The 106,069-nt window shown below is 35.9% G+C and overlaps 1 protein-coding gene across 4 annotated transcripts; it reads right to left on the bottom strand.

The window, feature by feature from the left end:
• Positions 1-21,219: 21,219 nt before the first annotated feature.
• LOC142339502 (uncharacterized) lies at positions 21,220-93,280 on the bottom strand. 4 transcript variants are annotated; one of them, XM_075389579.1, is made up of 12 exons: positions 93,095-93,280; positions 86,723-86,968; positions 77,161-77,440; positions 69,441-69,655; positions 50,446-51,195; positions 45,129-45,260; positions 43,582-43,713; positions 42,853-43,089; positions 33,264-33,565; positions 32,467-32,702; positions 22,652-22,828; positions 21,220-22,372 (listed from the first exon to the last, which is right to left on the bottom strand). In XM_075389579.1, exons 1-12 carry the CDS (start codon positions 93,278-93,280, stop codon positions 21,972-21,974), a joined length of 3,294 nt encoding a protein of 1,097 aa, XP_075245694.1. In that variant the 3' UTR covers positions 21,220-21,971. The 4 variants fall into 4 exon arrangements, with proteins under 4 accessions (XP_075245694.1, XP_075245695.1, XP_075245697.1 ...); XM_075389580.1 differs by having other exon boundaries at positions 33,288-33,565; XM_075389582.1 differs by lacking the exon at positions 45,129-45,260.
• Between the last annotated feature and the right edge of the window lie 12,789 nt (positions 93,281-106,069).

The raw sequence follows: 106,069 nt of genomic DNA, 5'->3' as shown, positions 1-106,069 counted from the left end.
AATTTAGTTTTTCAATTTACAAGAATGCCCAAATCTGGAAAAGATCAGTTCGAAGAGCAATTTGAAAATACAGAGAAGTGGAAAACAGTTTTCTCCTTTCAAATTTTGTATTACTTTTTCCAACCTGAAAATCCAGAGACTCTGTAACTGTCTCATACTTCGGTATTTCATAAACTAGAGGAGAATAGTTTGAACTATCTGCTCTGGCATAGTAAACAACACAAATAAAAAAGATATAGAAAAGTTTCTTTTTTTTCAATATTGAATTTGGTTGACTTGATGTTCATTTCATTAAAAAGGATTTTTTTACCTCTCTAATGTTTCGAAAATACTCGAATGGTTAGTCCTGGCGAAATGAGAAAAATTTGTTGCAAAAACCACTCTAGAAAAAAATACATTTTTTACTTTTAGATTTATATTTTAAAGGTTGATTTTTGCTATTTTGCGAGCTCTCAATTTCCTGACTTCTTCAGTTTTTCAACAAAAATACTTTTCATGCAGAAAAAAACAGTTCTTACAATAGCTTTTAGCCAGCAGAGAGACGGATAATTTTATAAACAAAATTTTGAGAAAAAAAAAAACAAAATAACCATTTTTCGAAAATTTTCAGTCATATAGTTCAAATTTTTTGATTAATTTAGGCTCGAAATTGTAAAGAATTACTGAAAATCTTTATTTAACCTAGTAATTAACTAACTTAACTGATTTAACTTTTTACAGCAAAATTGTCCATTTGTTTCATTTGAAAATCTTTAATTTCAGCTCGATCTGTCGGCCGCTCGGATCAATTTTTCTCCTTAAGTTTTCAATTTTCCTTCAAAATTTTAAAAAATTCCACCTTTTTCGAATTTCTGATCATTATTTTCTATATAAATCAAAACTATATCCTGAGGCCTACAAATATTTCCGTCTTTTTTCTCTACGATGCGTAAACAATATGTAAAATATTGACTGATGAAAAAAAAGCCAGCCTCGCATATATATTCTCCCTTTTGGAAAAAATGTTTGAACAACAACGAGGATATGTAATGTAAGTTCAAATATAATGTTTCAACCTGTCATATAACAAATCACCAAAACGTGGGAACATGAGATTTGCTTGTGCTAGATACTATCTGCTGGTACAGTCATTTATCAAAAAACAACTCTTAAAAGAAGAATGGGCTCAGCTCTATTATAAAATAACTTTTAACTCTGCTTGCTGTCCAAAAAATGAAAAAATTTTCAATTAAAAATGACAACATGGAATAAAATAATGAAAAATAGACTTAAGCCATTCCAAACAATCAATTTTGACAAATTTAAGGAATAATTACTTCAAAACACGTCTCTGAATTAACACCACGTTAGAGTTTTAGTACTGCGTTGATCAAAAATCTTCTCACTTATCTTCCCAAAGCTTATGATCTGCCTCGTCTATCATTATGATTTGCATTAAAAAAATTTAGATAGAAATTAAAATAGATTAACAACATTTTTAGATTAAACAGCAAAAAAATGAAGAAAAAATGTTCTAACTTTTCTCAATTTCTTTTATAAAAACTCTTCTTTTCATACTGTAAAACTTCTGGCCTACAATTTTTTATCCTAAGCTTTTATCTATTTTTTCTGACCCCAGTTTAAGGGTGAATTATATCCTCAAATTGGTTTCGTTGTTAAGTCATTTTTGGCCGGTCAGTATATTCATTGTAGAGAATTGTGAGCGGTGTCCTTAAAAGGCTCTTCAAGCGTAGTTTGGAAAAAAAAATTTTTTGAATTTCTTATTGGAGGAGTTAAGGAGGTTTAACAGTTTGCTAATATTTTTCATTTAGGTGTGAATTGGTCATTTTTAGCAAAAATGCTGCTCATTTTTAAATTTTTGGAAGCTCAATGTTACCACAAAATAGTTTTTTACAATAAAAAATTGACTAAACGTGTGTTTCTGAAAGTCGAGTGGTGCAGGTGCTGAGAAGCCCTTAATTCAAGGTTAAAAGGTAATTGTTAGGAGTTTTTGAGACCAAACTGGTTCAAATTTTCACATTTTTCTTTTGCTTTCTTTGAGTTTTTCGTTTGGTCAGTCATAAACTGTCCTTTGTTAACATTTATTAAGTTGTTTTGCAGAACAATTAAGTTTTATGATCATTTTGTGCACTATAAGTTTTGCTTCTCCACACACAAACTCGGAAAAAGATACTGTTTTTTTTCCATTTTTTCAGGTTGTCAATATTATATATATATATATATATATATATATATATATATATATAATTATTTAAATATATATATATATATATATATATATATATATATATATATATATATATATGTCTGTGTGTGTGTGTGTGTGTGAGAGTGTGCGTGTCTATGTGTCGTTTTTTAGTTTTTCCAGCCTTATGGGCCAAAAAACTACCTCTAGTGTTTATTAGTAGGTTACTGCACTGTTTTTAATGGCGATGAAATTGTTTTCAACAATTTAATATCACGAGTATTACAAAATTTTGCATCTTTTAATAAAATTTGCATTTTTTTTTCAAATTTTTTGGAAAATTCTTGTCTTTTTTCAGTTTTTCTAGCCTCAAATGCTTGATAAGCGCTTTCAACTTATGATAATAGATCACCGCATAGTCTCATGTGCAACTGGATGTGAAAGTTGTACACTTTTTGATTCACTAATTTTTGCCATATTTTGATAAAATTTGCTTCTTTCTTGAAATGTTCTGAAAAGTTTTGTTGTTCTAAATCAATTGATCTTTTTGTCTCAATGAAACGTTTTAGAATTGAAAATTGTTTTACTGAATAGTTTTCGGAGAAAATGAAATAGTTCTGAAGATAATAATAAAATTAATTTGAGCAACCTCTCGAAAACATTTGCTACATTTTCCATTATTCTTTATTATATGGTTAGTGTACCCCTTTACAAAATTGTGCGTGCGTTAATGGGTAAAATAATTTGATCAAGTTTAGCCATCAGGGTAAAGTTTCAAGATTTTCAGCAATTATTATACTTTTTTGTTCATTATTTTATCTTCTCCAAACATTTGAAAACATTTGTATGTGGCTAGTACTGATCAATCAATTCACATTTCGGTTAGAAAAGGTGGCTCTAAGTTTTTTGATTTTATTCGTTGCATTGTATTTCAGGACTTGCACTCCTATTCTCAGAATATGAAATAAATTAAATACAATTTTAGATTGAAAGAGCAAAACAATGAAGAAATGTTCAAATTTTTCTCAATTTTTCTTAAAAACTCTTCTTTTCATACTGTAAAACTTCTGGCCTACAATTTTTTATCCTAAGCTTTTATCTATTTTTTCTGACCCCAGTTTAAGGGTGAATTATATCCTCAAATTGGTTTCATTGTTCAGTAATTTTTGGCCGGTCGGTATATTCATAGTAGAGAATTGTGAACGGTATCCTTAAAAGGCTCTTTAAGCGTAGTTTGGAAAAAAAATTTTCTGAATTTCTTATTTGGAGGAGTTAAGGAGGTTTAACAGTTTGCTAATATTTTCCATTTAGGAGTGAATTGGTCATTTTTAGCAAAAATGCTGCTCATTTTTAAGTTTTTGGTAGCTCAATGTTACCACAAAATAGTTTTTTACAATAAAAAATTGACTAAACGTGTGTTCCTGAAAGTCGAGCAGCAAAAAAATTGCAATTTATGACTTCATCGGGAAGTTTACAATTTAAAGAATTCCCGATCCATCGCAGAATTGACTTTAGAATGCAAGAACTGGATTGTAATGAGTTTTCGTCTTTTTTCGTAAGATTTTTTGATGTTTCGGCTTTTTTGGTTTGTTCTTTTTTGGTTTCTTCTTTTTGCCCAGTGGAAATTAAATTGCATTTGAGACCAAAAGCTAGCTTTGGTATTCGTTCAAGTGCCGAGAGTGGTGCAGGTGCTGAGAAGCCCTTAATTCAAGGTTCAAAGGTAATTGTGAGGAGTTTTTGAGACCAAACTGGTTCAAATTTTCACATTTTTCTTTTGCTTTCTTTGAGTTTTTCGTTTGGTCAGTCATAAACTGTCCTTTGTTAACATTTATTAAGTTGTTTCGCAGAATAATTAAATTTTATGATCAATTTGTGCACCATAAGCTTTGCTTCTCCACACACAAACTCGGAAAAGATACTGTTTTTTTTCCATTTTTTCAGGTTGTCAAAATTATATATATATATATATATATATATATATATATATATATGTATATATAATTATTTAAATAAATATATGTGTGTGTGTGTGTGAGTGCGTGTCTATGTGTCGTTTTTGAGTTTTTTCAGCCTTATGGGCCAAAAATCTACCTCTTGTGTTTATTAGTAGGTTACAGCACTGTTTTTAATGGCGATGAAATTGTTTTCAACAATTTAATATCACGAGTATTACAAAATTTTGCATCTTTTAATAAAATTTGCATTTTTTTCAAAATTTTTGGAAAATTCTTGTCTTTTTTCAGTTTTTTTAGCCTCAAATGCCTGGTAAACGCTTTCAACTTATGATAATAGATTACCGCATAGTCTCATTTGCAACTGGAAGTGAAAGTTGTACACTTTTTGATTCACTAATGTTTGCTATATTTTGATAAAATTTGCTTCTTTCTTGAAATGTTCTGAAAAGTTTTGTTGTTCTGAATCCATTGATCTTTATGTCTCAATGAAGCGTTTTAGAATTGAAAACGTTTTACTGGATAGTTTTCGGAGAAAATGAAATAGTTCTTAAGATAATAATAAAATTAATTTGAGCAACCTTTCGAAAACATTTGCTACATTTTTCATTATTCTTTATTATATGGTTAGTGTACCCCTTTACAAAATTGTGCGTGCGTTAATGGGTAAAATAATTTGATCAAGTTTAGCCGTCAGGGTAAAATTTCAAGTGTTTCAACAATTATTATACTTTTTTGTTCATTATTTTATCTTCTCCAAACATTTGAAAACATTTGTATGTGGCTGGCACTGATCAATCAATTCACATTTCGGTAAGAAAAGGTGGCTCTAAGTTTTTTGATTTTATTCATTGCATTGTATTTCAGGACTTGCACTCCTATTCTCAAATTTTTTCACATTTTTTGGGTTTTCTCATGTGATTAGGAGGCAGGTTACTTTTCATCTCCAGGTTCCGTTAATTACACGCCTTATTTATGATCAAAGAACGCCTAGGAATACGTTTTGAAGCTAGGGAGTCACCACTTCTGGTTTTTCTGGCTTCGACATTTTAGTATTAAAAAGTTTAATTTTTATTCGTCTGCATTTGCTGCATGATGCAGTCCTATGGCTTAGTGTGGTTAACTAAAAAGTGCAATTGGCTTCCTAAAGGGGACTAAAGGAATATATCTAACGATTTGAATTTATGCTTAATGGCTGTTAAGACTTTGATTGTATTTTTTTGAAAATGATAGTTAACCACTTTTTAAACTCATTTCTTTGAACTTTTAGGCCAGACACACTTATGACAGCTCTCATATGCCTAATAGTGAATCAACAATTAGTCTGTTTAGTTTATTTTCTATTTATGTGTTTACTGACTAGAGATGCTACGGTTTTTCGTAAAATTTTTCTTGATTTTCAATTCTTTGTTTGAAGTTTTGGTTTCATTTTGCGATCTTGTCACGCTACCACAATATTGAAAAATCCAATTGGTTTTGAAGAAAGTCTTGGATAAAAAAACTTAGCAGCAAATAGCTTCTTATGATGTAGTGGCTTTGATGACTTTTTCTTTCATTTTTCTATTGAGTTCTCAGGTTTTGCATTTATTTGTTGTCGCTTTTGTATCCTACGTTCCGCTGATTAATACAAGATCTCATTGACTTCCTGTCGAGGTTTACATTAACGTGTTTAATGCGTTCCTTTAGAAGCAATGGGTTTCAATTCCTCTGATACTAGGAGTTGTCTTTTAAATTTATTGATTTTTGGTTATTAGTTCCATTTGTTGACTTTTATTAAGTTACATTATCACAATACTCAGGTATTGCATTGGCGTTGAAAAGAGATCCCAATCAACTAAACCAATACAAAAATTTTTTATTGATTAACTTTTTTTGATAACTACGGCACTTCTCTCTAGCATATTCTTAAAATTTCTGGTTCTTGCCTGTAATCGTTGTCCTTTATTTGGCGCAAAAATTTTTCCGATGAATAACATGTCTCAGAAGCTTCCGTTTAAGATTTCAATGAAGTTCTTCAACGAGGTGAGTCGCTAGGTTTTGGTGATTTGCATTTTCATTGTTTTCAAGTTTCCTGATTTTTGATCTCTGTTCTTCTTTTTGTCAACATTAAAATTAGTCTCGTGAATAAAACGCCCCTTGAATGGTTTTGTGTTGAAACCGATGTATTACATCACAGATACTATGCCTTTTGTTAGAAAACTTTGAGTGAATAATTTGAGTACACAAAGTCTAAATACCATAAAAAACTTACGATATACAAATTCGCTTGTACCTAAACAAAAAACAGATGCGACCTGTTCATAATGGGACTAGATAACCAATGCAATACAGAAAGAGGCCAAATTCGCAATTTTATCCAATTTCAAAATTTAGATTTTGAGTTTTTGTCTTCATATTTTATTTTTTTTTGTATTTTGTCGTTTGTATTGTCGCGTAGACTTAATAATGGGAAGCGTTTTAAGTTTTCCTATGCAGCATGGGATTTTATAATTCATTCAGTATGTTCGGGTTCAGAACAATTTAAATCAAGTTATTAATTTTTAACTCAAACGTTTAAATCAAATATCTATTTGTTTATATCTCTTCTAATCTCTTGATGTGGTAGATAATTAAGTCGAAAACGGGGATAATCGGAGTCGGAACATTATGTGCGAACGCACATTACCAAGCCTCCTTGTTTTATTTTCTGTGACTAATAGAAATGTCACAATGAAATTAAAAACGAATTCAGATTTTTTGCAAAAAAGCCTTAAAAAATTCGAGTTTGATTGACATTTTATTTTAAAACAGGAACAAAGTGACTTGAATTTGACTATACAATTTCTGCACAAAAACGGTCCAATAGCCACCGCAATTTTCGCATGATCTCTTCCTGTTAAATGTCAGAACACGGAGCACGACAGTCGATCGACAGAAAAACTTGTTTTCTAAATAAATACAATTTTTTGAAACCTGGCTGCGATCTGGTCTGAAACGTTACTTGATTCACTTTTAAATGGTTTTCAAAATTTAGAAGTTATACCAGCTTGCATTCAAAGTGATTGTACTCATGCAGAGCTTGTAATTGTTCTTAATGCTGGGTTAGGCAAAAAATGTATCTGTCTTAAACCTATTCCTTGCCTCAATAATCAATTAATCGCTATGAATCTTCTCTCATGACCAAATTTTGTCGTTAATGCTTGGGGTTTAAAATGGCGCTAGAAAGAGGTGATAATTTGTCAAGCGAATCTTGTTTTCTATGTAAGTTACAAGTTTTGGTGACATCTTGATCTAGAGGCGAGGATAATTTGTCAGGGCGGCTGAGGGTGCGGGTTCAAGACTGGCAATCTTGGAGCCAGAATTATTCTGGGATCAGGCAAGTCAGTGGGGGTGCGGGCGTACGAGTGAAGCCACTAAGCTCAAATTTGTCATGAATTCCCTTCGACAGCCCTCCTTATACACGATTTTACTCCTAAAGCAGTCCGAAAAGATACAAAAATTTTGAGTTGCGGTCGGGACGCATTAATTGAAAAAAGTATCGTGCGCCTCAAATTTTTTCCTTCTCAGCAGTTTTCATTATAGTTTTAGATGGCTGTATATATGAGACACCTGCAAACTCTAAGACAAATGCTCAGCAACCGACTTCATGCCCTTGAGTTTATCCCATTTCTAATGATAAAGAGTCAATTGGCCAGCATGAAAAAAAACTCAAGATGAAAATCGGGTCATGCAAAGATTGCATAGAAAAAAATACCAAATGCACTAAAACAAATGCAGCTAACTTTGCTTGAGGGCCATTAATAATACATAGCTGGCAGGTTGCCAGAAAACCGCAGTGATAGCTTCGTAGATCTGCAGTCGCAGAGCAGTAAACATAAGGAAGACCAAAAAATTACTCTTTTCATTAAAGGATGAGATGTTATTTTTCGATAAGGAATCTGTAAGATAATGCTACCTCTATTAGCTGCTCTCAAATAACCTTCGTTTAGAGTGGCACACATTCACTTGACATCGTCTCTTTGAATTAGAGTGAAGAAAACTCAATTTCAGAGTGAGGAAGTCATTTTTGAGAGTGAAATAAGTCACGTGTGGCCAGAAAAATAATCGGGAGAGTAAACCAACTCGCTCCAATAAGATTGAGAAAGAACGTCACGCACGCACTTCAGTTGAAATTGCTTGAGCGATTGAACATAAGCAGAGCTGAACTGCTTGTGACGTCATCTGGTCGTAGCAAAAGCTTTGACGAAATAAAAAAAACAAGAGAAGGCCAATAACATCCCCTGCTATCACTATGCGGCTGTCAATAAATCTGTGCCCGCCTGACTTCAGTTTTTTAAGAGCTCAAAAAAATTTTGGGGGCTGTTATTTTACACCTGTTATTCGTTTTCTATGCAATTCTTCGTCTGATCAACTGATTTTTCGTCTTGATTACATTTTTTGGGATAATTGGGATATATTTCTAACATTCAGCATTCATCTAACCATTTGGTGCGTTTTTCTGAGACATGCAATACCTGTGTTCATTATTTATCTTTCAAATTATTTAGTGCATTAAAACTCAATACGATGTTATATTCTAGTTCATTTTAGTTCATTTCTAGTTCATCCCAATTTTGTTTAATTCACATTTCTTGTCTCAAATTACCTTTCATTCATATCGTCTTGTGTCTCCCGCCTAGTGATCAGACATGTCTAATCACTTGATAGCGTTCGTTTATAAGTACTCGAGTTATACATTTCACTTCTTCATTTCAAATTCTCTTTCTTCTTGCTCTCGCGCCGCAAGTTCCGCAGTAGAAATAAGTTGCGTTTTCGCATCGCAAAATTCAATCTGAAAAGTAATACCCTCTTGCAAAACAAAAGGCTACATCAAATAAGTAGAGTACCACATGGTGCAGCCCGCCAACAAACGAAAACCACTCGGAATATACGCATTCAAGGACAAACCGACGCCGGACGCACCTCCAAGATGGGAGAAAAAGGAGAGTCCAATATAAATTAGCACTACTCGCAAAAAAACTCATACTGGACACCGAAGTTGTCCCGAAACCCAAGAGGGTTGCTTTTGCTTTGGAACCAGTCTATGAAAAGACAATTGTCGGACCATCTGCCCAATCTGAGACTTGGGCAGGCGTTTGAGCGTTTCTTGAAACGAAACGCTCAAACGCTTGTGAGGACAAACCCTGGCCACTTGAGGACCAAAAAACAGCTTCAATACTCTACTTAGGCATCGGTGTAGAAGGACGAAAGATTCTGAATTAAAAACCTGCATATAATGACCGATACCTTGATAGAGGCTGATTTCTAGAAAATAGTACAGGATGCATTTATTCGTCCACGAAATATTAATTTTGGTAGACACGTCTTCATAATCACAAAGCAAGTTCAATGCAAAACCGTTGAAAACTTCTACGGAAAACTCAAAAAATTGGCCAAAAATTGGTCAAACGGTCCTAATCAAACTTCTTAATCAAACAAGCGTTGCAACTGGCGAAAAAGATGGTTTTTGGAATGCACAACTAACAACAAATTCAACAGTGCAATAAGAATCATTCCGGCTAGCGTAACGCGAATCAATATCCACCCATCACTCGATCATCAAACTGGTCTTCTCATCCCGGCTAGCGTAACGTGAATCAATATCCACCCAACACTTGATCATCAAACTGGTCTTCTTTCAACAGTTTCCACAAACAAGGCAGTTGTCCTCCGCTGTACTGCTCAAATTGCGGTGGGAATTGGCTCCCAAATTACCAGAACAAAGGTATCGCCGAGGGCAAAACCTGCAATAGTTGTGTTTTGTTGAACCATTTCGCTAAAGCTTTCCGAAAATAAAAGAAAAAGCCGCAAAACCCAAATAAAACATCACCACAACCCAAAGATTCGGTCAATTTCTTACATTCACAAAAACTCTATGAATCTGACCATCATTGTAGTGGCGAGGAGAACATTGGCGACAAACCAAAATGACCCCGCGAAAAAAGAACCTCTAAACAAATCGATCAATATCGGCAACATTTCCACAACACTACTCGTCGACTCCGGAAGCACATGCAGTATTCTCAACCAATCACTCACATCGCGGGTAGTCAACAGCATTTCTTATGCGTTTTGGGTGCGCAAAATTGCTAAACCACAATTTCGAACTTTCTCCAATGAGCCAACTCAAATCGAGGGAAAAATTAAATCTCCCATATCGATTAACGGATGGTACACACGTTCTGCCATGTTCATGGTCATCGCAGACAGCCTGCAACCTCTAATCGGTCGTGATATATTTGACCAGTTAGGACTCGCAGTAACTCAGTCATTCTCGCAAAAAGGTAATCAAGTTAAAACAATTTCACCACTCTGAATTCAAAGGACATATAGCATTATATTTTTCCGAACTCCTAACCCGTATTGGACGTTCAAAAAATCATGTAGCAAAATCTAAAGTTCAAAAATTTTTTAACCTCGTCCTCGACATGAAAAAAGTAGACGCATACCGATTAAACGGAAAGATAAAATAAACAAAGATCTCAAAAAAATGCTTGACGAAAGACACATAAAAACTCACTAATTGCACTGATAAATATTTCATTTCCCTAAAAGTCGTCACTGTCAAAAAAGATTAATCAATTAAACTTCCACTTCATTCAAAAAAATCTAATAAAGCGAATCCCAAGAACAGTACCGGATGCCAAACCTTGATACGCTAATTCAATCCATTTCCCAACAAATTATTGATCCCGCGCCGCGAAACACAGCAAATTTTTCAACAATAGATATGAAATACGCGTATAGTCAACTAAATTTACATCCAATTACAGCTGATCATTGAAATTCTAATATAATAAGCGCTGACATGACAGGCACATACGGTTTCCAAATTGTATTTTACGGTCTAACAGATACGCCAGCGGAATTGCAAAAGCCATGGACTACACCTTAATTGGTTTAAAGAATACATGCCGTTTTATCAAAAAATTTTTAAAACATTTCAATTGTTGTAAAAGGATCAGAGGAATGTCAAACAATATGCATTAAACTAACTCACAAGATTGGATAAAGAAAATCTTACGATCAATCTTCCAAAGTGTCACTTTGCTAAATTAGAAATTGACTGGCTTGGTTACTATATATCACAATCAGGTATTGCACCGGTGGAAAGCAAAACCTTGGCTATTTTGTCACTTGAAGCACCAAACACAAAAGAAACTCCGATCTTTTCTTGGCTCTGTACACTATTTAAGTAAAATTATTCTGGATCTTGCACAAATTAGTCACTCAATACGCCCTTTGTTGAAATAATCATCACATATCTGGACCGAAGTACCTAACTGTTTTACTGTAATAAAGAACAGTATCGCTAATGCAACCGAAACTGGTCACTTTAACCCAAAGCTCGAAACACGTGTTATTTGTTACGCATCTCGTTCTGCTCTTGGAACAGGTCTTGAACAATTAACGGCAGATGGGTAGAAAACGATGGCTTTCACATCTAGATTCCTAAATTCTTGTGAAGTGAGATACATTGTTGACGAATTAGAACTCTTGGGTGTAGTCTGGCATATCGAATATTTAAAAATTGTTTTGTACGGAAAACAATTGAAAGTTATAACAGATCATAGAGCTCTCCGCTCATTACTGAAAGAAAATCCTTCTAATAAATGATACAATAACTCGCTTGGTAGATAGACTTTTATAACTCGCTTGGTAGATAGACTTTTATAACTCGAAATTGAAATTGAACAAATGCCAGGCGCGAAAATCGGCCTAGTTGATCACATCTCTCGACACCCTAATCAAAAAACTAAAAAGTTTCCTCTTATGAAGAGGAATTTATTGTGGCTAACCTTATTTCCGCACCTGTTAACTCCTTAAACTTTAAAATGTCAAACCGCACCTAGTAAATTTGCAGAATTTACTAAAATCACATGACTCCTTGCCGCGATTCACAACTAAGTGTGAACAAACCACAATTTCAATAAATTTAAACAGCACATTTGACACCCGCATACACACGAAAGAATTTCATTTATCCGCCGCATCGCAAAACTTATTAAAAAATAATCGTCACAATTGAAACAATTCCAAATATGCATAAAATCTGCGTCGCAAATACCAATTAACACTACACTGGTTTAGCGAAATACACCTCAATTTACGCATTCTTCACTAAGTCTGAACGAAAAGTATTCCGCGGGGCGAGATACTCATTTACTAAGACCTAATTAAGAGACATTCCGAACATATTTTCAAAATTCAACAAAAAAAATTCAGTGCCTTTTGGCCCAAACCAATTCTAGATTTCAGTCCCATCAAATTAATCCTAAATCTTATATCAAATTGACTAAAACATCTGACATTGAAATCAATTCAACAAACAAAATCACAATGCCTTCCAAGAACCCAATGACCCGAGTCCGACTTCATGACTGTTCCCGCTCAGCGAATCCACCCTCTATACCTTCTACCTCCTCTCGCGAATCCTCCCCCAACTCCAACTCCCTCAATCTCCCCAGCAGCATCCTCCGGCGTTAGCACTTCTCTAGCCCAAAGCCCCAAGTCCCAGTTTATGATAATATTTTTGGAAAAGTATTCAGTAAATCCTGCATAGCCTCCGTATCCAGTAAAGACGTGGTCCTCGAAGAGGGGCGTGACCGCATTTTAACTAATAACGAAGCGCGACTGAAGGAATTAAATCCCTATATACACTCTTACTGGCGGGATTTACACGTCCGCTCTGACTGCATCTGCATGAACGAGAAAACAGCGGTCCCGAACGTAATACGCGAGGCGCTCATTCATGACCACCACGTGAGCCATTCTGGTACCGGGGGATGATTTGCATTGCCACGCAGTCTTGGTGGCCATATATTAATCGCGAACTCATAGTCAAGTCCACATAATGTAAACCTTGTACAGAAATTGGTAAGAATCTGAAATCTGTAATTCCCGCTAAGCAATTTCAACCGCATATACCTTGTGCCGAATCGAATCAGGAATTACAAATTGGCTTTGGAGGAACAATTTTTGATGAAAAGGGGAATGAAAAATACGTCTTAGCTGAAAAAGATCGATTTTCTAAGCTATCTACTCTATGAATCTATAAAAAAGCTATTGGTCCTAATGTATTGAAGTTTTTGGACCCCTACATCAAAACTCACGAAATTTTACGCTCTGTTTGTTTGGATCCAGCAAAATGTGTTGTTGCACATCAAGTAAAGACTTTCTGCAATAAAAAACACTGAATTTATTGAAGCTCCTGTTAACTATCATTGTGCTATTGGTTTGGTAAAAAGACTAATTCAAACAATTAAGAATAGACTTTCATGTATCAAAAAAGAGAAATCGGCTAATAATTCGTTCAATATAAAGCATGCACTCATTATTCACCAATAGCAAATATGCTAACAAAAAACAACAAAGATCTCGCCCTTCGAAGCACTATTTGGTAAAAAGTCTAATACCCCGCTGACAGTAATATCTACTATGCCTAAATTGTGTAATATCTTACCAGAATATAATAAACTAAATTTTAGACGAAGGCACAGTCATCCCCGAAGCCATTCTACCAGATGACCGAAAGATTAACGGATATAGAAGCGATATAGAGGTAGAAAGGGCATGACTCGGGCAACGAAAGACGCAAACGATCAAGAAAGGAAAAATACGGAGGGATAAATGAGATTTCTCAAATCTGGATGGTGCAGGCCAATACCCATCTCCGACAGAGCAGTTCAAGTGAAATTGGCCCACAAGATCCACGGAAAACGCAGTTTCAAGAAAAGCCTCGGATTATACGAGGTATTAGCACAGAGATCAAATATCTTAAAAAAGTGTGAGCTCCACCACATCCAACATCAAGGAACCTAGAGAAGCCGTCGTGACAGTCAGAAACAGCAACATCAACAAGTTTGGAACACTACAAGAACGACATACACCATTGAAGGTATACGCTGACCGCCGAGGGCCAAGAAACAGTGAAACTTCTAGAGGAACGTATACAAAGGCACATCAAGGAGCACACGAGGAAACTCAAAGGAGACAAAAAGATGAAACATCGACGACAATAGCACAGCGGTGGAGTTTCATCATCTCGCTCCAATTTTGCACGCACAATGCGAGGGCGCATACCAAGATTGTCGAACTTCCCCCTCTACGCAATCAGCTCGACGCTTCCCAACCCGATTCGCAAAACGGACTCGTAATACCAGCTCCAACTGCATTTCCATACGCTTTGCAACAGGTGTCGCCCAAGGCCAGCACAGCACAGCACCACAGAATAAACATTCCTCCGAGAGGACTTGCCGCAACCCATCTCATTACGGATTGCGAAACTCCTCGACGGGCTCAGAGTTCAAGACGATCGCGCAGGGCAGGCGATGTAGAAAACTACCAACCCACCAAATGTCTCGATGATAGAGACGGTGCAAACCGCTACTCAACAAATCCTGGACGACGACAACATATCCCCAGTAATCCGAAATGTATCTCACCCCATTCCGCGAAATTGTCAATTAGCAGACACCGACACTCGCGGACGACATTATCTCCATGACTGTATTTGAGGCCGAGAATCAAGAGAAACATGACTGAATCTAACAACTCTGACTGAATCCTATTCGTACAATTTTTATTTTGTAGTTCATCCAATTTTATAATTTTATTTATTTCGCATTTCTTGTCTCAAGTTACCTTTCAATCATATCGTCTTTTGTTTCCCGCCTCGTGATTGGACATGTCTGATCACTCGATAACGTTTGATTATAAGTACTCGAGCTATAATTTTCATTCCTCCAAATCAAATTTAGTAGCTTCTCTTTCTTCTTGCTCTCACGCCGCAAGTTCAGTAGAATTAAGTTGCGTTTTCGCTCCAATCCGCAAACCAATCCGCAAAGTGATACGCTCTCGCATAGCAAAAGCCTATATCAAATACGTAGAATACGACAAGGCCAAAGCACTAATTATTTACACATATGAAGAAACTTACTAAGAAAATGCGATGACTTCTGGGATCGCCTTAAGCAAAATATAAACCCACTAAGGTGGGACGAATTGCTCTCGAACGACTGGCGGGGCAAACAATTTAGAAGAGGGCGTAAGCTAGAGACAATTTTAGGGTGCAAAAACTTCTGAGGGAAGTCTTCGCACCCGTGCCATCTCAGATGAGAGTCGTGGACAATTACCTCTGTGCTACATGGTCTATGGACGGTTATCGCTCACAATTGATTTTATTCTTAACAACTAAACAAAATATAATTCAACTAGCGTCGGATGAATTGCTCTCGAACGACTGGCGGGGCAAACAATTTGGAAGAGGGCGTAAACTAGAGACAATTTTAGATTGCCAAAACTTCTGAGGGAGGTCTTCGCACCCGTGCCATCTCAGATGAGAGTCACAGACAATTACCTCTGTGCTACATGGTCTATGGACGGTTATCGCTCAAAATTGATTTTATTTTCAACAACTAAACAAAATATAATTCAACTAACGTCGGATGAATTGCTCTCAAACGACTGGCAAGGCAAACATTTTAGAAGAGGGCGTAAGCTAGAGTTTTTAGGGTGAGGTTTTCGCACCCGTGCCCTCGCGGATGAGAGTCGTGGACAGTTACCTCTGTGCTACTTGGGCTATGGACGGTTATCGCTCCCAAATGGTTTTGTTTTAGCAACTAACTCAAGATCCGAAAACTAACTAAACATCCAAGCAATCCAAATTACTCAAAAAATCAAAAAGGCAAGTGTGAAAAAGTCATTCAATAAATTAAATCAAACTTTTTTTCTAACAAAACGGTCTAAAAGAAGTCAAACAAAACTGCATAAAAGACACAAGATTACAATAATTATTTCATACTTTGTACGAGAACGATTATCGAAGACGATTCTTTCAGTTTGTTTGGGAATGTAGCATTCATGGGCAGTGTTTGAGGCATTTCGAATACAAAATATGCTAAAATCTAACAAAGAGACACCTTCTCTCATTTCTGAGTAATATTAAACACTTCCGGCTGAAACATTTAGTAAATTTCAAATTTTGCTTCGGCTTAAACTCCTATAAGAATCGTACCAGTTCGTAGTCATTTATCTAACATTCGGTCATCTGGTATTGTATCTACCTCTTCTATCTCTCAAGAAAAACAACTTAGAAAAACGCAGCAAAAAGAAGTTGCTCCGATCAAAATAAGTATGACAGCTTATTTGATTAGAGACTAAAGCCTTAAAAAATTGTGAAACTACTTCTAGAATTTAAAAAACCCCTTTTCCCATCTAGAGCTAACAAAAAAATTAATTCCGTCTTTCACTAAATTGGAGGTACTTTGAGAAACAATTCTAAAACTGCACGACTATAACACAAACTTCAAATCAACCTGGTATTCAAAAACTGATTTGAACTCTAAAACCTTTATATAACGCCACAAATCTTTGTTTTTGGTAATTCAAAAAATAAAAACGATGTGGCGTCGCATGGAAATGTTCGATAAAAACATTTTAAATCCACTTAAGGTATGCTCTCCTTAATTTAATTTACTGATACTTTAAACGTTTCGAAAAATATTCACTATGAAAATTCTATTATGTACCAAAATAACAAATTGGAATTCAATTGTATTGATTTCAATTTCCAGAAATCAAAACGTAAACAAAGACAGTACATTTTTTCGAGTAAAGATATGTCATCTGGGAATTTCTTCATTGATCCGCAATATGGGTACTGCCGCGCAACGTTACGTTAAACAAGGTCTTACTCAACAGGATCACTTTTTGAGAGCTAGCTTTGGTATTCAGATAAAACTACGTTAAACTCATATTTCTGATATTGAGTATTTCACGAAGTCCTCGCAATCTACCCTAGTTCTACCAGAGATCCTTTTCAAACTTTCCATGGTTTCCCTCTTTGTATATTTGTTGAACTGTGTAACCCAAACGTTTCTTTCAACTTAAATTAAAATCAGTTAACATAGCTTCTGGCAGATTGCCAGAAAATAGCCGCAATAGCTTTGTAGATCTGCAGTCTCAAAAAAACAGTAAAAAGCAGACCAAAAAATTCGTCTTTTCATTGAAGAGTGATAAGTTATATTTTGATTAAAAACCTGTATAATTTTTTGCTGCCTCTATTAGCTGCTCTCCAATAATCTTCATTTAGAGTGACACACACCCATTTGACCTTATCTTTTTGAATTAAAGTAAATAAAAGTCAATTTAAAAGTGAGGAAGTCATTTTTGAGTGAGGTAGGTCAAGTGTGACCAAAAATTTAATCACGCGAATGAACAAAAAAAACATAGCAGGACAAGTCCTGACGTACAATTCAAAGAATTTTCATTGTCTAAACAAAAAACTAGACCTAGAACGGACTGTTAATGGATTGGAAAAACCGTTTAGAAAAAAATGCAATCCAAAAAATCGAAAAACAGTAAAAATCAAAGTGAAATTGTCGCATGTGAACAAAAAACCACTAGCAAGAAAGCAAATTTTTGTTCAAACACCGTTTTCTCACTCTACTTTACAATTAGAGAGAAAAAAATTCACGACGCAAAACCACTCGCTTTTTCACTCTATTTCCTGTTTCGGCGTGACCAAAATCATCACTCCAATTTGACTTCAAAAATAATGAAAATGTGTGAACAGATCTTAAAAAAGAAGACAGTGCCCCAATACAATTCAAATTCTTGTAAAAACTCTCCACTAAGCGCGAACAATGACGTCACACACCCACTTCCGTTGAAATTGCATTAACTTATGAACAAAAAGCAGATTTGAAGTAGTTGTGACGTCATATGGTCGTAACAAAAATCGCGAAAAAACCAAGAGACCAAGAGAGGGCCAATCATAGCCCCAGCTATCGCTGTGCGGCTAATAAAAAAGAACAATTCTTGGTTATAATTTTAGAATTAAAAGGATTTTCGTTTTTCATATTATTTAGGCTCAAGTTTTCTTGATTTAAAAGAACCTCCTTTTTATTAGATTTTTCATCTTCATCTTAAAAAGTTCTTAATAAAAATCAGATGGTCACATTCATAGTTAAATACAGAAATAGAGAATCCACAGAAAAATCAAAACCATTTTTTTTCTCAGTTTTTCATATTTCTGATATAGATTCTTTATACTTTTCCAGGAAAAATTCCATTTGTTCGTATTTTTTTAATCAATTTTCCAAAGGAAACGGACAAACGCAAAAATATTCCAAATTCTTTCACTGAATCAGTGTTTTTCACGAAAACCCCTCAATCTACCCGAGTACCGCCAGAGATCCTTTTCAAGCATTCCTTGTTTGATTTAAATCGAAATTAACTGTTTCTAAACAAAAAACATAGCTGGCAGATTGCCAGAAAAAAGCCGCAATAGATTCGTAGATCGGTGGTCTAAAAAAACAGTAAAAAAGACAGACCAAAAAAATTCGTCTTTTCATTGAAGGCTGATCTGTTATATTTTTATTAAAAATCTGTAAAGTTATTGCTGCCTCTATTAGCTGATCTCAAATAACCTTCATTTAGAGTGACACACACCCATTTCACCTTATCTCTTTGAATTGAAGCAGACAAAGGTCAATTTCAAAGTGAGAAAGTCATTTTTGTGAGTGAGGTAAGTCAAGTGTGACCAAAAATTTAATCACGCGCATGAACAAAAGAACTCGCTCCACTAAGCGCGAAAAATGATGTCACACATGCAATTCAGTTGAAATTGCATGAACGAATGAACAAAAAGTGGCTGTGACGTCATATGGTCGTAACAAAAATCATGACGAAATAAAAAAACATAGCAGGACAAGTCCTGACCTACAATTCAAAGAACTTTCATTGACTAAACAGAAAACTAGACCTAGAACGGTCTATGAATGGATTGGAAAAACCATTTAGAAAAAAATCCGATCCAAAAAATTGAAAAGAGTAAAAATCAAAGTCAAATTGCCGCATGTGAACAAAAAACCACTACCGATAAAGCGAATTTTTGTTCAAACACCGTATTCTCACTCTTCTTTAAAATTAGAGTAAAAAAAATTCACGCCGCAAAACCACTCGCTTTTTCGATCCATTTCCTGTTTCGGCATGACCAAAATCACTACTCCAATTTGACTTCAAAAATCATGAAATGTGTGAACAGATCTTAAAAAAAAAGACAGCGCCCCAATACAATTCCAATTCTTTGAATTGTACAGAACCGAGAGAAGGCCAATAATAGCCCCAGCTATCGCTGTGCGGCTATTAAAAATAATAGCAAAATCATTTAATTTTCAACAAGATGGTCATCGGCATCTAAATATTCAGCACCAAAAAATGTCAACGAAAGCATCAACTAAATTTAAGGATCGATCATATAAATGTCAAAAAGTTTTTAAAGGCAAATTTTTGCGTTCGGCTTTTTTAAAATCAAGTAAGGTTTCGGCGCTTTCTAACGTCGGCTCTTTATAGCGTCGGCTCTCTTGCACATATCCCACCAAAACAGTAAAAACAGAGTAACAACTAATCGAGTAACTTCTGATCAACTAATGGCGGTGCCGATTCGTTTGTACTTCAGTCACAATGGGGCTGGAGGTCAACAAAAAATAAACAACCGCGCTTCAATTAGCGTAATTATAAGTTATTAAAGATCACTCCCTATTCACATTTAAAGTAAACGAAACGAAACCTATTCCAGCGCACTTTTTATTTGACTTTCAGTATTACCCTGCTTTCAAAAGAGTTCAGATGCTTAAAATGTTGACTGAGAGAAACACTCGGACCATAAATAATCAAAAAGTCAGGGATGTCAAAGCCATTCACAAAGTTACACAAAAAAGTTCGAGAGCAATTGAACACTTACGAAACTTTTTTAGCATTTATATTCTAGCATAATAAAACACAAACGCCTAATGTCAGTTGAATTAACACCAAACGAGTGCCCAATGATTGACTTCAGAAGCACCTAGCTTTCGCTTGTGGAGTCTCAAGATTATTTGAGAGATGGGGATGAGAGGGAGTAGAAAAGGGTTGTTGACTACACCTTATCTCTTTGAATTAAAGTAGACAAAGGTCAATTTCAAAGTGAGAAAGTCATTTTTGTGAGTCAATTTTATGCAAATAGAGCGAAAAATGACGTCACGCACGCACTTCAGCTGAAATTGTATGAACGAATGAATCAAAAAGCAGATTTGAAGTGGTTGTGACGTCGTATGGTCGTAACAAAAATTGCGACGCCGAAATAAAAAAACATAAGAGGACAAGTCCTGACGTACAATTCAAAGAATTTTCATTGTCTAAACAAAAAACTAGACCTAGAACGGACTGTTAATGGATTGGAAAAACCGTTTAGAAAAAAATGCAATCCAAAAAATTGAAAAGAGTAAAAATCAAAGTCAAATTGCCGCATGTGAACAAAAAACCACTAGCGAGAAAGCAAATTTTTGTTCAAACACCGTTTTCTCACTCCACTTTAAATTTAGAGCGAAAAAAATCCACGCCACAAAACCACTCGCTTTTTCGCTCCATTTCCTGTTTCGGCTTGACCAAAATCACTACTCCAATTTGACTTCAAAAATCATGAAAATGTGTGAACAGATCTTTAAAAAAAGACAGCGCCCCAATACAATTCAAATTCTTTGAATTGTAAAAAACCAAGAGAAGGCCAATAATAGCCCCAGCTATCGCTGTGCGGCTATTAATCAAAACTACTTTCATGGGGTTACAAAATCATTTCCTTTTTTAGCAATACGACACCAAAGTTTGAATAAGAAAGAAGCCGGCTTAGCATCTCTGTTCCCCATTTCTGAAAAAAATTGGAATTATTTAATAATTAAGGCTGCTTAAATTTCATAGTTCTATTGGCTTATTTAGAGAGCTCGTTTTTGATATTAATGTTCGTTCAAAGATCTCAGAAAAGGTAAACTATCTCCTTCGATATAATGTTTCCATGTAATCATATGCTTCAAAATGCCAAAGAATGCAGAAAAAACTCATGAAGTTGTAAATTAAATATGATTATATCACAGGCTTGGTTTCTGATGAGTTCCTTTCACGAACGTTATAATTCGACAAAATTAAATCGTGGGTTTTTTTTTACTTAATAAAGCATAGAGGCAATTTGTGCGACTAAAGGCTGGCAGTGTTGAAAGAGTTGATCTAATTGTTGAGGTAAGAGAATTTGTAGGCCAGTAGGTTTGAATTGAGCCATTTAATCGTAAATACACAAATTTCATCGTAACGCTACCGCAATAGACAATGAGTCCAATATCTCATTTATAAAGGTCACTTTGATTATGATCAAACGTTTCCTCCAACTTTATTACCCCTTTACAAATTAGCGAAGTTAGCACACTACTGTCACTTTCTACAACAGTCGAGGAAAGGCTCTAGAGAGCTGAAACGTTTGAACAAACTGTAACTGCGCTGCTTATTAATAGAGAATATTACAGATGTTACAAGCGAAAGTAAGCCATTTGACCCATATCACTTCTTAAGTATATCTTATCTAACTGCACAGAAGAATAAGAATTTAATAGATTCGTAAGCGTCGTCTCTAAAGACGTCCGATAGAGTGGCATTTATGTCAAAGTTATTAAAGAAAAGCGATAAAAAGATGAAGAGAAGAAGAGCAGCCTCTCAACAAAGTAAAGAGACTGTAAAATAGTTTTGGTCACTTGGAACAAGTTTCGTTATAACAGCTTTTAGCCAATAGAAGATAGATTAGATTTCATTACGTTTCGTCTCTGCAGATGAATTCTGCGTCCAAAATCTCTGACGTCAGTAAAGATCTTTAAGACTCGATGTATGTAAGACCATTAGTCTACTACGCGCGTCCGCTTCATCGAAATTAAGGTTGTAAAGTTTAAAAGTGTATATGAGATTGCTCCATTTGAATTTCGTCGAAGGAAGGAGGGAGGGTTGTTGGTTGTTCACCCAATTAGGAGAGGGTCGGTGCGGTAAGAATTTGGCATTGACGATGTTGGGAGGTATTGGTCGTGGACGGATGTGGCGACTAACTGGTGCGTCAGATCCTGACCACTTTGAGACCCTGATTGACCAGCATTGCGGGCACCCGAGAGGTAGGCTGCCGCTGCCACGGATCCCCCCGCTGTCATTGCGTTGTGGTAAGAGGCGGCTTCTAGTGCCGCGGCGTTCGATTCGTATGATGTCAGGGCTCCTGCAGCTGCGGCGGCTGAGCCAGGGTGGTACATGTGGGGTGGGGTGAGGGAGTAAGGGTCAGGTCCCCCGGCAGCTGCGGGGTGAAGTGCCAATTGGGAGGAAGCAAGACTGAGAGGCGGACTGGAGCTTAAGGTCTGGCCTGGTTTACCCACTGAAACACACAATAATAATATCATCCCGTAAACAACCTACAAATGCATCATGGTAGTGAGATATAAAATGATTTTAGTTAGCCCTGAATTAATAGACTTGATTTCAACATCAATCTCGAGTGTACATACTGATGTGCACGAAAAGTAGGAAATTGTGCGGCTACATTAAAATCATAGCAAAATTCTCGTATTACATTAGTTATATCGCAATCAAGTTCTCATATCGAAAGCTTGGTTATCACTTAGTTACATGGCTTTGGTAAAATTGAAATACGTACCATGTGTGGGTGGGAGCTGCATGTTGTTAGCAGATGCAGCGGCTGCTGCTGCGTTGAGTGCGGCTGCGGCAGTTGGAGGGGGAGGGGCCAGTCCAGCAGCCCTCATGGACATATCACTGTCGTTCTTCTCCTCTTCCCTCCTCTTCAGACATGCCGCTTTTGGGTTTAAGTTTCGTTCTAAAAAATTAGCAATGAAACCTGTTCATGTAAATGACTTAAATCTAACAGAACGCCGGCTAAATATTACATCCTTTATTATTTAAAATTTCACCTTTTAACTTTTGAAATGTTAAGATTATTTTATTTTTCCAAGTAAGACGACTAGAATAGTTGATCAAATTTTCCTAGTTTTCGAGCTATAAAAATAATGAAAACTGCAAGAATATGGCTGAATGTTCAGTTTTATCAAATAAATTTAAATACAAATTTTTAAAATAAAAAAGTGGAGAAATTCGGAAAATATCAATGCGAATTTAGCTGCTTCATGGTCTAATTTAAAACTTCCGCATTTTAGCATTTCAGTAAATGCTTAACGCTTAGCTCGGATTAAAGTTATTAAATGGATTTCGAGTTCATAAATCCCAAATCCCCAAAAAGGACGCAGACTAGTTAATACAAAGACTCAGAAAAATAGGATAAATTAAGATTAAAAGACCGTTTCGACCTTAACTTCAATGTCCCAGGCTTCGTACACAGAGCCCAGAAGAAGCTAACCTCAATCCAGATTTACTCAGTTAAGTACACCAATCCCATTTCGGGGATCCTACTACAAGTAAAATTTAAATGACTAGTCTTTGATGCGCATAAAATTGAAAGAAACAGGCTTTAACGGGTTGCTAAAAATAGTTTTGAGAACCGACAGCTAACGCTTAGGTTATTTTCCGCGTGCGCTTCACTAACTTGTTCGAAATCGTGATTGCAGAACATGACTGCAAATTATTGGAGGAATACAGGAAGAGCTCAGAAAAATGATTGTTACGGCACACCTGCCACGAGGTTTTAGTTCAGTTTCAACCAGAAACTTCTGAAAAAATTGAGTTATAGATGACCTCAAGGGACCTCTTGGGAATAGATGACCTCAAGGGAGACAAAGATATATTTTTCAAAATTTTGTTTTGCTCCCTTTTCCGATTCGTTCAAATGCTATATTTAAACAAGATGGACGGTGCGAGTCTGTGCGTAGCAACGTATGTTACAAAATACCTTTTCAGTCAGAAAAAACGTTGGGACTATCATAAAACAACTTATTTGCTCTCGAAAAACTACTTGCACTGTTTCAACCAAAAAAAAATATGCCGTCTTTTTTCGGCAGACAAAAACAAAAACTCCTTAGCATATGCTATAAATATATGTGTAGTACAATTTTAGACAACTTTTTCTTTTTGGCAATTGATCTTCAATCAAGGTTCGTCACGTTTAATTAGGTCTTCTTCATTTGTTCGACATAACTAGGTGTGAGCTGGCTGATGCAATTGTATTGGAAATTGTAATTTTGGCATTAAACTTAAAAGACTTCCATCTTCGCTTTTCAAAAATTAATTTGGTTTATTTGATGTTCATTCCATAAAGCCGTTGTTTTTACAACTCCGCGGTTTTGGGAGAGTACTTAAATGGTTAGTTCAACAAATGTTTGAAGAAAAACAGTTGTTTGCAAAAACATCTCTTAGAAAAAATGCATTTTTCTGCATTTAGTTTTACAATTTCAAAGTTTAATTTTTGCTATTCTGAGAGATCTAAATTACCTGAAGTCGTCTATTTTAGAAAAAAATCTCTTCGACAGAGAGAAACGTTGGTTCTTACAATAGTTTTTAATTGACGGAAACAGGGAGACGGAAAAACTTTGAAACAAAAATTTTCGAAAATCGTTAACTTTTAGGCTTGCAGCAGTGAAGAAGTACTAGTGAAAACAAAAACTCCCTTTAACCTTAATAATTTTAGTACGAATTTCTCCGTCTGTTAAATTAAAAAGTAAAAATATGACGGAAGAAAAAAGCCAGCCTCGCATATATATTCCCCCATTTTGAAAAATGTTGGAACAATAAACATTTGTAGAAACAAAACGGTAAATATTCAATATTGTTACACCCTCATAATGGTACATTCAAATGGTAATTGATAAGTACCATAGCTATGATAATTTTAACATCCAAGATCAAATGCATGAAGTTTGTCAGTGAATGCCGAGTTTGTGACACTAACACAAAACGAAATTTTAATCCTTGTATAGTATCTTTAGGGAACTTAGAAAGGCTGTTTAAATTGAATTTAACTTTTGTGTTTTAAGTTCTTGATTATACATATTTGTGTTGTATCAATTATGGGCAAATTTCAATTCGGTCAAGGGTATTTGACCGCGTCTATTTGTGCTCTCCATGTTAAATGTTATAAAGAACAGTCTGTTTTGAATTAACTTTTAAACATACCCGGCAGATTGCCAGAAAATAGCCGCCATTGATTCCAATGAGCATGATTGTGATTGAAAGAATAGAAGATATTGAAAAAAAAGATTTTTGTACAAAAACATTTTTTAAGTCCGATTTATTCTGATGGCATTTCGTAGTTGAACATAACGTACTTCTGTTTCTTAGAGAGAGGCTACAGGGGCTACTATCAATACCAATAAGCATTAGAGATGGTGACTAAGACTTATAGGAACGACGTTCAAATAGCTGGCATCTAAAATTGGGCTTTATGGGTTTACCCCGTTTCTACTTCTGATTTCAATTTTTTATACTGACATTGTTCATATTGAATTGCTTTGCTGAGCAACTGATGTTCAAATCACTTTTAGCAGATTGAGAGAAGAGAGAAACTAGCCTAGAGAAGTCAAAAAGATATCACGCAAAATGTTGAAAAAGCGGCAAAATGAGGTACAGCGAAACATTTTTTTATTCGACGAAGTAAAAAAAAACATAGCAGGACAAGTCCTGACGTACAATTCAAAGATTTTTCATTGACTTAACAAACAACTAGACCTAGAAGGGACAATGAGTGAATTGGGAAAATCATTTCTAAAAAACAAAAACAATCAGATGAAAAAAAAAACGAAAAAAAAACAGAAAATCGATGTCAAAATGCTGCTAGGGAGAACAAAAAAACCACTAGTGATATGTAATTTTGATTCTAACAAACAACTAGGTCCAGAATGAGCTGTGAATGGATTGGGAAAACTATTTAGAAAATCCGATCCAAAAAATCGAAAAAACAGTAAAAGAAACAGGCTTTAACGGGTTGCTAAAAATAGTTTTGAGAACTGACAGCTAACGCTTAGGTTATTTTCCGCGTGCGCTTCACTAACTTGTTCGAAATCGTGATTGCAGAACATGACTGCAAATTATTGGACGAATACAGGAAGAGCTCAGAAAAATGATTGTTACGGCACACCTGCCACGAGGTTTTAGTTCAGTTTCAACAAGAAACTTCTGAAAAAATTGAGTTATAGATGACCTCAAGGGACCTCTTGGGAATAGATGACCTCAAGGGAGACAAAGATATATTTTTCAAAATTTTGTTTTGCTCTCTTTTCCGATTCGTTCAAATGCTATATTTAAACAAGATGGACGGTGCGAGTCTGTACGTAGCAACGTATGTTACAAAATACCTTTTCAGTCAGAGAAAACGTTGGGACTATCATAAAACAACTTATTTGCTCTCGAAAAACTACTTGCATTGTTTCAACCAAAAAAAATATGCCGTCTTTTTTCGGCAGACAAAAACGAAAACTCCTTAGCATATGCTATAAATATATGTGTAGTACAATTTTAGACAACTTTTTCTTTTTGGCAATTGATCTTCAATCAAGGTTCGTCACGTTTAATTAGGTCTTCTTCATTTGTTCGACATAACTAGGTGTGAGCTGGCTGATGCAATTGTATTGGAAATTGTAATTTTGGCATTAAACTTAAAAGACTTCCATCTTCGCTTTTCAAAAACTAATTTGGTTTATTTGATGTTCATTCCATAAAGCCGTTGTTTTTACAACTCCGCGGTTTTGGGAGAGTACTTAAATGGTTAGTTCAACAAATGTTTGAAGAAAAACAGTTGTTTGCAAAAACATCTCTTAGAAAAAATGTATTTTTCTGCATTTAGTTTTACAATTTCAAAGTTTAATTTTTGCTATTCTGAGAGATCTAAATTACCTGAAGTCGTCTATTTTAGGAAAAATCTCTTCGACAGAGAGAAACGTTGGTTCTTACAATAGTTTTTAATTGACGGAAACAGGGAGACGGAAAAACTTTGAAACAAAAATTTTCGAAAATCGTTAACTTTTAGGCTTGCAGCAGTGAAGAAGTACTAGTGAAAACAAAAACTCCCTTTAACCTTAATAATTTTAGTACGAATTTCTCCGTCTGTTAAATTAAAAAGTAAAAATATGACGGAAGAAAAAAGCCAGCCTCGCATATATATTCCCCCATTTTGAAAAATAATGGAACAATAAACATTTGTAGAAACAAAACGGTAAATATTCAATATTGTTACACCCTCATAATGGTACATTTAAATGGTAATTGATAAGTACCATAGCTATGATAATTTTAACATCCATGATCAAATGCATGAAGTTTGTCAGTGAATGCCGAGTTTGTGACACTAACACAAAACGAAATTTTAATCCTTGTATAGTATCTTTAGGGAACTTAGAAAGGCTGTTTAAATTGAATTTAACTTTTGTGTTTTAAGTTCTTGATTATACATATTTGTGTTGTATCAATTATGGGCAAATTTCAATTCGGTCAAGGGTATTTGACCGCGTCTATTTGTGCTCTCCATGTTAAATGTTATAAAGAACAGTCTGTTTTGAATTAACTTTTAAACATACCCGGCAGATTGCCAGAAAATAGCCGCCATTGATTCCAATAAGCATGATTGTGATTGAAAGAATAGAAGATATTGAAAAAAAAAGATTTTTGTACAAAAACATTTTTTAAGTCCGATTTATTCTGATGGCATTTCGTAGTTGAACATAACGTACTTCTGTTTCTTAGAGAGAGGCTACAGGGGCTACTATCAATACCAATAAGCATTAGAGATGGTGACTAAGACTTATAGGGACGACGTTCAAATAGCTGGCATCTAAAATTGGGCTTTATGGGTTTACCCCGTTTCTACTTCTGACTTCAATTTTTTATACTGACATTGTTCATTTTGAATTGCTTTGCTGAGCAACTGATGTTCAAATCACTTTTCGCAGATTGAGAGAAGAGAGAAACTAGCCTAGAGAAGTCAAAAAGATATCAAGCAAAATGTTGAAAAAGCGGCAAAATGAGGTACAGCGAAACATTTTTTTATTCGACGAAGTAAAAAAAACATAGCAGGACAAGTCCTGACGTACAATTCAAAGATTTTTCATTGACTTAACAAACAACTAGACCTAGAAGGGACAATGAGTGAATTGGGAAAATCATTTCTAAAAAACAATCAGATGAAAAAAAAACAAAAAAAAACAGAAAATCGATGTCAAAATGCTGCTAGGGAGAACAAAAAAACCACTAGTGATATGTAATTTTGATTCTAACAAAAAACTAGGTCCAGAATGAGCTGTGAATGGATTGGGAAAACTATTTAGAAAATCAGATCCAAAAAATCGAAAAAACAGTAAAAATCAGAGTGAAATTTCCGCATGTGAACTAAAAACCACTACCGAGAAACCGAATTTTTGTTCAAACACCGTTTTCTCACTCTACTTTAAAATAAGAGTGAAAAACATTCACGACGCAAAACCACTCGCTTTTTCGCTCCGTTTCCTGTTTTGGCGTGACCAAAATCATCACTCCAATTTGACTTCAAAAATCATGAAAATGTGTGAACAGATCTTAAAAAAAAGACAGCGCCACAATACAATTCAAATTCTTTGAATTGTAAAAGCAGGACAAGTCCTGACGTACAATTCAAAGAATTTTCATTGACTTAACAAACAACTAGTCCTAGAACGGAAAATGAGTGAACTGGGAAAACCATTTCTAAAAAACAATCAGATGAAAAAAAAACAGAAAATCAATGTCAAAATGCTGCTAGGGAGAACAAAAAAAAACCACTAATGATATGTAATTTTGATTTTAACAAAAACCTAGGTCCAGAATGAGCTGTGAATGCATTGGGAAAACTATATAGAAAAAAATTCGATCCAAAAAATCGAAAAAAAACAGTACAAAATCAGAGTGAAATTGCCGCATGCGTTCAAAAAACCACTACCGAGAAACCGAATTTTTATTCAAACACCGTTTTCTCACTCTACTTTAAAATAAGAGTGAAAAACATTCACGACGCAAAACTACTCGCTTTTTCGCTCCGTTTCCTGTTTCGGCGTGACCAAAATCATCACTACAATTTGACTTCAAAAATCATGAAAATGTGTGAACAGATCTTTAAAAAAAGACAGCGCCACAATACAATTCAAATTCTTTGAATTGTAAAAGCAGGACAAGTCCTGACGTACAATTCAAAGAATTTTCATTGACTTAACAAACAACTAGTCCTAGAACGGAAAATGAGTGAACTGGGAAAATCATTTCTAAAAAACAATCAGATGAAAAAAAAACAAAAAAACAGAAAATCAATGTCAAAATGCTGCTAGGGAGAACAAAAAAACCACTAATGATATGTAATTTTGATTTTAACAAAAACCTAGGTCCAGAATGAGCTGTGAATGGAATGGGAAAACTATTTAGAAAAAAATTCGATCCAAAAAATGGGAAAAAAACCAGTACAAAATCAGAGTGAAATTGCCGCATGTGTTCAAAAAACCACTACCGAGAAACCCAATTTTTATTCAAACACCGTTTTCTCACTCTACTTTACAATTAGAGAGAAAAACATTCACGACGCAAAACCACTCGCTTTTTCGCTCCATTTCCTGTTTCGGCGTGACCAAAATCATCACTCCAATTTGACTTCAAAAATCATGAAAATGTCTGAACAGATCTTAAAAAAGACAGCGCCCCAATACAATTCAAATTCTTTGAATTGTAATAGCAGGACAAGTCCTGACGTACAATTCAAAGAAATTTCATTAACTTAACAAACAACTAGACCTAGAACGGACAATGAGTGAATTGGGAAAACCATTTCTAAAAAACAATCAGATGAAAAAAACAACAAAAAACAGAAAATCAATGTCAAAATGCTGCTAGGGAGAACAAAAAACCACTAAAGAGATATGTAATTTTGATTCTTACAAAAATCTAGGTCCTGAATGAGCTGTGAATGGATTGGGAAAAACTATTTAAAAAAATCCGATCCAAAATATCGAAAAAACAGTACAAAATCAGAGTGAAATTGCCGCATGTGTTCAAAAAACCACTACCGAGAAACCGAATTTTTATTCAAACACCATTTTCTCACTCTACTTTAAAATTAGAGCGAAAAACATTCACGACGCAAAACCACTCGCTTTTTCGCTCTATTTCCTGTATCGGCGTGACCAAAATCACCACTCCAATTTGACTTCAAAAATCAAGAAAATTTTTGAACAGATCTTTAAAAAAAACATAGCCGGATGAATTCCAGAAACGACTCGAAGTGAAAATCTATTTAAACGCCATCCAACTACTCATCAGACAAAACGTGCCTTCACAAATTTATGATTATCTTGAAACAAAGTCATAAAACAAAAAAGTAAAAACAATAAAATCAAATCTGTTAAAAAATGATAAAAAATCTGATCAAATTTTGTTATAAATTGAGATCCCGAAAAAACTATCTCTGCCAATATAACTTCATCAAAACAACTAGTACTTACAAAAACCATTTATGTGAATTTTGAAAATTCTTTAGGCTAAAATTATGAAAAAAAAAGCTAACTTTCACTGAAAACCTGAAAAGTTAATTTTTTTAATATTTCAAAAACATATAAATCCAAAGAAAAATTCCCTTCAGCAAATAGCGTATCCAAATGCTCGCAAAACAATAGGCAAGTCACAATAGGCAAAGAAACTAAGCTAAAAACAGACAAAAAAACGAAAAACTGCAAAAAACTAAGAAAAATAGTTCCAATTTTCGCCATTTTTTTGTCATATTTCTCAACAGAAAAAATGATTCTTACCCACAAAACTGCACCAATTATTATCATAAAATTTCCCAAGTAGAAGGGGTTTCTTCAATACCCATTAGAGCCAGTAAAACAAAACAATCGTCAAAAAAACGCAAAAAAAATTAGCCCGAAAATCAGCAAAATACATTAAAAACCTCCGAATATCATAAAATTCATATGAATTTCCAGAAACCTTCAAACCACTACCGAAACCAGCCTAAAATTAAAACAAAATCATAACCAAACCTCTTAACCAAAATAAATAAAAAAAACTGCTTTAAAATGCCGCACGTGAACAAAAAAATTTCGCTCGCTTAGAGAAAATTTTTTCACAAGTCAATTTCTCGCTCTCTCAAAGACAGCGGTATGAACAAAAATCACTCTCTTTTCGCTCCGCTCTCCACTTTTGTTCAGCGCCAAAATCACTCCAAATTTTTTCACGCGTTTCATTTCCCGCTTCAAAAATCACTCCAATAAATTGATTTAAAAAAAGGACTTCTCCAATACTCCTCTTCGAGTCGTAAAAAGACAGCACCCCAATATAACTCAAATTCTTTGAATTGTAAAAACATAGCCGGCAGATTGCCAGAATAGCTGAGAAAGAATAGACCTGCGTGCCATATAATAGGGATAGAAACAGATACAGATCTAAATTGAAAAGAAATCGACGCCGATCAAAGACTAGGCTAAAAAACATTCAGCGATAAATTAATAAAGCTTGTTAAAATTCATTCCACAGAAGCCTCTTATTAGGGACCTTTACTGCACATATGAGTTCCTTTGACCTTATACAAAATCAAATTAAACTTAAGTTTTAAAGTGCAAAAGTCATTTTATTGAGTGAGGTAAGTCACGTATGATCAAAATCTAATCACGCAAATAACCTAAAAACTATCGCTAAAGCGAGTGAGAAATGACGTCATGCGCGCAAATGCCGTTAGTGAGAGGAAAAAGTCATTAATAAAATTTGACTTTTTCAGCTTTGCTGTGTGAACAAATGTAAAACGAAAAAAGAGCGTCAGACGACGAAACAAAAAAACATAGCAGGACAAGTCCTGACGTACAATTCAAAGAATTTTCATTGACTAAACAGAAAAACTAGACCAAGAATGGACTATGAGCGAATTGAGAAAATCATTTTGAATGGACTAAGAGTGAATTGAGAAAAAATTAGATCAAAAAATAAGAAAAAAAAACACAAAATCAATGTCAAAATGCTAAATGTGAACAAAAAAACCACTAGCGAGAAATGAAAATTCAATTCGAACAAAGAACTAGGCCTAGAATGAGCTGTGAAAGGATTGGAAAAACCATTTAGAAAAAAATCCGATCCAAAAAATTGAAAAAACAGTAAAAATCAGAGTGAAATTGCCGCATGTGAACAAAAAACCACTACCGAGAAACCGAATTTTTGTTCAAACACCATTTTCTCACTCTACTTTAAAATTAGAGCAAAAAAATTCACGCCGCAAAACCACTCGCTTTTTCGCTCCATTTCCTGTTTCGGCGTGACCAAAATCACTACTCCAATTTGACTTCAAAAATCATGAAAATGTGTGAACAGATCTAAAAAAAAAAAAGACAGCGCCCCAATACAATTCAAATTCTTTGAATTGTAAAAATTCTTTGAATTGTAAAAAAACCAAGAGCACCGCAATATAGCTACGCTCAGCTTACAGCTTCGCAGCTATAAAAAATAGGAGCGCTATAATAGCCGGCTGAGAAGATGAGGGCGGCTATTAAAAAGAAATTAATTCTCTCTTCTTTCTCCAATGTTATAACTGACCTCTGACTTGTGACTCTAGCTGTGATATAATGGCCACAGCCTGGTGCAGGATGGTGAGTTTGGTCTGGGCCTTGTCTGTGTGCAGGTGCATGCTACACATCCTGCCCAGTTCCTTGAAGGATTCGTTGATGTCCCTCACTCGGATCCTCTCCCTCGAGTTGTTCGCGTGTCTCCTCTCCCTCTCCCTCTCCTGCTTCATAAGAGGGTCTTCATTCGGATCCTCTGGTGCCTCTTTCCTAAAAATCAGACAGACCACATGCTCAATGACAATTCAGAAATCGATACATGCTTGTTCTGCAACACTTTCACAAACACTCAGGTCTGAATACTTCATTAGCAAAAGAAAATTTAAAAACTGGATTTCTGACTAATAATTTAATTGTACTTTGATTAATAATTTAGAACAATGATTAGTCAAAACCGAGATTCCACAATTCAATTACCGATTGCTCTTTTTAAAGTACTAGGTTTATATAGAAACAGTATCAACAAACTTCCGCAAAAAGGAACATCATCCAATTCTTTCGAAGGTTCCACAAGTTTATCGAACGGTGCGAGCTTACGGGTTTATGAAATAGTACTTAAACACTCTGTTCTTACAATAAGATATGTTGTTTTATCCAACGTACATAATTTTTTATGATTAATGAGAGGTGTTATAATTTCAGAGTTAATTTTAGAAAGATATATTAGTTGAGGTCTGGTTATTTTATCTTTTAATTTAGACTCTAAAGCTATCCACACAATGAACGAACAACAATTGGTACATTAGGGCAATGATTGTGAGTTGTACATACCAAGGGGACATTTGAGCTGCTGACCTGGCCTTGGCGTTTCTGGCTTTTGATTTGGAAGATGACGACTGTCCAGTCGGACTGTTAGCCTCTGAGGCATTAGTGACTGAGTTGGGGGAGGAGAGGGCTCCGTTGTCGCTGCCTGCCCCTCCACCTCCCCCAGCCCCACTAGCGGATCCCGCTACTGTCAATCCTGCAGCGGCTGCTGCAGCTGCACTTTGTGACGAGGTCGGACTCAAGTACGGAGCGCCGTGAGCACCCAAGTGGTGGTTGCCAGCAGCAGATAGACCGGCTGCGTGGTTAGTCTGAAAACAAATACTCGTTCACAATCAGAGGCTTATATATCATAACATTTGTCACTATGATGTTTCACAGTTAATTTGTTATTGAAGAATACTTCCAAATTAAACACGAAATTTAGAGACCGTTAAACAGATTAGAATAGTATGCACGAAAAATTACGTTGACGATAAATAATTTTACTGGCAAACAGAGCTCAGAGGCAATCGGATACCGCTTACTGGAGAAAATATCATTCAAGCAAAAAAATACCGAACGTAACTCGATATGGAAAAAATGATCAACATTAAGTGTCAAAATACGCTAGAATTCAATATGAGCACTTTGCAAAGATTAAAAAACAGTCGGCAGATTTCCCAAGATGTGACTGTACTAAAGATGGCTGCAGGTACAGCACTGAGCAGTTACTGAATTCGGAAGTAATCCAATCAAGTCACAATAGGATAGTGATGTGGCGAAAATAATAAACATGACCGACTACCGTCGGGCGAATTGCTCTCAAACGACCGGCGAGCGGTTGGCTTCGTCAGTAGCTAGCCACAGGGGGGGGGCACCGGGGCTGATGGGGGGTAACACTGGGTTGGGGGGGGGGGCAACAGCGCGGTGGGGTGTGGAGGCAATAGTGGGGTGGGGGGGGGGGGGGTCAACAGGGGGCGAGGTGTCTCAACCTCTAAGAACCGCCCTTCACACCATAAGTATAAGTCTCCTCTCCAAAAGAGTTTGAGCTGAAAGACTCTAAGAGCACTTAATGCCCGCTGGGCGCTGCCTGTTTATCCCGTTTTTGAGGATGAAAAGTCAAAAGCGTCAGACGAAAAATCGGTCAAGCGAAAAATCGCATAAAAAAAGACCGACAGGACTAATATAATTGCTACAAACTTCGTCTGAGAGCAATTAATTATAATAAGTGCCACGAGAACAGAATTAATTGCTTAATTTCACACGACATTCCTCCATAGTTGCAGGCTTGAAAACTTCAGTTTAGGTTTCGTTTGTTCACCTTACAGATTTGCAACTATCATTAAAAATCAGCTAAATTTTTGGACCCTAGAACAATTAATCAAGTTATATCAACTATTGTAGAGCTAAATAGAACAAAATCAGGTATTCCGAATTGCTAAAATACGCATTTAAAATTAAAGTACTTTGTGACAACCAAAATCACAACAAGTGACAAAATTAAACCACAAAAACCAACTTTACACACGATTCAACTGCCAATCATGCTCCTACCTAGATATTTAAAATTTCAATCAATGGCTAGCGTAAGAACATTTAAAAGCTGCCAGCCCGTAACATAGCTGGAAGATTGCCAGAAAATTGCTACAATTTCGTTCTAGACATGTCTGAAAATAAAATTAAAAATTTCAGTTTATAATTGCTGTGATCTTCCTTAATCACTATCCTCAATCTTAAATTTAATTCTTCGGTTCAAGTAAGAAATAGTCATATTAAGAATAAACAAAAATCAACTTGAGTTTAAGGGTAAGCCATGTGACAAAAAAATACGCGAACGAAAAATCGCACTCTAAACAGTGGAAGATGACGTAACTTAGTAAAACAAAACATGAATTAATCAGTAATGAAGTGAACGTGACGTGCCATCGCAGGTCGACAAAATATATTGATGACAAAATAAAAAACCCAGATGAGGCTAAAAGTAACTTCTCGGCTATAAAGGGGAACCTGCATCCTCTAGCTCAACTTTCTGGTCAAAATCGAAGAATGTCCTATTATTAAAAATGAATTATCAAATAAAATCACTTAAACTGCAGAGATCTAAAGCTGCTTTTACTGACAATAAGCAAGATAGACGATGACGAACTGAAAATCTTCTGAACGATCGTGCAGGTAATTATAAGCTTTTCTCAAAACCCCAAAGTCAGCAGACCTGTGATACAAGGCGATAAACGAGGCAGGACAAAAAACAGAAGACAATCTTGGTTTTAAAAGTCTTAATTCCACGAGCAAGTTCAGGCTACGCTGCAATCTTCATTCAAACTTTAACGCTAATTGAGAATCAAATGGTTAAAAAAATAAAATGAACAAAAAATAAACATTCTGATTTGAGATTTGATTTAATGCACTCCGATTTTGAACACGAAATGAACAGAAAAAAATTTTAGTTTCTTTTGGCTATCTAAGCCAACAAAAGCCCTAAATTCACAGCTAAATCGAATTTATTCTGATTGATCTAGCTTAGACTACACACAAAAAATTCACGAGAAAAATTACTAAGTTGAATGCTTTTCGATGCGTTACTTTTGAAAACGCAAAGTTATTCAGTTGAAAATTCAAGAAGTCAAATTCAAATAGACAACTTAGCAAACTCTTCAAAAACTCAAACAAACAAAGTTGCTTAAAGTTGACTTGCAAAACCTTGAGACACTGGCAATGAATTCACGAATTCTCTAAAGATTAACAGACAACCGTGCAAACAGGAATGAGTCAACACAAATTTCTCCGCAAAATAATTCCAGTCCAGCAAAAAAACAGTGAAGAACGGGGAAAATTGTTTACTAAATTTAACAAAATTTTGAACTTCGCAGCATGCTCGATATGCTGTTTTGTGGATTTCCTTCAATATGTAGATAGATGAAGAGCAATTTATGATACGAAATACTTTTTGCATTAGACGAAACTTCAAACATCGCCCAACTCGACCTACTATCATGAATTTAAAGTCAACTCAGTGAAAAGATGTTTTAAAACAGCTTGTGTAGAGTTCGAAAAAATCAACGTTATCTGTCAAAAAGCAAAGAGGATGCAATAACCCAGAGTAACGACCTTTTCTACATCAAGGACTTCATTATTGTAGCCCTTACCACGCCTTAAGCTAAGGTAAAATGTTCTCCTTTAAGATTTTCCGCTTTTAGAAAGGCTGAGAAGTTAGAACAAACTAGGAGTTAGGAACGACAATCTAACATCGAAGTAAACAGATTCTAACAAAACTTAGTTTGAACGACGCAAATAATCAGCAGAAATCTATGTGACCGAAATTCAGTGAGTCAAACAATTTTGTTTTAGCAATTAGATGAGCCAAATCATCGTTTCGAAAGTGTCACCTCATCTGGTGGATCACAAATTTTCCGTAAAAAAGATACCCTTAATTCACCCAACATGTGTCAAAAAAGGCTGTGCACGACAAGGCCGGCTGTTCAAAAAAGGGCACTACAGCAACATCGATTTATTTGAATACTGTTCACAGATGCAATTATATTACCGTGCGCATTAAAGTTTTATTCTAGATGAGCCCAAGGAAAAGTTTTGTTGAGGTTCTCACTATTTCACCTCCTATAACACTGACAATCTGAGGACAATCTAGAACACTTTGGATCTCACTAGAGCACTGATAAATGCTACTAACCCAGGTGTAGATATAGGGCTGATTAAGATAGTACTGATACATATTTGACATGTTGGCAGCAGCTGCAGCCGCTACAGCTGGGGATTGAACCGTCGCCGACGCGTTGCCAGTTGGCATGTAGCTAGCTTGTTGTAAGTTGAAAAAGTTACTATGCGCAGCGGCCGCAGCCCCGGCTGTTGGTAATGATGTTCGCGAATCCGGAAGACAATATTGCGACATAATAAAAATGTTGATCTATTTCTACGGTACGCAAACAATTATCGTTATAGACTAAACAAGCGTTTATTATCTATAAAATTATTTTGGCGCATAAAACCGCTCGCCAATGCTAAGTGCGTAACACGTACACAAATTTATCTGCGTAATAATAATAAGCGCAAGTGTTAGACGAAAGAAATTAATTTTGAAATTGATATTTGTTGATAAATTGTAATTCACACAAAAGGAGCCCAGCTTTTTAATAGCAAGTATCACCTAAAGCAATACCGACACAAGTGTTTTCAATTGGCTTGTAGCATTTATATTCTTCGCAATCCTATTGGATAATTTTATTGCCTGCTGAGTTTCCCGTATTTTTGGGCTCTCGGACGGATTTGGTGATTTTGCGAGAAACACGTGATCTAGTATCAATTGAGGTATAAAAGGCACACTTAGCACCAAAGTTAAGCTCACTTAGCCTAAAAATTTACACTTTTCACCTGCAATTCCCACTCATTCTCGCAGGACGGGAACTTGAAAACTTGTACGAGGTAACTAACCAAGCAAATCTACACAACTGGGTCAGTTATTACTTCTCACAGGGTTTTGCGGAAACGAGAGTTAAGGGTTAAAAAGATAAGGCAATAGAGTGGGAAAGAAAGGAAAGAGTGAGAATTTGAAAGAGGGAGAAAGGGAGCGAGCGAGAGAAAGGGGGATTTGGTAGCTCAAATTGAAAAGAGGGGAAATGATCTCTTGGCAAGGTGGGGGCAATTTGGTTCGAATTAAACTCATCTGGCAACCATATGTTTGGTAAGGGCTCGATTGTGATTTAATTGACGGGTACCTTAGAACAAGGTCTAATATTGGATATTCCCCCACTTGGGGTTGCCGAGTTTGTTTGGAAAAGACATGCTAATATGTTTCTTGGCTGATTTATCTCGAGTTTAGTACTTCACACTTATTGTTTATCCTGCTTTCAAGATAAGACCCGGGATTACAACTTATACTGCACACTAATTCCAATCAATTTCAATACAGGACTTAGCACTACCTAGTATAAGATCTTGCTTGATGTTATCGAGGGGGGATACAGTGAGGCGAAAGGGGGAGGGGAGGGGTTGAAACCAAAACCAATCTAATTTTAACATTGACAATCTACACGGCTCAGGTACAGTGGCTTTTAACAGCTAAAACAATCGAGCCAAACCACCTCAATCAAATTCTGTACGAGTTAAAGCCAAAAACAATGTTTCACTGGGGCACTATTTTAACAACACAATCACTCTCCATTTTTGGCGGAAACACTACTTGTACATGAAGCCTGCTTTGTAAACAAGTTCTCTCGCGTTGCTTTCTTTGATTACTACCAGAATTGAAAAAAGCTATCTAATTTTGGGACAACAATTTGTTTGCTCTGCCAAACGTTACAGCAACACTTGGCCTGTACAATTTCATACAGATTTCTTTATTTTACTCTAGTTTGAAACATTAAGATACAAATTTTCATATTTAGCCATAGAAATTGTAACAACTTTAAGCAAGACAACTGAATATATGCATAAACGATCCACCTTCACAATAAATAACAAAAACTCAAGAAAACGGATGCTTATTGTCGTTAAAAGGTAGAAAATATCAACGAAATATACTTGCATGCTGTGCAATTCAGCTTAAAAACAGTTACAGAATATTACGAAACTGCTGTTATCTAAATTAAGAAGTTCTCAAACTTCTAGTGATGTCTTTAATCAGCTCTCGTGGAAATTGCAACTTTTGCGTAAGTTAGGCCACACTAATGCTGATTAGACTATCCTTCTCCTCCACTTTTCATTTAGCGACACTGGCGAGAAAGATCAGCAGAATTGAGGCCTAACTTACGTCAAAGTTACAATATCCACGATAGCTGATTTTACGAGACGATAGCATATTTACAGCTAATAACAAACATACCCATTGCCGGAAAATAGCTGCCGTTGATTCCAATAAGCATGATTGGGATTGAACGAATAGAAGATATTGAAAAAAAAGATTTTTGTACAAACAAATTTTTCAAGTCCGATTTATTTTGATGGCATTTCGTAGTTGAAAACACTTCTGTTTCTTAGAGAGAGGCTACACGGGCTACTATCAATAAGCATAAGAGATGGTAACTAAGACTTATAGGAACAATGTTCAAATAGCGGGCATCTAAAATTGGGCTTTATGGGTTTATCTCGTTTCTATTTCTGACTGCAATTTTTTATACTGACTCAGTTCATTTTGAATTGCTTTGCTGAGCAACTGATGTTCAAATTCACTTTTAGCAGAATGAGAGAAGAGAGAAACTAGCCTACAGAAGTCAAAAAGATTTCACGCAAAATGTCGAAAAAGCGGCAATATGGTAAAGCGAAAAAAAGTTCGACGAAGTAAAAAAAACATAGCAGGACAAGTCCTGAATTACAATCCAAAGAAATGTAAGGAAAACAGACGTAATGAACCTGACCAGCCGAGGTTCCCTGGCCACTGAGGAAAAACACTAAAATTTCATAGATTTAAAGAAAAAAATTGCAATTTGAAAACCGCTAAAATTAGTATTTTTTTTAAAACAAATTTTGAAAAAATTCACCATTACCACTAGAAACTATGCTGTATCCCATTATCAAAACCTGGAGGAGATTCCTTGGCCGTGCAGGTTAAAGAAAACTGAAAAACGACAAATCTTATCGAAAAACTTGAAAAAATTGAAATTTTATCAAAAAAATTCCTAGAAATTTTGATAAAATGTTGAAAGCCGTTCCATTAGAAATTTTTTAGCAAACACTTAGTAAACCCTAGATGAGGTTTCTTGCCCTCTGGGGCTGGAAAACTTGAATAATGACAAAAAATTTGAAAAAAACTGCAAGTTTTATAAAAATTGGTTAAATTCGTGCAGTTAAAATATTGAAAACAACTCCGTTACCAATAGCCTGTTGTTAAAACTCAGAGGATGTTTCTTGGCGCCAAGTGGTGAAGCAATTCAAAAAAAGACAAAACTTGAAGAAAAACTGAAGAAATTGTAAAAATTAGTATAAAATACTGTGTTTATGTTCGGAGTAGCAATACATATAAATCTTAAAATGGCCATAAAAAGAAATTACGTGTTGCAAAAGATCTTCATCATTTCCTACAAACCTCAATTTCAGGGGCTGGTTCAACAAAAATTCCAAAAATTGACAAAAAATGCAAAAAATTGCACCATTTTGGGCTCAAAAACTCCTAAAAATGACCTTTTAACCTTGAATTACGGCCTTCCCAGTAGCTTCACCACTCTAAAAACTTAAAGGGCTACTAAACGCGGGTGAAGGACTCTAATGAAAATTGATGCCCGCTGAGCTTTACCTGTTTATCCCGTTTTGAAAGATCAAAGTCATCGAAAAAGTTGTGAAAACATCTTAAAAAAATTTTAAAAAAAGACAGAGCACCAATACAATCCAATTCTGGGATTGTAATAGGAGCGCTATAATAGCCGGCTTAGAAGATGAGGGCGGCTATTAAAAACAACCCAACCTTCGCGCGAATTGCTCTCCAACGGCTGGTGAGCGTTTGCCTTCGTCAAAAGCTAGTTTCGGCTAAGGGAGGCTAGCTTCAGATTAATTGAGCAGACTGGGGGGGGGGGGGGGGGGTTAAACGTGCAGGGTTAGACTAGTGAGCTGCAAAGTTCTAGGAGAACTCAATACCCTCCGGGCTTTACCTGTTCATCTGGTTTTTAATGATGAAACATAACCGACTAAACGTCGGAAGAATAGCTCTCGAACGACTAGTGGGAGCTCTAATCGATTGCAGCCTGCTTCAGTCGGGGGGGGGGGGGGGCTAAATGGGACTAAGAAGTTCAATAGTGGGCTTCAAATAACCACATTAGAGATTAACATATACCACTAAGATTTAAAGAGAAAAATGGCACCAGTTTCGGCGCACTTTTCATTTGACTTTTAGTATTAAATTGCCGCCAATTGAGTTCAGCTGCTTGAAATTGTGATTGAGAGAGAATTTTTGATCACGCGAAAGTCAGGGGCGTAAAAGTCACTCGAAAAGTCAGAACGGTCAAGCGAAAATTTTGAATTAAAAAGACGTTTTCAATAAATTCTTCTCTACGAGAGCAATTAAAAATCAAATGGTCTGACAAAAAGTTGGTAGTACAAAAAATAGCATAAAAAAGGCCAGCAGGGCAAAAATGATTGCTACGAAATTTGTTCGAGAGCAATTAATAATACTGTGATACTTCTTAACAAAAATCATACATAATTTCATTTAAAAACCGAATTGGTGAAAAACAATTTTCGATGGCACTTTCTTCTACAGCACCGAGCCTTGGCTGGCATAGCCGAATAACGTCGGACCATTTGCTCATGCTATTCGAGCTTAGTGTCGCTCAATAAGGAAACAATATAACCAAATCCGGCAAAATTGGTTACATTTCATCAACTTTTAGTAGTGAACTGCCACCAGTTGAATTCAGGAGCTTAAATGTCTAAATAACAGCAACTTAGATCGTACATATATGAAGACGAAGTCAACCGTAAAATCTCTTCAAAAATGAAATTCGAAACATTTCCAACAAACGTCGGGCAAATTGCTCTCAAACGACCAGCGAGCAGATGAGTTCGGTACTTGCCAGTTGAAGCCTAGGGATGCTAGCTCTTGGTGTCCATAATGGGAGTTGGGAGGGGTGGACGAGGGGGGTCCAAATGGCCAGGTTGAGGGATAAGTGGCGGTGGTGGGGGTTCGACTAAAGGGGGTCAAACTCTAGGTTTAAGAACCGCCCTTCACAACAAGAAACTTATGTCTCATCAAAACTTTCGGTGAATCGCATACTTAGAAATTAGTAAAGTAATGCCCACCAGGACCCGCCCTGTTTCTCCCATTTTTGAAGACGAGAATTTTAAAGCGTCAGATAAAAAACAGCCAGTAGAATATCGGAAACAATACAAATATAACTGAAGAAAAAAAACATTTGCCTAATTAAACCATGGAAAGTGTATTAAATGACAATTTTTAGTTCTGGGGTTTGGGTCGCGGAACGGGGTGGGCAGGTGGAGGGAACAATGTTTCGGGAAGGTAGGTGCGGGGCAGCTGGATAGCTAGTTTTGGGGTTGGGTAGCTGAGTGGAGGTAGGCCAGAGTAGGTGATGTGTGCGTGTCTGTAGTTTGGATAGGGCTGAGGGACTGTTATGGGAAGAAAAATGCCCAAAAGTGCATTTCAGCCTTGAGTATTATCATTAATTCCTAATTGCTGTATAAATGAGCTACATTTAAAGTCCAATGTTCGAAAACAAGCCAACGGTCTACAAAAAACAGAAGTCAATGTTCGAAAAAAAGGTCACAGCTCAGTCATGAACAAAATTGCTTCATCTAAAGTCGCGTCACCTGTATAATACCATTACAGTGAATACTTCGAATCGTTCAAAGACCGCAGGACTAATATAATCGCTACTACCTTTTTTGAGAGCAATTAAAAACAATCAAGACATAAAATTGCACAAAAAGCCAACATGAACCAAATAATCGGTAGAAAGAACGATTCCTTTAAGCACAATTCAGACTATATATTTACAGGTACAGTTCTGGTTCCATTCACTTCCAAATCTTTACTTTCGAAAGAGCATTCATATGAGCGTATAAAGTGAGCAGTTTTGCTGTCCGTCAGCTCGGTTCCATCCTATTCGACACAACACCGGTTTTCAGTAAGTCTAAATTAAATGATAGAAAAACTAACATGATGGGCTTCCACTAGTGTGTGGTGTGGATGGTGTGTCAGGTAGTGGGCAGCTGCTGCAGCTGAGGCGGGGTGAGGGTGACCGGCCACTGTTGTCCCTGGGTGACCCCCAGGAGTACCCCCGGGGGCAGCTGAATGGGGCAACAGCGCCATGCCCGTATAAGGGTCGTGATGTGCTGCTGACGTCATCATGTACGCAGCCCCACTCTCGTCGAGAACATGACCGCCCTCTCTTAACTGAAAACACAAAATATTAAGCCACTCATTTTAATTCTCATTTAAAAAGGTAATCAAGCCACAACGGCTCGCTTCGGAGAAAATACCTAGAACCACAAAAAATTCTTTCATTTATTGATCAATGCAGTACGAGAGGTCTAACAGTTGAGCCGAGCTTGCAAATCCTTAAATAAATATCAATATTTACAATAACGGAAGACAGCACTTGTCGACTTATAAACTTCTAAAGTAGTAGTCAGCTATCTTATAATACTTCTAAACCAATCATAGCTCATGTTGTTATGTATAAGTAGCATATGGTTATCAGGAGTGGTTTCGACTACTTCCCATATAGAAGCGCGCGCAGGTCAACTCAATTAAAATACTTCACTGAAACAACACAAACTCTGCTTTCACCTCGTTCAACAGAGGAACACTGGATTAAGGAAGAGCTGCACTTCATACCTTTCACTCCTTTCTGATTTATCTCAACAATCAAGACATGCAACTTACCATGAACTGTGAAGGATGGATGGCTGTGGCGGCGGCAGCAGCTGCAGCGGGGTGTGGGTGATGGCTCCACATGGCAGAGAGGGGAGGGGGACTGCCGACTAGACCATCCGGTCTCTGTTCAGGAGGGTACATCTGAAACCCACCAATACATTTCAGTACTGATATCTATAGAAATAGAAAGAAGAACTTGTCATGAATTTGATGCAATCAGCAAAATTTACGATTTATGGACTGAATTATTTTGTATTTGAACTGTTGATTAGTTTCAGGTCGCATTTACTGTTTCTGATTCTCATGATCAAATTTTGAAATCTGATTCTCGGAGATCTTAAGATCGAATAAATATAGTAAAATACGTTTTTCTCTTTACTCGTGATTTCAGAAAACGTGCTAATAAATTTTAAAACTCTTCGAGACAAATTTAATCCTCGATTAAATATGAGCAGTTTGAAGAAAAATTAGAATCTGTTAGGCTCGGGACATGCTCGTTCGAATGAGATGACCACAAGATAGTGCCCGATTAAAGGTACCAATAAGACCTCATATTAAAGTACGGATTAAGCACGAGTCAGTTGAATTCAAATATTTCAATGGTTAGAATGAAGTCAAAGACAGATTGATTGTTCAATGCTCACAAGCGTTACGTTGACAAGAAAACCAGAGGTTAATTGCCAGCTTACCTGGCAGTTATGTTATTATTGATTAATAGCAATGGTACGATAACAGAGTTAGTTTGAACACAATTAGACAGTTTCCAGAAAATGAGCTCGGTTAACACTTACTCGTTTCACTCGTTACAGCTGATCTATAAAATTTGAAATTTCTTGAATGAGATCTTAAGTAAAGCGCATGAAATGTATTGATTCTGCTGATAAATTTCCTAACAACAGAGTTGTTATAGAAATTATACACCCTTCTACGAAGACCAGAAATTAAACTTCAGGAACTACTCACTAAAGTTCACATGAATCAAACATAATCGTCTAATTTCGGACGAATTGCTCTCAAACGACTTACGATGGTTGGCTTTGGTAGAAGCTAGCTCAAGCTGAAAACGGCTAACCTCACTGACAAGAGGTGGTGGTGGCGGGGGTTCAGGCCTAAAAGTGCCCCCACACCATGAAATTTTGCCTCTTAAGCAGCTTCGGTGAAACGTACATTTAGAGCCTACTAGAACTCTTAGAGACCGAGCTTAACATAATGCCCACGGACTTTACTACCGGCTGACGAAAACAAACAATCAAGCAGAAAATTGCATAACTGACCAACAGGACCCAAATAACTGCTACTAACTTGTTTGAGAGCAATTAATAGCAGAGACTATCGACTAAAAGAAGCTACAGATTTTTTTTCGGAAAAATTGTTAATATAAGTTTGCTACAAAATCGTCCGGTTTTGTTCAGGCAATATACTTAATATAAATGAACTCTGAACAATCATTTCCAAACAAATAATATTCTTAATCTAACCAAATTCGACAATTCAACTCAATCAATACTAATATTCGCATCGGGGATTTTTGGCAATGGAACATGTATAAAACGTACAGAGAGTAACTTTTGGTCAGCTGCAGTTGTGGTGGCGGAGTTGACCCCTCCGTTTTTAAATGGACTCCTGAATGTGGACATGGGAGGTAAGGCCGCGTCCCCAGCACCACCAGCAGCAGCACTCGCATAGCCCTAAGCCACACATACTATAATCTTTCAACAATGCAAGAAAGCCATCTACTGTTTCACAAGGTTTTATAGCATTGTTCAGATATCACTCAATTTCTTTAATCAATGATTGTACCGAACAACAGCATGGTTAATTTAGTCATTTGAGCTCAATCTTTTAATTGGAAAAATCAATTTATGCAGAGGGATTTAAGATTTATAATTTGATGGACCTTGGGAGAGATCAAACGTTTAACTTCGTTCTTTCCAATATCATTTACAGCCCTGCCATTTAAATTTAATGTGTGTTTCATCAGAAAACTTACACGAGAGCCGTAAAATAAAGATATCAAGGCAACAGAAATGACACAACAGAAAGGTAGCAGATCAAATGTTTTTTTTATATATTTGATATTTTGCTTATTTCACTTCTTTATTAGCATTTATTATATTGAGTACTTTATAGACCTTAAAAAAGAATTGACTGACCTCGATTGACAGTAATATTAGTATTAAAAGTCATAGTGATGAAAATCATTTAAGATCAAAACCCAATACAATTTACCTAACAGCTGAGTGCAACTCAGCGTACAGCTATAAAATAGCATAAAAGGTAAAAAAGAATACAACTTTTGAGAGCAAAAATAGAGACAATCGAATCTCTTTAAGTGATGAAGATCAAGAGTGATATGAACTACTGCTGCGAGAATATACCATTTATATTTCTTGAACAAATGAAACAAGCAACTACAAAAAGGAAACATAACCCACGAACGTCGGCAAAATTGCTCTCAATCGGCTAATGGGAGCTCTAACCTATTGCAGCCTGCTTCAGTTGGGGGTGGGGTGGAACTGAAATCATTATGGGGGCTTCAAATGACGTCATTAGAGGTTATTATATACCACTATAGTCACTAATAAATTTTAAAGCGAAAATTACACCATTTTTTTACATTTTTCATTTGACTTTTAGCAGCAAACTGCCACCAACTCAATTGAGCTGCTTAAAATTGCAAATGAGAGAATTTTAAATCACGCAAAACGACAAGTCAGGGGCGCAAAAGTCACTCGAAAAGTCAAATCGGTCAAGCTAAAATTTTGCATAAAAAAGACAGCACCGTTTCAAAATCATTCATTAAAAATAAGTTACCTGATTGGTGACTTTACTGATCTAAAGAGAGAAAACAGATATGAAGACAGAAACATTAAAGCAGCGAAAGATTGAAACAACATTAAGCAAAATCTCAAAAAACTGCTGGCAAAAAATTGGGATAGAATTTAATACTCAACTATTAAACAAGATTTGTTGACCACCAGCAGTAACAACTCAAAAAATAAGGGACAGCAAAGAGTTCGAAAAATGTAGTTAACAAGAAACTCAAAAAAATCGGAGCAAATTTCATTAAAAAACAAGTCTATTATTCAACTTTAAAAAAGAAACAAAAGACAAAGGCCACAAATTTAATTCACTGGAAATTACGCTCACGCACTTCACGAAAGCTCCAACATTAATTCCAATAAAACTGTTCCGCAGTATTCTTGACTCAAAATAAAAGCTTCTCGACAAGTTTCTCGACTCAAAACAAAAGCCAACAAAATTTGCTCAGCAAAATAAACATCAACAAAAAAATTTAAAAAATAGAGCTTTCGCAGCCCTTTAAACGCTCATTTTTCAACATTTCGCCTCTAAACTTTCTTTAATTTGATAATCCAGTTAACATTTGACTTGAAAACAGTTCAGACATTTTCCACAGCCGTTTCATCTAAAGGAAAATTAGAAAGACTGGTAAATATAGCCGGCGCATTGCCGGAAAATAGCCACCGTTAACGCACTTGGGGATTGAAACAGAAAAAAAAGAAAGACAAAATTTTATCCTAAGTTTCAAAAAGTTTTTAAATCGGCGTGCAGTATCAGTTAGATTCTAAAACTATACTTAATTCAGCTTTTTAACTGAAAGCTATTAAGCATAATACTAATGAAAGCTAGCTAGCACTGGCTCTAATGAACTTCCATAACCTAATGCACTATGACTTAATAACAGGGATTTACGCTTCATCCCGCGTCTTTCAATTGCGTTCATATAAAATTGACCGTATTCATTACATTGCGTAATTCAATGCTAGAAAGAACTTTAAATCCATTCAGTTTGAACAGTGAGTTTAGTCATGATTCAAACGTGAAAACCGTGACTTATGTAAAACGAAAAACGTTATCAAAAGGTAAAGGGAATCAAAAACCATAGCCAGAAGAACTCTGGAAACGACGCGGAGTAGAAAATTGACCATCCTCCCTGGCCTGACGCAACTCCAACTTGATTACAATAAATATTTTGAAACAACAGGAAAATTTACATGAGAAAAGAAAATGACAAAACCAAGATGCATCTGATAAAAATTTACATGAACTTGCGAATCCTAAAGCAGAGACAAAACCTGGTAATACAGAAATACCCGTAATTCGCAGTAACATACTATCAATTGAAAGACAATGTAACAGGCTCATAAAGAAAAATATCGACTAAAGGGAAAGTTAATGGCAAAGGATAAAATTCGATTAAATGTCTCTAAAAAACATCCTCCCAAACAATATTCGGAGAAAACTTTCATTAAAACTTCTGCTAGACGAGTCATCCCGAGTAATACTTTGCAGAGAAAAATTTTTAAAAAAGTTTGAGAAATCAAAGAAAAAAAGCTGAAAGTCACGAGTCAAACGGGCAAATCTTGACTTATGACGAACGAAAAAGTAATCAAATGTTAAAGGGAAAAAACATAGCAGACAAGTCCTAAAATACAATACAAAGAAGTGAATGAAAAACTAAATACTCCACTATCTGACAATCAGACCAAATGAACATTACTACAGAACACAAACATGGTTTCACAAATGTAGAGAAAAGCAATTACGGCATTCAAAACGTATACCTTTTAAGCATAAATGTGTTGAATACCAATGTTTCAATGAAGAACGCCAAAAGGCAAGAAAAAACTTGAAATCGAAGACAAAACTTGCTTGATAAATAGGCATGCATATATTTATGCATACGCCAGCAAAAAACCAGAAGTTAGCAAAAAAGCACTGAAGATTCACCACAGCTTCCCGATGTCAATGTGATCAAAGCCAGAGTTGTAATTCTAGTATATACACATGAAGGCAGGGCCGCAATAAAAAACATTTGATGACGAGTTCATGAAATTTTAAAATGACTTAAAATTTTTTTAAATTGAAATCATTGTAGATTTCTGTAGACTATTCATAGGCCAACAGAAACTGTTTGCATATATAAGATACAAACAGGCAAAAACGACAAAAAGTGACAAAATAGTTTGAGAAAATTAGAAATTGCTGAAGTTCTTGGAACCAATGTCCTCAAAAGCAAACTAATGCTACTAAACGCTTGCCACTAACACAGACACATGCTTGGAAAAAACTTCATTCGCCTCTAAAGATAGAAGAACTAGAAAAAGACAAAAAATTTTTGCAAAAAATTTCCAATTTTAATAAAAGTTCGTTATAATTCCTGTTATTAATATCTTCAAAATATTACCTTGTCACTAAAAAAATCGGTAACTCAATTCTATTTTTTACAAAAAACAAAAAAAACGACAATTTTAATGGAAGTCGCGAAAACTCATGATATAAATATCTTCAAAACTTTTTTGTTGATACTAAAAACTCTAGTAACTTCTTCAAGCCCTCAAAATCAAAAAAACTTTTTATAAACGAACTTTTTATAATTAAGTTCGTATTACCAATACCAATAAAAAATACCAAATTTTTTTTTAATAAAAGCAGGTGTGAAAACCATTTCAAGCTTCCAAAACACTACTATGAGCTTTAAATAACGTTAATTGAATTCCCTTTGAGAAAAAAAACTTAAAAAAAACAAACAAGGAAAATAGCAAAGTTTTGTGTTCAAAAACTTTAAAAAGTGACCTTTTCACCTTGAAAATATAATTTCCCACCACAATCAGGGCAATAAGCAACTAAAAGACTACTAAAGTTAACTGAGGTCCTCTATTGCAACTTACTGCCCGTCGAGCTTTATCAGTTTATTCCATTTCGAAAGCTAAGTCATCACAAAACGTGTGAAAGCATCTTGAAAACAGCGCACCAATGCAATCCAAATCCTTTGGATTGTAAAACGGAGAATGCCTAAATAATAGTCATTGAGAGCATCTATTAATGAAAGCCAATAGAAGGGCGAGGATGTAGGTAGATGTGGCTGTGTGTAGTTTGAATAGGGAGGATGGACAGTGGCAAGAAAACTGCTCAAATTGACCTTTCGTTCTCAAGTATTGCCAGCAGTTCTGAACTACCATGTATTACTAATTAAGCTACAGCTAAAGTCCGATGTTCGCAAACAGAAGTCAACGTTCTAGAACAGAAGTCAGCGTTCGACAACAAAATTAAATATTCAAAAACAAAAATCAGAAGTTCAAGTCATGAACAAAGTTGCTTCCGCTAAAAAACCTATAGTTTACAATAATTGCTTCAAACGTTGCTTCAAAAAATTAAAACACGACTAACTACAGCCCGTCGAATTGATTTCATAAGACGTCTTACTTAAGATGGGGAGGGGTTATAATGTCACTAAGGGGCTTAAAATGATGGTAGTACAGGATAAGACCAACAGGACTAATATTAGGAGATAAAATCTAACAGCACTAATATAATTGCTACTAACTTTTTTGACAGCAATTAATCAGCTATTCTTTACACAGCTGTATAATGAAACACCGCGAACTCTCTTCCGGAGAAAAAAATGTTACCAGTCTAAAACCGCGAAATTGTTGGAGCTAAATTGACAGACAGAAAAATTCCACTAATCTGCGATGCTATTTTGGTTGTTAACGGCCTCCAATGAAAGAACGCACGAAGGGCTCAAATGGCGAGTAAACTGAACAAATTATTGCAAGTCATGATCGAAGACATATTCAAACTACCACTGATATAAATGGAGTAGTTACAAGCTTTTAATTACACAGTTGAAGTTGAAGAGCGAATCAACTAAAGCAAGAATGTTTGGCTCTACGTGTCTCCTCGATGGAAATTGATTCGATATCATGTAGTTCATTTCGAATCAAATCGAAAAATTCGAAAACCTTTTACACCGAGACACAAAGCACCCCGTCACAAGGAATCAATGCAATTGCTTTTCAACTAATAGGATTTTCTGACAAAAACTATTCGATATGAACTTGAACTTACAACATCTGCAGATGCGTAGAATGCTGCGGCGGCTGCAGCTGCATAGGGGTCCAACTCATCTGTTGGGGAGCCATTGACGCCATTAACGGCACCGCCAGCCCCTCCAGCCAGCAGCATCTCGTGCTGCACGTGAGAAGAGTAATAGGGATTAGTTAGCACAGATTGGGAATCCGCTATCGAGGACCCTAAAATGCCGTTTGGAGCAACTACCAGACCTCCTGAGGGGTCATCAGTGGTAACAGCTGCTGGCACACCTGATAGCTCCGAGTATATTAGAGGTGGGGGCGCCTTGGGCGAGGAGAAATCGCGAGGAGCTGAGGAATCCGGGACAACCGAGTTAGCAGCCGAACTAGTGACTCCATTTGCAATCATATTGATAAAGTTTTGAGGTGATGATGATGATAGAGAGGATGAAATAGTTGAATTCGAATTAATTAAATTAGTTGACAATTGTTGCGGTTGTTTTTGGTGCTGATGAGTTGAGTCAGGTCTCAATTCGTTCGAGATCCCGACTGTTGCTTGGGAAATTGATGATGATGATGAAGATGATAGTAAGAGTTCTTCTGCAAATTCATTGTGACTAATATTGGTATTACTGCTGGTGATACCACCACTATTTTTGTGACCTGTCGATGTGTTGTTGGTTGTGGTTGTTGTGACAGACGGCAAAGATGTGGATACTTTGTTCACGCTTGTTAAGATTCTGTTCCTTTCCTCGGACTGTTGCTGAGATGATACATACTCCGAGAGCTGGAACACAACAATAAACCAGACTGAACTCTAATTGCCCACTTTTAAATTATAAATGCTCCACAAAAATCAGCTTATAATGCTGACAAAACTAGTTTTTAATTTTACCAATTTGCATTGAAATTCTTCCTCGTTATAAACATAAGCAAATAAATAGTACAAAAGTTGGAGCAAAAAAAAAGAATCAATTCATCTAAAATATAAAGAGAGGAAAAACAATTAATAATTCTTTGATAAACGCGAAATTGAACCGGAATAAAAGATTAACCGCAAGATCAAACAAATAACGTCGGTTACAATATCACTAAATTTATTTCTAAGTTGCGCTAATATGAAACAAAGCTAGACTTTTTCGAGTAAGATGTCTTTGAGTACGGTTTCTTTCGTTTTCGCCCAATATTTGAGATATCTACCGCGGATTAGGAGACTTTTTTGCCTGTTATCCCAGAAGTAGAAGAGTATGGTAGGTGTGCTAGGTTGACTTTAGTTATAAGGATGATAACTGCGGTCGCTTGGCTGGTTAGTAGTAAAGTGACTTGTCTTGAGTCAGGGTATAATTTTTTGAGGAAATAAAACAGCAATTAGGGAGCAATTGAAGCTATAAAAGAAAATTTATGAGATCTTAGTTTAGCTCCCGTGTCGCCTCGAATTTTCGCCAACAGTACTAGAAAATTTTTCCCTTTTTACACACTACACGATATGCACGCAACTAATACTAGGCTAGGCTTTCCCTATTTATTGCATTGCATTGCATTGCCTATTCATACACACGTACATATATATATATATATATACATACATACATTCACACACATATATATGCATGCAGTATTACATACTTGGATTTTTTCTTTGTTAACATCAACAATTGTTATCTGCAGTACTTGAGTAACTACTTCATAGTTCAAACAGCCAAGCCAAGAGATACTATTACATTCAACTCTCCATTACCCACAACCTTTATTCCAGATTCTATTTCACTGCAAAATTAACAAGCAACCAACATTGTAAAATACCGCTCTTCAAAAATTGAACAAAGTTAAAAGAAAATCTTAACTCACCAATGATCCATCTAACTAGAAAACTGCTGCTACTGCTATGATATCATAGAACTGGTAGTTGGCTGTTCAAAACAGGCATAACCACAACATCAGAAACAACAATAAGAATGCTTGGACGAAATAATAAATAAATAGTATAAAGAGACGTGTTACTTTTGAACTTAACCAGAACAGGGGATAAAAAGTAAAAAATAATAAGAGGATGAAACAGCACACAAATACACACACTATCGAAAGAGATAGAGGGAAAGGGGGAGAAAGTCAAAAGAGGCAAAGAGTAAGGAGTGAGTGAGTGAGTGAGGATAAGCGTAATTTCATTTCAACGCTTACTTAACATCTCGCTCGTAGGAGAGTGAGAGAGAAAGAAAGAATCCATAACCACTAATAATACTTTTCAAGCACTGGAAACGGAATAAAAATTCACGGCAACAAAAATTGGACAGAAAGTGAAAAAGTAGAGAACAAAAAATAGATCAACATTTACGTTATTCTCTGTTTATTCCTCTATACACACGTACAAATATATATAATTGCAATCCCTCTGCTTGTGTATTTCGTCTGTATGCATACACACATACATTTACGTTCCCGTGTATTTTAATATATCATTTCACGTTTTGGGGGGAAAATGCTATCGCAATTTTTAACTTATACTTATTTTCCTCTGCGATAAAATAAATGCTAGTTGCTTAGGCATATATGCTCGGCTATTTGTGAAGCGATAAAAATGTATTGTTATATATTGCATTTCATTTTATATATCATTTATTTTCCGTGTACAATTCTATTTTTGCTACGTTTATAATTTGGCAAAAAATTGACGGAAAATGCGGTGCATGCATACACACACACATCTCAACTAAGGTATATTTCCCCCTGTGTGCTGCTTTTACTTGCTCCCCTTCCCCGCTCACTGCTGAGTATTTAGTTAACGCGTTAAGGAAATTTAGATTTGAAAATATCAATACTAAGATGCAAAAATAAATCCAAAATATAATTCGGCTCCCCGCTCTTAACGTTGATAGAGAGCAAACATTAGACAGAGAAAGAGAGAGAAAAAAGCGAAAAGCGATTACTACTACTTCAATACTGCTTCCCAAAATGTACACACATACATTTATATCTTTGGCCTTCTTAAGCCAGCTCGGATGCTTTTAAATGGATAAAAGGCAAAAAGTAATTTAAAAAGCCAGGGAAAGGGAAACAACAAAGAGGCAACAGAAAGAGGGAAAATTCTGTACAGAAAACGAGGAACGACAATTCGCTACATGACGCATTTGAGTTTTGCCAACAACCGGAAAGAATTTAAAGCATGCTTGGAAATGTCGCGCCAAAAATTTGGCATCCGCTCAAGCCAAATAATGAGGCAATTAAATTTATCCCTCTGAAGTAGCCTTTCAACATTTTTACATGAGTGAAATTGCTCCAACATCTAAAAGTAACAGGAACTCACAAAAGGGGGGCCAAAACAAGCATACAACAAAATCAAAGACATGCATATAATCTGATCAATTATTAATGCTGAGATCAATTCTCTTCATTTATTCATAACCAGCATGCCAAAACTGCTACAATCAAATTTTGTTAGGTGCTCTGAGTACATTTTCATATGCAACTTGAGCCGGCAAACAGCAAAATCTAGAAATCTAAAATTATGCACCTAAATTTAATTGGAAGTCCTTAGAATAAGTACGTTCTTGATACATTGTTTCAACGTGAAACAGCAGAAATTATACCAGAAGACGATCAATCTACGGGATAAAAACGACTCACAGCTATAATGACAAAAAAGATATGAACATTCGTGAAGAATTAATTTAAGCTTTCCATTAGAAAAATTTCTGTGCCGGTGTATGGTTAGAACGTTACTGTGACTTCGTTACTATGAAAGTCATATATGACAATTTCACTTTTTGAACAGTAAAAAAAACACTTCACCCAGGTTCACTTTTTGAACAGTAAACACTTCACCGCAAACGTTAAAGAGCTCACTTCGTTTGAGATTAATTGAAAATTGGATGAGTCAAAACAAGGGGACTGAAATAACTGTAGAACATCTAACTGATAATAACAGAAAAATTGATTAATTTCAAATGGAATGACCAATATCTCAAAAGCAAATCATATACACAAAAATTTGGCTAGTTTCTCAGACGTGCAGGATCAAACTTTCATTCGACAAATCGTTACAAGCTTACAAAAATCTTAAAACCAGAAAAGGAATCCATCCGTCACAACCATTGAATCGATGTACCGCACATATATATCTGCTGATATATAAAATAGCTTTCGCAGAGGTCAAATATTTCTACTCGCTAAGAAAACAAAGGACGCTTTAAAAATTTTGAATTACACTCTTCCCGCACGACAAGCTCAATGACCTGTTGTACAATAAGGTTAAGCTTTTCAGCATTCAACATGTTCAAGACCAAAATGACCGAGTTCTCTGAATTTATAAACATCCACATTAGCAGAAGCAAACTTGTTTGGAGTATATTTTGTCGACTGTACACTGCAAAGAAAAATTATCTCAGTCATTACCGGCTTTTTGGGAAACTCGATTCGCTCAACCTCTGGCAAAAGACGTTCAAACTAATCAACAGATTGTTCATTTCTGTTAATTTTAATTATCACGTTTTTGACTCACGAAAATAATTTAAAACCAAAAAAATAGAAAAAGCGATAACCATATACTACATTCCGGAGCGAATTTGCTTAACTGCAAGTTCAAATCTCACAAATGAAACACGTCCGGCAGATTGCTGGAAAAACGACACCGCTAATTCCCATTGCCCCAATTGGGATCGAATAAGAACACAAACTGACTGTTGTACAAACATGTGTCTTAAGTGTGTTATTTTGGTTGGATTTCGTAGTTAAGAGAACTCCTTTCTTCTCAAAAAGAGGATACATGGATAAGTATCTATACAAATAACCACTAGACCTGGCCAACAGGACTAACTAGAACGAAGCTCAAACACCTGGTATCTAAAACTGGTCATTATAGGTTTACCATGTTTCTTTTTGACTTCGGTTTTCAATACTCAATTTGTTCATTGTAGGTTATTGCTTTGCTGAAAAATTCCTGATTAAAAACAGCTTGAATAGAATGAGCAAAGAATGAAACAAGACTAGAGAAGTCAATAGCATTTCACGCGAAATGTCAAAAAGGCGCAAATTAGATAAAACAAAACAAATTTTCTAATTTAACAAAGAAGAGAAATGGTAAATCAAAACATTTTTTTTATTAACAAAAGAAAACAGTTAAGAGCCTAATACTAGAAGGCTGGAAGATGGCTAGAAGGCTAGAAGAATGAATGTGGCTATTATAAACTATTTTAAAAATTTGAAAACTCGAATCCTAAAGGATCAAAATTTGATCTGCAATGACAGCATCGCATACCCCACGCATACTGAGTGTGCAGTTACGTATCACCTCGGTAGCTTTACAGACGAACGTTGGAGGGATTAGTCTCAAACGACAGGCGAAGTTTTGTAGCCAGCTCAAAATTAGGGATGCCAGCAAAATGGTGTCGGGTAGAAACGACCAAAAAGTTCTGACGCCTCAACAGCTTCGGTGAACCGTACACCTGGACCGGCAACTTCTAAGGCTCATAGAGCTATGAAACGCAATAACTTAATGCCCTTGGTCTGATCGCTTTTGCTTCCTTTTTGTCAAATAGCTCAAGCGATAGAAAGCATACTCCAGAGCAAAAACTATGAAGCAAAACCTTTTTGTACTATTAAGCTAAAAATGATAGCAGTTAAAAGTTTTAAAAAAATGAAAACTCCGACAGGATAAAATATTAAATCAATATGAACAAAAAGTTGGAACACTTTTTACAACCGAACATTCAAGTCTACTATAGAACATTGAAAACTACGAAATTCGAGGCAATTCCTTAATTTGGATGATATTTTATTTAGGTAACAGTGCAAAAAGTATTTGTTGACGGTGCTTTGTCTCAATGGTATAAATTAAATTGTGGTGTACTGCAAGGATAAAATTTAGGTACAGTGATTCACGTCTAAAATAGCCATTTGTCATTAGTCTAAAAAGTGTTAAAATCATTCTTTCTTCAAACAGCAAAGCAGTTGGATACCCATTTGAAGATTTAGAAGGGGATTTGCAAAATAAATTTTTAGCTCAAAAGTAATCAGTTAACCCGAAAAAAAAATCTTCAACTTTATCTGAATGTCAGTTCAGCTGATTTACTATTTCAATTCAACAATAGTGATAACAACATTGAGCCATTCTGTAAGCATCTTATTGTAAGGATAATACCTTCTCGTTACAAAATTAAATTAATCATGTCAAGAAGGAATTACGTCAGCAACACGATATTCTTTCAAATTGAGAACTATTTGTTGACGACTCAGTTAATTAGTTGTTACAGAAGCAATACTACGGTGCTTTGGTGCATTTTTGTACCCAATTTGAACTAAAATCAATTAATCTACAGAAACATAACCGACTAACGTCGCGCAAATTGCCCTCAAACCAGGGTTGGGTACTTGGAGACTAGTGAGCTGAAAGTCTCTAAGAGAACTTAATTCCCTCTGGGCGCTACCGGTCTATCTCGTTTTTGAGGACGAAAAGTCAAATGGGTCAGACAAAAAATTGCATATAAAGGACCACAGGACTGCTACAAATAATTGATACAAACTTCGTTTGAGAGCAGGGAAAAAGATTCTGATTTTTTAAAAACATAAAACGACAAATGTCGGAAGAATTGCTCTTGAACGACAGTCGAGGCTGTGGCTGTTAATTCAGGGGCTGTAGCCTAGATCAATTTCTCTTTTTAGTGGGTGCAAAAATCCTTTCTCTGCCCGTGATTCAAACCATAGACCTCCCGAACCGTGACCCCAAGCACTTCCAACTGCTCCATCAGAACCTTATTCTTGCTCTGCTGCAACCAATTTATATTAGCAACAAGCTTTACTTCGGAGTGAGAGCAATAGAGATCACTCAAAAATGAAGAACGAAAGCGTGAAAGCAAACAAAAAACTTGCATAAAAAGACACACACATTTACAATAATGGCTATGAACTTCGTTCAAGAGCAATTAAACAGCCGACAGACTACCAAAAAATCTGGAAAACACACTAAAATGCCGTAGATAACAGATACAAATAAAATACCGATGTGAAAGTTGAAGAATCTATCGACACTGCAAAAAAAATGGCGAAAAATTGCTATACCTCGCCAACTTTCACCCAATAGAAACCTTTTTATTAGGAGACTTGCTTGCACATGGGTGTCTCGAACTTTAAACAAAATTAAATTAAAATAAAATTCCGATGCGCAGAAGTAAATTTTTTGAGTGAAGTAAGATATTTATGACCAAAACCCAATCAATCTATTGACATAATAGCAAATACAATTATTGAAAGAAATATTCAGGAAATTTCAATTTCTTCAGCTTTAACAGCTCAGCTTTCTTCGGCGTCAAAATTATAACGAAGAAACAGTGCCCGAAATTAGTGCCCAAACTAGAAATAGTGCCCAAAATTAAAACGAAAAAGTGCCTCACGAAGAAACAAGAAAGCAAGATGAACGCAATATAGCTACTCAGTCTGTAGCTTTTTGGTTATAAAAAGACGCCTATAACAATCACACTTTTTTGATATACTCCTTATCAACCGTTTAAGAACTGCACAGCTAAAAATTCATAAAAATGGTTCTCAAGCTCGAAAGCTTTTCAAGATGCTTGCAATAAACTCTTTCAATCCAGGCGAAAAGATAGAACTACTACTAGTTAGCCCTTGATTTTGTTGATTTAACTACTCTGCTCGAACAAATTATAACAGAATTGAATACTTCTCAAAGACTGAATAATACTGCGACAAAAATTGCATAGTAATCTTGAAATACTTTCAAAAGGTGCTCAAAATTTCAGTAACGTTGCTGCAAAAAATACTTGCCATAAAATAGAAATTTTCATATCTTATTGCCAACAATGTGGTAATGTGCCATGTATTCCACTAAAATGATCCCCAGTAAGCAAAAATAATGCTACTAAGTCTTTTAAAAACTAATTAGTCTTTGTATTTATATAATTGAGTGAAATTAACATCTGATTTTATATGGGCAAATTGTAATAGAATATACCTTTAGTTTTCAGAGAAATTTCAATTTAAACTGCGTAGTAATGCAAAATTAGGTCAAATCTTGCAGCACAAAATTACGAGTCCCAAAAAGACTCTCTGGACCCAAGTAATTGTCACATAACATTTGAGAGCAATTGACAAGTACTGCTGAAAAAAACATTAGTTTATTGATTAGGTTACATCTGAAGTCACAGAAATATTTGACATAAAACGATTCTAAAGATCAGCTAAAAACGATTCTGTCTCGGATCATTTCTTTATTCTTTCCTATAAAAAATTAGATTATATATTTTAAATCTTATAGAAAATAATATAGCAAAAACATATCGCTATAAGGTCGTCTGTAGCCCTCAGTCAAAAATTAAAAGACTAAAAAATTAATTTCATTTTTACTCACCTAAATAATCTTGACGTGCACAAAATATAATTGGTTTCAGACGAAGTGTAACATTGCGTTAGAGTAACAAAAGTCATAAAACACACTAACATGTCTAATAAAACGCACTTAAACGAAAGTTTAATCGTGCTCCATAAAAATCAAAGCTCTCCGTTTCTGGGCTTCGTAACGATTAAAAAATCAAGTTAACTGCAGAACGCACTTGAATGAGCAATTGGTCCAATTTCAGTTTATTCATTTATTATTCTACCAACTCTAAGTGGTCGACTTTTCTTCGCTTTCAGCTATATTTCTTCTCGTTGTTAAGACACTGTGAAATAGAGAGAAGTTTTTAAGGCAGCAATCTTGATTCTACTCTCTTGAAGCAGCTATGAGAAATAGCAAACAAGGAAACAACAACATCAACAACAAGAAAGCAGTCAGTAAAATAAATAGAATAAAAGTGTAGGACAAAATTAGATCGAGAGATGGAGAATGAAAGTATGAGAGAGCGAGAGAGATTAAACAGAGAATCGGATGAGGTGAACAAAACAAGCTAGCGAGGGAAAGAGAGAAGAGAAAAGGGGAAAGAATAAGAATGACTGAAAGCGGCAGCAATAAAAGAGTAGCACAGAAATGAAGGAAAGAGAGAGAGAGAGAGAGAGAGAGAGAGAGAGAGAGAGAATTGTGGTCATCGGCTTTACTGTCCTCTTTCCCTTTCCCGCTTGTAACAAAAATCAGTGGCAATCATTGGCCGAATACCCAGATCGAGTCACCAACAGAATTATCATGCTAATCGAAGCAACACAAAAATATTCACAGTAAATTGCAATAATACGCGTGCAATTTTTCATCTTGTAACTTTCAGAGCGTTTCAGCCGGAATAGCATCAGCCATCTTAAAAAAGGCTAAGTCGAGAAAGATTCCTTGATTCAAAAAAATCAAATAACAAAAAGCAACTACAACTCACGTCATATCCGCATAATTCTATAGCTATTAAATGATTTTTATAGCACTTAACGTTGTTTTTTTTTCTATAGAAAGTATAACAAATTAACTTATATGAATAGCCGAACATTATGAAATTGAAAAGATTTGAAGTATTTACATTGCATTTTGCTGCTAAGATTATCAAGGTTTAGGCAAAAATTTCATTTGAGCTCACAAAGCAAAACTTTTACACCGGAATTATGAAAAGTTCTTATGCTGTGGTCATTTTCGGCCAACAGGGAACTCCTGTAATAAATTTATTCCCAATGACATTAAAATTCAATGACTACATAGAGCTATACTCAACTACGCTATTAAAAAATACAACTTTACTGCTTTTCACTTCCTAAATGATTTCAATTTTCCCTGGCTACACACACGCACTTGCACACAAACACAATCATACACATACACGTATACATAATGCGGAGGAAACACTCAATTTGATGAATAGCGGCTCCATCATAAATAAAACAGGCGACATTTAAGTCGCCATAGATGAATTGAAACAACAAGCGCATGCATAATAAACTCAAGCCACTCAACAAAATTGTGCCGTAGACCTATTGAAAGTTAAATGCAAAAACCGCATAGCTCCACTTTATTCAACATTATTCCTATGAGCAGATAATCCGACTGCAATTCATTCTCTATGCCCAAAAAATAATTATTTTTTCTCCGGCGGTCGACAATAACCAGACGCCGCATAACTACGACCTTTGTTCACACCTCATCAGCTAAGTAAAAATTACAGCTTCTCATCGTTCAATTGCTTAGTACTTATATTTACAATAAACTCAGGCAAAAAAACCACATCAGCCAATAAGTTATTACTAACTTTGCGGATAGTTAAAACAGCTTTTATTTAGAGAATAAACAGTCTATGCTATCATGAGAGCGTTGACAACATAATTGTTGATGTAAAAATCCCACTGACGATCAGCTTCAAAGTCTTACATCCTTCTTGAAAATGTTTTCCTGAACAAACTATTTAAACAATTCTTTAAGAGCTCTTAAAGTCGTTCTTTCAGCAACCAATGCAAATGATCGAAGCTCCACGATTAAAAAACCAAAAGGTTAAAGCTTAAAAACCAAAAAATTAAAAACCGATTAAAGATAATAAGATCAATTAATCTTTCACTTCTGAAACTTCGCGCTATAAAAACGTGGATTTTTGTAAAACAAAGTAATAAGAACAAATATGACCCACTAATGCCAAATGAATTGCTCTCGAACACTAGCTAGCTAAAGCGTTCGATACTACTATAGACCTCTTCTGCAGTAGCGGTTACTGATAGGGAGTTGGGGCAAGGTTGATTGCAGCACAGCATGCTGAAGCGCGGGCAATAGTCACTAAAGGTCAATATGTCAAATGAGGTTATTAGAGCTGAATGATTTAAATCGAAAACATACCCGGCAGATTGCCGGAAAATAGCCGCCGTTGATTTCCATAACTCTATTGGGATTGAAATAAAAGAAAATATCAACAAAATTGATTTTTGTATAAAAACATTTTTAAGTGCGATTTATTTTGATGTCATTTCGTAAGTGATCATACTCCTGTCTCTCAGTGAGAGACTACAGGGTCTAGTATCAATACCAATAAGCATTATAGATAGTAACTAAAACTTATGAGAACAAAGTTAAAGTACCGGGCATCTAAAAATGGGCTTTATGGCTTTATCCCGTTTCTATTTCTGACTTTGATTTTTTATACTGACTCTGTTCATTTTAAATTGCTTTGCTCAGCAGCTGCTGTTTAAAAGGACTTTGAGCAGAATGACAAAAGAGTGAAACTAGCCTAGAGAAGTCAAAAAAATTTAACGCAAAATGTCGAAAAAGCGGTAAAACGGGTAAAGCGAAAAAAAAATCGACGAAGTAAAAAACATAGCAGGACAAGTCCTGACGTACAACTCAAAGAATTTTCATTGAGTAAACAGAAAACTAGACCTAGAACGGACTATGAATGGATTGCGAAAACCATTTAGAAAAAAATCCTATCCAAAAAATTGAAAAAACAGTAAAAATCAAAGTGAAATTGCCGCATGTGAACAAAAAACCACTAGCGAGAAAGCAAATTTTTGTTCAAACACCGTTTTCTCACTCCACTTTAAATTTAGAGCGAAGAAAATTCATGCCACAAAACTACTCGCTTTTTCGCTCCACTTCCTGTTTCGGCGTGACCAAAATCACTACTCCAATTTGACTTTAAAAATCATGAATATGTGTGAACAGATCTTAAAAAAAGACAGCGCCCCAATACAATTCAAATTCTTTGAATTTTTTAAAAAATAGAAGCGCTATAATAGCCGGCTGAGAAGATGAGGGCGGCGATTAATAAAAAAACCAAATAGGGCACATTGACTTGCTTAGTAAAGTATTTCAAGCAGAGCTCCGCTCTTTAAAATTGGAATTAGGACACATTTATATCTGTAGCGAATACTAGATTAGATTCAATCAGAACTCAAATTGTCAATAAAAAGGAGCCCCAAATACTTCAACTAAAATTCTTTATTAGAACATCAATTGTCTTTCACTCCATGTATGGTTATTTTTGTTTTCAATCGTTGAAGCATTTATATCGTTTTTGAAAAATAACTTACTCCAAATGTATAAACATAGCCGAATAATCGTCGAAAATTAGCCGTCGTTGACCCCATTGACCAACGTTGGGATTGGAACAGTTAGAGAAAAATGTCGACTCTAAATTTTTTAAGTGCTGCATATAGCTATGCCTAGCAGATTGATGGAAGATGGCCGCCATTCATTCCAATAAACCCGATTGGATTTGAAAGAACAAAATGAAAACATAGCAGAAAAATTGACGGAAAATGGCCACCATTGACGCCCAATGGGATTGAGACAGAAAAAGAGAAAAATAAGAGATAGAAATTGACAGGATATTTCTAAGTGTCAATTTTTTTATTTGGTGTGCAAATTCTGCATATTTGGTTAGATTCCAAAATTACATCGGCTTCTAAACCGATCGCTACTAAGCCTGCATGAAAGATTTCAAAATCCACTCAGTTGAAACAGTGAGTGAGGTAGGTCAGAAGTCAAATGTGAAAATCCTGACCTATGTAAAACGAAAAAACGTGATCAAAAGGTAAAGCGAATTAAAAAAACATAGCAGGATAAGTCCTGACGTACAATTCCAAAAATTTTCATTGACTAAAAAAAACTAGACCTGGAACGGACTATGAGTGAATCGGGAGCACCATTTAGAAAAAATTAGATCAAAAAATTGAAAAACAGTTAAAATCAAAATGAAATTCCCATATGTGAACAAAAATTCATTAACGAGAAATGGAAATTTGGTTCAAACCAAAAAACTAAGCCTAGAACAAACTATGAAGGGAGTGGGAAAACCATTTAGAAAAAAATCCGATCCAACGAATTGGAATTGCCGCATGTGAACAAAAAAACCAATAGCGAGACAGCGAATTGTTGTTCAAACACCGTTTTCTCACTCTAGTTGAAAAATAAAGCGAAAAAATTTCACGCCGCAAAACCACTCGCTTTTTCCCTCCTCTTCCTGTTTTGGCATGACCAAAATCACTACTACAATTTGACTTTAAAAATCATGAAAATGTGTGAACAGATCTTTCAAAAAGACAGCGCCCCAATACAATTCAAATTTGTTGAATTGTAAAAAGAAGAGAGCGACTAAACAATACACGTTGAGATGCAGATAACGGCTAATAATAAAGAACAATTTATTCTGTCATTGCATAATTAGATGTCCTCTTGTTTCTTAATGAGGGGATACATGGTTATTTTTGTTTTCAATCGTTAAAGCATTTAAATCGTTTTTGAAAAATAACTTACTCCAAATGTATAAACATAGCCGAATAATCGCCGAAAATTAGCCGTCGTTGACCCCATTGACCAACGTTGAGATTGGAACAGTTAGAGAAAAATGTCGACTCTAAATTTTTTAAGTGCTGCATATAGCTATGCCTAGCAGATTGATGGAAGATGGCCGCCATTCATTCCAATAAACCCGATTGGATTTGAAAGAACACAAAATGAAAACATAGCAGAAAAATTGACGGAAAATGGCCACCATTGACGCCCAATGGGATTGAGACAGAAAAAGAGAAAAATAAGAGATAGAAATTGACAGGATTTTTCTAAGTGTCAATTTTTTTATTTGGTGTGCAAATTCTGCATATTTGATTAGATTCCAAAATGACATCGGCTTCTAAACCAATCGCTACTAAGCATGCATGAAATATTTCAAAATCCACTCAGTTAAAACAGTGAGTGAGGTAGGTCAGAAGTCAAATGTGAAAATCCTGACCTATGTAAAACGAAAAAACGTGATCAAAAGGTAAAGCGAATTAAAAAAACATAGCAGGATAAGTCCTGACGTACAATTCCAAAAATTTTCATTGACTAAAAAAACTAGACCTGGAACGGACTATGAGTGAATCGGGAGCACCATTTAGAAAAAATCAGATCAAAAAATTGAAAAACAGTAAAAATCAAAATGAAATTCCCATATGTGAACAAAAATTCATTAACGAGAAATGGAAATTTGGTTCAAACCAAAAAACTAAGCCTAGAACAAACTATGAATGGAGTGGGAAAACCATTTAGAAAAAAATCCGATCCAACGAGTTGGAATTGCCGCATGTGAACAAAAAAACCAATAACGAGACAGCGAATTTTTGTTCAAACACCGTTTTCTCACTCTAGTTGAAAATTAGAGCGGAAAAATTTCACGCCGCAAAACCACTCGCTTTTTCCCTCCTCTTCCTGTTTTGGCATGACCAAAATCACTACTCCAATTTGACTTTAAAAATCATGAAAATGTGTGAACAGATCTTTAAAAAAGACAGCGCCCCAATACAATTCAAATTTGTTGAATTGTAAAAAGAAGAGAGCGACTAAACAATACACGTTGAGATGCAGATAACGGCTAATAATAAAGAGCAATTTATTCTGTCATTGCATAATTAGATGTCCTCTTGTTTCTTAATGAGGGGATACATGGGCACTTCAATACCAGTGAGCACTTAAGATGGCAACTAAGACTTATAAGAACAAAGTTCAAGAAGCGGGCATCTAAAAATTAGTCTTAACGGGCTTATCCTGTTTCTAATTCTGATTTCGTTCTTATGACTACGTTCATTTTAAAAGGCTTTACTGAGCAACTGTCCCTTAAAACGTTTTGAGCAGATTGCGCGAAGAACAAAACTAGCGCAGAGAACTCAAAAAATTTTCAGAAAAAACGAACAAGCTGTGACTAACGGTAAAGCGAAATAAATTGTTATTCAACGGAGTTAAAATTAAAATAGGCCCGCTATAATAGCCAGCTGAGAATATGAGGGCAGCTATTTAAAAATATTCTAATTTGTTTTGCACTTTTATTAAATTCGAGAAATATGGTGAAATACGAGGACAATAAGACTAATACCAATATGAGTTAGCAGTAAACTACGAGGAACAATGATAAAATGAAGGCGAACGTTTGGCTTCATCAGTAGTCATATATGGTATAGGGAAGCTAGTTTTAGCTTAATACAAAGGCCTTAGGTGGGGGCACTGGGAGCGGGGCACCATCAAAAGGGTCAGACGAAAAATCAGTCAAGCGAATTATTGCACAAAGACCACAGTACTAACATAATTGCTGAAAACTTCGTTTGAGAGCAATTAAAAGCAAAAATGGATCTGAAAAACATGGAAACGTTTCCAAGAAACAAAGTGACCAGAAACTAAGTGACACGCGTTACAAAATTTGATGGCAAGTTTCAAAAATTCTCTTAAATTATTCATAAGCAAATGGTATCCAAGTCTATGAAAACATAAGATACAAACTGAATCGAATAAACAGATCAAAGTTTTCCGCTTTAGAAAGCCGCTGATACCTGTCATCAGCGAGATTAAGTAGTAACAAAAAAGCAAAAATAGAGGCAAACCTCATATCACCTGACAACTGTAAATAGGTTCACTTACTCCTCATTAGAAAGACAAATGAACCAGTTATTAACGAGAATAAATTCGAAGACAATAAAAAGAACTACAATATCGGCAAAACAGAAAAATCAATTGGATTGTAAAAAAAGGCGAGCGCCTAACAAGTAGCATTTGACAGGCCGATGACGGCTATTAAAAATGAAAAACTGTTCCCTGAAAAACATGTCCACAATCAAGGAGCCCTTAAAATATTTATTTGTCAGCTGTAAGCTAAAAACAACGATATGTTTGGACCTAAAAAATGCCTGAAATCATATTACCTTCTCAGAAAGAAACTGTTTTTCGTTGGCTTCCGGTTCAATAATTGATTGGAAACTTGCACAGTCTCCTTTTAATAACCATTCCCTGCTTGCCTCAGAACTAAAGAATAAAAAATGATAACCCCCAGCTCCACACCGCCTATACTTTTGAAAATTTAGGTTTCTTCTCTATTCATTAAAAAATGAACAACTTTTTTAAACTGCGCAGCTCAAATATAGAAGCTTTCACATGGTGTCACTTTTTCATGAACAAAAATTTCCGTTACACTAACTAACTTAATATATCTCCAGGGAAATTAGCCTGGCGAAGTTAAACTGAAGTTCTATAGTGAGCAAAACTCACTTCAGTCTTGCGGATATAATGCAAGCTATATATTTCCAAAACCAAAAAGAAAAATTTCCAATCAAATTTTGGCAAATGTTTTAAGCCATAGGTTAGGTCCGATGCCAACCAGAGCTTTGGTCCGATGCCACTTCGGCCCTAATTTTTTTTGATAATTTCAGATTTTTCAGTTGACCAATAAAAATACAATTTCCAATGTAAAATTTTCTCACAAAGAACGATGGTGGAATGTCGTTCTTGATTGTTCATCAGCTAGAAAATGAAATTGATTTAAGGAAAACATCAACATTATATTTTGCATTTAAAGGGACATAAATATGGCATATTTTATGGCCTCGCTTAAGCAATGTGGGGGTTAATAAAATATAGCCAGGGCCAATGGGATCAGAGATTACAACATCATTAGAATTTAATAACGACGATTGAGTTGATTTAAACAGTAACGAAACTTAAGTATAGCATTTTTGAGTGGCTTACAATTTTTAGTGAATTGTGACCAGCTGATTTCGACTGCACAAAAAATTAAACAAAAGTTGAAACACGCATGTTCAAGTTTTAGAAAGCCAGATGTTAACAGTGGCAGACTTTAGAATGCCAGATCTTCCATTATACAGTGCCAGATCTTGAAGTACTCAAACAAGTAAAAACCAGCCTTTCATTTGAAATTGAATTTACAGTTGTTACAGATCCCCACTAAATGAGCACGTTCCAATCGGGATAGTCTCCGTTTGTACCATACCACCCAGCTTGGTGAATGCATATTATTTTATTTGCACCCCTCCCCAAGACCCACGTGCTGTATTTTAACAATGATTTCCTATGTAATGGCAAGTGCCTTCTAATTGGGGGATGCATAACGAATAGGGGGGGGGGGGGGTAAAAACCGAAAAGATCTATCGATCGAAAGGAGTTCTTCCAGTCATTGAAGTTCTTCACAGGTTGTTTTGCCAGTGTTGTATCTTCGTATTCCATCTTTTAATTAGGAAAGTTAACCCTTTTCTTTTTATTTGAAAAGAAACAGACAATTGGATAAAATGCAATATATACACAAGCAGAAATGGGATCTCTTCCCTTTGTGCACCACCCGCCAGTACGTTATCTTCCCCCAGTTACAGAGCTTGTGCTATTATATGCTAAATCACTATTTTTTTTACAAAAAATGCGTCTGGGGGTTGCAAATAATATGCACCCTCTGTGCTTGGGGAGCACAAATGGAAGAGATCCCAAAATGATTCAAAATTCCAAAAGCCAAAAATGGTTCATCAAAAGAGTTTCATCAGGAAAAGAAAAGCGCATATTGTCCGCAAAAGTGATTTTACTTTTTTCCTGCAAAAATTAGCACCTATTCGTTTTCCTCAAATCACCTAAAACCTAAACTCCAATATGTTGGTTTGCTTGCTGGCATGAGAGTGCATTTATAATGTGTGGTTGTAAGTATTAGCACTAATCGGATGGGGGATGTAGAACCTCAAAGTTTATGGCCTCGCTTAAGCAATGTGGGGGTTAATAAAATATTGCCAGGGCCAATGGGATCAGAGATTACAACATCATTAGAATTTAATAACGACGATTGAGTTGATTTAAACAGTAACGAAACTTAAGTATAGCATTTTTGAGTGGCTTACAATTTTTAGTGAATTGTGACCAGCTGATTTCGACTGCACAAAAAATTAAACAAAAGTTGAAACACGCATGTTCAAGTTTTAGAAAGCCAGATGTTAACAGTGGCAGACTTTAGAATGCCAGATCTTCCATTATACAGTGCCAGATCTTGAAGTACTCAAACAAGTAAAAACCAGCCTTTCATTTGAAATTGAATTTACAGTTGTTACAGATCCCCACTAAATGAGCACGTTCCAATCGGGATAGTCTCCGTTTGTACCATACCACCCAGCTTGGTGAATGCATATTATTTTATTTGCACCCCTCCCCAAGACCCACGTGCTGTATTTTAACAATGATTTCCTATGTAATGGCAAGTGCCTTCTAATTGGGGGATGCATAACGAATAGGGGGGGGGGGGGTAAAAACCGAAAAGATCTATCGATCGAAAGGAGTTCTTCCAGTCATTGAAGTTCTTCACAGGTTGTTTTGCCAGTGTTGTATCTTCGTATTCCATCTTTTAATTAGGAAAGTTAACCCTTTTCTTTTTATTTGAAAAGAAACAGACAATTGGATAAAATGCAATATATACACAAGCAGAAATGGGATCTCTTCCCTTTCTGCACCACCCGCCAGTACGTTATCTTCCCCCAGTTACAGAGCTTGTGCTATTATATGCTAAATCACTATTTTTTTAAAAAAAATGCGTCTGGGGGTTGCAAATAATATGCACCCTCTGTGCTTGGGGAGCACAAATGGAAGAGATCCCAAAATAATTCAAAATTCCAAAAGCCAAAAATGGTTCATCAAAAGAGTTTCATCAGGAAAAGAAAAGCGCATATTGTCCGCAAAAGTGATTTTCCTTTTTTCCTGCAAAAATTAGCACCTATTCGTTTTCCTCAAATCACCTAAAACCTAAACTCCAATATGTTGGTTTGCTTGCTGGCATGAGAGTGCATTTATAATGTGTGGTTGTAAGTATTAGCACTAATCGGATGGGGGATGTAGAACCTCAAAGTTTTATTCTTTTCGCAATGAAAAATTGTAATCATTTTGCAAGTAATGTGTTTTTGAGTTAACTTGAACAACGCGTTTCAAAAAAGTTACGTGACTCTGCCAAAGTCACTTCAAAACTCTGGCAAAAATCTCGCGGTTCTCGATTAATGCCAGACTTTCTCAGTGGTTTCATAAGAGTCACGTAACCTATACATCAGAATCAGGCTGAACTCAAAAAGTCAAGCTGAGTTGAAAGCAGCATACACCATTAGTCAAGCTGTTCAACTATTTTTTTTCGCTAGTAGGTCAACTGCATGATCAGTGAACCTTGGCAATGTTTCAATACAAATTGAGGCTGCCTTCATTGCATATGTTGCTCAAACCCACATATATTGAAACCTAGGTTTTCTACAGAATAAAATAAGCTATCATGTAAAACCCAGAGCTAAAATTCAAGTAGTCAGAAATGAAAAAATTCGCTCGAAAAGAATTTCAGTCAATAGAACCACTTGAACATGAACTACCTTGTGAGGCTTAGACGTCTGCTGTACAACTGAGTCTATGACAGAACTGAGGTCTGATATCTTTTTGTCCTTAGCATTCACTGCTGGCGTGTTAGTAGAATCTCTGCCACCACCTCCTACTCCCCCTTTCGCACTTGGACTGCTGATCCTTCTCTTCTTGTGGGAGGACACTCTCGTCTGAGCGGAATGGCTTTGAGGCTGGAGAGATTTGCCACCTGGAAACATATCTTCTCAAAAGTAACTTGGATTCGTGTGAGAAATAATGTCCATATATATACATTTTTTCCAAATAAGTAAATTAAAATTATAACCAAAAGGTTAAACATATTTGACATCAAAAAAATATTTTATACAAATCATGCAAGCACCCATTAATATTAAGTTAAACCACGAAATTGAATAATAATCAGATTAATTAAATTAATGAATTTGCTGTTTTGCTCGTGGTAAGCATTTGACTGAAAAAGAACCACAGTTGATTAACATAGCCGGCAGATTGCCGGAAAATAGCCGCGATAGACGCTTGTGGCCTTCCAAGAATTGAAACAACTAAAAAGATAAGATAGACAGATCGACCACCAGTCCTTTAATAAACCACTACACTTTTTGGGTTAGATTCGGACTGTCAGTTTTTTGACATATACGGTCTATAGGGAAAAAGCGCTAAGAGAGCTTTTTCAAAATTGATTTTCGAAAACAAAAACTCAAGACTAATACTCAAGAAATAGGGCATATAAGTTTGGCACTACTTAGATGCACACTATTGAACCTTCATTAAAATGTTCATAAAATTTAAAGTTCCATAAGTGAGTTCAGAAGTCATTTTTGTGAGTGAGGTAAGTCACCCAATTGACCTAAAAGCAGAAATGACGTCACACACACAAATTTTAACTGCAAAGCATTAGAAGTCACTGAAGTCAATTCCAAGAAGTCAATTCCAAGAAGTCAGGTCGTAAGAATCATCGATGGAGACGACGAATTAAAAAACATAGCAGGACAAGTCCTGAATTACAATCCAAGGAATTGAATGCAAAACAGACCCAATATATTTGACCAGCAGATCAATTGAACAATTCCAGCCAAAAAGACAATCTCAAAAGTTGAGAAAGTAAAAGAATGAAACGAACTAAACAAAAAAAAATAATTATTGCCAGACCTTTTGAAGCTTTTAACCTGAAGACCATATATATGACACAAATCAATATACTCAATAACTCACGCAAAAGCCTTGAAACAGATCAATTGGCCACAAAAGGTAAATAAACTTGAGAAATATAACAAATGCTTCAAAATATTGAAAAATGAAAAGCGAAAAATTTACTGAAATATGGCTGGAAAAATGTTCGAAAACATTTTTTATTTTCTTCTGGAGTTCTGTCTTGTAACAAGTCGGCATTATTTAATGTTTCGTTGGCCAGTACAGATCGCTAAACTCAGAAAATGGCAAGAAATTAAAAAAAAATTTAAATCAAAAATTTTAAAATGCAAGCTCTATTAAAAAAAAATTGCCTACAATTGCAATATTAAAAAACTGAAAACTATTTCATTGCTACTAGAAATTATGCAGTAACATACTAGGAAACCCTAAAGGAGGTTCCCCGGCCACTGAGGAAAAATAATAAAATTTCAGAAATTGAAAGAAAAAATTGCAATTTGAAAATCGATAGAATTTGTAAAATTAAAATCTGGAAACACAATCCCCATACCACCAGCAACTATAAAGTAACTTTTTATCAACATTTAGAGGAGATTCACTCACAGTTTAGGTTAGATAAGCCTGAAAAATCACAAAAATTTTTAAAATTAAAAAAAAAGCAAGTTTAGTAAAAAAAAAATTGGCAAAATTTGTGATATTAAAATATATTCAATAAACCAATAAAATCATTCCAAGGCCAATAAAAAAATTTTCAATAAACTAATTTATTAGCAAACCCTAGATGAGGTGTTTCGCCACTGGGGCTAGAAAACTTGAATAATGACAATAAATGTTAGAAACTTTGAAAAAAACTGCAATTTTTATCAAAAAATTCGTGAAGTAAAAATTTTGCAAACCATTTCTTTACCACTAGAAACATTATAATGACCTATTATTTGGCCCCACAACAGGTTTCTTGACTCCAAGGGCTGAAACAACTCAAAAACGCCAAAAATTTTCAAAAAACTTGAAAAAAAATGTTAAAAATTGGTATAAATTACCATGTTTATGTTTGGAGTAGCAAAACATATAGCTCGTAAAATGGCCATAAAAAGGAATTTCGTCTTGCAAAAACCCTTTATCGACTTTAACAAACCTCAATTGTAGGCTGATCCAACAAAAAATCCATAAAAAATGACGAAAAAAGCGAAAAATGGCATTATTTTGGGCTCAAAAACTCCTAAAAATGACCTTTTAACCTTGAATAACGGCCTTCCCAGTAGCTTCACTACTCTAAGTACTCGAAGGACTACTAAACGCGGCTACGGGCTTCTAATGAAACTTGATATTGGATTGTAAAAAAAACCACGATGTCCCCAATAATAGCCGCTATCGCTTCGCGGCTATTAAACAATGAATGAAGCATTCAAAAGTTCAAAACATTATCGGAAATTTAACTTATTTGACTGCAGCACAGAAACTCGAAGCTAAAAACTCGAAAGTGGACCTGTAGTAAATACACAAGATCAATTATTTCTTAAACTTTCTACTATAATATCTTTAGCAACTGCTGAGACTCGAAAATTATGTGGACCATAAAAAAATTCGAGATTAAACTTCCTCGATGCCAGTAAAAAAAGTCGAAAATCAAGAACAATTTACCCTGTACAAAACTATGAAACTAACCCGAAATATTGCCGACGAGCTATAAAACTTCGTCAGAGGAATCGATGAAATGTATAAACAAAATAAATTGAATCCGATAAGTCAGTCCAATTCGATAAGTGCTAAATTGTTTCAGTGTCAATACAAACAAAGCAACGAATTGAAGAAAATTTAAAAATACAGTTGATTGAAAGACAGAATTGCCAATACGCATTGTTGAAATAACTAACAGCAGGTAGTGGAGCCCTCTTAGCCAACGTCTCAAACACTGTTTAGATGAGAGAGAGTCACACACAGAGCGGAACTTCAAAGAACATATTCACATTTGTTTACAAATTTTGTTTTCATTTCGATCACTTCACTCAGTGGGTGTCAGAAAACGGACCCAACTTCTATTGCTGTAAATCTCATGTTTGAAAAATGTCAATAACTCAAAACAAAAATGTTGACAAAGATGGACGATTCACGCAATAAATGGTGGTTAAAAACGCAAAATACACACGCTGGGGGCGGACGACAAAATAAACGTCGTTCTGTTTCCTCTTAAAGACTTTTTAGAGGCAGTGAGTGAGTGTGAACAATTAAATGTTTCTAAAGAATAAAGTTTAGAAATCTAAATTAATGGGAACAGCTGCTGTTGGCCTCAAAATTCCGCCTCTCAATTAAACACTATAAACAAAACCAAATATCTTTTTATTTCTCGGAGGCGATAGAAATTGAACGGAGGCAGGCCTTCCACGTACTCCGCCACAATTTTCTTACGTATGCTGTGATTTATTAAAACTAAGACTTTTAGTCATTGCTTTTGACAGTAATCTCAAAGCAACTGTAGATAATGTTTTGTTACCAATAGACAGGTTTCATAATGGCAGTGACATTGAATTTCACTTAATTTGATGAATCGTCATGCTTACAAAACAATAACAAAACTGAAAAAGATCCCAATAAGTGCATAACAGTCAATTCTGCATTCTGAGCTTACAGCTTTTTTTTACATTTTTTCTTGAGTATGTATAAGAAGATCCAGCCAGTTTTTGCCTTATCTAGGGCAAAATTCTCAAACAACGCAACTCGTATTAAATTACAAATTTCTCGAATAAATAAATAGAATCAAAGAGAAATGGTGAGAGGTGCAAAGCAGAACTCAACTTTGCAACGTGGAAAAAACTAAAAAAAGGATTAAAATCGCGATAAAAAGCTAATCTCATGGCAGAAAATTACAGCGCCTAAATAAGACCTAAAAAACTGACACAAAAATGTCAAATAAAACGCAATTTTAGCCCCCATCCTATATCAAAATAAAAAAAAGTATATATCGAAAAAAAAACAAACTCAATACCCAATAACTGCTTAAGCGAGTTGAGCAAGCAAACATAAAATAAATAACCGACTAACGTTGGGCTAAGAATACTCGATCTATTGGCCAGCGGTTGGCTTTGTCAGTAGCTAGCTACGGCATACGGAGGCTAGTTTTGGCTTACATGAAGGGGCGTGGGGTGACCACAGGGGGTGTTAATGCCCAATATTAACTTCTCCATTATTTTGTGTAAAGTGCCCTGTAATTGTTGATTGTGAATCACTGTGTAATGTTATAAGGTTTTTGAAAGTCATGTAAAAAAGGGAAATGAGTGGTAACTTTTGATGTCATGAAACCAAACATGTAAACCAAACAATTGAAACTTGAAATAACGGGAACAAAAAAGACATGATACGACAAAGAAGGAAGGATAGACAACGTCGTGATCAGGGGGTCTAGGAACCACTCATCACACCTGGAATTTATGTCTTCAAAACATTTTCAAAGAATCGCATACTTAGAGCCTAGTAAGCCGAAAGGATCTAAGAGAACTTAATGTCCTCCAGGCGTTACCTGTTTAGCCAGTTTTCGAGGACAAGAAGTAAAGAAGGTCAGACAAAAAATTGATAAAGCGAAAAATCGATGAAGTCAAAACGATCAAGCAAAAAAATACAAAAGGACACACACGACCTTCAATAAAAGCTTGCTGTAGAGCTAATGAGAAAAATCAGCTCGAAACAAATCAATTTCAAAATATAGCACTTCGCTTTTGTTTTGTTCAATTTACACAAACTTCAGAATTGGAGTAAAAAAATCAATAGCAGTAACTTTTTGTAGGGTTTCATACGTGCTTTTATTTTCAATGCATATCAAAACAAACAAATATCAAATAAAAAGTTAAAACACTGACCTCAATTTTGTAATAAAAATTGTAAGAAACAACTAACGTCGGAAAAAACGCTCTCGAACGACAGGCCGGGTATTTTAATTCAGAGAGGAGGCACGTAAGTCTGGATAACTCAGATCACTCAAAAATCAAGAAGTCAAGCGTCAAAACGTCTAGAGAGTTAAATAATTTTTAACAAAAGCTCAAAAATGGAGACAAAATAATGCATCAAAAACATGCTTACAAAAATTGCTTTAATTGTCATTCGAGATCAATAGAAAACCACCTAGTAAGCAATTGTTTGGCGTCTTTCTACGGTATAAAAAATTGCAGGTAAAACTAAAGACACTGTTTCTTTTGAATACAAGTGCAACTCACAGAGGTTTTCACCTAGTAACCCACTAACATATAATTTTAGCAACATAGCCAGCAGATTCCGGAAATTGCTGCGAAATTGACGTATAATTGCAGCGTGACGTATAATACAGACAGAAAGTGACAGATATCAGTTGAAAAAGTTATGATCGCCGCTAAAAAAGCTATGTAAAAAACAATCAGCGATAGATTAATAAGGCTTACCGAAATTCCTTCAGCAGAAGCCTTTTTTATTGGGGACCTTTATTACACATACGAGTCCCTTTGACCTTAAACTGATTCAAATTAAATAGTTTTAAAGCGCAAAGGTCATTTTTATTGAGTGAAGAAAGTCACGTATGATCAAAATCTAGTCACGCAAACGAGCTAAAAACGTTGGCTACAGCGAGAGTGAGAAATAACGTCGCGAGCGCAAAAGCCGCTAAGGAGACGAAGAAGGCATTAAAAATACGACTTTCCAGCTTTGCTGAACTAATGTAGAACAAACGAGTCAGACAAAAAAACCCCACAATTACTGCAATATAGCTACGCTCAGCTAACAGCTATAAAAACTAACCTGAAGCTCACAGAATGGCAGCTGCTATCCGTTAAGAGAAAATTATAAAACATACCCGGCAGATTGCCGGAAAATAGCCACCGTTGATTCCCAAAAGCATGATGGGGATTGAAAGAATAGAAGATATTGAAAAAAAAAGATTTTTGTACAAAAACAATTTTAAGTCTGATTTATTTTGATGGCAGTTCGTAGTTGAACCTACTTCTGTTTCTTAGGGCTACTATAAATACCAATAAGCATTAGAGATGGAAACTAAGACTTATAGGATCGACGTTCAAATAGCGGGCATCTAAAATTGGGCTTTCTGAGTTTATCCCGTTTCTACTTCTGACTTCAATTTTTTATACTGACTTTTATACAATTTTATATTCATTTTGAATTGCTTTGCTGAGCAACTGATGTTCAAAATCACTTTTAGCAGAATGAGAGAAGAGAGAAACTAGCCTAGAGAAGTCAAAAAGATTTCACGCAAACTGGTGGAAAAGCGGCAAAATGAGGTAAAGCGAAACATTTTTTAGTTCGACGAAGTAAAAAAAATAAGAGCGCTATAATAGCCGGCTGAGAAGATGAGGGCGGCTATTAATTAAATTAAATATAAAAGACTGAAATCAAAGGACGCAAGTAGAAATTTAATCAGTTAGATAACACAATTTTGAACATCGAAATAAATACTTGTCGAAAATCTGATCAAAGTAATCTGATGCAAAAAACACTTAATTGTGCAAGAAATTACAAGCTATTATAAGAGTAAATTCTAGCAAATTCCGGGCATATAAAACTGGTCTCTATGGGCTCATCACAGTCCGCTTTTCGATGCTGTCTCTGTTCATTTTCGACTGCTTTGCACAGAATTTGAGCAGAATTAGCAGAGAAGGAAAAACTAGCCTAGAGACGTCAAGATTTCGCGCAAAATCTTGAAAAATCTGGTAACCAAGGAAAATCGAAACTGACGAAGAAAAACACATAACCCGAAGAATTCAGAAAACGACTGGAAGAGTCCTCTGCCCCCAAATTACTTCGAAAAATTCATTACACACTAATGATGCACAGAAAATTGAAACCTTTTGTGCATTTGTTATTTTTCGTTGCCAAATAGTGTGAAAGTTGTAATGGGACAAAAAGCTTTTCTTGTTTTGAAAATGAGAACTGCAAGAAATTGACAAAAACTTCTCTAAATTTTTGGGATCCTTTTCTGTCACAAAGTGGTAATTGAAAAGGTCCATAAGCATGAGGTTACTTATAGATGCTATAAAACGGAACAATATGTGAAAAAATGGTAAAAGCTTAAGAACTTGAATAGTTGAAAAACTTACCTACAAATCTTATCAAAAACTTCAAAACTTAGTTTAAAAAATCTAAAAACATTAATTTAGCTTATTCATGCCTCCAAAGCAGATAATAATTGAAACCATAAATATGCTTAAAAACGCCGTAAGTGAAAAAATTGCGGTCAGACAATTTTTTCCAAATGCGATTTTCACTCTCAAAACCAGCCGCATAAACAAGAAGACACATTCTTTTGGCCCCACTCTTTAGAATTGCTCAGCAGTAAAACAACGTTTTTTGCGAATATCACTTCCTGTGCCAATTTTAAGGATGAAAAACATAGCCAAATGAATTCCGGAAACAACCTGAAGAGTCGTCGCACCCAAAAAACTAACCGCAAGATTACTGCAAGATTACTCGTGGCTTTTCCATCAGCTTTCCTTGATAAAATGAGTACAGCTTCTGAAAACCCAGCGGGCAACTTATATTTAGACGGTAACTTATATCAGAAGCTCCGGTATGCATTTTAAACAATCGAACCAGTAACAAGATTGTAGTCGTTGTTATTCTGGTACATCCTCGCATCTTGACTCACAAGTCCACCAACTTTTCTATCACCTCCGCCAACTGCAACTGTACTATTACCATACAGCTGGGAATGCGACTCCTCTATCCCATTTGTCAAGTCACTCCCACCTTCAACAGCAGACTGAGCAACTGCGGCACTGAGGCTGTCAAGCATTGCATCCATTTCAGCAGCAGCTGTAGTAGCGCCATCGCCCGAATTGTGGTGGTATTTGTTGTGGGATAAATCCACGGCCTAAGAAGACAAATGCATTCAGCTTCTAGATATTGATCACAGAAAATGAACAAGAGGCTCGGTAATGTGCGTTTGTAAATAACGTTCCGACTCCGCTCATCCCCATTTTATACTCAGTAGACCAAATGAGGAAGAGATAAAAAACCTTTCGAAAATTCACTTATTGTTTTAAAAAATGGTTTGAATAAAAACAATCGCTTCCAAGTCAACTCCCTAAACGAATTTCATAATGACGCCATAGGGCGTCGATGAGCACAACCATTAGCTATCAACTAAAATGAATCAAAAGGTTTAGAACAAATACAAACAAAAATGAATAACTCAATTAGCAATGTTTAATTGCGTCTTCCTTCAACACCATTAATAAGATATGTGACCTGCCATTAATGTGATATGACAAGGCAACAAAAAAGTACCTTCAAAATGGTCAAATGTCCAAAAAAATATGAAACCTCGTAGCATTGAAGGTAAAAAACCATTACTTAGGACATTAAACCGCAAAAAAGATTAGATTCACTAAAAAGAGTGTGCGACCTTTCCTTGCTGGAATTAAGCTACAAATTGACAGAAATAACATAAATGTGGCACAGCCGATCTTTTTTTGAAAACAAATATTTCTAATAACCATAAGCCTTCAACTAGAAAATGCATGGATTAACTTGGAACGCCATAGGAAGCCAAATCGACCTGTCATTAGCGAGACTAAGTAATGACTGCAAAAAATGGACTGAAAATTTCAGTGAATTTTTTTTTAATTTTCACTGAAATTATAATATACATTAATTGGTCCTTATTTCCACGTATTGGGATATGCCAATAATTTTGTCTTGAATTGATGTCATTCTCAATTAACATAACAAAAAGAGCAAAAACAATTTTCAAATAAAGACAGCACCTCAATACAAGCCTAGAAAGTTCCGGATAGTAAAATCACCGACTAGAACAAAATTAGTCTTGCTATTGCTACTTGTCCATCAAAATAGTTATTGTTCCAAATTTTAGCGAATTGAACTCGACCAAAAATCAAATAAATTAAAAATGATGCATTCTGAGACTATTCTCACGTCGAATTATCGCAAAAAATGTCACTTCTAGAACACTAATCCGGAGCAGAAAAAAACGAGAACTCTTCGGAGTTTACAAAGATTGCGCCCGCTGAATTTTGAAATTTAGCCACAACTGCAGCTATACTTCAGATGAAATAGTTCAACAACACTCCACTATCTTTTAAAGTAAAACCAACTATATTATCATCGATGATTTGAGCAAAAATCAAGAAAATAGAAACAAAAAAGAAATCAGTCAAATGTTCACTTAAATTTAAACCCAGATAACTCCCATGGACGAAACAAAATTCAAAAAAAAATCTCTAATTGTATATTGTACCCTATATGGGCTTCCTTATGACACCACAAACAACTCTCTACGGTGAATATATAAGTCGACCAAAATTGACTGAACAAAAAAAGCTCAGTTGAGCATATGGTTCCTCCTCGTCTACTTAAAAGGCTCAGAAAAGAATTTAAAAAAGAAGTCATCAAAGAAAAGACTTATTAAACTTTGATTTCGCATATATATTATAGAGTATTGCAGACCGTAGGTATCGTTTGTTGCTGTGGCATCTTTGCTTTAGTTTTCAGCTAGTACAAGTCTATATGTATTAATATTATTAAACTCATGCATGATCTTATAAAAGCATTCGTGGAAAAAGTCATGCGAAAAAACATTTAAAACAGAAGCCAAATTGCCACACGTGAAAAAATTCTCAAAAACTTAAGATTTTTTGCAATCCAGCTACTCAACTTCTGCTATTTTTTTTAGTTCGGCATGCCTAAAATGTAATTGACAATAAAATTATAAAAACTGCTAACAGATCTTTATAAAAGCCCCATTATAACAACAAGAGTACCGTAATTTAAATACAATCAAGTTACAGCTATAAAAAACTTATGGGAATATCTCAAGCAGCGCTATGAAGTTTAACTGGGCGAAACTGCACTAACATAGCTGAAAAATAATGGTTGAGCGCAAAATTATTCGGTTGAAAAGTTAGCAAAAAATGCACCAAAAGTCTAAACTTTCAATAATTCAACGGTACCCTTCACTCGTCAAGCTATAAGACATTGAAAGTGCTTGGAGCTTCGTATGACTCCGCACTGTAGTAGAGGTCAAAGTCAGTAGTGAAGAAAATCAACGAAAATTTTCCTTTAAAAAGCATCTGAGAAAAACAAAAGGAAAACTACAATGAATTCCAGTAAATTGCAGAAAACATGAAAGACAACAACAGCCCAATCAATACATAAAATCAAATTTAAAAACAAAACTGCCAAAATTCAATCTTTTCGGACTCACGAAAAAAATGGAAACAGAATTATTCTAAAGCCATTAATAGTTCATGTGAGCATTTTGGTTGCACGATTAGCTAATGACTGAAGTTATTGTAGGCATTTCGATTGGATAATATAATTATCAACTTTCAATTTTTCTCCGGATGTACACTTAAAGTCCTTTTTAAAACCAAGCGTTGCCAACATTTTTTGAACTTTTGCGATCATAAATAAATTTCAAAAAATACTGCAGTAAGAGAGCACGAACAATGTATTTGCGATACCAGTAGAACAAAAAGTTAACTGCTATAAGAAGAGAAAGTGAATTAATATACATACACAACTCAAAAACATTAAATGTATTGAATGTCAAGCATTCTCAGAGAGTAGAGGAGCTTTTCTATTTGGTTATTCATAGAAAATCTTTAATTTCTGTGGTTCGCATCTTTGGCGACTCGGAAGCCTTTGATGTCTTGCGGTGCGAATCGATAGTAAATCTAGTACTTTGAAAACATAACCGACTAAACGTCAGAAGAATTGCTCTCGAACGACTAGTAGGAGCTCTAATCAATTGCAGCCTGCTTCAGTCGGGGGGGGGGGGGCATTAGAGGTTTTAATATATACCACTTTTAAGATTTAAAATGAACAATGGCACAAGTTTCGGCGCACTTTTCATTTGACTTTGAGTTATCAAATTGCCGTCAATTGAGTTCAGCTGCTTGAAATTGTGATTGAGAGGGAATTTTAGATCACGCAAAACGCAAAAGTCAAGGGCGTAAAAGTCACTCGGTCAAGCAGAAATTTTGCTTAAAAAACACACACGTTTCCAATAATTGCTTCTCTACGAGATCAATTAAACAATTGCTTTTTAGCCTTTATAAATTTAAGGACATGACTTTAAGTGAAGAGGAGTTTGGTGAAATCAATGATTTTAGTTTAAAATTAGTTTAAAACAGCGTTTAAAAAAATTTAAATTCAAAAGCACTCCAAGTTTTGCTTTTATAAACTGAAGCTTGCATTTTTTTTTCAAATCAATAATTAAAAAACTATAACTCTCGGATTTACCATGAAAACAGTTTCAAACCTGATTTAAAGCTCCGGTTTTTGAAAGATAACGGCAAAACATACAACTTGAACCAGAACTTTAAATAGATCACTGCTGAAAAAAGAAAGATAATAAAAAAGCAAGGTAGCTGGATACAGTTACATTCTATAATTAGAACACTCCAATTTTGTTGCTCGGAGAACAAAATTCAAAAATATAACCGACTGACGTCGGGCGAATTGCTCTCAAACAGCCAACGAGCGGCTGGCATCGTCAGTAGCTAGCCAAGCCCGGGGTGTGAGGTTAGCGCAGCGGGGGTTCACAAGTGGATTGGGGGGGATAACTTAAGGGGCCGGTCGGTGAGGGTGTGGGATCAACTTTTAAGAACCGCAATTCACACCAAAATTATAAGACTCCAAAACAGTTTCTGTGAATCGCATACCTGGAGACTAGTGAGCTGAAAAACTCTGAGAAAACTTGAAACTTACTGGGCGCTACCTCTTTATACCGTTTCTGAGGACAAAATGTCAAATTGGTCAGACGAAAAATTGGTCAAGCGAAGAACTGCGTGAAAAAGACAAACAGGATTAATGTATTTGATACAAACTGTGTCTTAGTGCAATTGCCTAAAAAGTAGTAGTTAACTCATTTATGAAAAAACATTTCTGCTACCATTCAGCGTTAATGATGGTAATATATTATGATATCACGCCACAAAAGAGCAGCTGAAAAGCGGCATCAACAAAGAGTTAAGGAGAGATAGAGCGTGAGAGGTAACGTGAACGAGAAACTGAGGGAAAGGAACCCGAACCGACATAGAGAGAGCGCGCTAAGAATATTCTCCATGATGGGCTCCGACTCTGCAACTTTTAGTTTTCTAGCCTTGTTAATAATTAAACCAAATAGACGAAAACTAATAAGTGCTACATTTAGAGAAGTTTCCAGATTTCGCAATGAAAAGTTCAAAACCATTTTTTTTCTCTGGAGTTCTGTCAAGCAACCCAACTGCAAGACATGAAAAGTTTCGTTGGCCAGTAAAGATCGTTAAATTCAGAAAGGACAAAACTAATCAAAAGATTTGAAAACAACTAAAAATTTCAACAAAATCTTACTAAAATTCAAGTTATTTATCCAGTCTATCCGGTTTTATCTTAAACTCCAATTCATTGTCTCAAGAGACTATCCAGTATTCTTCTTTCAAGCCTAAAAAATTTTCACTGGCTCAAGGATCCATAAACTTGGAACACGATAAAATTTTCCAAAATTTAAAAATTAATTTGATCAAAAAATTGCTAAAGCTGGAGTCATTAAAATAATGATCACCATTGCATTAACCTAGAAACTATGTAGCAGCTGATTATAAAACCTTAGAGGAGGTCCCCGGGCCCCTGGTGCAGGAAAAATCAAAAAGGTTCAAAAAAACTTGAAAAAATTGCAAATAATTTTAAAAATGATTAAATTCGTGATAATAAAATCTTGAAAACATTCCATTACATATAGAAACTATGCAGCAGCTTATTATCTAACCCTTTAAGAGGTTCCATGGTTCTTAAGGCTGGAGAAACCTTAAAAAATGACAAAAAACTGCAAGTTTCATATAAAAAATTGCTAAAACTTGTGATATTAAACAAGTTGAAAACTATTCTATGGCCAATGGTCAAACTCGATATCTATTCCTTTTAAAAAAATCACTAATGAAATCAAAATTCCATCAGATACAACCTGAACTAAACAAATCAACTTGTACTTCACTTCAAAGCAAATGGGATTTGTCCTTAATGAGACTCGGTGACGGGTCAAGAAAAGCAAGAACAAAAAGAGGCAAAGTAATCACAACCATCAACTTCCCACTCAAAATAATAGATAGATTCAAATTTAACTCCAACGAAGGCATCTGGAACGGTCATTAGTCAGACAAGAAACTAAATAATGCCACATTGGACAGAAGATTAGACCTAAAATTGATGAGACCAGAAAAGATAACAAAAACAATTAACAACGTTAACACAAGTCAAAATGGCATTAGATAAAGCCAGATAAAATTGTAAACAACATCAGATAAAAATGAACAAATGTGGCAGAACATAAGAATTAAATTCAACAAGAACAAGAATAAGAACACTGTGGAAGACAAACAAAAAAGTATCTGACAACATTTTAAAATGAAGTACGATGTAGGCTAAAGCATCTATGATAACTAACATCGGGCGAATTGCTCTAGAAGGCTTAGTGGGTGCTGCGTTCTATTGCAACCAGCTCACTTAGGAGGGAATGGCTTGACTTTAGTTTGCATTAGCGAGGGGTAATAACTTCACTAAGGGGCTTCAAATGATGTTATTAAAGCTTTTAAAGACTGACATGATTAGTCTTTAAAAGAACATGATTAAGATAGTAACTGTTAAAGCTAACATGATTTAAAAAATTGAAACAATTAAAGCGATTTCGGTGAACTTTTCTTTCGATCGCATATTGGCAAACTACTTCCAGTTGACAACATGGGGGGGCAACAGTTGGGGGGGGGGGTCAATCTTTAAGAACCACCATTCGCACCATAAGTATAAGTCTGCAAAACAGATTCTGCGAATCGCATACTTGAAGACTAGTGAGCTGAAAGGCTTTAAGAGCACTTAATGCCCGCTGGGCGCTACCTGTTTATCCCGTTTTTGAAGACGAAAAGTCAAATGCGTCAGACGAAAATTTGGTCAAGCGAGAAATTGCATAAAAAAAGACCGACAGGACTAATATAATTACTACGAACTTCGTTTGAGAGCAATTAAAAAGTAAACGGCGAAAAAGTCATAACAGTCAAGGGCAACTTTTGCATAAAAAGACACGCGCGACACCAATAATTGCTTCAAAACTTTGTTCGAGAGCAACTAATCATAGACAACTAATCAGATAGGTGATTTAGCGTTCACCAGTAACTATATCATACTATATCAGAGATTAGGCTTTTCAAAAAAAAAGCGCCAATTAATTTCCGCGAAGTTTCATTCACAGAACAGAACGGGCTATATAGATTTGGCTGAATGCAGTATTAGATCACAACGAGCGTCCACTGGCAGATCACCGCATAATTATATTAGATCACTGGTAATTGTATTCGTTTCGAATTCAAAGTCTTACATTTTCCTCCTCGAGAGGCAACACGGTGGAGGCCCCATTGACACCACCGTAACCCTGAGTGGCCATAGATTGCTGGATGAAGGCATCTGTACTGTCCAGTTCATTGCAGTTCTGAATTTGAGATGGAGCAGTGAGGAAGTCTTCTGGCTTCGCAAAGGTGTGGATTGGGTTGTGGCTGTTTGAAGACCCATCTGATACGATTGGTTGATTCGAGTGCAGTAACTGGGAGGGTAGAGAGTAAGGCGACTGAAATGCGATGAAGTGAAGTAACCAGCGCTGCAGTAGCTCTAATGTCTATTTACGAGTATTCGCATAAGGCGCAGTATCAGATAATTAAAACTAAGCCTCTATTAATATGTATAAAAGGGGGAATCATAAATAACAATGAGTAAACGTATACCTAAAAGAGTTACAGTTCTATCCTAACCGAAGAAACTTCAAACGAGAACCTACGAACAAAACAAAAAAGCTTCCAAAGACAAAATAAAAACCGCTATAACAACTTGTGAATCGTAAAAAATAATCAACACTGGAAGACGATAAACGTGGCCCCAACATTTTCAAAAATTTATGCTTCAACTAAAAAGAAATATTTCAAGAACAGAAAGCCAGAACAGATCAGAGACAAAAATTTTAACGTCTCCGAATACTTATAACAAGTTATCGAGATCAATGGGAGGAACGGTTTCGGAGATTTTTTAATTGGTTCGAAGACCCAGTCCCTATGAGACAAAATACGAGAAAGTCGATGTCAGAGTATTAGATTGTATGTCGAATGTAAACTATGTTGGCAATGCAGAAATGCAATGATGCCGTGTCCTAGGTAGGTAGAAGTAGTCGTAGGAGCAGCAGTAGGATAGTTAGTGTGGCGGAGAGTGAGTGCGTAAAAGAATGGGGAGTAGAATGTGAACAAGTGTGTTGCAGGTGTACCCACTGTGTTGGGCAGGTGAGAGCGTCACACATTCGCTATCAGGGCAGATGGCACGCAGATGCAAAAATACACACATACACATACACCACACTATATAACACACTGTATACATACACACAGACTCTCTCTCTCTCTCTTCTGAAAAAATTGCAAATAATTTTAAAAATGATTAAATTCGTGATAATAAAATCTTGAAAACATTCCATTACATATAGAAACTATGCAGCAGCTTATTATCTAACCCTTTAAGAGGTTCCATGGTTCTTAAGGCTGGAGAAACCTTAAAAAATGACAAAAAACTGCAAGTTTCATATAAAAAATTGCTAAAACTTGTGATATTAAACAAGTTGAAAACTATTCTATGGCCAATGGTCAAACTCGATATCTATTCCTTTTAAAAAAATCACTAATGAAATCAAAATTGCATCAGATATAACCTGAACTAAACAAATCAACTTGTACTTCACTTCAAAGCAAATGGGATTTGTCCTTAATGAGACTCGGTGACGGGTCAAGAAAAGCAAGAACAAAAAGAGGCAAAGTAATCACAACCATCAACTTCCCACTCAAAATAATAGATAGATTCAAATTTAACTCCAACGAAGGCATTGGGAACGGTCATTAGTCAGACAAGAAACTAAATAATGCCACATTGGACAGAAGATTAGACCTAAAATTGATGAGACCAGAAATGATAACAAAAACAATTAACAACGTTAACACAAGTCAAAATGGCATTAGATAAAGCCAGATAAAATTGTAAACAACATCAGATAAAAATGAACAAATGTGGCAGAACATAAGAATTAAATTCAACAAGAACAAGAATAAGAACACTGTGGAAGACAAACAAAAAAGTATCTGACAACATTTTAAAATGAAGTACGATGTAGGCTAAAGCATCTATGATAACTAACATCGGGCGAATTGCTCTAGAAGGCTTAGTGGGTGCTGCGTTCTATTGCAACCAGCTCACTTAGGAGGGAATGGCTTGACTTTAGTTTGCATTAGCGAGGGGTAATAACTTCACTAAGGGGCTTCAAATGATGTTATTAAAGCTTTTAAAGACTGACATGATAAGTCTTTAAAAGAACATGATTAAGATAGTAACTGTTAAAGCTAACATGATTTAATAAATTGAAACAATTAAAGCGATTTCGGTGAACTTCTCTTTCGATCGCATATTGGCAAACTACTTCCAGTTGACAACATGGGGGGGGGGGGGCAACAGTTGGGGGGGGGGGGGGGGGGTCAATCTTTAAGAACCACCATTCGCACCATAAGTATAAGTCTGCAAAACAGATTCTGCGAATCGCATACTTGAAGACTAGTGAGCTGAAAGGCTTTAAGAGCACTTAATGCCCGCTGGGCGCTACCTGTTTATCCCGTTTTTGAAGACGAAGAGTCAAATGCGTCAGACGAAAATTTGGTCAAGCGAGAAACTGCATAAAAAAAGACCGACAGGACTAATATAATTACTACGAACTTCGTTTGAGAGCAATTAAAAAGTAAACGGCGAAAAAGTCAAAACAGTCAAGGGCAACTTTTGCATAAAAAGACACGCGCGACACCAATAATTGCTTCAAAACTTTGTTCGAGAGCAACTAATCATAGACAACTAATCAGATAGGTGATTTAGCGTTCACCAGTAACTATATCATACTATATCAGAGATTAGGCTTTTCAAAAAAAAGCGCCAATTAATTTCCGCGAAGTTTCATTCACAGAACAGAACGGGCTATATAGATTTGGCTGAATGCAGTATTAGATCACAACGAGCGTCCACTGGCAGATCACCGCATAATTATATTAGTTCACTAGTAATTGTATTCGTTTCGAATTCAAAGTCTTACATTTTCCTCCTCGAGAGGCAACACGGTGGAGGCCCCATTGACACCACCATAACCCTGAGTGTCCATAGATTGCTGGATGAAGGCATCTGTACTGTCCAGTTCATTGCAGTTCTGAATTTGAGATGGAGCAGTGAGGAAGTCTTCTGGCTTCGCAAAGGTGTGGATTGGGTTGTGGCTGTTTGAAGACCCATCTGATACGATTGGTTGATTCGAGTGCAGTAACTGGGAGGGTAGAGAGTAAGGCGACTGAAATGCGATGAAGTGAAGTAACCAGCGCTGCAGTAGCTCTAATGTCTATTTACGAGTATTCGCATAAGGCGCAGTATCAGATAATTAAAACTAAGCCTCTATTAATATGTATAAAAGGGGGAATCATAAATAACAATGAGTAAACGTATACCTAAAAGAGTTACAGTTCTATCCTAACCGAAGAAACTTCAAACGAGAACCTACGAACAAAACAAAAAAGCTTCCAAAGACAAAATAAAAACCGCTATAACAACTTGTGAATCGTAAAAAATAATCAACACTGGAAGACGATAAACGTGGCCCCAACATTTTCAAAAATTTATGCTTCAACTAAAAAGAAATATTTCAAGAACAGAAAGCCAGAACAGATCAGAGACAAAAATTTTAACGTATCCGAATACTTATAACAAGTTATCGAGATCAATGGGATGAACGGTTTCGGAGATTTTTTAATTGGTTCGAAGACCCAGTCCCTATGAGACAATATACGAGAATGTCGATGTCAGAGTATTAGATTGTATGTCGAATGGAGACTATGTTGGCAATGCAGTAATGCAATGATGCCGTGTCCTAGGTAGGTAGTAGAAGTAGTCGTAGGAGCAGCAGTAGGATAGTTAGTGTGGCGGAGAGTGAGTGCGTGAATGAATGGGGAGTAGAATGTGAACAAGTGTGTTGCAGGTGTACCCACTGTGTTGGGCAGGTGAGAGCGTCACACATTCGCTATCAGGGCAGATGGCACGCAGATGCAAAAATACACACATACACATACACCACACTATATAACACACTGTATACATACACACAGACACTCTCTCTCTCTCTTCACTCACTCTATTTCTCCATCGTTTCTCCATTCATACTACGCTCAGTGGCATATAACCTACACATACACACACATCTTTCTCTCTATCCTTCACAATGCTAAAACGCACATCATCACAATCACACATCACAACAATTCCAGCCAGACACACTGGCACACAAAGCAGAAGCGCAAAGCTGCCGAATTGATAATTTGCAACAGATCGGTCATTACAATTAGACTGCATTTGATCCTAAAATGTCATACGACAACAGCACGGCTGCGTTGATTCCTCAGTAAATAAAATTCAGCTAATCCAGGAGGCAAAATTCAATGAGCTGAAGCAAAATATGAGAGGAAGCAAAATGAGACATGCTATTTTCAACTATAGCGCGGGAACTTGAAAAAAAAACAAAGATGTTTTGATTCTGATCATTATTTTGATAGATGGGAACTCGACAAACTAGCTCCCTACTAACATTTTTCAAATCAACTTACAAATCAGCTGCACCAGAAGATGGTTTTTATCAATTAGAGCACTAGGATTGAACTATCATTAATCTTCTGTAGGAATTTTTCACCCTCACCCTTAGCGATAAGAAATTCGCCTTAATGAAGCATCTTCAATTCAAGTGATTTTCCATATAGTCTTCGCCAGCCACCAACAACAGGATCAGTCTCGCTCTTCTCCAATTTATTCCAGTCTTCCACAACACAGACATACGGTTACAAACATAACACTATTCCCATTCAAAGAGGAATTAGAGCTACTGCGAACACAATAAACTAAGTCCTGGAAAAGTGCCGGATCGGATAAGACATATAGGATTAGACTTATTGTAACAACAACAGTAACAACAATTAATATGTACAAAGCCCTCCAAAGACGCTCGAAACACCCAACTACTTGAAAATTTGTACGTAATTAAATGAACTACGATCCCGTTAAGTTGACTTCAAAACCACGCTTACAAGGAAGCTCGCTACGCACGTTGAATCCAGTAATAAGTGCTCTAACCGCAGAAAAAGGGCATCTCCTGTGCTGTTGAACCTGTATATGCATGTCATCGATACCGACTCCAGATGGAGGAAATATGAAGATAGTATCAGACGCTGATGACCTAATTGACAACAAGAAGGCTCGCAAAATTAGGCAGTCTCTCCACCCGCACTACTCAGAACAAATGAAAAAACTGCAGCCTAATAATCGTGAACTCAATTGTATGGACTACAAAACCGGAGTTCAAAGTATTCACAAAGAAGTGCTACGATTGATAAGCTGCGACAGTCAACCACCGGATGTAACTATCTCAACGCTGAACGATGAGAAATGGAAACTGGATAAGAAAACAAGATGCCAATTGATGAAGAAAATGATGACACCAGCGATCGATGCAAACAAAGTCGGCAAAACACCCAACACTCTGAGTTGAGAATCTTTGGTCTAACTTTCTGCTGGAAGTGAATACGGCAATATCCAATATAGTAGGACAGCGCAGTTTTGTTACCCAGCTCGGAGCTATGATTGAACCGAGCGATGACCAACCTAGGAGATACAATCTCAGGAAGCAGTTAGCTCCCAAATTGTATCCCCCGACAGAGACTGCGGGCTATAACAATAACAACAACTTGAGGAAGTAGGAGGGCGATAAAAACGCATCATTGGCCAGGCAGCATTGGCCAAGTTTGTTTTTTTTCTCTATGAAACAGTAAATTTTCTCGCGCAGAGCATTTAGCTACATATACCCCAAATTTGCTGCTAAAAATTCAACAAATTAGCTAAAATTAACGATCACCAAATTTGAGGCTTTCTCTCTGAAGTCAGAGGCAAGTTTACTTCATATTTTAAAACTTATATTCACAATTTTCAAAAAAAATATACACAACTCTGTTGTAAGATTCAGCAAAATACTGCGCAAGCTTCTTAGAAGAATACTTCGACACCTTGAGCCAAGCTTCATGGAAAAATTCTTGTGAGTCCAATTACAGCTAACTCATTTTCTTTTTGCTGAATTTTGTAATACCACCGTTTGAAAAAGAGAACTTGAACGACAAAACTGACGTACAAACGAATTGCACAATTTCACGTCAGGATACCTGTTATTTTTGCCTGTTCTTGAAGCACCTTATAGTCACTACAATTTAAACCAATCTAAGGATTTTTATATCAACCCACGGATACTTATCAGAAGTTTAATCATCCGAATTCAAAAATCTAAACGTAGCCGGCAAAATTTCAGAAAACAGCCACCGTTAACGCACATCCGGATTGAAACAGAAAAAAAAGAGATAGAAACTGACAGAATTTAAAACTTTTTAGAAGTTTCTTTTAAATTGACAGATTCAACTACTATACTTGATTCAGCTTTTAAACTGAGAGCTCTTAAGCTTAATACACAAGTCAGCTAGCAATGGCTCTTACGAACTTTTACAACCTATTGCACTATTACTTAATGACCATCGCACTATTACCTAATGCAATAATACTTAATGGCTCTCTATCGGTTTATCACGTTTCCTTTGATTTTGCTCTTTTAACATTGACCACATTCACTACATTGCGTAATTCAATGAGTGAATGAATTTAAAATCCATTAAATTAAAACAGAGTGCAGTAAGTCAGGAGTAAAACGTGAAAATCATGCCTTAAGCAAAACACAAAACGCGATCAAACGGTAAAGCGAAATTAAAAAACAAAAAACATAGGACAGGTCTTGAAATACAATCGATGGAACTAAATAAAAGCATGGAACTACGTATCTGACAAACATCAATTCAACAATACCAGCCAAAAAACAAAGCCTCAGTAGTTGACAAACTAAAATAATCAAATAAACTAAACAATTACTGCTACAGCTTTTAAAGCTCTTACATTTGAACACCAAACTTCATCCATTTAAATATATCAATTATTCCACGCATAAGCTTTGAAAGGGGTCATTGGCCAATAAAGATGACTTAAAATACAAGAATTATGACTTAAAGTACTTCACAATTGGAAAATTTATTAAAAGTTTCTTAATTTCTCAATTTTAATACGTTAAAAACCTTTTTTTTGTCTCAAGAGTTCTGTCCGGTAACTCTTCTGCAAGACCTAAAAAGTTTCGTTTGCTCAAGGTCGCTAAACACAGTAAATTTGAAAACAATGGCAAACTTTAAATGTTGCCAAAAATTGTGATTATCTTCCGAACCATTTCCAGAAACCACCAAGCAACATCAATTCAAGCCTTAGAAACTTTACTGGCCCATAAACACCGATAAACTAGGAACAACAACTTTCATAAAATTTGAAAATCAGTTTTTATCATACAATTGCAAAAATTGGCAATATTAAAATGTTGAAAACCAAGCCATAGCAGATATGCAGTAACCTATTATCACACCCTAGAGGACGTGCCCCCTGAGGCTGGAAAACCCCAAAAGGATATCTGATTTCAAAAAACATTAAACTACAATTTCTAACAAAAAATTGCTAAAATTAAAGGGTTAAAACAAACAAAACTATTCTATTACCACTTTTAACTATGCAATAATTTATTATCAAAACCTAGGAGATTCTTTGGCCCGTTAGGCTGGAAGAATTCGAAAAACAATTTCCAAAAAGTTGACAACTGCAAAAACTGGTATCTTCTGCGTGTTTGTCGGCAGTACCAAAACATATAGCTCAGAACATGGTCACAAAAAGTTTATGTCGTGGCTCAAAATGTGCAAAACATCTTACAAAAACCTTGCAATACTGAAATACAATCCAAATATTTGCAAAAAACATATAACTACTATACCTGACACCAGAAGACCAATTGAAAAAAGTCAGCCAAACAGTCACAAAATTAGGAAAACTAAAATAATCAAACCTAAACAAAAAAAAATAAATGATAAAACTCTTTCACCATTTACCCTGCAGGCCATGTTTGGGTCATTTAAATATACCCAAGAAATCACGCAAAGTCTTTAAAGCGGTTTATTGGCCACTAAAGATAAAGATAAAGAAAAATGACAAATACTGAAATTGAAAAGAGCAGTTTTTGTGAAAGTTTCCAAATTATGAATACAATAATAATAGGTTCAAAACCATTTTCATCTCTTGAATCTACCCAGTAACCCTGTTTATAAAAGATTATTAAACTCGGAAAATGAGAAATTCTCAAAATATTGAAAAGGCAAATTTCATTGAAATGTTGCGAAAATTCGTGATATAAATATCTTCAGAAGAATTTCGTTGAAATTGGGTTAATGGAAAATATCCAGTACCCCAATTTAAAGCCTGCAAAACTTTTACTGGCCCATAAAGACCGATAAACTCGATGCACTATAATAGTTTTCAGAAAATTTGAAAATTCAAATTTTATAAAATAAAATGCTGAAGTTTGTATTATTGAAATATAAAGGTTGAAAACCAATCAATTACCACAAAAAACAACACAGTTATCCATTATCCAGCCATAGATAAGCTTCCCTAGCCCCTAGGGCCTATAAAAATTCAAAAATATAAAAATTCAGCCTTTAAAAAATCTTCAAAAAATTGCAAGCTTGTTTAAAAATCAGAGATAATAAAAAGTTTAAGGCCATTCCATTGCACCTAGAAACTATGCACGTACATTTTATTCAACCATAGAGGAGGCACTCTGGCCTGGATCAACTCAAAAAATGAAAACTTTTTTTAAAAAAATTGAAAAATAGCAAAAAATAGTACCATTCCGCGTGCAGCTTGCTTGAAACATATAGCAAAAAAATAGTGGTCAATAGAGTAATTATGTCATGCAAAAGATATTTATCAATTTTGAAAAACGTCAAGGGCACCCCTCAGTCACACAGCGACCCATAAAAAATAGTTATGTAAAAATTTGGTACAATTAAATTATCTTTTAGTTCAGTAACTCGATTAGAATAAAACGTAAGTTCAGATTTTTGAATCCAATTTTGCCAAGTTTTCAAAATCAGCTGTCTTCTCGAATACTAACAAAAATTTGGAGCAGATTAAAATTTAGGGACTATCTGGAAGTTACTCCCCGCTTGTACAACATACTTTGCTCTGGATGAACAGTTTTAAATCGATTACCAGAATTGGAAACCAACACCATGTAATTTTGAGCTCAGAAGTACAAGGTCTCCATTAGAGTATAATCAGAAGTTGATTCGGTCTGGGACTCCAGCTTGGACTATGAAACTGTAATTAATATGGTCTGTAGGACATTAAAAAGCAACCTGGGAAACGCCACTCTATGAAACGGATGTTAATGAAAAAAATGGGTTGAATGTAATTAAATTGAAGGGCAAAAATATAGCCGGAAAAAGCTGATATATGATTATTTATATCTCACCGATGTGTATTCTTGCTCGGTAATGTACGCGCTCGACACATCGTTCCCGGTATAAACTGATGCATGACCCTGAAGATTTGCAACAGCTGCTAGATTCTCATTCATTTGATCGTCATCGTCATATTCGTCTTTGAAGTAAACTTTACTCATGGACAGATCTAAATGGTCGTCATTAAATGCCGTCATGTTGCGGGCACGACAATTTATTTTGACTTGCAGTACCAAACAGCCCACCTGAAAAAGCGCAATACAATCACACATTGAGCTCAAAACGAATAAACCACAAAGTGAATTTGTTAATATTTTATAACAGATGAGTCTATTAGTGGTAGATAGTGTAAACCGACAAATTCAAATAGCGAGAACTTCTAGATAGGAAGCAGCAAGCGTTCCCACTGTTCACCCTCTTTCGTGAATAAGGCACCCTCCACGACCCTGAAAAGGCAAAATAAAAAAAACACTTTCTCAATACTGGGCTTGTCCGGCGTCCTCCCTCCTCTAAATTTTCTTGAAGCATTTGGTATTTTTCAAATCTCAAAAAACAGTAAAATGTAAACAAACTTAGTATTGTTTGTCATTGTGATCGCGCGATCCGAGTTCAATTGGCATTATTCTTGAGGTCAGGCTGATATTTTAGTTTTTGGAGTAGAAAAAGTCTATATAAAATTTCAATTTCAAATGTTTTCAAAATTACTCGAATCGCCAGTAACAACAGCAGTCAGCAGTAAATAAAACTAGATAACCGACCAACTTTGACGAATTGCTCTCATTGGTAGTGAAGAGTCGGAGTTCTTGAAGATCCCGGGTGTATAATAATAATAATAATAATAATAATAATAATAATCTAGACTTTAGAGTAAACTCAGGGGTTCTTTAGACCCATATCAATTCAATCAGTCACAGTTTGAGTAGTTTTAAGTCGTTTCTGTACAGAACAAGTACCAATAGGACATCCACATCTGATATGCCAAGTGCAAGAAGTCTGTTCGTTGTAGTATTCCAGAAAATATTCCCAGTAGATGTCTGATAGTCGGGTTTTCAGAGTTTCTGTGTCGTGAAATAAGTCAATACTGGTACTAAGCAGGTTTGCAAGGGTTGATGCCCTATACCAAAAGTCCGCCTTTTGCCGAGTCTTGAGATTTTCATTTGCATTAATTTTGAGAGTTTTAGTAGACGACCTGGTTCGCGAATCTGAGAACGATATGTACTTCTGCCAGTTGATATCTACTTTTCCCGTAACAATGGAAGAGAGGAGTAGTAGATCATGCATCTCGAAATATAAGGATACCAGGATCTTTTCCGTTTGTGCCCCCCCAGTACGTTATGCTCCCCCCAGTTACAGAGCACGTGCCATTACATAGTAAATCATTATGTGAAAATATGGCACGTGCGTCTGGGGGTTGCAAATAATATGCGCCCACTAAGCTGGGGGGGCACAAACGGAAAAGATCCGGATACCAGTAGAATCTTTAGCGTCTCTAATCGCTTTTTGTAGCTACTTTTAGAGTCGGAAAGTATCCACGCTGTTGCTCTTCTTTGTACAGATTCAATCATTTTCGTAGCAGCATTGTTTAGAAGAAGGACTTCACTTCCATATGAGAGAATGGGCATGACATACCCGCAGTAGGCACTTAGTTTTAAGAACTGACTGGTTTTCAAGCTTAGGTTTTTCTTAATTTGGAAGAATGCATCAGTAGCTTTCTTACACCTCTCCTCTGCGTGGTCGTTCCAGGAGAGATTTTCCGTTACAATGATTCCAAGGTCCTTCTGAGACCGTACTTTCTGGACAATCTGATCGTTTAATACTAGTTGGTGTTCGCCTTTAAAAATCTCCAGTTCTGTTACTTTGTCAGAATTTAATTTTTATGTCACTTTCAATACACCAGTTTTCAATACAGCAGATATCCTGCTGTGTGTCCCTCAAGTTTGTACACACAACCTTGATGTCGTCGGCATATGCAAACGTTGGAGACGTAGTCTGTTCTAGTAGTCCATCCACATAGGCTAAGAAAAACAGGGGCCCTAAACGAGATCCCTGTGGAACTCCGCTTGTAACTTTCAATTTTTGGGAAACTACGTTATTGATTTTAACACGTTGATATCTGTCAGTTAGGTAGCTTTGTATGAGCTCAAGTAGTCCACCGCCAATTCCAAAGCTGCTCAACCTGAGAAGTAACATCGAATGATTTACTCGATCAAAGGCTTTTGAAAAGTCCAGATACAGAACACTATGAATTTTATTTTCTTCCACGGAGAAGTTTTCGTAAACTTGCGACAGAAAGGAAATCATTTGCGAGATGGCAGATAGTTTGGGGGTGAAACCGAATTGTTCGGGTTGCAATTTCTTCCTTATTCGCAAGTCAATGGCGTCGTCGATGAGCTTTTCAAAAACTTTCGAAATAACGCACAGCAAGCTGATAGGGCGGTAATTTTCCACGTTATTCTTACTGCCACTTTTATGAATTGCGGATACATCTGCACATTTCCAAACAGAAGGAAACAGTCGCTTGTTGCAACAAGTTTTGATCAAAAGGAAGATGTACGAGGTTAGAGAAGGGCTGAGATTTTTAAAAACCCTTGGGGAAATACCATCAGGGCCTGCTGATTTACTAACGCACAAACTCATGTACATGGAACTACATGATCTCTTGTTTCTTCTATCTGTCATAAATGGAAACTACAACTTTAATAGTGCGACGATACCCAACTTTAAATCAACAGAAACGAGACAAAGCAAAGAATTCGAAGTTCCGAAAAAACAGACTGAGAAAATGGGACGAAACGTTTGGACCCGAGCAACGAGACTTGACAACATAGTGGGAAAAACGACTGACATACCTTTCAGCAAGATACTTCTGACACAAATGTAAATGACCTTTTTTCACAGACACTACTATGGACTTGACAGCTTCAGAGTCTTGTGCAACTGTGGAAACTGTAACCCCCTTAAAAAACTTATGCTAGATGATAAATGAAAAGGTTGAACACCCAAGGCCGAGACCCTAAAGCCTCTCCTACTACTACTAGAACTACTTTACTTGTTGCGGCTGACAAAACTTCGAAGTGACATGTACCAGAAAAATTATTCAAATTCAAAAGTCAAACTTTTGTATTTGAACAGACACTTCAATGTCAACTCCGACACCGCTACTCGTCGCGCGTTTTTAGTTGCGGTTTCAGCTTTTTGATGTAGATCGCTTCTATTGTCATTAGTTTTTCAACCCTGCGACATGCAACTAGAATCTCTTATTCAATTTTATGCGCAGTACCACAACCTTCAACGATGTGTTGTCCCACCGGGGAACCTTTCTTTTGAGACTCCGAAACGCTAGCGGTAACATGTTGGCTGGTTTGGCCAACAAAGATGAAAATTCATCCATTACTTGTAACTCTATATACCTCATAGGATTTCAGATGCTTATCAAAAGATTACTTCAGGGTGGGCAAGCAAGTCCTTAGTTTTCTCGTTGTGAAAATGATTGGAATTTCACACAGTTTTGACCTATTTCGTTTCAGCCCCAAGTTTTTTTCTCGCCCATTCGCAAATCATATGTTAAAAAATAGCACCTTACCATGTAAAAAATGGGACCTGTGCCTGGGGCGTAAAAATTATAAGCCCACTAAGCTGGGAGCCAAAACAGAGTAGATCCCAGTTTTTTAAGTCTACTTGCAAAAATTCTGAGTGATGTTTCCTCTATATTGATCAAAAACATCGGTTTAAGCTCATTTTTGTTGCGGCTTTTATTTCTTTTGAGATTATGTTCATTTTTGGTGGGTTGTTGTCCATTCCCACCCCCGCTACTCGACAAGAGTATTTTTGTAGATTGGTGGGTTAGGAGGGCTAGGCAAGAAGGGGGTCCAAACCGCTAGGTGAAGGTGGGTGAGTGAGGGGTCGAATACCCAAGATTAGGAAAAACGTTTCACACGAAGTTCTCTCATCAGAACACATTTGATGGATGACATTTTTAGAGTACAGCAAGGCTTAGGACCCTAAGAACAGTTTGTTTCCACCAAACTCTATCTCTCTGTCCCGTTTTTGGACGAAAAGTCAGCTGGGTCAGACAAAAATCGGCCAAGAGAAAAGCATAGAAAAGATCACAGGACAAAAATAATTGCCACAAATTTTGTTTGAGAGCAAAGAAACACAGCCAAAAAAATTCAAAAATAACACGAAGAGTCGTGTTACCCAAGAAAACTAACCACTAGATCCCTAAGTTATCTTATAAAACTGCAGACAACTATAACAAAGCAGGATTTTGAATTTATATCAATGGTTTCTACCCTATTTATTTATTCAGTTCATTGTTATCTTATTTAGGGGGTTACAGTTTGCACATTTTTATATCACTCTCCAGGTACGTTTGTGTTTTTTGGAGTAATGTTTGGGAAGGAAACTCCAGAACATCCTTTGAACAGTCGCTTTCTTGAGAACTGTTCCAAAACTTTCACATAATCGAAGAGTGTAATTGTACAGCAGTTTCGATCTTCGGAAAAAAATTTTGTTTGTTTTATTTAATCGAGCTTTTGATAACTGGAGTGCGCCCTGGATGATTTGTAGAGTAGTTTTATTGATTGCTATCTCATAAATTTTTTGGTCACAAGCCCTTCTTTTAAAGAATATCAACATTAACAGATAAAGCATATCATAATATAGATTGAAATGTAGGTTATGTGATACTATTAACGGAAATCAAAAGTCCAGCTCTCATCTAACTATCCAAATTAGTGCATTGTGTTGTACCGTTTCAAATTCCGATAGGTTTCCTTTGCATGGTAACCAAGTTTAGAAGCATATATGCATATTAGCAAAAAATATGCGTTGTATTGTTTAATTTGTTTCTTCAATTACAACTCGACGTGTGATCTGAAAAAGAGATTGAAAAAAGTTAGATCTAAAGAATCAGGCTGATCTGATTAGAGACTGTTTATGGGTAAGGCTTTACGAGAATTTAATGCCCTCCGATTGTTAATTGTTTATACCTTTTTGAGAAAAATATTGGTGCGCAAAAGTAATTGAGAAAAATTATTCGATTGAATTTACTAACACTGATATACCAGAATTTTTCCGCAGAATCAATACGGTCGCAGAAATGCTTCATCTGCAACGCTACAATTGATCATTCCCAACTCTATTTACGGACGTTTTGACAATTGCAACCCTGACCACAATTGAATATCATTTCCTTGCTCCTCATACTTTGCAAAAGCATTCGACAAGGTTCAACAAAACAAACTCATATCAAAATTTAAAAGATGTCGAAAAGCAGAACTCTACAAACTAAAAAAAATAATAAATACACGAACAAGAGCAATCAAGAAAATTTTTTCTAATGATATGATGGCCTAAACCCTTTACATTTCTATAAATCAACGTTATGTTGTCTGTCTCGTGGATCATTATAAAACAAATTGTTTGGAAAATTTGCAAAGAAAAGACATGACAATGTCACAAAATCATTTGTATTTGAAACAACGCTTGAAACACACCATTTTGGCTCAAACGTTGCTGGTTACTAACAGAAAAAATGCTAAATCGAAACCAATAATCTTTTCGTTTAAGAAAAGCAATTATAAGCCCGCAGCTTTCAAGAATACTTTATAGGCGCTACCCCGGCATTTTATGTAATCGCGTTTTGATGATCTCTATTATTTTTTCTTTTTCATTAAATTGATCTCTTTTGCGCTGCAAAGGCACGCAACCCTCATAAAATATTTTAAAAATTCGAAACCAACAAAAATTTCCATAATCAATGGTTTGACGATGAGTGCAAATCACTCTTACAGAAAAAAAAGTTGGTGCTTTTAGCTGAAAGAATTAAAAAAAAAAAACAAAATTATGAATTTGTACGAGAGAAAAAAAAGAACAACTTAGCGGCGGCAATTTTAAAAAAACAAGATAATCATACCCATGAAGAAATTGACCATCAGTAGTGAAAAAGCAAGCGAAATTTCACTAACCAAATATGGGTTTGTAACGGAAACATCTCATCAACGGTTGCAATTAGAAATTCATTTGGTGACAGTCTAACAAATGGCTACAAAAAGAGCAAATACCTCAATTATTCGCTTGTTAACATGGGATACACCATTGATGAAAATGTAAAACTTTCCTATACAAAATCGTATGTTCAAACAAGACCGTTCAGTTTTGAGAAGATAATCAAGGGTTACGGGCTTAAAGATAGCGATTAGAATTCCCGTAAACCCTTCAAAGAAGACACTGTGACGACTTGGCAATTAAAAAAAGTATATGAGTTTTTGTGCCTAATCTCATATACTTGAAAAAAGAATGTGTCAAAACCAATGTTTTTCCAAAACGAATCAAAGTTGCTGGCGCTAATCCGCTTTACAAAAAACAGACTGTTTAACCGTTACAAACTATCGGGCCATATCTGTAATCAATGCATTTTTCTAAAGTAATTAAAAACAAATTACATGCACAAATATCTGCACATTTAGAGTAAGAACAAATTCTAAACCTACTGCAATTATGATTTAGATCAAAAATTTCTAATTACGACGCTTTGCTGTACTCTATAGAATTTTTCAGGAGGGCAATTGATTCCAAGCACACATCTTATGCTGCAATCTCGAAAACCTTTTTTTCAATATCACATCAAAGGACTACAAAAGCTTTATTCAATTGTTTTCTCACCAAATTGGAGGTCACCCATAGAAACTTTTTCTGAGAGATAACAACATGTAACCGTAAACGAAATATACTCGAGCTGGTATGAGGTATAAACAGACGTCGTCCCAAAAGACATACATCTGGTTCCGTTCCTATTCAACATCAAGATCAATGATTTGCTTTGATGCAAACACTTCATGGAAATAGCACTCTAGTTCAATGTGCTGACGACAGCTCACTTTTTGTTGCAAAGAATTCAAATGAAAGTGCAAAGATTCATCTAAAAGAAAACATTTCACAATTCAAGTTTGTTTTTCAAGTCACGAGTTAATGTTAAATGATACCAAATTCGATTATATTTTTTTGCATAGGTTATGGTGAATGTCAAAATTTATCTGAAACATTTTAACTGGGCCAACCAAAAAGAGAAATGAAAATTGAATGCAAATACCTAGGAAAAAACCTTGACTGTCACCACTGAATGCAAGTCTTGGAAAAAAAGTTGACTGTCACTTAAAAATTGAAAGCCAACCAAAAATACTGAAGCCAAACAAAAAAAAGAAGGCAATAGATATCAAAACAACCAGAACAATTAAGAATCAGCCCAGTACAAAGGCTTGAAAAGCTCTGTTAGATGCCATTGTTCTTTCTCATTTTTCCTTCATTTTGTAAGGAAGTGTTTGTTACATTTTATGGGAAAGCAGATGAACTGGGGTCTGAAAATTGGGGATCGAGCTTTGACCAACGCATTCAGCAAAAACCTTTACCCTGTTTCTCTTACTACATCAAAAGTAACATGAAGGCATTCGAGCAATGTGTTAACCTTCCCAGTGCTAAATATACCATAGAGAGTAGAACTAAGGTAATCATATTTCAAAACCACAGATAATCGACTTTTGGGAACTCATTTTTTCACCATACGTCCATGATGTGAAACTCCCTACCAGGTGCAATAAGAGAATTTAACAAGACTAAAAATTCATTGAAAGATGTTCTTTAGGTTTGTCTATAGCAGATTTGAAAAATTGGCCAACAGCTATTTAAGTTCGCATTTGGAAGGACTTCCGCTTTATATTAATTAACGTCACAACCTTCATTCACAGTGTTTTTCACCGTTATCGCTTTCAATAAAAATTTTACTTTAACTATATTACACTTTCAAATTGAATAAGACCTTTTATCAAACTGAATTCTTGTGTTTTTTGCTCTGTCAAATTGCAAAATAACACAAAAGGTAACATATAATTGCTTTAAACGTCAAGTAATTTTCAAAAATGGAAAAATTTGCTCAAAAAACGCCAATTTTAAGCTACCAAAGGTTTTAAATAGATCGTGGTACCAAAAACAAAAACTTTTGAAGAAAATGTATAAAAATTAAAAGCTCTGTAACAAGTTGTTAGGCAACTAAGTCCATTTTAAAAATATACATAAATGTTTCCGTGATATCTAGCATCATCAGACTTTGAATACAATTTTGATTACAATTAAAAAGCAGTAAAATAAGTTTCTCGGAAGTTTGTTTAGAGTTAAAACGATAATTTTTGAGATTTTATTTTTCAATTAGGTCTTAAATTTGGATTCACGATCGTGTTATTTTTGCTCGATAATTTTTGGTAAGGATTTGGAACATTTCAAAGTGTTAATTTGTTTTAAACCAATTTTCGAATACAGAAACATATCTTCATAGCGTTATACAGTATTCTAATGTAAGCTCACTGTTTCGATCATCACTCGCGTTTATCATTGTCCTCCGTTGCGCTATTAATAATGCTTCGAGAGCCATAAGATTAGATGGCACATTGCCCTAATCAAATAAACGCAAATCAAACGCGCGTGAGGAGCTAGGACATCTGTTTTTTGCTGAGCTACAAGCGAGACTGGTTTTTGATGTTCTACCATGCACGTGATTATATGTCTGCTAGTTTGCCCAACGTAGGCCGAGCTGCATACACTACGATTTGTTTTGTTTACTACGTGAGATTTTAGATGCTGATCCAAACCAGACTTCAAAGATGGCAAGCAGGTTTTAATTTGCATATTGTGTGAAAAACTCTAATATCCATTAATTTTTTTAGCTTTTCTTTTAGTCCAATATGCAGTCTTGCAGAAAAACAGCAGTCATTTCTTTTCGGTTTAACTTTCGACTAGTTTGCTATCCATTGTGGTTTTCGCGATTTTTTTGAAGTCAATTAAAATTTTTCCAATAATCTGATTTAAAATGGTTGATGACAATTTTTAGGACATTGATTTTCCCGCAAGAATATTTTGGTTTGTTCAACATTAAAAGTTTCATCAAAGTATTTTCATTTGCTTGTAGATCGGAGAAATCCTATGGATAGTACCTTCTACAAAATTTATTAACATGGTTTATGGTGGAGTGGTGCTCAGCTAAAAACATTCAGAGATTTTCCTGTTTCCGTACAGTTTATGAAAAATTGCTCTCTGTTCGTGAACGTAGACTGCCTTTTTAAAGAAAGGGAGTTCACGTTCTTGATTCATTTCATATATTCTGAACTGCCAATTGTTTTGCAAATTGTTTCCTAGTTGAAGCAATTTTTTGCGGTTGTCTTCTAGTATGCAGATAATAACGTCTAAATATCCTCCAACTAATTTTCTTTTCCTAGTTTTATTTTCACGTGATGTATTGTCACAATGGAAACATTTCCAAACAACTTCACCCATTTTTAATTTTCTCTATACTCATTTCGTGACATTTTATGTGAAACCAGTTTTCCAGTTCGCGCAATCAACTTCGTTGCTATTCAGTTTTTTTCTTGTTTCAGCTCTCATTTTTTTCAGCACTTCACTTAACTACAAAAAATTTCATCCAAAAAATTGTCTAGACAACTATCAGGGAAGCCATTATTGCCAATTCATCTTTTTTGACAGTAACAGCTACCATGACTTTTAAACTTTTAAAAGTATCGTTTGCGACTGCTGGTTGGAGTAAGAGCTTGATAATAGTTGATCATTCAGTGTCAATAAGTATGCCATTGGAGTATGGACAACTTTGATTACATCCGAGACGGGTTCATTATCATATAAAATTTAATATCTAGTGAGACAATATTTTCATTCTCCTCAAGATCAAGAGCTTCAGCTTTTGTCTTGCTATTAGACTCGACGATTAGATGTTAGCTCAGGGCATTTTTGCAAAAAGTGGAGTCACAAAAATGTTGAAATTGTGATAAGCACGCCCACTGAGTAGATAAAACGAAGCGCATTGGTGTCTTTTCATTATGAATTTTTGCCATCCCATACAGTCTCACTGGTTTTCGGGTGTTATTTCTTTGTTTCTGGTAAATTTTTATCTGTAATAAGATTTTTTTTTCAAAAAATGTGAAAATAGTGTGAGAGATATTGTGGTATGTGAAAATAGTGTGAAATTGGGGGGGGGGAGCCAACAATACGACATATTCAAAAACATTTGTACTTTAAATTGACTAAGTTTGTTGCGGCTGCTCGAGAATCTCAGCGGAACTGATATATCAAAGCCTGATTCTCGAATTTTACGCCGGCCTGGTTCTTTTCTGGGTTCGATTGACTAGCAATCTCGCAGAAATAGTTAGTCGCTCGGACGTATTAAAGGACTGTATCTTTAATTTGTTTGATTGAAGTTAGGAAAATCCTTAGTGATAGTCTATGTGCAATCTCGTGCTGAAATTTGTAAGGCTTCAGCCAGTAGCTAGTATTGTTGCTAACTTCTCGTTAAGTAAGCTTAACTAACGTAAAACTCGCAAGATCTTAAGATCTAACAAAACTTAGCAAAAAAGACTAAAGTTGTTAAAGAATCAAACTTTAGTCAATCTGAGAGCCAACTGCTCTTGGTAACAGTTTCTAATGGTTCTAAAAACAATATGGTTTCACAATTCAAACAATTGGGTTAAAGTAAATAATCAAATATTTATCATTTATAACATCATTGCTACTTGTCTTTGATTGGTTAATCAAGAAAATGATTAAGGTCATTGGTTACATAGTAAATGTCAAATTACCGCAATATTTACTTTTGTTGACACAAGCACGGATTGTTATTACGTGGCTCTAGATGCCTCGAATGTACGTTATTTGACTTTTAATGATCATCTAAAGTATAATAAAATAAACAACTTAAGAAATTTAACAATAAATAACAAAATATCGAAAAATGTCAATTTGGCACCATTTAAATTCTAATAACCACACTTTTCACTTTTGGGTCTGATGCAATAACGTTCGTTGGGTCCATGAGTAGTTTAGAGGTAACCCTAACCGTCTGCCATAACCTTTCTCGGGTTTTGCCTTCCAAAAATCGGGGGGACTTGTAATAATTTTCAGTTTTGACCATTTTTGAGGTTTGACAAATTCTAAGTTTTTTCGGTTTCAAAACTTATTTATTACTGTCTGATGGGTTTTGTAGCTCAAATGAAGTGGCGCCAACATCGCTGGTCCTGTTTTCGATCTCGCAAACACCATCGCTAACTTCACGACTGGCCGGGTTAGTTCTCCATGTGCATTTTTGACTCTCGCTGGTCTCACAACTCCGTCGTTGCCAGTGAAGATCTCAATGATTCCTCCAAACTTGTACTCGCAGCGTTTCACAGAGTCATCTACTAGGCAAACTAACTTGCTTTCTTTCAGATTTCGCACATGTTCTTTTGACAACTTCGATCTCTGGTTCCATTGTGGAAGATATTCACGAGTCCACCTTTTCCAGATCATGTCGGCATATGCTTGAGCCGTTTTGAAAGATTTTTTCAAGTTTTGGTAGCGTTCTTTGGATGGCATGAATGGTGCACTAGCGTTCTCTCGTCCAAGCAAGAAATGATTTGGTGTGAGCGCTGTCAAATCTTCAGGGTCGTCACTTACTGCTGTTAGGGGTCTTGCGTTGAGAGTCTGCTCTACAAGACACATTGTGGTGCAGAGTACCTCGTCGGTGAGGCTTCTGTTGTTCAAAATTGCAACCAGTCTTTCTTGCATTTTTGAACCAGTCTTTCCCAGATTCCACCAAAGTGAGGATCTCCGGGAGGATTGAATTCTGTGCTAATTCAATCTTTTTCTGTGCTAAGTCATTTTCAATCATAGATTTGTCCCACTCGTTCATGAATGCTTCCAGCTCATTGGCTGCTCCAACGAAGTTCGTTCCGTTGTCACTGATGATGGTGTTTGGGTAGCCACGTCTTGCAATGAATCTTGTCACTGCAGCTAGACATGACTCGGTGTCCAATGACTGTGCAACTTCGATGTGTATTGCTCTGGTTGTCAGGCAAGTGAAGAGGCAGCACCATCTCTTCAAGGTACGTCGTAGGAATTTCACTTCAAAGGGTCCGAAGTTGTCGACTCCGGTATGGGTGAATGGGAACGCATGTTCATCAAGTCGTTCTCAGGCTAGATCCGCCGTCGGTGGGTGAATTGGATTGGCGTTCCTGTGTCTGCATTTGGTACATCTCGACTTGATTTTTCTCAGCCCGATGATCCAGTATTCTTGTTGGAGCATGTTTCTCATGTATTCTGTGCCTTCGTGTAGGTTGTCACGATGTGCTCTCTCCAACAGAAGTTGTACTACTGGATGCTTCGCTGTCAACAGTATTGGGTGTTTGGCATTGTAAGCGAGGTTTTAATGCTTCAGTCGACCTTTCACTCGAATTGTTCCATCTTCTTCTATCATGGTTGACAATTTGGCTATGATCAATGGTTGCGAGATTTCTTTGCTGTTAGTTATCGACTTTGAAACATTTGGGAAGCTTTCGGCCTGAACAAATCAAAACATTATTTGTTCTGCTTGATGAATATCATCTGCTTTGAGGGTACCCCTCTGCTTCGTCTTGAACCTCATGTAGTGGGCAATGAAGTTTCTAATTCGGTTGAAGGTACTGTATCGTCTCCAGTCAAATAGTTGGTCTAGTTTATTTTCTGTGGCTACAGTACTCGTAGCTTGCTCAGCTTCAACTTCGTTCACTTGACACCATGGCTTTGGCCACTTCTCATCTTGCCTGTAGCCATACGGACTCTTTGAGGCCTTCGATGGACATTCCTCGCGCTCCGATGTCGGCTGGGTTTTTGGACACCTTTGACGTGTATCCATTGATCCAACGATGAGTTTTCCAATGTTTCCGCTGCTCTGTTCGCAAAGAACACTTGTTGTTTCTTGTGCGCTGCCTGTAGCCACTGTAGGACCGTTGATGAATCAGTCCAATGAAAGATTTTGTCAATTTTGACGTAATGCTTGCTTAGAATCTGCTTTCTGAGACGAATTCAGTAAACTGCGGCTTGGAGTTCTAAATTCGGTATTGTCATATGGCTGATGGGTGCCACACGACATTTTCCAAATACATATGTCAGTTATAGCGTTGCTTTATCTTGCA

Source organism: Convolutriloba macropyga, chromosome 5, assembly GCF_964194025.1.
Source record: "Convolutriloba macropyga chromosome 5, txConMacr16.3, whole genome shotgun sequence".
Lineage (NCBI taxonomy): Eukaryota > Metazoa > Xenacoelomorpha > Acoela > Convolutidae > Convolutriloba > Convolutriloba macropyga.
The sequence above is the reverse complement of the archived record's forward strand: the minus strand, read 5'-3'. Positions and strand labels throughout refer to the sequence as shown.

Bases quoted from the DNA above. Each gene is read 5' to 3' on its own strand.
- LOC142339502 (XM_075389579.1), bottom strand. From the start codon at position 93,280: ATGACGGCATTTAATGACGACCATTTAGATCTGTCCATGAGTAAAGTT. The intron at 86,969-93,094 runs GTGAGATATAAA...ATCGCATTTCAG, and splicing joins CCGAGCAAGAATACACATCG to TCGCCTTACTCTCTACCCTC. The intron at 77,441-86,722 runs GTAAGACTTTGA...TTGTCTTCTTAG, and splicing joins TGCCTCTCGAGGAGGAAAAT to GCCGTGGATTTATCCCACAA.